Below are 144,179 nucleotides of genomic sequence, written 5' to 3'. Positions count from 1 at the left end.
AAATAATAATATAACAAATTTAAGGAGTGAAAGAGGATGGCAATTAACAAAAAACCAAGGTCAGCTACTAGGTTAATGCTAAGATAGAGCTGTCAGTAAGGTCAATGAGATAAGATATTGTGATAAAATCAACAGTATGCAATGACATTTTACTGAACACTTAACACTAACATTTTGCTTAATTCTTTTACCTACTATATTAACCATAAACTGACTTTTTCTAAACATGCTTTAATCAAAGATGGTTTAAAGAACTATACTCTAAGATGAATAAATTGTTTAATTTTTTTCCATCTCTACAAATGTTTAAAGATATTCTAAAGGCCAATATTTTGTTACATTAAGCAATACTGCTGAAGAAAATTTCTATTTGAAGTCTAAACAGTAAAATGCCATTGTCATAGCGTAAAATAAACTATATAATAATGGATGCTTCTTTACTCAGGAAGATTAAGTCCATATTTTTCAAGGAGAGTCAAGAAATGGAGTTCCCTACAGTTTGATAACATAACTGGTTATTAGTATCCTCCCCAGTCTAATCATACTGAATGGTATATATCAGAAGCAAAACAAAAGATGCTGAAAGCTTAAGGGCAGGAGTAAGGGTAGAGGAAAGGAACTCAGTAAAATGATCTCCATGAATGCTCTTATTTGAGTCCAAGGAGTCCTTTCAGTGTTTAAGAGAAAGGCTGAGCCAGTGCCTAAGAGGCCAAGAGCTCCTCACTTAGGAAACCACAGAACAAAGGGAATCTGGAGAATTCTTACCTGGAGTAACACCAGAATGTAAAGCTTCATTTTATGTACCATTCCACATGGCACTAAATTCATGGGCATTGAATATTTTTTAAAAAGTTATTAGGCATAGAAAACAAATATTGAATAAATTACAGTTGGAAAAGGGAATATGTGATACAAGCAGCACTTTAGGATTTAGACATTACTTACAGAGTGAGGGATTCCAAGTGTATCATAATTTTATCAATTCAGAACCAAATATCAGGTCAAAAGACATGTTTTGGAAACTCTATAAACAGATCACAGGAATAAGGAAGTTGTAACGTTTGTTCTAGTTACATATACAACAGTTAAATGGGTTCTCTCTTCACCATTCTCTAACGTCATAAGAGCTTTTAGCTTTGAAAAATGCATTGGCTTGGGGCCAGAAATGGCATGGAACAGTGCTGTTCAAAGTGTGACACATGGATCCATAACAGCCCGCTAACTGTTACTAGGTTGTCAATGAAATAAAAGCAGAAATTAAAAGTTAGATTTACAAACTGTTATAGCAATTTGACATAGTAATTTTATGTTGGCTAAATCTAATAATGAACAAATGGGCTTCTATTTATATTTGTTTATATTTTCATTTCACCTTTCCAGCAATTTATATTATATTTCACAGAACTATTCTCTTTTGGATGGGAAAAAACCCTGGTTCTTCACCTTAGATAGTTTGAGAAGCATTGATGTAGACCATAACTGAGTGATAATTATTTTAAGACCAGATTTTTTGTTTTTTGGGTTTTGTTTTTTTTTTTTTTTTTGAGACACAGTCTTTCTCTGTCGCCCAGGCTGGAGTGCAGTGGCAAAGTCTTGGCTCACTGCAACCTCTCCCTTCCAGGTTCAAGCAATTCTCATGCCTCAGCTTCCTGAGTAGCTGGGATTACAGGCGTGCCACCATGCCCGGCTAATTTTTGTATTTTTAGTAGAGATGGGGTTTTGCCATGTCGGCCAGGCTGGCCTTGAACTCCTGGCCTCAAGTGATCCACCCACCTCGGCATCCCAAAGTGCCGGGATTATAGGCGTGAGCCCCCGTGCCAAGCCAAGACTACATTTCAAAGTCCAAGGTCCATACCTCTGTTAAGATATTTTGGATTAAAGAAAAGTGTGATGACATCTGAGATTCTGTGAACTCCTTTTTCATAGAATACTCGTGAATACTTGAGCCCTCCATGAAAAGGAGGGATCTTATAGAAAAAGTTTTATGAGCTGTTGATTGACTAATTCTACATTTCAGAGTCAAAAATCTATGTCTACTTTGGGTGACTTGTTTCTGCTAAATTTCCTTGAGTCCCTTCTGTCTTCTGATTTCTATTCTATAAAATCATAGCAGTGTCTGATTCCGGGAATGACATGTGGTTTTCATTTTTTCAAAAACAACATTCAGCTTTCCATTACTTGTAATCATTGAAGAGCATAATGCACAGATAGCTAGATGGCAGAAATTTCCAAACTCACTTGTAATTAGCTCTGTAAAACATTTATATACCTTTAAAAAATCGTTCTTCCGAGCTGACATATGTAAAGTTAAAGTTAGCTGGCATTTCTGAGCAGAGCCCAGTAGAAAGCAGTGTGAAGAGCCCAGGCTGAGATGATTTTTTCAGTCTGGTTTTTTATTTCATTGATCTCCAAAGTGGGTTATCTATGGGCTGGTAGTTGAGAGTTGCCTGTACGTACAGAACTATCTCTTAACTGACTCTAAAACAAAACAAGGAATGTGGCTTCAGTCAAGTTAATGAGGGAGGTACCAACCCTCAATGAGCCCCTTTAATCAGAGCACAGAATAATAAATGATGATGGGATAATTAGAAAACAATTTAGAAAGCAATGTTATATCTCTACTTATATCAATTGTTAGTAAATTAATTAAACTGTAAGTGGGTGGCAAGGGTTTTTTTAAGCAAACCCCTAATGTAGAAACTTTAAGGAGAAAGAATGATAGGACTTCTTCAAAACAATCAACAAAAACTGTGCTCTCAGTTATAATTGAAAACAAGTGAAATAGTGTGGATATTTGTCTCCTCCAAATCTAACGTTGAAATTTGATCCCCAATGTTGGATGTGAGGCCTAGTGGGAAGTGTTTGGGTAATGGGGCTGATACCTCATGAATGGTTTGATGCCATCCTAGTGGTAGTGAGTGAGTTCTCACTCGACCAGTTCACACAAGAATTGATTGTTAAAAAGAGCCTGGGACCTTTCTCTCACCCAGCTCTTCCTTTCACTTGCCATGTGATGCCTGCTCCTGTCTGTCTTTCACCATGAGTAGAAGTTCCTTGAGGCACTCACCAGAAGTGGATCCTAGTGCCCTGCTTCTTGTACAGCCTCCAGGACCATGAGCCAAATAAACCTCTTTTTGTTATAAATTACCCAGCCCCCCATATTCCTTTACAGCAATACCAACAGACTAAGACAGTCAGAAAAAATGTAAGAAACATATATGTGACATGAATGACTTAAAAAAAAGAGAGAGAGATAGACCTTTATAAGATACAATTGGAAGTACAAAAGCTATAACGGAAAGTCTAGATATTGTTTACTGCATAAAAGCATTTTAAAGTCTGTATGGAAACCAATGCTTTATAAATAAAGACAAAAGACAAGCAATATGCAGAAGAAAATGTTTGTAACATATAAGACAGATTAAAAATGATAATAGCAAAAACATAAGACTTATTACGCATCAGATGCTTATAACATATATGACAGATTAAAAATGATAACAGCAAAACATAAGACATGAGACATTATGCATCAGGTGCTATTCAAGACATTTTACATATTAACCCACTTAATCCTCACAAAGAAGAATATTACCTAATGAAGTAGGTACTATTATTACCCTATTTTGCAGATAAGACAACTGAGACACAGAAAGGTCTCAGCAAGAAAAAAGACAAGGTAGAATTCGGATCCAGGCAGTATGGCTTTAGGGTCTGTGCTCTCAATTACCATATCATAATGTGTCACTTAAAAAACTTTAAAATGTGAATGCTGTATGCAATGTTAACAATGATGTGGATGATAGCACAGAAGGCAGCTACTCTCACCTACTGCAGGTAAGAATGTAAATTGAACAGTTTCTCAAGGTCAATTAGACACGACTTAATGAAAAGCCATAGAATTCTGCATGAACATTTGACCCAGAAATTCCACTTGTTTTTTATGGTATCAATTTAAAATGGATCTTTATTCATTGACGCATGAATTTTGTATACCTTAAAAAAATTACACGAAGTTGGTGGCAATCAGAATCCGGGTGCCGGATTTTAGTTTTTGCTTATTTACAGCACTGCCAGCATGTATTAAAGTATTCAAAATATGACCAAATTTAAGCAACCTCAGATAATGTTTGCTGTTTCTCCCCTCCCTACCCAACTATTTTCTGTTCTTGGGTACACAATTGGACTACATATCCCAGCCTTCTTGCAGTTAGATCACATGGCTGAGTTCTAGTAATGAATACCATTTCTGGGACAAAGCTTTAAAGCAGGAGGTGTTCCACCTCCAAGCTCTCATTTTTCTTTCACTGACTGGAGGCAGATGATGAATTTGAAGCCCCGACAAAGAGAAGGCAAAATGAATTTGTGTCCCTGAGTTGCTAAGTGGAGAAGAAACGTCCACCAACCAGGAAACACCTGCCTCCAACTGTTAAGTGAGCAAGAAGTAAACTTCTGTTTTGTTTGAGCTATTACATATTTTCTGATCTATTTATCTACAGCTTAATTTATGTTGAAATATGTTTTCAACTGCCACTGCAATGACTTAGTCACGTATTTAAACTTTGCAGCGGGTCTGTGAAATGTGCTTTGTTTCTGGTCAGCATGGTCACCCGCTTTAATAGTGGCTTCACGTGAGGCACCTTGTGACAGAGGAGCTCTGCCCCTGGTAAGCCATTTCTCTTGATATGTCTTCAGCTCCTTGGTAACAGCTTGTGATGATGGTCTTGCAGACTTCTCCAGCTTTTCTGCTGATACTCAGATTCTTCTTCTCAGCAGGCTGGTTCTTGTTCAGCTAGCTAATGATTTTATTGAATCTTTAAGAATCTTGTGTTTGCCCTCCATCATTGCTTTGGCCTTAAATTTTCTTATTTTCCACCTTGTCCTTAGTGAAGACTGTAGATTTAAGTGCGTTCTTAGGAGATACCAACTACGTTTCTCTGCTTCTCCTTTTTTTGTGGGTGTTGAACTTCTCAGCCTTCTGGACTGCGTAATTAAGAGCTTCATTGATCAATATATTCTTCCACATTGTGACTTAATACTCTTCTGTTTGGCGTCTTTGTTCACAGCAGCAACCTTGAAGATGTTATGGAAGACAATAGCCATTCGTACTTCACTCTGAGGACCACGATGGCGTGCAAGGGTGTGCCAAGCACACTGCTATCTTTGGCCATTCTCTCTCACATTAGTACACCTGGATGTGAATGGCACGCTATCTATGTACGCAGTGATGGTCTCTATCTGGTGGTAGAAATGACGGAATTACACACACACGCAAAGCTGAGATTCCATTTACTAGCTCAGTAATCAGAGAATATGTATGACATCCCAGCAAAAAATGTTGAACATGTTCAGATTTCATCGTATCAGCACCACAGTATCAGTCTTACTGGGAAGATGCTTGCATTTAGTTCCTGGCTACTGAAGAAATTTTGCAGGAGTTACAGATAACTTACTTGTCCCATAATAATGAAAACTATTACAATTATGCTAAAGAAAAATACTTAATAACATGGTAAAAATGTTTATGATGTCTTTTAATTTCAAAAGAAGGTTATAAAAGTATTACAGTATGATCTCATATTTATAAGTAAAATATATATTATTTCATTAGCAAATAAATATTAAGCCCCTACTATGCACATACCAATATAGATATTGGTATTTGTGTGGGTGTGTGTGTTACAGCAGATTTTAATTTTCTTATTTTGTATTTTCTGATTTATCTACAATGAATTTGCATTAATTTTCTAACAAAACATCACTATTAAAATAAATTTTTTTTGAATTATAAGAAAAGGCTAACGTCATAACAATAAGGTTGTATAGAATAAACTGACAACACAGAAGTTATTTTGGCCCTGTGTTCCACAGTGACTCACCAAATATACCCTGCACTGTTTATTTTATTTTTTTCTATTTCACTATTGAAATGAACAGATGCATTTCACGTCACATGGATCTCATGGAAACATGCCAAACATTTTCTTAGCAACCAAACTCCTGTCTTCTGCGCTGTGCATGATTAACTAAAACAGCCTGTTGACGGCTTAAAATAAACCTGCCTTTTCCATTTAGCATTTTATCAAATGAATATAATTTCATTTGCTGATGAATTTAGTTCAGCTTCAAGAGAATTTTTCTTTTCTTCATGGGGAGGCTGAAGAATCAGAACTGTCATACCAAAGAATGAAAAGCAAGCCTAGGGAGAACAAGACAGTCTGATGTTTACATGGGTAAAGTAAAAGTATCTTTGTCAATATTACCAGCACTCTCCCTCACCCTCTGTTTTATAGGGTGGAATGTTGATTTTAGTTCTGCTTTTGCATTATGTTGTTTATGTTGCTTGATTACAAGCATTAATTTAAATGACTGCTGTGGGGATTACTATTGTTATTATATGTGAGCTCTTGTCTTACTTTTGTTTATTTCTAGCACTTGAGTATGCCCTAAAATTTAATTAGATTCATCTCTTAGGATAGTAGACCCTTTGCTGGGGTTCAAGAGTAAAGGGACTAGATGGTATAATCCGTCAAGGGAGGAGGGATGTATATTATCAGGAGAGTCAATGTTTTCTTAGAGGATGTGACTCTGCAACTTGGAATGAATTGATATTCTGTTTGATGAATATAAAATATATCTCTGTGTCTATGTGTACATGTAGACACTTTGCATCCAAAGACTATAGGAATATTTGCTAAATAAGAAAGATTTAAAGTTTCTTTAAAGACTAACAGCTTAAAAACAAAGTCATCTATGCAGTTAAACCAGCATGTGTCTACAGAATCAATGAGAGGAAGAGAGTTGGACTGAATATTATATAGTCCATGCGATTTCCCCACTATCTTTTACTTGTGTCCTCATTTGGAAATAGACAGTGAAAAACAGCACTAATGGCAAATTGCAACACTATTTAAATTTCCACCTTATTTTCCCCAGAGCAAATTCTTAAATGTTAATCATCATCAGGCAGTCAAGTAGACACTTTAGCTGCACATAGTTTTTTATTTTTCCTGGGGAATAAAGGCACAACAAATATAAAACATATTCCTGATAAATCCGCTCTTTCTGATTGCTGCTCTATTTACATTTTGAGAAATAATCTTGATGTATTGTCTTTAACATTAGACATAATCAATATAAGATTGATAGACATTTTACATTAAACGTTGTAAAAATAGCTGCTCCCACATTTAATATTCTTCTGCTACAAGTCTGAATTCTTCATTACTTAAGCGAGGTTATGATGCTGGTCGGCTACTTTGGAAAATGTCACTAGCTTCTTCAGGTTTGTTTTTGAAAGTGTATTAACATTTTCAAAATCTGATTTCTAAGTTGAGAAAAATCCAACTGAAAGATGTCACAATGACTATTTGAGACTAATCCTACTGACGGCATTACTTCCTTTATGGAGGTAAGACTTGATAACTAGCATTCTCTCCCACTAGCCTACAGAGCAGGTTCCCTAAAACAATACTGGGAGCTTCTTGCAGGTGCTTAGAGCTTTATTAATTACATTCAGCTGGGCCGAGGGAAACTAGAGATGACATCTAGGAAATATTCCAGAGTCTGGCATGTGAGCAATCATAAGCAGTTCATGGAAACCTCAGAGTGTCTCAGCTTTCCTGCTTTATATTCATTAATTTCCTTTTCTCATATTAATAAAGGTCAATGCTGTTAGTGCCTACCTTATCCATAGAAGGGAGCTTGATCTTGAACTGAGTCATTCCATTATATTCTATTTTTTAATAGAAAACTAAAAATCTTACATTTGGGGATGGCTTTGTTGTCAGTATGCTTGGTATAGCTTTGTCTTTTTCTAATGAATAGCCCTTTACTTTATTCCAAAAGATCATATGTTTCTTAGAAGCATTTTTATTCTTTAGTTAAAATTACGTTTTACTTTTAAAACTCAATTTAAAAATCAGTAGTTATTTATTGATGGCATGATATTAGTTGCTGTACTAAATCCTATAGATGAATTAATTCTCGCACTGACACTAGGAAGTAGAATCAGGTCTTTCTGATGCTCTATAATGAAGTGAAAAAGAACACACCACACCCACATTAAGAATAGATTAAATGTCTTAGTTAATTAGCCAAGGAAAAAGAAACCTCTCCAAGGCAGGACCAATACGGCCTGACTAACAAGGGTTTCCCTGGTCTCTGCTCCCTGAGAAAGTCCACCAGGAAGGTCATATCCACAGATAGTAAAGACCATCAGTGTCTAAATGTCCCTGATAGTAGACCTACCTCCAGCTTTCCAGGCTTCCCAAATAATTACATCTTCACAACCCAAATTATTTTCCAAATCCCATGTTCTTATAATTACAGCAGATTTCAGAACCTTATACCTTTGCAGTGGTGTTCCTTAAAAATGAGGTATATAATTTCCTTTATATAGTGAAATAAAAATATAGTTCATTTTCAATTTAAGGACTAGGGGCAACTAAAATCTGGTCATTTGAAGAACTAATTTCTGGTAAAAAGATGAGGAGCTAAAGTACAGAGATTTGTTAATATAGTATTGGAAATTGTCAGGATAATTTGGGAATAGTTCTTTCTAGGTCAATGGATGGATTGAATAAGAACATCTTTGACTTATGATTCTAAAATGTGGTACTATATTTTTGCAAATTTCATCTTGAGGAAATACTTTTCTGTAAGATTTCCTCCCTAAAGCTAGATTAGCTCTCCAATGGGAGTACCCATACTCCCTGGAAGTCTGGAACAAAACAGGCAATACTTTCTCGGCTCTGCAATGGTATACAATGGTTGCCTAAACAAAAAAGGGCAAGGTTGTCTGGTACTTGCATAAATAGATAACTAGAAAGATATAGACATGGGTATGCATAGATGTGTGTGTTTGTATGTGTATGTGTGTGCATACAATTAAGAAGCCTATATGTATATGAATATAAGCTTATAGATATACATACATATAAGCTTCTTAGTTCCAAATATAGTAACATAAAGAATACTTCAGTTATTAGGAAAAGATACTCCTTCAATGCAGGCTCTTTGGTGCACTAATTCAGTAGCTACTAGCCATATGTGGGGCTATATAAATTTAAATGTAAATTAATTAAATGTAAATTAATTTAAAATTCATCTTCAGAGCTGCACTAGCCACATTTCAAGTACTCCACATATGGCTAGCAGCTACCATATCAGACAGCACAGACGTAGAATCCTTCCATCATTGTGGGAAGTTCTACTGGACAGTGTTGGTCCAGAAGTTAAGGAAATATTTTTAAAATGCATTTAATTAGGGCTTGTTAGTCTTATCCTTGCAATAAGTCTTCCCTGAACTAATTTCTGTTGTAGATTACTAAAATGGGCTATTTTATTATGCTGTTCACATAGTTATTCAACTTCTAATTAGAGGTTGATGAAGTTCTTTCATTTACGACGGTATCATTTGCACCACATTTTCCAACTGCATTAAGAAGTTACATGATCTCACAGAAAATAACAAAAGACAGAGAATTTACTCAACAGTCTAGAATATATAAACATAAATATATGTGAGGGGTGTGTGTGTGTGTGTGTGTGTGTGAGTTTGTGTTGACTGAAAACCAAAGTTGAGGACGACGTGCTCCCACACTGTAAAGTGAAATGCTAAGCATACTACTAGCTTATCTCTGCAACCTTCTCAAGAAGAGTCCAGTTAAGTCCAACAGGGACTTCTGGTCTGCATAAGGAAATCATTAGAGAAGATGTTTTGAAGAAATGTCTAAGAGCAAGGAATTACCAGTGGCTCTCAAAGATTCTGTTTGCAAGTGGCATACTGCTCATATTTCACTTGCCAAATCAAGTCATGTGACCAAACCTGCCATCAATGGGGTGGAGAAGTATACTCTTCTCACAGACAGTAGCAGCAAATAATTAGGGACAATAGTATACCCGTCACAAGGCCCTTTTGCTACTGATAAACATCTCACTCTCTGTATTAGTTAGGGTTCTCGAGAGAAACAGGACCAGTAGGATATACATATATAAGGAGATTAATATGGGAATTGGCTCACATGATTATGAAAGCAAAGAACTCCCATCATATGCCATCTGCAAGATGGAGAACTCCGAATTCAGACTGTAATTCAGGTTGGGTCCAAAGGCCTGAGAAACAATAGGAGCTGCTGGCATAAGTCCCAGAGTCAGAAGGCCAGGAACTCCAGTATTTCAGAGCAGAGGATGGGTGTCCCATCTCATAGAGAGAGAGAGAGAGAGAGACAGACAGAGAGAGAGAGAGAATTCACTCTTCCTCTGCCTTTTTGTGCTGTTTAGGTCTTCAACAGATTAGATGCTGCTGCCCACATTGACGAGGGCAGCTCTTCTTTTCCTCAGTCCACTGATTCAAATGCCATTCTCTTTCAGAAACACCCTCACAGACACACCCAGAAATGTTTTACCAGCTATCCAGGCATCCCTTAATGTGTCAGTCAAATTGACACGTAAAATTAACCATCACACTCTGTCTTCTATATATCTTGTTATGATATAGCTGGTTTCTAGATGGTATTCTAGATGGTATTTTTATATCTGCTTAGAAAAAGGACCCCTATTTTTAGAACAACTGAGGTATCTGGTTCTTCAACACTTTCAACAATAGACCGCTGTGGTTTCTTGGAGTCTCTTATCATCCTTGACCTAGGCTCAGCTGCACTGGTTACCCTCCTACTGTACTCCGAATCTGTAGAATGCGTAAAAAGCAGAGAACACTTTGTTCATTACTCTGCCTGTTTTAGTGCCAGAGATCCTGGCCTGTAGTCGGAAGTCTGGTAGGGAACAATTTGGACAAACTGAATAGAAGGTGTTATTTATGGCCATGAGGACAGAACAAGAATACCTGCCGCTGGAAAGCTTTAGATGATGATCATGTTTTCTTTCTCATTAGCAGGGTGTTTCAAAGGCGGGTGGTGGTCACTTTATTCATTATAAACAAATACCGCTGAGTCTTAACTTTTGGAAGAAGCTTGTATTAATCAACACAGCACCCAGAAATGACACCTGTGAGACAGGTGTTTTTATCTCCATTTTGCAAAAGAGCCAGCAAAACAAAGAGAGGTTAAGCGACTTGCCCAGAGCCTCAAAACTCTTAAGTGCTAGAGATGGTGTCTGAGCTTGAGTCTTCCTGATTCCAGATTTACACACGGATCTGGTGAGCATCTTCCTACTCATATCAACAAGTAGCATTTGTCAGGCGGTATACTGCATTCGCCAGGCCTCTTGCCAAAGGCATTGTCAACATTGGTTGATTTGTCTTTAAAATCACCCTTCAAAATAACTATTATTTCTTACTATTCTATAGCTAGGAAATTGAAGCTTGGAGGGGTAAATATGGTGTGAAAGATTACACTGCTAACAAGTGTTGGAGCCAGAATTTTAAATCAAGTCTAACTCTAAAGCCACTGTTCCCACTGCTTACTAACCTCTACTGTTACAGCTTTAACGCTTAGCATCTGCGCCCAAAACTAGGGGTGCCCTGAAGTGGAGAAAGGCAGTATACCTGAAGTCATACCAGAAAGGCAAGTAAAAAGAATACAATTACTTGAGTAAAAATGCATGGTATTGGATGATGGTGTAGGTTTATGGTGGAAATGAGAATATTAAAATGAGAATTACAGAAGAAAATCACTTAATCATGAACTAGAAATGGATTCCTGTCCCTGAAGCTCTTTTGCTAATTTTGCTCTCTCAGATCTAATTTTTGTCTTAAGCATGCTTATTTTGATTCTAATCCAGTTGAAGCAAGCTTATAATTAAAGTGGCATTTACTACATTGGACATTTTTCATACTGATTAGATAGGAGTGTCTAGGGCAGCGAAAGGCCCTTGGGATCTGGGCACATCCAATGTCTTGATCACACGGTAGAAACAGGCAGCCAAAATCCAGCCTTGGTGGGAGACAGTCTGAGTCAGAGGCATTGTTAGATGATAAGCCAAAGCAGAAGCCAGGGAGCTGAGTGCACCCGGAGATACTCATTGCCGGGAGGCTCTGTGTTCATCTTATTTTAATCAGTTGACCATTAAAAGAGAGAGAAGAAAAAATGAATGAAAAATCATTAGGATGACTGAGTCATATGACAATTGTGTGCAACTCAACCATATCTAATACTAAAACAAGAGGTATTCTGATGGAAGTTAGCACACAGATTGACATGAGTTGTCATTTCTGACGCTTAGAACCAATCTTTTTCTAAAGAACTGCTACCTCTCAAAATGGTAGGATATGAAAATGAGGCCCTAGCTAGATCAACTCAGTGGAAGCTAGTATATGATTTCTTAACTATTTCAACTAGAAGTATGTACCAGGCTGTCACTGATGTCCAAATAACCCCTGCAATACTTAGACATCCTTCCACAGAATATCATTCCTAATTCCTCTATTTCTAGAATGATGCCCAGAATTTAAAATAATAGCCCCATGCCTTGCTACTCATTGTAACTGAGAATGTAAATGTCCTTGGATAGCTGGAAAAATTGGAGAAAAAATGATAAAGGTTTTTCTTCATGACAATCAGTTCTACAGACATCTAGCTCTGCCAGAATGGAGGCAACCATTTATTGTTGATTGAGCAGTGGAAGCCATGGTTCTGGGTTTAAGGAAGACAGTTTTCTGGCCAATAGGATCTAGAAAGTGCCCTTGGAACAACTGACTTTCCAGGATGTTAATATACTCTATGGCCACTGACAAAAATATGAAGGATTCTGGGCTTGATTTTAAAGAAAGAGTGAATGTTCACCCTCACTTCTTAGAATATTGAGTAGAAAATCAAAGGCTTTTCTCGAATCTTCATTCCTCTCTTTATTCCACTCTTGGAGCCTGGTTGTAAACCTTGGTATCCTGTACTATGGTGAGTCTACAGATGGATTGGGTTCTTCAGAATCTTCCCTCCTGTAATACACTACTACTTTATATAAAGAATGACCCCAATCACAGGGTTCTTATAGATCTTTAGAGGAGAATTTAAAACTATGGGGAAAACAGTAATTTTGTCCCACTACAAACAAATCAATCTGTGACTTGTGTATTGAGACTCCCCTAGAGAGATTTAGGCAATTAAGAATTGGAAACCCTTAATTAGAATCAAAAAAACTCAGCGATGGTAGATGGAGATGCTGATGAGTTCCAGAAGGGCTCTCTGTGTGTTGAGAGCTGGGTAGTCAACATGCAACGTAACATCTAGAGTAGTGTGGAACATTTCATTACCAAACACTGTAATCATGCTCAGGGCTCCCCTGGAGTGGCTCATCATGGGCCCTGACCTCAGGGTCCTATTTCTTCTGGTGTGGTTTGGGGTGTATTTAGTGAGTAAATGACCATGCTTTCTCCCAGTGGAACTAAAGAGGGCAGGTTGGATACAACAGCTTCTAGAGCTGGCGCTGGACTTTGTCAGCAGTATGGCTTTTATGATCATCGATCATAAGCAAAGAAAAACTGTTTCTATCCCTCTCTCTGCCAGGCATCCCTCTAGTGTCTAGGTTTCCCCTCTGCGGCTAAGTGGTGTACATAACACCCTTTCTATGTGCCAGGCTATGTCACTGTAAGGCCCTTCTGATAATGATAAACAGCTCACTCTCTGTATTAGTTAGGGTTCTCCAGAGAAACAGGACTATTAGGATATACATACAAAGATATGAGGAGATTAATATGGGAATTGGCTGTAAGCAACTATAAGCAGTGACATAGCCTGGTACATAGAAACAGCCTCCCCTTTTCTCTGCACTTAAATCCTTCCTGTTCTTTAACAGGGAGCTTGGACTTCACCTCCTGCAGACAAATATCTACATATTACCCTCCAGTTTTTTATTTTGTTTTATATTTTTATTTTATTTTTTATTTTGTTTATTTAATTGTGACTTTCTTCATTGTACTGTAACTCCCAGGGTCCTGAACATAATTCTAACAAGAAGCCTTCAATTAAAATGGAGTAATGGTGAGGTACGTTTGAGATACTTGCTATTTTGGGATCTAGGAAAGCAAATGTCGATGGGAAAACAGAAAAGTAGGATTCAACATCCAGACTTTTTAATGGTAAAGATTCCAAAGAAAAGGCTGTGTTTAGGGAAATGAATGAATACTGTTTAATTATACATAGAAATCTAAAAATAAGTGAATGAGTATATACATTGGAGAGAGTGACAGAATTAAAAGTAAGACATCTGCAAAGTGACAGAGGAAACAGAACAGATAATCTGGATATTATAGGCCAAAAGCAACATAAAACATCTAATAATGTTTTTGGTATAGTGGAAAAATCAACAGCAATCTGAAACTTTCTGTTCTTTTGCAATATGAACAAATTTTATTTGATTGTTGGATATTCTCTCTGTCAGCTTTCTAAAATGATCTGGATATATTACTGACTTTTCTAACTTTATTTCCCCTGCTACTAGTATTTTATGTATTACTCTGTGGGCAGCTTTACTTCTATTCTTGCCTACAGGGAATAATTTAACCTAAATATTAACATTAGTCATCTGAGCATAGTATTTCGTGGACATTTTTATCCCTCTGTTTTTTTAAGATCATCCATTACTTTTATTCTGTTTCCTGTGTTGACGTTTTTCATGCTGTTTGCAATAATTTTCAGTAGGAAAAAAGTTTAAATGCATACAGTGACACTTCCATGAAATGGAATTTTCAAAGACATTTGTTTCTTGAATCTGTTGCTATGATTTTAAAATAGGAATGTTATACCCAGGAAAATATGCAATGTGGGAGCAGGACATATTTTACCACTGTGGGTATGTTCAAATTTCTAAAAATATTTTTGTTTTCTTTCTCTTTTTAAAGTTTGACAAGAAAATATTTGTGCATTCAAAATTTTTTTCCTAGTTATTGAGTTGTTTTTTCTCATTGTTCCTTGATGTCATCTCACCTAAGTATATGATTTCAGTGTGTTTTCTGGTTGGACTCCTGAGAGATGGCAACGTCAAGCAGGTTTATTTAGCTGTGTGATGAACAGAACTGCAGGAAGCAAGCAAAGGCTGTTAGCAGAAACCAGGAGAAGATCTTTAAAAGCATGATGAGCTACGTTACACACACCAAGGGCACAGATAAATTCCATTTTGCACCATCCTCAGAGATATCGCTGGTAGGTGGTAGAGTGTTGAGGAGTCAGAGCGCTAGTCGAGGATCAATGCAGCAGCAGCGGCGTGGAGGTGAGAGAGCCGAGGATCCCGGGAGCCCCCTGGTTCCCACGACTGACGGAGCAGGACCACCGCCCTCAGCCTCAAGCTGTTCCCGCAGCTTGGAAACTATCGGCTAAGCTGGCCCAGAGTATGAGAATTTTCTAAAAGCTGAAGGGAGACAGTCCCTTTAGTCCATGGGTATTCCAGTCATTCGATCCAAAGACAAGCTCAGCTTCTATTAAAAAAAAAAAAAAAAAATAGCAGATAGCTGCAGGGTTAGCTCTCCCCGCAATAGCTGTTCACATTGATTTGCTTCATAGATTGATGGCTTTTGGCATTTGCAACCCTCCTGAACAACAGAGGAAAAAATCCAGTGGCTGGGCCAAACTCACAAATGATGAACGGACGTGGGAGACACATTTGGTGTCACACTGACTTGCAATGGATAACAGCATTTAAAAGTAGTAACAGCTGGATTCAAGTTTTTAAAATTAGGGCTGTATTATTAATGGGGGAATTGGGACACTGGGAGTCTGAGAGGGAGATTTAAAAGCTTATTTTAAATGAATGGGCTTTCTGCTGTACCTTGGGATGGCAGCCACCAGGCGGACATGACACACGGCTCTGGCCCCTTGTCAGACAGCTTTTACTTAGCTGGATTCAGCGTTAGACCTTGGTATGCAACGAGCACACTCTAACAAGGAGTGGCACAAAACCTCTTTTGTATTTATTGTGGGGATTTTGTAAAGTATATTGTCCAATAAATCTCATACCGTCTTCTTCATGAAGACATACAGGAGAAATTCCCCACACACCATACAGACAGGAAAAGCTATGTTCTCCAGAGAAATGATGCTATTCCCCTTCATAAACACTCAATCTTGTGACTGCCAGAGTTTCCCTCCTGCCTTGGTCCCGGTGAAGCAAGCGACTGGGTTTAAGATTAGAATGGGACCTTCTGTATACACTGATATTCAATACTTTTATTCCTGGCTTCACTTTGCTTTCTTACCCTTATTTTTCTTTTTCTCCTATTACATGCATTTTTGCAATGAGGAGGAAGATAAACAGTCAGTACACATTTTTTAGTGATAAATTATCATTTTAAATTTTTCCCAAATGACAATATAGTTATACAAGAAAATATCCTTAATTTTTAAGAAATGCAGACCCAAGTATGGATGGGAGTGAAATGATGTGCAACTGTGATTTGCTTTAAAACACCTCAACAACCAAAGGGGTAGATAAAGCAAGAAGGGAAACATTTTGAAAATTGAATATAGGTGGGTTTTTAAAACTATCCTTTTTAACTTCTGTGTACGTTTAGGAATTTTAATTAGAAAATGTTTTCCATTTGGATCAAATTTTCGATATAGTGGGAGGCCAAGTTTCTTGTCAACTTGACAGTTATTTCCATCAGAAAATGTTGACTAGTTTTTCACATATTCTTCTGAAATCGGTTTAACTGTTTTGTTTTTCTCCCCCTGCCTTGTCAGTTGAAGCTTTAAGTCATACAATCTAAGACAGAATGAAGGCAGCAAATCTAAACTCCAAGGCTACATAAAGTGTGCCATTCCACAGGCAGAAACACTCACATGTGCTTAGAAATGCTCTGCTTTCCTCCTTGATTACCCAAATTCTCACTCTGAGCTTCTATTTCTCCAGATCTAGACTCAGGAATTTAATATCTGAAGACTCATATAGGGCTGATCTGCCCTAACCTGCAAAATTTCATGCGTATTTCATGCTTACACTCTTCATATGTCAATGGTGCTACTGAGTTTGGTTACTTTCTCTATCTGTGTGGTTTCATCACCAGTTTATTCACCACTATATAAAACTTAAGATTTGAGATAAGAACTGGAATTTAAATGACCGTTAGGAAAGAATGTATCTTGGTTAGAATATAAGAGTCTGAAAAGTCTGCTGTGGGTGCTAAGCTGGCTACTAAGGGAAATGCTAACAGAAATTTGTCATATGTCTTCAGAGTATTGTCTGGCAACTGATTACAACAGAGGAAGAGTAAAACAACATCTGCTTCTCTTCACCTCACACTGATAAAATGGTTGAAGAAATGCGCTTTGCTTATGGCACAGGGGACTTCATCTTTCCAAGTGTTTTCATACAATGCTCAAGGCTAATTCTTTTGGTCCTGATGTTTTATTTCTTAGCACCTGCTGGATCAAGAAGCACCCACAAGGATCATTTCTCAAAAACGTCTGAAACCATATCTATTCTGACTATGAACCTTGATCACAATTCAAACCCTTAGGCTGCTGTTCTGATTGTTTTCAGCATTACCCACTAACTTTTGCTTTCTATTTCCACATTCTGTATACTGGGGGCACTTTTTAAACAGAGTCTGAAAGTGCTATTCTTTTTTTTTTTTTTTTTTTTTTTGAGATGGAGTCTCTCTCTGTTGCCAGGCTGCAGTGCAATGGCACGATCTCGGCTCACTGCAACCTCTGCCTCTGGTTCAAGCAACTCTCCTGACTCAGCCTCCTGAGTAGCTGGGACTACAGGCGCACACCACCACACCTGGCTAATTTTTGTTTTTAGTACAGATGGGGTTTCACCATGTTGGCCAGGATGGTCTTGATCTCTTGACCTCCTGATGCATCCACCTCAGCTCCCAAAGTGCTGGGATTACAGGATTGAGCCACCGTGCCCAGCCCGAAAGTGCTATTCTTATCATGACCTACAGTGGTAATATTTCACTTAAAAATCAGTGCTATGCCCATTGCTGGTTAACAAGCTTTGGAGAAGTATTAGGTTGAACCATAGAAACTGCCACAAATGGTCAAATATTGAAAATTTTATATGCTTCAACTCATAGTCCCTTTCACACACACTCTCTTTCATATTTTTTTATAATTTTATTTTTTATATGACTTAATGGGCACATGCTGATTTCTTGGATGTCATCAACACTCCTGAGCCATGAGGGTAAGATCAGAGCTGCAGGAGTCCAGACACCGTACTTTGTCACCTGCCAAGTGAAAGACAATGAATGGAGTTGTCTAAATTTTTCAGTGAACTTTTTGGTGTCTATGTTGTCTAATTTTATTCCCTTTCTTTGTGTTTAAGAAAGATCTAATACCCACATAGAATACCAAGGCTATTAAACTCTAAGCAGATTACCTACCTCAAAGCTTAAGATCCTGTTATCATAGGCATCGTTTCTCAAATTTGTATAAATGTACATGTGATGGAAAACCAGAAGATGCTTGGTAAACATGGTCAGTTTTACATGATGATGAATGGTTTCAGTCGTCATTTTTTTGTATTAAAGGAAACACGAATATACTAAGGAGTAAAATGCAAACACTACATGGATTTTTAAGATAAAATCTGACACTTGAAAGGCACGTTCTGCATTTAGGGCTACTGCCAGCCCCAGGACCATGGGATGAAGTTTTACTCCGTCTGCCGGTAGAGGAGGTTTAGTGGAAGGTTTGAGAACCTGAACCCTGAGTGTAGGAAATGCATAGAAGTAGGAAAGTCTGAACAACACTGAGAACTACACAGTAAAATTAGCACATAGGATTTATTATCCTTTGTTGAATGAGTATATGAGTATATGATGATGCTGCTGCTGCTGATGACAATGACCACAATGATTTAAAAAAAAAAAAACTAATATTTTTGGAGTTCTTACAATGGGCCTAAGTATTGGTGCACAAGTATTCCAGGGATTGGCAAACTACATCCTGCAGGCCAAATTCAGCCCACTGCCTGTTTTTGTAAGATTTTATTGGAATGTAGCCACACCAAGTCATTCAGGTATTATCCATGGCTGCTTCCACTCTATTTAATACAAGCGCATACTTGAGTAGTTGCAACAGGAGACTACACAGTCCACAAAGCCTAAACTATTTAGTATCTGGTTCTTTACGGAAAACATTTGCCAATTCCTGTATTAGTGCATTAATTCTCATAACAAGCTTATGAGAGAGATTCTAATATTACCCTCATTTTGCTGATGAGAAAACTAAGGCACAGAAAGGTTATTTAACTTACTCAAAGTAAAAGAGCAAGTAAGTGGCAGGGCAGTATTTGAATCCATCAGTCTAGTTCTAGAGCCCATATATCTGAAACAACTCACTATAGAGATCTTTCTAGATAAGGGAAAACATATTCAGGGTCACTTTAAAAAGATAGGCCCAGCCGGGCGCAGTGGCTCACGCTTGTAATCCCAGCACTTTGGGAGGCCGAGGCGGGCAGATCACGAGGTCAGGAGATCGAGACCACGGTGAAACCCCGTCTCTACTAAAAATACAAAAAATTAGCCGGGCGTGGTGGCGGGCGCCTGTAGTCCCAGCTACTCGGAGAGGCTGAGGCAGGAGAATGGCGTGAACCCGGGAGGCGGAGCTTGCAGTGAGCTGAGATTGCGCCACTGCACTCCAGCCTGGGCGACAGAGCGAGACTCTGTCTCAAAAAAAAAAAAAAAAAAAAAAAAAAAAGATAGGCCCTAAGTTGACAGCCTCCTAGTATATGCTGTTAATATATCCGTAACTAGAAAAGCAGGTGCCAAATTATGAGGATGGTGAGCAAGAAACCTGGAACATGGAAAAAATAGCATCTGTCTTAGCCAGTTCAGGCTGCTATAATAGGGCACCATAGATTGGTGGCTTATAAACAACAGGTATCTATTTCTTATAGTCTGGAGGCTGGAAGTCCAAGGTCAGGGTATGAGACAGTTTGAAAGTTTGTCCCCTCCAAATCTATGTTGAACAGTGATTCCCAATGTTGGAAGTGGGGCCTGGTGGGAGGTGACGGGATCATGGAGGTGAAGCCCTCAGGAATGGTTTAGCACCATCCCCTTGGTAGTAAATGAGTTCTCCCTTAGTTCATGTGAGATCTGGTTGTTTAAAAGAATCTGGGACCTCCCCCTTCTCTCTCTCTTGCTCTCATTCTCACACATGATAACACTGGCTCCCTCTTTGCCTCCTGCCATGATTGGAAGCTTCCTGAGTTCCTTACCAGAAGCAGATGCCAGCACCATGCATCCGGTACAGCCTGCAGAACTGTGAGCCAATTAAACTTCTTTTCTTTTTCAATCACCTGGCCTCAGGTATTTCTTCGTAGAAATGCAAAAATAGACTGACACAGGGTGCCAGCAAGGTTGGGTTCTGGTGAGGAGCCTCTTCTAGGTTGCAGAAAGCTGACTTCTCATTGTATCCTCACATGGCAGAAAGCCAGAGAGGTAATTGGGGTTCCTTTAGGGCACTAGTCCCATTCATGAGGGTTCCATCCTCATGATCTAATCACTTTCCAAAGGCCTCACCTCCTAATACCATCACATTTGGAGTTAGGATTTGAACATATGAGTCTGGGGGGAAATATAAACATTCAGTTCATTGTAGCATCTAAAAACATCACAGCCCTATCCACTTGATGCCCACTCCCCATGTGCCACGGGAAGTTCAAAGAATCCCGAAACATCTAAACAGAGCCCTTAAAAAAAAACATTAAAAACCATTAAATCATTAAAACCATTGCTCTAGCCAAAGCTGTCTCTTCCTGAATATGATTTGCAAATCCCAATTCCATGTTTGTGCATTCCCTAAGTCGTTGTTTTCGTTTTCTACTCTTTGCCCTCCCAATACCCACAGTGAAAGTGGGAGGAAATTCAGACATTATCTGAAAGAATGTTAGTAATGATGGGGAGTGTCAGGTTTACACTGGGGTGACCATGAAAATGCCGTTCTTTTAACGTCGTATTAGAGATTCCTAGAAAGCAAAGGTTATGACTACTTAGTGAATTTCTTCAGCTCTTGCAATGTGCATGCAAATACATAATAAATACAAGAAATGATCTTGTGTTCAGGCTTCTGTCAACTAGAATGCCCTGTTAATTGTTACTCCATACTTCTATAATAATGGATCTCAGAAACTTGTCGAGGTTGCTTCTTAATTATCCAAAACCTGTGTTCATTATAGTTTTTTTTTTTTTTTAAACACAAATACACTTTTAATTGATCTCAGATAAAAACTACTCAAGGAAGGTCAGTAATCGTTTTAGCTTCTAATCTGTTAGAGCCCTGTGGTGAGCAGCCTTGAGGAGCTGGGTTAACTGGTTATTTTCCCTAGTTTCCATCATCTGCAGTATTAGAAAAAACAAGGCTCTGTCTCAGTTTAGGATAAACACATGGCTGGCAGCCAAACCCAGTCTCTTACATTCCTTGTTTTTTCCTTAGCTCTTCTGCTTTGTTGGCGTAAGCTTTCATGGCCTCTTCCTTGGTAGTCCCTTTCAGCTCATTCCAGGCATCCCACTTGGTCTTGCCTCTGAAGTCCAACATCCCAGGCCATTCTGTATTTATGTCGCCTACAGTTGCTTGTTTGTAGTGGCCATAGAGGAACACATCTCATCATCCCCTGGCGTGGTCTTAAGGTGTTTAACGTCTTCCACGGCTTTCTCAAACTCAGCCTGAGACATCCTGGTCAGCTTGCAAGGACTCCAGGGAGGCTGTAGAGGAGGAGAGGAGCAGGAAGCAATCATCATAGTTTTAAAATTAAATATGTATACTCTGCCTAATTCTTTTAAAGATGCACTATATATATGTATATATAGTACTATTTTCTTTTAAACTGGTGACAGATTCCTTAAAAATTGTTGGTAGTTTTCTGTCTCTGATAATGGACATGTCAGCTTACCTTTGGAGCTGGCTTCTTTTTCGGGGTGGGTGGGGGAATCCCCAAACAGTTCCTGGTGTGATGTAAATGTAAAGGAAATAACCGTCCATGAGCTGATAAGGGGAGATAATTGGATCTTTGTGGGATCTAGACCAGGACTCTGGCCCTTTGAGTAGATGGTGTCTCACAGCCCTCCTCAAGTGAGTGTCCAACTCAGGCCCCCACTCTCAAGTTCAGAGTTGTCAAAATGGCCTGATGGGCCTCCAAAGCCCTGGTGAAGATGACCAGTAAAGCTAATTAAGTCCAAAGATAGAATCTGTGATAAGGGAGAAGAGTCTGCACTGGTGACCCTGATTCAGTGTCAGGGCCTTAATCAGATGGAGGAAACACTCATTCTGGACTTAGTGCACAGCTGATACCAAAACTTCCTTGGACCAGTACCTCCAGCGCTGTGGGTGTATCCTGAGGAAATGACTGAGGTTGTGATTAGATTACATATGGCTGATTCCTAGACAACTTGAAATCGAGGCTATATGTCTTGTGGGACACCCATGGCTGAGTCTGTGGAGAAAGGGGTAGTTCCCCAAGGAACATATTGGTTATTTTACCAGCAAAAACACAAATGAATAGCAGGCAAACAAAAACAACTGATTACACCATAAATACTAAAAATGATTTCCCCCTTTTATAAAAGGTAAGCAAATGCCTATGCCTTTCTCAAGTTCAAGAATGATTATAACCATGCTTCCATTTCCAAAAGAAGGAAACTGTACCCATAGTGACTGTATAGAAAAAGAAACACAACAGAGGTGCACAGTCATAGCTGGGCTGACTGCCTGCACACACCCAGCTGTTCTCTTAATATCACAAAGCCCGTGGAAGTTCAAGACTCTGTTGTTTTGGCCCAAATTATATATTTCAACACTTTATTGTTTGCTTTTGATGTCTGGGTTAGTAATTTTCATGCAAAAAGGACCATCTGGGAAAAACATTTTTTTGTGTCTCATGTGGGTTCTTTATGGATAAGCAAAAATGCTCATTATTTAAGCAAAAATGTTTTTAATATGGAGCTGCAGTGATGTTGTGAATAAGGAGTTACATCATTGCGCTATCCACTTCTATGCCCAGAAAAACAGAAACACATTGCTTTGTATTCATGAGGAAAGTGTAGAGATCACTGCAAGAAATGTGTTTTAGAAATTGCCCCAAATATTACTCTAGAATACATTATTTGTTATTAAGCTTTGTTATAGCATAAGGAAAAAAAATGCTTCGGTAAACTTTTTCAAATGATCTTTCATAAAATTACAACATTTCTTAATATATTTTTAAATCAAGAAAGCCACATATACAATATTAACTGGGAAAGAGTATTTAAAAAAACAATTCTTAAAAATAACAGATTGGCATAATCAAATCAGGTGAGTTCTGGTGATTACTGAGAAATAAAACACCTGGATTTAATAAATCTTAAAGCACTTAACCATGTAATAAAGCACAGAGCAATGGAAGAAAATGTGTAAATTTGAAGTCTCATCTAATTTAAAGTCACAAAATGAGAATCACACAAAATACTCTCGCCTTCCTGGGCAGAAATGAATACATCAACACTGCAGACTATGACAGCGTAGTAGCTATTAACCCATTGTGGATAAACAACTAAAAAGCTTGATTACCAAATGTAAGATAATGTAAAGTAGCACTCTTCAAACGAGTCTGGGTATATCAGAATACATGCCGACTTGCCCTAAGAGACCATGTTGGGTGGGGTCGGAGGGGGTGGCTTTAAAGAATCCAGGTTCTTAAGTGAATTAAGGCAAGAACAGAAAACCAAATACAGCATGTTCTTCCTTATAAGTGAGAACTAAGCATTGTGGGAGCTAAGCATTGGATACTCATGGACATAAACATGGGAACAACAGACACTGGAGACCACTAGCAATCTACCTATTGAGTACTATGCTCACTGCTTGAGTGATGGGATCATTCATACCCTAAACCTCAGCATCATACAATATACCTATGTAAAAAACCTCACATGTACCCCCAAACCTAAAATAAAGTTGAAATTATTAAATAATTTCTTTAAAGAATCCAGGTCCTTACCCTCCATATGTTCTCTTTCCTAAAACACACCTGCCTACAGGATAACCCTCTGGTAGTTCTCCTCTTATCTCTCACCACTATCAGCTTCCTCTCAATGTACTCAAGAACAAATCTTTTACTCTTCTTGAATCCAACTACATACATTTTTCCAGGGTGGAAAAACCCCTCATCAAACCAAAGGGTTTAAAATGTCAAAATTGAAATATGACATATTGGCAGAGGAAAAGAAAAGAGAGTATCAATAAGAAATATTGAAGGCATAGGTGTGTTATTTTATACAAGTGACAAACTTACGAAATAATTTATCAAAGGTTTTTTATCTATTTAACTAGAATATTTAACTGGAAACCATGCTAGGAAGTTCCAATGGGTTAAGATGTGTGTTCTCTCTTTATCGTTATGATTCTCAGTAGTGAGAATGAGCTTGATAATTTTCATTATTAACCTGCATCATGGCCTGTGTCTCAGTTGCATATGTGCATGGTTTCAAGGAAGAAGCGACAAAAATGTCTATGCTTACTTGCATCGTTTTTCCAAAAAGACCATTTACAAGAAAAATCATCTTTATTTTATTTAACGGAGACACAAATCTCCTGCTCACTGTCACTCCTCAGTCATTATGTTCATTCAACTATTTGATGTTGTTTTGTGATACATAATTTATTTAATAGCAATCATCAATTTACTTTTTGTAAACTCTACAATTACTAGGGACTCAATACCTTCTCTTTTCTTTGCTGGTAATTCCCAGTAAACTGCACTCTTTCAAATAAAACATTTACTTAGGTATGGGTGTATGATGCCCCTCTGCCCCCTGTAGAGAGGGGACTGGCTTATAGCGAATCTTAGGCTTCTATTGTCCCTTGCTCCCTATCTGTAAGTAAGAAGCCTGCTTCATGGAACTTGTATGTGACTGTTTTATCTCACTGGATTCAGACAAGTTGGTAACCAGTGCACAGTGAACCTGCGTCACACTATTGGCTTAAAACAATCATTTAACTCTCACAATTCTGCTGTTCAGGAATTTAAGCAGTGCTCAAAAGGGAAAGCTCATTTCTGCAACATGTGCGTTGACTGGAGAATCCATGATAGCTTTGCTCACATGTCACGTTTCTCAAATGTTTGACTGAAGTGGCTGGGACCTGGCTGATCCTCTCTATCTCTCCCTTCATAGGCTCTTATACTCTGGGGCCTCTTTTTATGCACACGCTCTCTCTTTACATGAATTCTTTATATAGCTGCTTGTTTCTTCTCTGAGCGAAAACAGAAGCTATATGACATTTGAATGTCTGGGCTCAAAAATCCAAGAATATGACTTCTGCTGCATTAAACTTGTCAAAAAAAAAATCACAAGTTCAGTGCAGATTCAAGGTATGAGTAAACAGATGTGCTCTCTTGGTCAGAGAACTGGCAAGTGCATGAATAATTCTTACTGGCTGTAGTTACATACAATCTCCCACAGTCTGCCCTCTGGCCACAAAAATTCACATTACTTCCATATGCAAACTATAGCCAACTGTTCCAAAGACTCCCAAAGTCTCAACAAATTATAATATCAAATCCTATGCCCAGTATCTCTTGATCTACATTGGGATCATACAGATGTGCATGAAATTTCATAAGTGCAGCTCCTTTTGATATCAACTCTGAAGCAAAAATGCAAGTTATCTGTACCTCCATGCCCAACAATATAATGTGAACACAGACCAGAATAACCACATTAGACATTGATTTATAAAAGGGAGAAATGAAGGCACAAAGCAGTCACTAGTCAACAGAAATTCGGAAATACAGCCAGGCTCATCTTATCCGTGTCCCCTAATCTGGAGGCAAGGAATGTTTCTTGATTCAGGTTCAGTTTTGCTATATGGAAGTGATTACCTAATCCATTGCTTCTAATAGCTTATACTTCTGTTTGCAGGGCTCTGGGCTCCACCCTCTGAATCATATTCTTTTGTTCATAGGAAATTTTCCATGTTTGCCATCATGTAGCTGTCCCAGTCTACCTTTTGCAAAGCAAGTTGAGGACCCAGAGAAAAATGAAATAAAAAAAAAAAGACCTTTTTTCATTTTTCACCTTCCATGTCCTTTTTAGTTCAAGCTGATATAATACCTTAAGAAATTTAATGTGCTTCCTGTGTATCAAATTCTAAATCCGAAATCCAAAATAAATCTTATTATAAGTGAAAAAGTCACACATACAAACCTCTTCAAGACAAGCCCCTCTCTAATGCAGGCTTTGAGTCAGAGCATTGTGGAACAATATTCTTAAAATTCTTACAAGCTGTTTTGTCTAGCTAAGAAGGTTGATGAGGCACTGAGTTAAATTAGGGAACTTGTAACCACACTGTTGATTTGATCTTTACACTAAGGCCACGTTTTATTGACAATGTCCTGAATTCTATCTTTTTCCTGGGGCCCTTTCTCACTTTTAGAACATTTTTCTAACTCAAGAATGTGGGAATGAGAAAATATTTTATTTTCCAACTCAGCACGTCCTCAGTTGGAAATATTTTCTCTACATTTGACTTGAAAATGGAATCATTCCTGTTTAGTCAATATCATTTTTGCAATATCTTATAATATGTAGGTATAAGAGGCTGTATTAGTCCGTTTTCATCCTGCTATAAAGTCATACTCAAGACTGGGCAATTTGTAACAAAAAAAAAAGAGGTTTAATGGACTTACAGTTCCACGTGGCTGGGGAGACCTCACAATCATGGTGGAAGGTGAAAGGCACGACTCACATGGTGGCAGACAAGAGAAGAGAGCTTGTGCAGGGAAACTTCCATTTTTAAAACCATCAGCTCTCACGAGACTTATTCACTATCACAAGAACAGCACAAGAAAGGCCCACCCTCACAACTCAATTACCTCCCACCAGGTTCCTTCCACGACACATGGGAATTATGGGAGTTACAATTCAAGATGAGACTTTGGTAGGGACACAGCCAAACCATATCATCCTGCCCCTGGCCCCTCCTAAATCTCATGTCCTCACATTTCAAAACCAATCATGCCTTCCCAACAGTCCCCCAAAGTCTTAACTCATTTCAGCATTAACTCAAAAGTCCACAGTCCAAAGTTTCATCTAAGATAAAGCAAGTCCCTTCCACCTATGAGCCTGTAAAATCAAAAGCAAGTTAGTTACTTCCTAGATACAATGGGGGTATAGGCATTGGGTAAATACTGCCATTCCAAATGAGAGAAATTGGTCAAAACAAAGGGGCTATAGGCCCCACGCATGTCCGAAATCCAGTGGGTCAGCCAAATCTTAAAGCTCCAAAATGATCTTCTTTGACTCCAAGTCTCACATCCAGGTCACACTGATGAAAGAAGTAGGTTCCCATGGTCTTGGGCACCTCCGCCTTTGTGGCTTTGCAGGGTATAACCCCTCTTCTGGCTGCTGTCATGGCAGGCATTGAGTGTCTGTGGCTTTTCCAGGTGCGTGGTACAAGCTGTCAATGGATCTATCATTCTGGGGTCTAAAGGATGGTGGCCTCCTTCTCACAGCCCAACTAGGTGTTGCCCCAGTAGGAACTCTGTGTAGGGGCTCCAACCACACATTTCCCTCTTGCACTGCCCTAGAAGAGGTTCCCCATGAGATCCCTGCCCCTGCAGCAAACTTCTGCCTGGACATCCAGGTGTTTCCATACATCCTCTGGAATCCAGGCAGAGGTTCCCAAACCCCAATTCTTGACTTCTTTGCACTGGCAGGCTCAACACTACATGGAAGCTGCCAGGGCTTGAGGCTTGCACCCTCTGAAGCCACAGCCTAGGCTGGACACAGCACAGGTACCTTGGGACCCGCCCATGAAAGCACTTATTCCTCCTAGGCCTCCAGGCCTGTGATGGGAGGGGCTGCCATGAAGACCTGTGACACATTGGAGACATTTTCCCCATTGTCTTAGGGATTAACATTTGGCTCCTATAAATAGGCTTCCATAGATAGTCCCATTGTTCTTCCAGTTTTTACCTGTAGTTCAGGGGCTGGCTGGGCTTCTTCTCCAGAATGCAAATTTCTGCAGCCAGCTTGAATTTCTCCTCAGAAAATGGGGTTTTCTTTTCTATCGAATTGTCAGGCTACAAATTTTCTGAACTTTTATGCTCTGCTTCCCTTATAAAACTGAATGCCTTCAACAGCACACAAGTCACCTTTTAAATGCTTTGCTGCTTAGAAATTTCTTCTGCCAGATAGCCTAAATCATCTCTCTCAAGTTCAAAGTTTCACAACTCTCTAGGGCAGGGGCAAAATGCCACCAGTCTCTTTGCTAAAACATAACAAGAGTCACCTTTGCTCTCGTTCCTAATAAGTTCCTCATTTCCATCTGAGACCACTTCAGCCTGTCCATATTGCTATCAGCATTTTTGGCAAAGCCATTCAACAAGTCTCTAGGAACTTCCAAACTTTCTCACATTTTCCTGTCTTCTTCTGAGCCCTCCAAACTGTTCTAACCTCTGCTGTTACCCAGTTCCAAAGTCACTTCCACATTTTTGGGTATCTTTTCAATGGCATCCCACTCTACTGGTACCAATTAGTCCATTTTCATGCTGCTGATAAAGACATACCCAAGACTGGGCAATTTGCAACAAAAGAAAGAAGTTTAATGGACTTACAGTTCCACGTGGCTGGGGTGGCCTCACAATCCTGGTAGAAGGTGAAAGGCACATCTCACATGGCAGCAGACGAGAGAAGAGAGAAGAGAGCTTGTGCAAGAAAACTCCTGTTTTTAAAACCATCAGATCTCATGAGGCTTATTCACTATCACGAGAACAGCACAGGAAAGAGCTGCCCCATAATTCAATTACCTCCCACCAGGTTCCTCCCAAAACACATGGGAATTGTGGGAGCTACAATTCAAGATGAGGTTTGGGTGGGGACACAGACAAACCATATCAGAAGCCAGTTGCGCATGCAAAATTTTGCCTGGAGGCCAGGTGCGGTGGCTCACGCCTGTAATCCCAGCACCTTGGGAGGTCGAGGGGGGAGGATCATGAGGTCAGGAGATCGAGACCATCTTGGCTAACACGGTGAAACCCTGTCTCTACTAAAAATACAAAAAAATTAGCCAGGCATGGTGGCAAGTGCCTGTAGTCCCAGCTACTAGAGAGGCTGAGGCAGGAGAACGACGTGAACCCAGGAGGTGGAGGTTGCAGTGAGCCAAGATCGCGCCACTGCACTCCAGCCTGGGCGACAGAGTGAGACTCTGTCTCAAAAAAAAAAAAAAAAAAAAAAATTGCCTGGAAACCTGCTTAGCCAGATCCACAAAATCCTTAGGTGTGTTTTCTATCTTTATATTTCTGCACCTAATAGTTTTTTCAAATGTTTCCTCACTACTTAATATTGGGCATTCTTCTCCAGCCTCCAATAATAATTTGCTTACTGGTCTTCTAACTTCCATAAATAGTCCCATTGTTCTTCCAGTTTTTACCTGTAGTTCAGGGGCTGGCTGGGCTTCTTTCTACACCCCTCCATAGTGTCTCATGCAACAGAGGTTTTTTCTTTCCATGTGGCCACTCTCTTAAGGACAATAAGTGAACTTCCTCACATAGCAGCTGTTTTTCCCTCTGATCAAAAGCAGAGGCTATGTGGCCATTGTAGGCCTGGACCCAAAAGTCCTAGAATGTCATGTCTGCTGTATTCTATTGGTCAAAACAAGTCCCAAGGTCAGACCAGATACAGTTTACTCTCATCTCTTGATTAGAGAAGCCACAAGTAAATATGATATGCAAAAAACTCTTGGTCCTTACAGTGGGTTGAATAGTGGCCCCGAAATAAATGCTTATGTCCTAATTCCCGGAACCTGCGAATGTTACCTTACTTGGAAAAGGGGTCTTTGCAGATGTAACTAAGTTAAAGATCTTGAGATGAGGATATCAACCTGTCTTATCTAGGGGGACCCTCATCCAATGACAAGTGTTCCTATAAGGGACACACAAAGGAGAGCCACACAGGCAGAAGAAAAACCATGTGAAGATTGAGGCATATGCAGTCACAAGCCAAAGAATGCTGGCATCTGTCAGATGCTGAAAGAGACAAAGAACAGAATCTCTTAGAGCCTCTGAAGGAAGCACTGATATCTTGATTTTGTACTTCTGGCCTTGAACTGTGAGAGAATCAATTTGTGTTGTTTTAAGTCACCATGTTTGTGGTATTTGGTTATGGCAGTCACAGGAAACTAATATAGCAGGTGTGTTTGAAATCAATCCAATACATTATGCTTATATTATTTTTAATGTTCAGATACTCAACATAAATAAGCTTTACAAAAATTTTGCTTCAGTCTACATAGATCAGATATATAGTATTTATTAATAATTTTTAAGAAAAAATTTATTTTTGAAAATAATTTTTGAATGGAATGATTTTATAGGATAATGAATATAAGAAAAATAATTTTCATTTTATAAACAGTTTTCAAAACCATGAATGTTGTCCCAGTGTAGATTTTAAATTGCATACTTACTATACAAATAACTGTCTAAAGCATTGCTTTCTGCAATGATGGAAATGTCCGATGTCTTCCCTGTGCCATGTTGTAGCCACTGGACACACGTGAATATTGAGAACTTGAAATATGGTTTATGGGACTGAGAGTTAAATTTCAAATTTTATTTCACTCAGTTAATTTAAATTCAGACAAATGTGACTAGTGGCTACCATATTGGACAAGTGCTGGTCCAACAAATCCTTTTGCAAGTTAGGTGGTATATACTTTTTTTCTTTTAACAGTATTTAAGAGGAACATAATTGTATTGCCCACTGACGGACTGAATTAATCATGGCAACCACCCATGGCCACGTGGCAAGAAACACATGGCATACATTAGGTAAAAGGTCAAGATATGTGTAATAAATAACTATTTACAAATGTGAGCAGGATGGAAAGAAACCAAAGATAGTGTAATACCCTGAGAATAGTAACAAGAAGGTTGTCAATATCTTTGGGCCTAAAGGGATACAAGGGGGCATTTACTAGGACCCAGAAGGGGATAGTATAGATAGGCTTACCTTGAAAGGGGATGTAATTTTTCAGGGAAGGAGCTGGGAGAATAAATAGCCATCTCTTCTCTTCCTCTAATCTCCTGCCAAGAGGTACTCATTGGTAAAATCCAGCTGGACGCAAGAAGGCAAGCATGCTGATATAGACCATGCAGGTCCGCCTCCAGGCGAGAAGTAAGGTAGAAGAGGATGGTATAGATCTGGAATGATAAATAGAAGATATCCAACACACAGAAAATTAAAATAAAATAATTATTTATTATAATGTGTTTTTGGCTGATCCAATACAGCTGATGTTTACAGAAATGAGTGACGTTGTTATAATTAAACTTTTTCTATTTTGTTAACTTATTTACGTAAATGAGATTTCCACACTCTGAGCCCTGCCTCATTTTAGCAATAAGTGATTCATCCAAAGGTACATAAACTGAAAGGAAGGGAGTGCTCCATTCATTTCAGATGTTTCCAAAAAATATGATAAGAATGATCAAATGTTTAATATATTTAAATTAACAATGAGTTATAATAATATAATTACAATTTAATCCAGGGGAAATTTTTCAGTAGCAAGGGCATATAGTCAAAGAATTTTAAAATTTAATTTATATATATCCAGAGAGAGACTATACAGTAATTAATAAGACTTTTGACTTTTAAGCATAAAGATATATTTTATTAGGATAAAATTCTACAGAGAATAAAGAATGAATATGTAAGTTCAAGACAAAAAAAAGAAACAATGTAAAATTTCTGACTTTTCTGAGTTTTTTTCCACAAATGTATTTTTGTAAATGGATGAAGATAGGCATCAGGTTACTCTGGTAGGTGAGGTATCAGCGAAAATGGCAGAGTATGAATTCCAAAAGTCTGTGCTTCCACAGAAGCAATGCATAAAGTGGCACAACTGTCAGAATCAACTTTTTCAGAACCTAGAATGTAACCAAAAGCTTGCAACAACCAGGGGAACACTTAATCAAGAAAAGCAGCCAAGTCTCAGCATATGTCCTAGCAATTCCACTCCTGGGTATACACCCAAGAGAACTGAAAACATATGTTCACATAAAAATTTGTACATGAACATTCATAGCAGCATTATTAATAATAAATAAAAGTGGAAACAACCCATCAACTGATGAATGGATAAACAAAATTTGGTATAACTATACAATGAATATTACTCAGCCATGAAAGGAAATGAAGTATTGATAGGTAGTATAGCATGAATGAACCTCAAAAACATTATGCTAAGTGAAAGAAACCAGTCACAAAAACCCACATGTTATATGATTTCATTTATATGAAATGTCTAGAATAGGCAAATCCACAGAGACAGAAAGCAGATTATAGTTGCCAAGGGATGGGAGATGAAGGGAATGGAGAATGACTGCTTAATAGATACGCGGTTTCTTTTGGGATGATGATGAAAATGTTTTGCAACTAGACAGAGTTGATGGTTCCACAATGTTGTAAGTGTACTAAAAGCCACTGAACCATACACTTTAAAATGGTGAATTTTATGTTGTGTGAATTGTACCTCAATTTAAAAAACTGTGGTATTAGGTTCCATTGGATACGTTAACAGTATGATGGATTTTTGTTGGAAAATTCAGAATTTTCAATATTCTTGAAGTTACCATCTTTATAACAATTTAATCTAGAATGAAAAAGTTTAGATATTACTTTAAAAATGTGTGGCAGCGTAGGTTGAATCAAATGAGGCTGGTGACATTTGACTGTTTTAACCTATAAAATGACATTTCATGTGATTCCATTGTTCTTCAAATTTTCTAGAAGGTATATGACAAATAAGTAGATCACTACGTAAAGGATTAGAGAAAGAAGGTAAACTTAGCACTTGTTAACTTGGGGGAAGTGAGCTCTGGGTGAGTAAGAATTTTGAGAGGGAATGGAAGCATGAGCAGTGTGTGATGGGGGGCAGCACACAAGCACCCCAGCCCTGGGCCTGCAGCTTGCCTTCCAATGCTCCACCACTTACTGCTATGGAGCATCAGAAAAGTTCATTACCTTCTGTGTCTCCGCTTTCTGCATTGTAGAGATGATACTAGTACTTACCACATAGGGTTGTTCTGAGGATTAAATGACCTAATGTGTAAAAAGAGTTTAAAACAATACTGGTAAATACATGCTGCATTAGCAGGCCACTGCCCCAATAACACTGCATAACAAACAAGCACAAAATCTCAATGTTCTACAACAATAAGCATTTATTTCCCACTATGCACCTGTGGATTGGTTAGACCTGCCTCAGGCTGCAGGTTGGGACCAGGTCTGCTACACGAGTCACTCATCTTCCTTGGACCAGCAGTTAATCAAGGAACATTCTTCTCATGGCAAAAGGCAGGAATACAAGGAAATGTTAATGTCCCTTTTGAAGTAAAGCTTTTTCTTCTTAAGTTTTTTATTTCCTTTTGTTTTGTATGTTTTTCTAAATTCTTGTATTTTTATTGGAATTTCAGTAGAGAAAACATTACTATCCATTAAACATTCTTTGGTCGTGAAGCAAATTCATGCTTCAGTTAAAAACACTGGTGTGTCCCATTCTTTGAAACAGTCATCTTCCCTTCTGCACCGAATAAGCTACATGAATCCCATACAACATTGATAAAGAGAGATGGAGAAATATAATTTCCTTGGATTCTGAATTCATTCTGATTATAATTTTCTCTCCTCTTCTTTTGACAAGCCAGTCTTACGTGCTGTCAGAGCAATTTTGTAGCATCTACTAAAGAGAAATAATTTGGAAAACACATCACATTTGCTAGCTGAGAGATTTATCTTGTCAGGCAGGTGAAGCAGAATTCAACGGGAATTTGCATCTCCTCCCATAGTTTGGCCTGTGTGTTTTATTATCAGAAACCAACAAAGTTTTAATTCCACCTTCTTCTGTTTTCTGGTGAGTAAACAAAGGAAGACGTTTTGATAAAGAGGCTTAATGGGAGAAGCTGATGTATTATACCTTTGCAGATAATGCAAATCTATAAGCCTAAGGAAATACATTTATCAATTCCTCCCATCTGCATAGACCATTTAGCTTGTGATATTCTGATAATAAAGAAAATCAACACTTTTTTCCCACATAGTACTGCTGTAAATTACATGAAAAGTGATCACACGTGCCTGGCCAGGATGAAGACACCTTGAGATGAAGTCTTTACTATAATACTAATGTGTAGATGGTAGAGTCCTTTTGGCCAAAAAGCAAGAAAGCACCTTTGTTACAAGTACATAATGTAGCTTCCAAACACTAATACTTTTTTCTGGGTTGCAATCTAATTGGCAAAGATTGAGTGTGAATAATACACTTGATTTTGTTGACAGCTGTTATTTTATTTTATTTTTGGTTACAGACAGGGTCTTGTTCTGTCACCCAGGTTGGAGTGCAGTGGCGAGATCACAGCTCAGTGTAGCCTCAACCTCCTAGCCTCAAGTGAGCATCTCTCCTCAGCCTCCCAAATAGCTGGGACTACAGCTGTGCACTACCACGCCTGGCTAATTTTTAAAAAAATTTTTGAAGAGTTGGGACCTCATTACGTTGCCTAGGCTTGTCTTGAACTCCTGGCCTCAAGCAATCCTCTGGCCTCAGCCTCAGCCTCCCAAAGGGCTGGGATTACAGGCACCAGCCATTGCATCTGGCCTCCCAGCCATTCTTTTTAATTGCAGTTTAAATGTTTTACATTATGATTATATTTCCTTAGAGTGAGGGAGATTTAGCCTAGCCCCAAAATGGAAGGTGTAATATCGCAGGAAGTCCCAGCTACTACTCTGCCCTCTGAAGTTCAACTAAAAATGATTATGTGTGTGTGGGCACTATGCAACCATTCATCATGATACTGATAGGGACAGGGGTGAGAGAAATTCTAGGCAGAAAAGGGCAGGTCCCTGGTGAAGCCCCACCCTCAAGACAAAAAGCCTGAGACTGCAGCCTAAAGTGAGAATTTATCTCCCTGTTTTCCTGCTTGAATACTGCCTTTTCCTAAGCCACCCCTGGCCCTGCCCTGCCCCATCGTGTGCCTATGAAGACCCCAGACTCAGCCAGCAGAGAGGAGAGGCAGCTGGATGTCAGGGACTATGGCTGGACATCAGAGAGAAGTGGCTCGACTTCAGAGGGACAGCTTGACAGTGTAATTTCAGAGAAGAGTCCAGCCAGAGATGGCTGGACTTCTGGACCTGAGGGGAAGATTACCTACCCGTCCCATTCCCTTTTCAGCTCCCTTTCCCACTGAGGGTCACTTCCATCAGCAATAAAATTCCCTGTGCTTACCATCCTTCAGTTTGCTCATGCAACCTCATTTTTCCTGGACACTGGACAAGAGCTCAGGAGCCATGAGTGTGGATACAAAAGGCTGTCACACTGGCCCTTTGCCCTCACTGGCGGAAGGCAGCTGCCTCAGGTGAAAAAGGCAGAGGGCCACTGAGCTGTTAACACTTAAGCCATCTGCAGATGACAGAGCTAAAAGAGCACAGTAACACACCCTTTGGGGCTTCAGGGGTCTCAGGCACCCCCAACTAGATGCTGCAGAGCCTGCATGGAGTTTGCTTGCACTGGTGCCCAAAAGTGCTAGCTGTGGCTCCTGCGCCCACTCACCTGTGTGCTCCCTTCCGCAAGGGGTGCAATGAGGCAGGTCAGAGTGAGCGAAGTTTGATCCTGCTGGCACTGAATCGGTCAGCTGGTTCCAGCACTCGTGCACTCCAGTTCCCACCTCGGTTGCTTGCGTGCTTCCTCCTGCGAGGAGTTGAGAGCAGCGGGCTGGGTAAACAAGGCACCCCTGTCCCGAGTCCCACAATGGGGTCAGGGAAATATCCTGCTTCCTCACTCCTTTAAAATCTTTCATGACAGGAGAAAATTCTCATGGGAGAATCATACTATTTCTAAGTGAAAAAAAAAAAATAGAATACAAGCTATTTAAATAGTATAATTCCTATTGAGCAAGAAAAAAGTACAGTTATTTGGAAGGAAATACATCTAAATGTTAATAGTGGGGCTTGGAATCGTTATTATTCCTCCTCTTGCATTATCCTATATTATGAACTGTTTACAGTAAATGAGAGTTACTTTTATAACTTGAAAAGTTCCTAAAAATTAGCTCCCCATTCTTGTTCTGTCACCCAGTTTGGAGTGCAGTGGCAATATCACAACTTACTCTAGTCCTAACTTCCTGGGCTCAAGTGATCATCTCTCCTCAGTCTCCCAGCTGGGACCGTAGGTGTGCACTACAAAACCTGGCTAATTTTTTAAAACATTTTTGTAGAGAGGGGATCTCACTGTGTTGTCCAGGCTGGTCTTGAACTCCTGGCCTCAAGCAATCCTCTGGCCTCAGCCTCCCAAAGGGCAGGGGTTACAGGCATGAGCCATTGTTCCCAGCCACCCAGGTGTTGTTGAAATAAGCTGGAAAAATAACATTGTAAACATTAAAAACAAGATATAAAAGAGACTTTTCTAAACTTCCCAAAACTTCTATCTTCTGCCATAACTTTTTTTTCTTTATTCTCTTCTTGATGGTCTTAGTTAAGGTCATAATTTCAACCACTGATGTTACCACATAAACACCTTGGTCCTAGGTATCCGGACTTTGCCTTGTCCTTCAGTTCTAGTCCTGCAATACCGACCACTTGCCAAGTAGCTCTACGTGGATATCTTATAAGTATACTCAATATTAGCCCCCAAACAAACTCATGAATTGGCCTCCGAGGCCTGCTTGTGCTCCTGCTGACTCTGTTCTTGTTAATGACACCACTCTCTCGGTCATTACGAAGATAATCACACTGTTACTTTAACCCTCCTTTATCTTTCACATATGAACAATTGTCATCATATTTTATCTCAACAAGGTTGCTGGAATTTAATTGCTCCTTTCCATTCCCACTGGCAATATCCTAATTATACCTCTCACTTGAACGATGGCATTGCACTTACCAAACACCTCACGTTGATTAACCTTAACCTTCACAATAGTCCTAAGATGTAGGTACTCTTCTTATCATGTCTATGTTAGGTAACTTGCCCAAAGTCATAGAGTTTGCAAGCAGAGCTAGGATTTGAACCCAGGCAGTCTAATGTCAGGGATTGTATGCATAATTTCCCGCCACATAGTCTCTAGATCAGTAACGGCAACAGCAGCTACTCTTTAATTTTCACTACAATCCTATGAAAGTAGCATTATCCGTATCTTAGAGATTTGGAAACCAAGGCTCAAGCAGGTTAAGAACAGAAACACCTCATGAGTTTAGTCGGCCTACTCACCCACCGGCCTCCATCAGATTAATCCTCTAAGTGCACCCATCTGATTATTCCTTAAATAAGAAAAAAGAAAAAGAGAAAAATTGATGTCCTGGCCGGGCGCGGTGGCTCAAGCCTGTAATCCCAGCACTTTGGGAGGCCGAGGTGGGCGGATCACGAGGTCAGGAGATCGAGACCATCCTGGCTAACACGGTGAAACCCCGTCTCTACTAAAAATACAAAAAATTAGCCGGGCGTGGTGGCGGGTGCCTGTAGCCCCAGCTACTTGGGAGGCTGAGGCAGGAGAATGGCGTGAACCCGGGAGGCGGAGCTTGCAGTGAGCCAAGATTGCGCCACTGCACTCCAGCCTGGGGGACAGAGAAAGACTCCGTCTCAAAAAAAAAAAAAAAATTGATGTCCTTCACTGCCTAAGGAATAAAGTCCAAATTGTTCGTTTGGGCATTCAGGGGCTCCCCATGTCTGCTCACTTTCCAGCTTTATCTGCCACTTGTCACTCCAGCTGGGTAGGTCACCTGGCCTGCACTCAGCCATGCCCTCAGGTCCTGCCTCTACTCATACATGCTTAATCTTCTATTTTCATTTCTCACCACGCATCCCAGTTGGTGTGTATGTATTCTGTGTATATATTGAAAAGGTACATTTGGAATTGTCGCTAAACAGCAACCATAGATTAGGTATATTCTGAAGACTTCTCTGCCATTACACAGACCCTGGAAAGAGAAAAATCATTTAGTTTTTCCAAAGTGAGAAAATAGGCTTGACAGAGCTATCTTCTTGCTTTCTCTCATGCAGTGGTGCCCTATGGTAATGCTGTCAGTTCAACAATGTATATATGAATAATAAAATGTAAAAAAATTGAGGATTGTGATGAGTAGAGTGGAAGCAAGAAGCAGGTTGAGTCCTTTAGCTGTTGACCCTAAAAAGGATGGCTTGGATCGTCCCAGCCTAGAGACCTCTTGTGCCCAGATGGCTCTTCTGTATTGGTCTTCTGCTGTAGGCTAGAGCACTGGTTTTAATCGTTTCCTCCTTCTCCTCTAGCTCCTCCACTTCTTCCTCCTCCCTCTTACCCGTCCTCTCCTTCTTCTCATACCTTTCCATCCAAGAAAGTCTTACCAGGAGGTTCAATGTGAACAAGAGATTAAAAACAGAGCTGCTGTGCTGGAGGTGGGGTGGGGAGCCTGAAGACTTCTTCATCTGCCCCTCACCACATCCCCGCTCCTTGCACCTGAAGAATTCTGCAGAGACCAGTTTCCAAGGGCTGTGCGGGCAGATTGTGCATGTTCAGGCATGCATGCCTGTTTGCAGATGGGATGGAGAAAAAGGTGATTGCATTGTTCATAAAAATGTAACTTGCTCAAGTATACGCCCCCTTTCTTTCTAAATTACTTGCTTTTATATTCTGGGTTCCCTAGAACTTAGATTGAAATGTCATCCAACAACTATTTGTTTAAGGCCTGCTGAGCTGCTTTCATACTGTGAGGACTGAGAAATATATGAAGCAGTCCCTGCCCAAGAAATTGCATAATTTAATCGTGAGGCCAAGACTGTCACCTTCCTGAGAGTGACTCCAACATTCCAGATGTTCAGTTTTGATCTTTTGCTTGAACTTTAACTGCCTGTTGGCCTCCTGGACAATCTCTGCTTGATCATCCTACTCTTCGCCTCAATTCGACATCTCTAAACCTGAAACTATGTCCTTTGTCAGGAAACCAAGACGTTTGTAACATCCACATCAGAGTTGTCTGGTAAAGGAGTAAAAACATGGAGGAGCAGTAACAAAACAGTGGAGATCATCAAAGTGTCAAAAGTAACAAAAATAATTGGGGATTGCTAAGAGCTACTGTTAGTTATGTGAAGCCTATAATGTATGAGAGGGAGTAGATGTCTCCTGGAGTGAACATATACCTGCTATTACCTCAATGACCTTAGTTCCCTGCCTCTCATCTTGTCAGCCTCTCTATGTTAATATGATTATAGTATTTAAAAAAGTTTTTTATATATAAATAGCCTTTAAATTACAAGTCAATAACTATATCTACAATGCAGCCAAATAAATAGAAATCTGTTCTAAAAATGGAGAAAAAACTAACCATGATGGACACTCTAAAAGAAGGTACTATATATAAAAAACTGTTGATTACAATTTCTGGGTAGTGACTGGTATTTTGTGGATTCCATAGGTCAGGCATGTTCAGCGTGGTATGGCCATAGACACGACTGGTATTTTCTTTTCTTTTTCTTTTTATTTATTTATTTTTTTGAGATGGAGTCTCGTTCTGTCACCCAGGTTGGAGTGCAGTGGCGAGATCTCAGCTCACTGCAAACTCCACCTCCCGGGTTCAAGTGATTCTCCTGCCTCAGCCTCCCGAGTAACTGGGATTACAGGTGTCCGCCACTACGCCCAGCTAATTTTTTGTATTTTTAGTAGAGACGGCATTTCACCATGTTAGCCAGGATGGTCTCGATCTCCTGACCTCGTGTTCTGCCAGCCTTGGCCTCCCAAAGTGCTGGGATTACAGGTGTGAGCCACCACGCCCAGCCCATGACTGGTATTTTCAAGAGTAATTTTGAATCCATCTTATCTGATTACTTTAAAAACAAACCCTTGCAAAAAAAATGTGACTCTATTGTATTTGATTTTGCTGTAGAGAAAAAAAACCAAGGGTTGCAGAGTAGCAGACTGTTGCTCAATGTAAAGGAGAACTCCTAATAAGAGAGCTGCCCAAAGTCAGACTGGTAGTCTAGGAGGGCAATGTGTTTCCTTTTCCAATTCAGACATGAGCTGGGATGAAGCACTGCATTCAGAGGGATGTTGAATTGAAAGTCCTTCAAAGTCCTTCCAACTAAACACTTTATGAGCATATGAATGTAAGTTCACCAGGAGGTCAGGGAGGCAAGAAATTAAAATTAGAAGGAGTTTTAGCAGAGGGGTCTTCCTAATGGAGGAGGTCATCAGGGCTTGCTTTGAAGGGCTGCTAGGTTTTTTAGAAGGGGTGAGTAAAAGGCATCATTTTGGGTGGGAAAAACATGATGTCAAAGGTGTGAAAGAGGCTGGCCAGGTGCAGGAGAAGGAAGAGGGCAGTTGATGCTGGTCGGGGAAAGCAATATGATAGAAAAAGGCCCTGGAGAGAGAGTAGGATTGAACTGTGTTTGAGGCTATGGTGAGCTAAGCAAAAACCTGACAGCTGTTCATATATTATCTGATAAACCTGACAGTTGCCTAAGGACATGTGAACTCAGGAGCAGCTCTGAAGTGCAAGGCGGTGAAAGAGCTGTGTACTGTGTTACAGCTTCTTCTCCAGGCTGAGGAACTGGGTCTTGCTTAAGTACAAGGGGCGGGGTAGCTGCCAATCAGAACTTCCAGTATATCCAAGGCAGAGTAACCTTCTTTTAGGTGTCTGTCTGCCTTGTCTATATTGAGATGAAAGGGCAGCAAAAAAATCTGTAAACATCCTATTAAAGCCAGAACATGACATTTTAAGAACTTTCATTTCACCACAGAGGTGAAAAAAGACTTTCAAAAATATCATAAAGATCCTTTGCTAGTGAACAAATAAGTACAGATCATTTATTAAGGAACCGAAACACTGAAAGCGAGCCAGATATGGAATTGTTTACAAAAAAAAACCCCTTGAAGTTATTATCCATTTTGTAACTACCATTATAACTATAATTTTAATATATCTTATATATCCAAATTACAATACAAAACCATAACACGATGGTTTACAGCAGCGTGCAGCTGGGAGTGACAGTATATCCTCTGGACTGAAAATCTCTGATGTTACTGGCCCCACTTGAGCCCTAGGGACAGAGCTGTGCATATTATGGCAAGTGGCCAAGGAAGTATCATGATGGTCCCATCAGCAACCCCACAACTGTGATGGTTCTAGGTGGTTTGCATGTTTCTATGTTTTGGCATTACTGAGTTTCAACTGCATAAATCTGTATTTCCATTGTATTACTTAATGAGTACTTAATGAAAAGGGGAAAAAAGCAAATAATACATTCAGAAAACAGTAGAGCAAATTATATTTCAATCAATTTGTACTTTTGTAATAAAGAGACCTCAAATCCTGAAATATTAACATACAACAGGCGAAGTTCCAAACATTCTTCTACTGTCATCCAGTTGTCTACGTGCGAGGATAACGCTGGTTGTGAGCACAGAGGACTAATCACAAAACTCATCACTTGAGTAATGAGACCCTTAGTAGAATAAGATAACACTTTAGATTTCTTCTGAAAAGGACAGAAGACTTTTTGGCTGATGATACCCAGTGTTGCTTCTATGATATTACCTCCCACTGTAGACTATCGCACCTCTCCTTGGATCCAACCTTATTTTTGGATTGACCTATAATTGACCTTGGATTTCTTTCAGATAAAATTTCCAAGATATTGCCGTTTTCCCCTTTCTTAAGTGTATATACAGGTGGGATTTAGATGGGATGAGGGAGGAGGGGACACTTCAAGCAAGGGAACAGCCTGAGTAATCCAATATATTCATGTATGAGAGAAATCATAAGGAGAGTAGCCAGGCTACAGCAGACAATTTCTCCTAGAGGGGGATGGTGGGAGGTTAAGGAGGAATCTTCTGGTGGCACAATCTTATAGAATAGTGGGTGTGCTCGGTTGTAGAGTGGTGGGTGGGTGCCAAAGAGATGTGGAGGAGAAGAAGGTGGCAAAGCTCACAGGTGGGTCTCTCCACTGTGGAGAGAACTGAGTTGCCATCCTGAGTGCAAAGTCAGGAAGCAGTACACAAAACCACCCTCACTTCTGACACCAAATGCAATTCCAGGGTTCCCGGAGACCACCCTCAGTTTCCATAGTTCACTAGAAGGACTCACAGAACTCACTGAAAGCTGTTATATTCATGGTTTTGATTTATCACAATGAAAGTTTACAGAATCAAATCAGTCAAGGGGAGTGACACATAGGGCAGTGTCCAGAAAAGTCCCCAACAAAGAACCGATTGTTCTCTTCCAGCATATTATGGACAGCATTCGCTTTCCCAGTAACATTGTGAGGCAACACGCACAAAGTACCGCCAACCAGGGAAGCTCATCCACGGCCTGGTGCCCAGAGTTTTTATTGGGGCTCAGTCACACAGACCTGGTTGATCACCCATGTGTCCGACCTCAGTCTCCAGCCCCACCAAAAGCACATTATTAGACTGTTGGTGTGGCCCAAGTCCCTCAGGTAGACAAAGGTGTGACATTCTAAGGGGTTAAGACTACCTCCCAGGGCCCAAGGAAAAAGCCAGTCTTCTCTTTGGGTATGGGCAATTTATTACTATACCCTGAGGTAACATATTTTGTTCTTCATTTTGTCCCCTTTTTCTTTTTCTTCTTATTTCTGTCCTTTCTTCCTTTTCCAAAATTTTTAAGGTATAAATCTATGCCCAAACAGTCTATGCCCAGAAGACCCTCTCCTCTGCTGCTGTCCAGTCACTGTCATAGTGACTGGGTTCTATGTACTGAGAACAGGCTCACTGGCATCTCTTCATTCTAAGTTTGACAAACGCCGTAGAGTATGCTGGGAAAATCTCCTGGTGCCGGGACCCTGGAGAATGTTATTTGCAAGACAGTCTCCTCCTCGAGTTGAAAAAATACACAAAGGAATACAAGTCACCTCAGAAGCCAAGTACTAAAAGTCTGATTCCCACAGCAACACAGGGATTGCCCCTTTCCACTAGGGGTAGGCATGCTGAAGATTTACTCTGGGTCATATAGTCTCAAATAATGAGAGTTCTTACAAATATTAAATTACCCTAAATAAATTGACTATGTGATTCAGGTAAGGCTGCCTCACAGCCTTAGAATAGGTCCTTTTAAAGCTCTCCCAGGTGTCTTTTCGTTTTATTTGAGATTCCTTTCTTTGCCACCCTGTTTCCTTCAGTGAATGCTTAACCAGGGAAAGCCTCTCAGAAAACGAGGAGATTTCGCCACCTTGAGTCTTTGGTCTTCCTTAATTATCTTTAGAGATTTCTGTAAGAGTAGCCTGCCTTAATTTGTTTTTTTATTCTTTGGAAACATCAGACTGGGTCCAGCTTTGGGCTTATGCCTACATTATAAATGCTAAAGGGCTTTATTTGCAAATAAATTATTTCCCACACACACTTGTCAAACTAAATCATAAGGTACAAAAATAAAGGGACTTGAATTGACAAAAATGATAATTATTCGCAAAGGGAAACCATTTCAAATGTGTTCCTACTTACCCACACCTACTTTTTGATCTTTGGCCCAAAAACCCTCTTAAATTAAGCGTTTTGCTTTCAGTGCACTTATCTCAGAATTGTGGAATGAAATAACTAGGGAACATAAATGGCATTATTTTAAAATAATGCAATTTGTGTCTAGTACGGTCATGTGTGGTACTCTTACTTATTATGCTGAACTGTAATTTAAAATACTTCATATCCTATATACTAAAAACTAACCCAGGGTTTTCTCCTATGTTTTCAAAAATCATTATTATACATTCATATTGTCACTAACATTGATTATGCTGCCAGACAAGTGTTCTGCTTTATATATTTAATTAAATGTTTATGTTTTGTACTTGTACCTTGAGGTAATCTTAACACGAAGGGGACAATTTTGTAACTGCAAAAAAAAAAACCCAACACATATAATGAATAATATGTTTCCTGCTGCATAGAACATTTAAAAGCCAAAATTCCTGCCTCAAAATGTTTTCAGGCTAAGGAAATTATAAGGAAAATTAAATGCTTTTAAAATGTCAAGAGTGAGTTAGTTCACTTATGTGGTTTGAGTTTTGGTTTGTTTGATGTATTCATGAAACCTGTTCTTATAGATGAGTCTATTTTTGCTGAAGAGAAATTATGAAGGTTTATTACATAGGTTATTTATAATCCTTAAAAAATTAGAGATAACGTAATTGCCCCAAAATAGGAGGCTGGTTGCATAATTATGGAGCATCCACACAATGTGGCCTATAAAAGTCAGGATGTAAAATATTTAATGACATAGAAAAATGTTTACTATATGTTAAGTGAAAAAAATAAGATTATAATGTAGTATGCACAGAATACTCCTTATTTGATTAAGAAAAAGTATGTATTCTATGAATAAATAATATATGTCAATATGCATGGAAAACACTGAAAGGATGTTCATACCAGGTTAATAGTGGTTCTCTTTACATAAATTAGACATGGTTTGGAAGATCATAAATCATTAATTCTTAGAGATGAAGAAACTTGGAGATCACTTAATTCAGTTGCTCGTTAACTCATCAGATAACTCATTCCATATACAGATTGATCCAAATATTTGGGAGTTTTTTTCTTAACTTGTGTCTGCCTTCCTGTAGTTTCCACTAGCTGCTCCTATGTCTGCCCTCTGGAGCAGTGGGGAATAAATTCAATTCTTTATACATGACTGCTTCAACTATTTAAGGACAACTCCCACTTCTTCCTAAATCTTTTTTTCTTCAGGGTGACGGTTTATTCAATCTTTCTTTACGATTTCCCGACTCCTCCCACGGCCCCACCATACTTACCTGGAGGCCCGGGGGTTGTTTGCATCCCTCTAAAATGAGTCATCCACAGTAGACCCTGCATTCCTTGCAAGTGTTCTTTGGCCGGCTAGAATCCAGTAAACCTCTTTGCTCCTTTGATCTCTGTGTAGCAAAAGCTGCCATTCATATCAACTTTAAGTTAACTAAAACTCTTTCAGGAAGTTTCTGCATAAGCAACTATTAAGAACCATCTGATCCAATCTGAGTTTATTCTATTAATTATTTGAATCCAAAGCAGGAACCATACAGCTATAACAATCTGTGATTCAGCCTCTGGGCTTTATATTAATCCTTCATATGCCATATTTTACTTGTTTTAGTCCATATCCAAGTCTATCAAATACTGATATGTTTTAGGAAGTAAAAAATCTATAACATTTAGTATGGAAAATAAGGACCTGTACAAAATGGCAAAACCAAGGAAAAAAATAAATTCAATAATATCATGTATAGTAGAGTGGCTAGTCAAGAAAAGGACATAAAATATCTTTGCTTTTTCCCTGACTTTTACGAGCGGGTCTCATTATTGGGCTTTCAGCCCTGTACCTCCACAGAAGCACTCCCCAATGATGTAGCTTGGACAGACCTCCCTACATTTTCCTCTTCAAAATCTCATTGAATATTATGGCTTCAGCAATTATAGCTAATTTGTAAGTCCCAAAACTGCATATTTGAGTCTGACTCTTGAATGAAATTCCAATGCAAATGTTCAGTTACTTCGTCTGTGTTCTCTACTTGGATGCTCATCTATGCATCTCTAAAAAAACTGAAGTCACCATACTCTCCAAAGTTATCCCTTCTCCTCCGGTTTCTAATCTGTTTGTAATAATTCTGTCCTTCTTGCTGGACAGCTTTGCATTTTAATCAATTAATTCGTTCACTCATCAAATATTATTGGGCACCTAAAATCTGTCTTGCACCAGTGACCATGTGCTGAGGATATGCTGGTGAATTAAAGTTCTTTCCCATATAGAACTTCATTCTAGGCTACAAATTGTGTTATATAAGTGCAGTGATTTAAAATAAAATAAGAGAGAGAGCATAAGAGTGTTTGCTTTCCACATTTAATAAGTCTCCAAGGCCTTTCCCTTCACTTTTAATGTCTCTGGTATTTATCCTTATTCCTCAGATCCCACACTCACTCTCCAAGTTCTGCTTTCAGCGTGCCTCATTTGACATATGGCAAAAATGTCTTGGTTTAACCCAATTCATTTTAAAAAAATATGTATTGAGCCCTTACCATATGCTGGGCACTAGAATTGATACAGATCCCAAAATGATTTCTAAAAAATTTGCAATCTAGAAAGAGGGAGGAAACAGGCATCCAACCCACTTAAATACAAAACAAAATTGATAAACTCAGAAATTATACTCAACCAGCCATGGAAATTCACAAGATGGGGAGCTCCTGGAGAGGACTCAGTTAAGTGAGTGGTATTCAAAATGCTGCTCGAAGAGTGGATGGGACCTTTACAATTTGCATTTGGGGATGCAAAAGCACTCTGGGTAAAAGACTGGATGAGTCAAGAGAGAAATACTGAAAAGCACAAATGTCCGAATAATAGTGGGTGGTGCCATTTGCTGGGAGCTTAGGTTATTGGTAGAGGAAGCCGAGGTTAGGAAGGTAAACTGGGGCCATTCTGTGAAGAGTTTAAAAGTCTGGTTCAAGGAATTTGTATGTAATTCATTAAACTGTGGAAACCTATTTTCTTCTCTTTGGAACGTGCATGACCTTTCTGTTAATCTGCTTGTTTATAAAACACTTACGAGATAACTGCTTTCCACTAACCTAGGATACTGGCGTAGGTTGGAACAGTACCTTATTATATGAAAGCTAAGTAAACCTTAGTAGATGATGGTATGAATGTATTTATGTCCAAAAAATTATGTTTCTGAGCTTTGGAATATTTTAGGTTCCCATTATTTTGAAATTAGATAAAGACTGCCAGTGAGACAATTTACAAAGTTCTATTCTCTTAACTTTAAATAATGAAGAAAGAAAAGCATTCTCCTTCGGCATTTATCAAAATTCAACACACTGGCAGAGTCTAAAAAACACAACAAATGTGACCACAAAATTTTAGTAGAATATCTTCAGATGTTAATGAATGTCTGAATGAAAATACCATAAATATGGTTTCTTCTAAATATATGTAAATAATTACCCATTTCTAGAATGAAACATTAGTTTCCAAAGAAGTAATTTGTCTTTCTAAACAAAAAAGACTGAATTGTTTAATTTAAATTTTGCATCAAGTTACAAAAGGAAATTCCCATTTGAACTGGTTTATTTCAAAAGCAAATAAACCAGTTGAAGTTTTCAAATATAGAATTATATGTATTGTGTTGATGACTTGTCATAACAAACAACATTCTGGTGTAACTTCTTATTCTGTACATGGACAATCTTCAAAGTATGGAATGGGTAACGGGTATAGTACTTTGTACTATATGGAGTAGATTTGAAACCCAATAAGATTTCAAAATTGGCCAATTTTACCAAGGAAACGTGAAGAAAGGTTTCCATGGTTTCAGAGAATCAATAGTGCCCTCTAAAGGAAATCTATGTGAGGTACATTCAATATCTAGGTTTAATTCAGCACTTATTCCACGAAAATGCTACTTAATTGTAACTTATAATAATACGGATTAAAAATTACAAAAAGAATGCAGGCCAGCCCTAGTCATAAGTGTCACAAGTAGCTGACTACACCAATGCTGGACTGGCTGGCAGAGCCACTTCAGTCCTAGTTGCTTTTGCCCCTTGTGAACTGTTGTTACCATCCTTACAGAAAGTTTCTAGAAAGGGAAAAGGGGATAATTTCCAAGTAGAGGATTAGACATCCTAGGATCTGGAGAGATTGGAACCCCAGAAGCAGATCCAAATAGGTATCTTGGGAAAACGTGCTACACTGAAGAAAATATGTGTAGAATTGAATGCTGACAAAGTCAGCTTTTGCCCAGGGCAATGGCTGAAAACCTGCGTATCGGGAAAGACAGACAAATTAGCTGAATTAGAAGAGGGCAGGCAGTGTAGCCTGGCTGAAACATATGAGCATGAAAGGAAAAAGTGATATGAAACATTTATGGATTTTTATTTGTCCATCTAATTTTGTGGTTTATGTATCTGCTTCTATCCATTTTTCAAACACACACAGATCCATCCACAAATAGCTTGATAATGTCACAAGAAATATTGGGTAAAACCATACATTGCTATTGCCAATTAGGAGCAGAGCAAGTCTTGGCGATTACTATCTGCCTTACAGACATTAAAAAATCGGCGAGTACATAAGATTATTAACTCCAGATATTACTGGCTGCAGCAGAGTTAGTCATAATGAGATGGTTGGGAATGAAAATACTTCATTTGTTTTTACCAAAACTACACGTATAGAGCACTGTTTACATTTTTAAAACTTTTCCTCCAGAGTTCAGGTCCAGCTTTATCAGATAACAAAGATCACAGAGTAGGTTGGCGCTTAGCATGTACACCTGTAGAAAACTTATCCTGAAATATTGGACAACTTAACCCTGACATATTACTATACATATATTACTGCACCTGAGCCTCACAATAGCCCGTGGGGTTGGCAGAGCAGCTACTATAATAGCAGGGCAAGAAAACAAAAATCTTGTGGAGCACGAGTCATATTATGTAGGAAAATTAATTTTCCAATATCTATTTTTCTACTTATTGGTTGGAATATTAAAACACTTGAAGATATAATAGGTTAAACGTTAATGGAAATTAAAAAATCTGCTAAGATGATACTGCGGCATCAACCACAGTCAGCAAGCTGTTCCCCAGCTTTTCGGACAATCCAGGTTAAATGGCACATTTCAGCAGAGAAGCTGTGGTAAGTAGAGCAAGGGGACAGCACTGCACATCTTAATTAGATGTGACACATTAGTCTGAAGTAATCTGAGAATTAAGGCAAATAGAGCTGTCTTTAGCAGGTTCCTCAAAATAAGACCAAAGCTACAAGTTGTGTCATCAGAGCAGCAGGATGGCAGGAGCTGCTGGAAGCAGCTGACTGTTATCACCACATCACATTGACTCACAGGCCTCCTAGGGTGTATTTGGAACTTCACAAGCTACAGTTCAAAGGGGCTTTAAGTGTTCGTCTAGGCTTTCCTTCCAATGGCTCTTAAAAGAGAAAGCCCAGAGAGCATAGATTCCTTTAAGTCTCCAGGGCAGGAGGTAACACAAGACCCCTCCTCCTATAATTTATTATTTTTAGCTAAGAGGCTAATTTAAAGGAGGAGCCAAAGATGTGCTTGTAGGGAGTTTATCACCACCATAGCATGGCACAGTGGCTGGCTGGGCAGGAACCATAGGAATCCTTAAGTCTGACTGCCCTGTCTCCAGTGCGTAATGGAAGAGATATGTGCAGCATTCTCTCAGCATTTTCAGAATTCCCTTCTGGAACCAAGGCCCTGCTCAAGAAAAATGGCTCTAGATGAAGTTTGCTGCTCATAGGTGCTTCTGGATGAATAAGCAAGAACCTTTCTAACCTGGGCAACAGACACAGCCTAGGTACCAATGAGTTTGGAGAAGCTGCGTTCAGTGCCCTGGTCATCAGCCACAGCCCTGAGTCTGAGGAAGGGGCTGTTGTGTTCCTGCTGATGCCCGCAAAAACTGAGGCTTATCACTGCCGCAACCCAGCTCCACTTGTCTTGTTAGCTATTTTTATTATACTGCACTATATGGTCATCAGTACTTGGACACAGACAAAAATGGCATGGACAGAATTCCACATGGTTAGGCAGGGCAAGTTATTATAATCCCCAATCGGCTGCTAGCAAAACTAACAGAGGAGTTAAATAACTGGACCTGAGGACACTGCTAGCGAACAACCCTGTTTCCACCCTTTAAGCCAATGCTCTTTGCTTTTTGTCACTTACACACTTTCCTTTGGGTCATGTGTCAATGAGGCAATCCGATAAAATAACAAACACTCAAGGGAGGAGAGCAGAAGTACTTACCCTTAGACTCTCCTCTCTAAGGTCTTTCTGGAGATATCTTAAAATGGTCACTGTCTTCGTAAAAATTTTAGGCTGGAAAGGACAGAATTTTGTTGTGATTTTTAGGTTGATGAAAAGGAGTAAATGTACATCTTTTAGTGTCCCCCATGGGATGTTCAGAATATATACCCATAGAATCTTTTGGGTGTTTATGAAAACTGGCCAGGATAATAGGGTTCTGCTACATGTCAGGATGGGGGAGGGTGTTGCTGGGAGACAGGTGTTGAAGGGTACCACATCGATAAAGGAAAGTCATCTGTATGAAAACCCTCTGTCAGGTCGCTGCAGTTATTAAACTATGGAGTCATTCAGGATGTTTCCTGTGAACAATGGAGCAGATATTCTCATAAATTTTAGTTTTATTTTACTAGATTTAAGCAGCATTTTGGTGTCCAGAAAAGCAGGAGCCATGGGAAACAGTTTTGAAGGTCTTGTGAGACAGGACAAGGAAATAATAGTCAATGGGGCTGTGTACCTAAATGAGCATTGGTCCAGCGTATTCACGGCAACAATAGCTTACTCAGTCTTCTGATAAAGAGAAAGAAACTAAATCCTGAAAAATATTTCTAGAGTCTTACTCATTACAGGGGCAATCAATGGTGTTAGAGAAACTTCAGCCCTAGTTTCTTCTGTTTACTGTGACCTGTTGTCACCATCCTTGTGGAAAATTCCTAGAAAGGGAAAAGGTGATGATCCATGTGTAAAGGATTGAACATACTGAATTCTCAGAGATGGGAAACTCAGAAGTTAGGAAGTGTCATTTGGCCTCCATTAGTCTAGTTAATCCCGGTAGCCTAAGATTGTATTAATCAGGAAAACATACTTTTATGAACATCAAAAATTGGAAAACTAAAAATGACATTGCTGGAACGTAGAGTCCTGGAAGCTATATCTTCCTCCCATTGGGGGCATTTTTCTGCTGGCAACCAAGACTATGGAGACCTGCAAATACAGTTTGCAGCTGCTGCAGGGGCAGCAGGAACTGAACTCTGGACTCCGGTGTCCAGCGACTGTGGTGATGGTAGCTTTCTAATTCTGGCCTTTTATTGTCTGAGGTAGCTGGATGATGCATTGTTGAAGCCAGGTGGCCTCCTGATGGTAGTAGAAAAGTGATGCCCCTATAGGTGGGTGGTCAGCCAGTGTTCTATTAATCACACTCAGAAGCCCAATGTAGAGCCTGCTCCTCCAGTTCTTCCAATTTCATAAGCACCTCACTCCTTGTATTAAATCCTTTCTGTTTAAAATATCTAGAGGTTTCTGTCTTATGTACTATACTGTCTGGCGCACAGAGTACTAGGAAAAACAAAAGAGACCTACACTAAACATGTTCTGTTGACATTTTCATGTCAGTAATAAAAAAATAAAATCTAGGTAAACAAAGAATCTCCTAAGAAGAAAAAAATCAGAATTAAAGTTATCTGTAACACTTAATACCAAGAGAATTGGCACGGTATCAAATTTGGGAAAAGTGCATGTCCCTAAGATTTATAACCCATAGTTGCATAACACGGACTCTGAGAAGCTTGCAGTAAAGAAGTATGCTTAATTTTGTTTGCCCAAGTGTTTCCCAAATTCATTTCAGAATGACAGTCATTATTTGGGAAATACTAATTTACTTAATTATGAGGGGAAAAGTATAGTGTCAATATAACTAAGAAAACATTTGAAACTTCAAAAACAAAAGATCAAAATTTACAAAGTGAAGACAGATACAGAAGAAAAACCAGTAAGCAGTAAAACCAACAGAGTTAAAGTCTAAGTAACTGTTAATACAGTTATTAAATTTAGTATATGCATATCAAGTAAAAGTCTTGAAAGGGAATGTAAAATAATAATAACAATATGAATTTACATTCCTATAACATTTGAACAAAAACTAACAAATGGGAAAGGGAGAATGAAGAAAATAGGATAATTTTTATATCTTCCACTGAGAGGGTCAACAGATTTGGGTTATTCTTGACACAGAGAGAAAAATTTAGGAAATAAATAACTGAGTGAACAAGTGTTTAATGATGAGGTAATATAAAAGTGCTATGATTAATAACATTCAAATCAATAGAGAGAAAAAACAAAACCTAACAGAGGAAAAAAAAAATCAAGAACTTCAAGTATTAGCTGGTTAATGTTAAACAAAACCAAGCAGTGACAACTCTAAGTATAACAAGCAAAAAACACTTATGCTGGCTTTTAAGGAAATCCAAATATATGCTCTTTATAAGAACATATCAAAGACAATACCATATAGAAGGCATAAAATAAATCAAGGGATGAACAAAAATATGAGACATGCAAACCAAAGAGAAGTAGGGGGTCTTGATGTCAACACCAAAATAAAATTCAAGGTAAAAGAAATTACTTGAAGCAAAAGGGAGACTTTTATGTTGCCAAAAATTACACAATAATGACAAAGGGAAGTGATACTATTATCTCCCTCTGAGTGCTCCCCCTGATAAGTGTTAAGTGTTAAGGTGCACCTCCAGAAGTGCCTCCCCTTAGCTCTCATTTGTTCCTTCCACAGGGATAACTTATTTGATCAGTGAAATCAGAAAAGGATCATTCTGCATTCATGGACTCCTCTCATTGACACACTCGCTTACCCATCTGAAAACAGCATGAGTTCTGTGTGGAAACTTCCCTGAATCATACAATGGTAAAATTAAAGTCTGGCTTTGGAAAAATTCAGCCCTCCCCACCTAAGCCGTCCAATGAACAGTAAAACAGTGTGCTTGCTCTGCAGACACGACTTCAAGATACACTCCCAAGCATGCTCTTCCAATCACATTGTTGTTCCTATCCCTACTATTTAAAAATTCTGGGGCAACCACCTTTTCTCATCTACCTTTATTTATGACTAAATAAAGTGAGTAAGTAGTGGAAAGTCTTTTTTGGTTAGAAATTCAGTCCTGAATTAGAGAAGCCCCTAATTCAGTGTAGCATGCAAGGAAGCTAATATTTCGTCTGATCCAATCCAATTTGAGATTCTTTCTCAATTAGTTTATAAACTGGAAAGGAAAGAATTGTGAGTAATTAACACCCTCCAAACCTCCAAAATGGGGACCATTAACTTTATTGAAAATACATTAAAGAAATATATAAGAGGAAATTGACAAAATCACATTTTATTTTCATTTTTATTTGTAAATAAATAGAGAGGGGGTCTCGCTATGTTGACCAGGCCTCAAGTGATCCTCCCATCTTGGCCTCCCAAAGTACTAGGATTACAGGAGTAAACCACCATGCCTGGCTGACAAAATAACATTTTATAAAGGAAATGAATGCTCTCTTTCAATCTTTAATTGAGCAAAAGGACAAAGAGCAGAACTGAAATTTGTATTCTACAGAGTTCTCATCCTTTTCATGTATTCATTAAAAAAAAATCTGCAAAATTGATCATATACTAAGCTCCAAATAGAATCTCAACAAATTTCAAAAAGTACCAATTCTACTTGCCATATTCTCTAACTATAAAAACAAAATCAGAAATTAACAATACAAGACAATGACAAAATAACATTTAAAATGGATCCGAAATATAAAACAATCTTAACTGTCTGGTCACAGAGGTAATTAAAATCACAGTTTAAGATACTGGAATTGTATCAGATGCCTCCTGTGTACCACCTCACATCCTCTTGGTCTCATCTCTGATTGCAGTTATATCTGTGGCAAATATTTCCACATAGGTTGCAAACTGTTTTGTGCACAGGGCAGCTCACCTAAAGAGTTAGTCATACTCAGCACTCACGGATTCTCAACTAGGAAGTGTGAGAAGGAGTCAATGGAGGAATACTTCTCCCCTTTGAGGAGACAATTCCAAGACACATTCAGTACAATCCTCAGAATGTCCTTATCAATTCACTAATGAACGCACATATTGGAGTTCCCTCCTTTCCTTGTTTTCTCTGGCCCCTCACTCCCACTTTCTGGGATCACCTCCCCAGCCAACTACTTGTACACAAGCTCTTGTCCCAGGCTTACCTTTCCCTTTCCCTGGAACATAAGTAAGTCAAGTACGGTCCTGAAAAGCGAACCATCAGGGTGGTATCTGGAGCCAAATTTACCAGTCAGATGGCGAAAAGAATTTCACTGTGGTGAGATGAACTTCAAATAACAGAGGGATGACTGGGGACGTTACGGCAATAAGATTGCCTATAAGCACTGAATATATTTAACTACAGGATAAAGACTAAAGCAAATGCAGAATAAAGTATCAGAACAGAGTGCAAATGTTTTATGTCTTGATGGTGTGAAAATTACAAAACTAATAAAAGTTGGGAAAAAAGGAGAAAAAATAGCAGCTAAAATAAGTATATTGCTTTCCTTATTTGTAATGGTTTAGAGTTGAAAGGTATCATTTAAAGCTGACAAACCAAGTCGTAGAAATATAAAAATATTTAACAGTATAAAGAATAAGAAAGATAATATTATCAACTAAAATCTATTGTTGAAGAGAAGGAGTCATGAAAAAGAAACACACTAATTTTCAACACTGCTGAATATGGAACTTATAGATAGTGCCCAAAGTAATAGAAGATCCAGGGTATTAGGCACGAGAAAAAAAACCGACAGACTTTTCTTAATATCAGAAAAAAATACACACACAGAAGAAGATAAACCATACAGTGAAATATATTTTAAGCACTGCTAAAGCAGAGTACATAAAATAATACGATGGAATAAAGATCAAACGTATATGAATATCAATAAATGTCAAGTTACTTAACTTACACATTGAAAAAAAGATTTTCAGACTGGATCACAAAACCGTCCAACTCTGTGTTTTATACAAGATACACACCTAAAACAAAACGATACAGAAAGGTTAAAAATAAATACTAGGCAAGCGCCCCTCAAAATAAAAATAGGATCAAGATCTTAATATCAAAAAAGGTAGAATTCAGACCAAAAAACAAGCAATAATCTACAAAAATAAGGACTTTCTTAAAGCCAAAGGGCACAATTTACAGTGAGGGTATAATTATGAATCTTTAATGCATCAAATAACACTTGCATATCAAATAAAACAACCATTACAGAAATTACAAGGAGAAATAGAAATACATTCTACTAACATAATTCACCACATTACATTCAGACAATCATAGCCTATCTGTGGCCACCAAAAAAGCATATGGAAAACAACTGAACAGCCAGTTTTTATTATAAATACTCAAGTAAAATGGGAAAAGATGTATATTTGCCTAACATAATAAATCTATCTCAGCCCAAAAGTCAGCATCATGCTTAAAGGGAAAAGAGGAGAAGGCAAACCAACTAAAAAATATGTACAAGACAATTATGACCTCTATCACCATTATTATACAATACTGTGCTGGAGGAAGAAGCCAATGCAATTAGCCAAGAGAAAGAAATTAGAGAGATTTAAAATGGAAATGAGGACTTAAAACTATCATTATCAAAATTATTATGTACCTGGAATACTAAAAAAATAGCTTTTACATATACAAATGCTAATGAGATAAGATATGAAAGACCACATTAACAATGGCAACACAAAGGATTAAAAATCTATAGAATCACAAGAAATGTCTAAGACTTATACGAAAACAATAACTACAACAAAACTTTAAAACATTACTGAAGTATAGAGAAGAATTAAACAAATGGAAACATATACTATATTCTTTGCTAGGTAGACCAAACATTACAAAAGCATTGATTTAATATTTAAATAAAAGCACCAAAATGTTTTTTTAAAAAGCTAAACAAAATGATACTAAAGTTTATAGGCAAAATGTATACATAAAGGAATGAAAAACTTAAGATGAGTAACAGGTTGGAGAGTCTAGTGTCACTAAATATTAAAATATAATTTACAGTTTCAAACATTAAAATAGGGCGATACTGGCATATGAATAAACAGGCAATCATTGGAACAGAATAAAAATTCCAGAAATAGATCCAAATACATAAAATAATTTAGTATATAATAAAGGTGTAATTTCTAATCAAACTCAAAGATAGGCTTTTTAACAAATGGTATCAGGCTAGGTGGATTGCCACTTGGAAAAAATTAGTTAAAGCTGTATCTCACAGCATATATATGTATAAACTCTATAGAAAATAAAACTTAGAATGTTAAATAAAAATTAGAGAATCCTTTTATAACCCTAGAATGATTAAAAATAAATGACTGATAAATTTTACATAAAATAAAAAAGTAAGCATGGTAAAAAGAAAAAATACAATAAGCAAAATCAAAAGATAAGAGGTGATTTGGAAGAAAAGTTTTCAAGTCACATCACAGGTAATTGACTAATCTATCTAATATATAACTCAATCTTAGAGATAAAGATCAATAATCTAATGGTAAAATGGGGAAATAATATGAATAAGTAGTTCAGAAGTATATGGCTCTTAAATGCAATCTCCAATTAAGGGAAATGCAAATTTCCTTACAAATATTGAGCTATCTATCAAAAGGGCATAACAGGCACTTACATTGATGAGTGTGTAAATTGGTTAAAACCATGATGGAAAATATTGTAGTGTCTGTTAAACTAACAAATGATATACCTTCGGATCCATCAATTCCATTTCTGGAAATTTCTCCTACAGCTATACTTACACACAAGTAAAACTAATGTACAAAGTCATTTAATGAAGCGTTATCTGTAATAGCAAAGACTGGAAGCAACCCAAATACCTATCACAGGAGGGCTGGTAAATTAATGCTGGTATATCCATAAAAATTGATTAGCATGAAGCTATCTCTTAAAAGTGAAGAGGCTTTCTATGTAATGATATGAAAGGATCACTGTATTACTCTCTTAAGGCTACTGTGACAAATTACCACAAACTGGGTAGCTTTAAAACAACAGAAATTAGAATATTCTCTTACAGTTCTGGAGACTAGAAGTCTGAAATCAAGGTGTTGGCAGGGTCATATTTCCTTGAAAGGCCCTAGGAAAGATGCTTCTCTCTGAGCTTCGCGTGGTTACTGGCAATTCTTGGTGTTCCTTGGCTTGCAGACATCACTCCAGTCTGCCTCCATCTTCACAAGGCATTCTCCTCTGCACTAGGGCTTGATTAAATAACTGGGTACTACAGCTAGTCGAGTTGACATATAGACTAACCACCACAATAAGAAATATAATGAATAAAAATAAATCAATATACACAATAGTATATACAATATGCCATATTTACAAGATGGAAAGAATGACAGTTCATATTGTATTTGCACAAATTTTGGAAATGTCACTGGCTCTCAAGAAACCAATGAAAATAGTTTTTTCTTAAAATATTTATGTACATTCATAACTAGTTAGACTAAGGACAGGGAAAGGAACAAGAATGTATTGTATACCTTTTCATATCATTTTTGATTTCTGAATCATGGAGTGTATTACCTAGCCAAAATGTTTGATTTTTAAAAAAGAACATAAAATAGTAAGATATGTGGTGCTGATACAGAAAAAGGAGGATCATTAGAACAAGATACAAAGTCCAGAAGTGTACACATACATACATGGACACACACACACACACACACATACACACACACACACACCAAAAACGGCATTTTGGATGAGCTGGTTGAACTTTAGGTTAATTTTATGTTCTTTTGCTTATCTGTATTGTCTATTTCCTCTATCAGCTTGTTTCTTTTGCATGAATAGAAAAACAATTTAAAATGTCTTTAATACCATTTGGCAAGTTTGGCAGAGGCAAACAATTAAGGATCGAAGCGTTTTTAGAATAAAAAAATTCTCATTTTCCTAAAAATGTTTAAAACTGATTGCCTCCCCTATTAAAGAAAACATTTTTTATCTTGAAGGATTTGCAGAGACAGGGGAATGAAGAAGGGCCAGCAACTTAATTAATTGTACAACTCAGATATTTATGAAATTCAAAATTAACAGGGAGAAATGAGCTTTAGGAAAACCATTTCCAAAGTGGAAGCTGTTTGACATGATCATTTCTTTGTTATTATTGTTTGTATTCATGCTTTTTACACACTGGGTAATCTTGTGCACACACATGGCTACAAATTCCACAAACGTATGATTAAGACAAAGATCAATATCTTTGGTGTAGATCTTTCTGTTTGCTAGGCATGTCCATGTGGATATCCCACAACAAATTCAACATGTTTAAAATGGAGCTACTCGTGAACCCCTACCTTCCAAATCTGTTTTCCTTATAGTTTCCATTTCAGTCAGTGTCCCTGTCATCTCCTTAGTTATTGGGGGCTTCTTCTCTCTTGCTGTCTCCCACATTCAATTGATTACCAAGTGGTGTCAATTCTCTCTCATAAATAACTCTATCATTCATCTATATAGCATATGCCCACTGACTTTTTCATTATTTCTTATCTGCAATTCCTAAACTGTTCAATCCATCTTCGTTAGTATAGAAGTGCCTGTTTCAAAATGAAAATCTTATGTCATATTGCCATCTACAAATCCTCTTATTATTTCTAGTAAATTGCATTATATAATAGGAGCTCCATAAATGCTTAATAATGAATGAATTAATGTACAACTGCAAGATGGGCAGGAGTAGAATCTGGCATAGTTATTTTCATACTTATTAGCCATAAAACAATTGCTAGAAAAAAATGTCACCCAGATAAAGCCATTTGCTAGTCCTCTGAAACAACTATCCATATCACATCAAACTATTATAGGTGAAGGTCTCTTTTTCTTCATATGCTTCTTGATTTTATTTTACTAAATCAACCAGGGGCAATGGTTGCAATTTATATAAGATTTTGAAATCAATTATACCAATAAATAATAATCATGATAATCACAACAGCATTTTTGCAGAGCTATAGATACAATTGAGATGTATTTGCCAATGGTGATATAAAATTCAGAACTTTTTCAGCTTCAAATTCATATACATTGAGCAACGCAAATAAATACTCTCCCTAAAATAAAAATGACTAATTCTCCATCTCCTAATTGTTATTCAAAACACATTCTGTATAAGTATACCTAAACACATTTTTGCAATACTAAAAGCATCCAGAGATATATAGCACTTACCTTGCTATCAATTTAAATGCAATCCTCAGCTGTATTTTTATGAATTAATAAAAATGTTATTTGGGCAATCTGGGTTTTGCAGTTATTCAAGAGAATTGTATCTTTAAGAGAATATCCTAGCAACCTCTCAGCAGCTAAGAAAAAAACTCAACTGACCATGTACACTGATTTAATTAATGCTGCTGGACTACATCAAACTTTGCAGTTAGTCAAAAAGACACTTAAAAACAGAAGCAGAAATTAAGCTACAGCTGAAAATGAGAAATACTGGTGAAGGGTACTAAGAGAAAAATTTCATAACTAAATGAGAACTCTTTACTCTGTAGAATGTTTATCAATAAGCAGAGTAACAAGGAAATTGATGAAGTTACGACTCCAGTGGGGGTGTCAAAACCAATATATTCATTACTCTAACAGATTGCTAGTCCCAGAGCCAAAATTACATTGGGATAATCACAGTTTTACGGATACATTCAAAACTTGCAACACCACTACATTTTCACTGGCCTGTCAGACTGTACATTTTCTAGTGGAGATGCATTTTATGGCACCTGAGCCTCGGAGAAAACTGCTTCTCTCTTCTGCATTTGGAAATAGACCTATTTTCATCCCCACCCCTCCTCCACTCCATCAATATTAATATTTTATATGGCCTGATACTTGGCACCATATAAACAGATTACACAGAAACAGGTCTGTTCTATATGAAATGGGTTTTGTTTTTGTAAGACAAAAAAAATTTAAAAAGCCAAAGAAAGAAAGACATATGAAGACTTTATATAGCAAACAAAATTCAAACATGATCGACTATGTTAGTAAATAAACACTTCTTCTAGATGTACGTAGGAATTCTTGTTTATATACCTTTGTCTTCACATACACTGAGGAGTTGGATACATGAGAAGCGGGAATACTTAATTCTGTCTCATTTTTCTTTTTTTGAAATATTCCCTGTATATTGGCTAATTTAGATAATTTTAATATTTTTTTTATTATACTTTAAGTTCTAGGGTACATGTGCACAACGTGCAGGTTTGTTACTTATGTATACATGTGCCATGTTGGTGTGCTGCACCCATTAACTCGTCATTTATATTAGGTATATCTCCTAATGCTATCCCTCTCCCCTCCCCCAACCCCACAACATGCCCCGGTGTGTGATGTTCCCCTTCCTGTGTCCAAGTGTTCTCATGGTTCACCACCTATGAGTGAGAACATGTGGTGTTTGGTTTTTTGTTCTTGCGACAGTTTGCTGAGAATGATGGTTTCCAGCTTCATCCATATCCCTACAAAGGACATGAACTCATCCTTTTTTGTGGCTGCATAGTATTCCATGGTGTATATGTGCCACATTTTCTTAATCCAGTCTATCATTGATGGACTAATTTTAATATCTTTTAAAGCTCAAGCATAAAAACTACTTGACTGGACCATGAAGTACATACACACACACTCACACATACTTTTCTCAAACTTTCAAAAACCTGAACATTTAAGAAACTTGTTCCATTAAAAAATGAATGTTCACAAAGAACATCAAATTTAAACCACATTGATTTGTTCTTCTTGAGGGAATGCTATAATAATAATGTTTTGAAGCTTTTTCTGAAAGTTTGGGAATCATAGGTTATAATGGAGGAATGCTATATGAACTACCCAATCTTTTTGGTGTTCATTGTTCCAATAGAATTCCTCTTTTGTGACTAGTTCAAATTTTCTGACATGTCAACCATGCAGAACCGACAGTTACAGATCACAACTGGTTCAGTCACAAAATAAAAAAGACAGTGGCTTCTTTCTAGCCCAGACAGTGTGCAGTGTGAGGAGGCAAAGACGAGTCCATATACTGCACCTGCTCTTTGTGATCACAAGCCCTAGATTTAAATATAGAAAAACCTTCCAGGGTAGCCATTTCTGTACATAAAGGAACACCTCCTCACCCCAACGAGTAGCACTTCAGTGGTTCTCAAATGAGCTGCAACAGGACCACCTAGAGGTCTTGTTCAAATACTGGTCGCTGGCCCCTACCCACAGTTTCTTATATAGTAGGTCTGGAATACAGCCAGAGAAATGACGTTTACTTTATTTTTTTCTTTTTTGAGACAGAGTTTTGCTCTCGTTGCCTAGGCTGGAGTGCAATGGCAGCGATCTCAGCCACTACAACCTCCACCTCCCGGGTTCAAGCAATTCTCCTGCCTCAGCCTCCCGAGTAGCTGGGATTACAGGCGCCCATCACCACGTCCGACTAATTTTTTTCTATTTTTAGTAGAGACGGGGTTTCACCATGTTGGCCACGCTAGTTGCTAACTCCTGACCTCAGGTGATCCACCTACCTTGGCCTCCCAAAGTGCTGGGATTACAGGCGTGAGCCACCGTGCCTGGCAAGAACTGACATTTCAACCAAGTTCCCAGAGGGCATTGCTGCAGCTCTGGAGGTCACACTTTGAGAACTATTGCCTAACGTATAAAGTAAGTTTATTTAAATGATGCTGAATATGTTCTTCAAGAGGAAAACGTTAGTTACTGTCCAGGGAAATGCCACAATTTTCTGTCTAGGATGAAAGAGTGCATGATATTATAAAACTAGACTTCAGAAATATGGGCCCCATTTTTCTATATTCTAGACCCTGGTCATAATGTGTAAAGCATTAACACTAACAGATTTTCCTGGCCTATGTTCTTTGGTTGTATTGATCCTATTTCTCTACTGAAAGTTATTTTAGATAAAGAGTATGAAGGTTTGTCCTGATTACTTGGAGTAAATATTACAGGTATCACAGAGATTAGAAGCAAATATTGAGGCTAAATTTAAGACTCTGGGGGAAGTTCTTATAGAAGAACAAAACAAAGCCTCAAATAAACCTTTTTTTCTAGGTGTACTTAGTTTTCAGTAGCTGTGATTGCCTATATAAAAAACTCTTGGGTTCTTTGTTTCAGGGTAAAAGAAAAATCAGGGTAAAAGAAAAATTGGTATTCAGGTCAGTTAAAGAGAGAAGAAAGACAGTCACCATTGGCCATGGTAGTTAAGGAATCCCCGTAGTTCTACTGGCAGGGAGACCATCTTGAATTCTAATGCTTTGCCTTCAGACCACAGTCGGGGCTCCTGATTTGTATCTATTACCCTCCATGGAAATGGCTGGTGAAGCAAAACTATGTGTGTAAAACTGCATCTGCCACAGGCTGCTTGTCCACAAAAGCAGTAAAGCATCTCTATGGAATACCTCCATATGGATCTGTAAAAAAGAGTCCCACTTCAATCAAAGACAGCAGATTATGAGGTAAGATAACACGTGTAGTTTTTAAGATTCCATACTGACAAGCTTCTGTTGTTTTAAAAAAGTTTTGGGTGTTGATACAGAAATTAATGCTAAATAGATAATAATCTCCCTCTAATGACATGCTTCATCATGTTACTTATTCTCTTCTCTCAAAAAATACACGATGTCATTTAATCTTCACAATAACCTTGTAAGATAGGATCAGCTCTATTTCACTTCTGGAAGATGTAAAGAAAAGTTAATTATTTGACAAAAGTTGTAATTAGCAATTGGCAAACACTCCAACCCGACTTCTGACTCCAAAGTCAGTGTTTTTACTATTCTACTCTGGCTGCTGAGTTCTAATTTTTATTTTGTCTTAGATTGAGGTAGACAGAATATAATCACTTATATATGGATATGTATTTCAAAAATGTAGCATTTAGTATGCAAAATACATATTTGGGTCTCTAAGTCTTTTCTATGAATTCTAAAATGTAGATGTCATATCCATCTTACCTACTGCTGATAAATCATTCACCCTTTAATAATCAATGAACTTCACAGTGCAACCCCATCATATCTTATTAGAGAAATGCCTCGTTCCTGGGAATAAGGAGTGCTGAACAAGTAACTAACTCTTAATGTTTATTCCCTATTATTTTTATTTCATATTATTTTTTGATTAAAATTTTTAGTAAAAAAAGAATATTTTTTGTATGTCAAAAATTCCTTCATCAGGGGAACCATGCCTCCTCCATTCCACAAAAATCCTGTTCATTCCATGAAGTGGGTAAGAGTGGGGATCCATTCGTTCCCTGCACAAGACCACCAACCTTAATGCTGAGCACACAGCATTCCTTGGGCCAGTCAGACTTCTGCCACACTAGACTTTCTTTTTGCAGGGGGTGGGAGAAGGGGCATGCCAGATGAAGGAATGATGTGGGTTCAAGGCTACCAACTGTAACAACTGCAATATTATCAAATGTAAAGTTTCTCTGAAAATGAGACCCAGCAGTGGACAAAGTAAGTACTATTATTCGAACCTCCAGATCCAACCACACTTTATTAAGCTTTCTGGATTTGAGACAAAAGTAATTCCCTTATTTTGCTTAAGCTAGTTTGATTTGGGTTTCTGTTACCACTTAGAGAGTCCAGGCCGGGCGCGGTGGCTCAGGCCTGTAATCCCAGCACTTTGGGAGGCCGAGGCAGGTGGATCACCTGAGGTCAGGAGATGGAGACCAGCCTGGCCAACATGGTGAAACCCCGTCTCTACTAAAAACACACAAAAAAATTAGCCAGGCATGGTGGCAGGTGCCTGTAATCCCAGCTACTCGGGAGGCTAAGGCAGGACAATCACTTGAACCCAGGAGGCAGAGACTGCAGTGAGCCGAGACCGTGCCATCACACGCCAGCCTGGGGGACAAGAGCGAGACTTCATCTCAAAAAAAAAAAAAAAAAAAAAAAAGTACTAAAACAAAACTCTTTCTAAAATATTTCTTTAGATTTCTCATATTGAGGCTACTGAATGTAATCTACTACCTGTGTAATCTCATGGGTAACCTATAACATTTATCACAATCTATTAGCTGTAACTGAAAATGGGAATAATAGTACTTATTTGGAAAAACTTTGTGAGGAATAAAGCACATAAAAACGCCAACTGCCATGCCTGGCATTCAGCAAAAATAATTGTTCTCCGCAATTATTATCTTTCCAAAACAACAATAGCAGCTAATGTTCGAGTGCTTCTGGTTCTAAGCAGTTTTTCTTGTATTAATTTCGAGTTAATTAGGTTAGATTACTATGAGGTAGGTGCTCTAATTAGCCATTTTATAAAGAAGAAAACAAAGGTGCAGAGAGGTTTTGTCACTTATCCAAGGATACACACAGACATTAAGGGACAGCTGAGGTATGAATTACCTATCACATTATGCAACCCGAAAGTTCTGTGGGTTTGAAAGTTTCTGGATTTTGTTTTCTCTTTGCTGTGAAGCTGTTAACTCACCTCTCCTTCTTATGTCACTGAACCTGTCTTTAGCAAATCCTTTCAAAATTTAGTTTTTTTTACTCTTCTGTGGGTTAGGAAACAAACTCATCAACCTTACTGCAAATTTATTTATTTATTATTATTTTTTTTACTTCAAGTTCCAGGACACATGTGAAGAATGTGCAGATTTGTTACAGAGGTATATGTGTGTCATGGTGGTTTGCTGCACCCACCTACTGACTTATCCTCTAAGCTCCTTCTCCTCATCCCTGACCCCTCAACAGGCCCGTGTGTGTGTTGTTTCCCTCCCAAATTTAATACCGAATAAAGTAAGGAGAGTTCTAAGTGCAGATAAAAAAGACATAACATACTTAGTACAGAGGTTTTATGATAATTTGGAGGTTTAAAAGCTTTTTCTGCTTATGTCTTGTGCAAAGTATATAGCATTAATGTATTACACATTCATACCTGTATTCTATTTGTTCATTCTTTTTTCCCTACAAGAAACTCATAGTTAGCCATGGTAATAGCAGCTAACGTTTACTGAGTGCTTATAATGTGCCAGGCACCTGCCAAGCATAAACCTAAGTATTTCATTTACCCATAACCACCATAAGAAGTACTATTAAAGACCAGTAACAGCTGAGCAAGCTGTAGTCCGCGGACACACAGGGAACAGTGGGAGGGCAGGGATGGAAGCTTGTGCAGTCTGGCTCACTGTGTTCTTCATCCACTTTGTGAAGACAGGGGCCTGTCTGGTTTACTCTCCACGCTCTCCTGCCATCTAACACGGTCTAGGGCATCCAGAAAGCACTAGTGATTAATTTTTAAAAATTCTCCTAAATAGACTCGCTTGAACCTGGGAGGCAGAGGTTGCAGTGAGCCAAGATTGCGCGACTGCACTCCAGCCTGGGCAACAGTGAGACTGTCTCAAAAAAAGAAAAAACCCAAAAACAAACAAACGAACAAACAAACAAACAAACAAACAAACAAACAACTCCTAAATAAAAGGAGAGCAATTTCAAGTGATATAAAAGGAGACCTTAACATAAGAAAGTTTTGTGTAGAAGGGGAAAAACTTTTTAAGGCAGATTCGTCACAATTTATGGTAACTTCTTTAATCCTAAAAAAAAATCCGTATTATTCCATAATACAAATTTCCCTTCCCCTTTTCATCAGGCAGATTTACATGCTCTATCCAACTAACAACTAGTCGGGGATACCAGAAGCCAAGTATCTCAGAAAATGAGGTGGAAGAGGATGATCAGAAAAACTGCAAGTCAGCCATGGAATAAATTTGTGTTTATTTCACAATTCAATTTAATCCTCTTTACCCTCATCTTTTTTTAAAAAAAATTATGAGCAATATGTGCCATTACGATAGCCATTAAGGGTGAAAGGATTAATTAAAACTATAATTATCTGGTAAGACTAGCATACATGTCTAACCTGATTTAGAGCAAATTCATCTACTTCAACTAAAAATACTCAACATAAAAAAAGGTATAATGAAACAAAAATTAACCCTGCAGGGCCTGTTTCCATTACATATTTTCTAAGTAACCTCAGGTATCACTCAAATAAAGAGTCAAAGGGCATTTTTAATTTTTATTAGTAACAGTTCTGAGTACAAATAAATTTAATCACATTTAGAAAAAAAAATAATTTACCCTGTAAGGTTTGTTCATAAGGAAAACCCTGTTTTGTACCTTTTGATCTCCAATTTTAATGCTTAATATCATAATGCCTTTAAATCTATAACTTAACTTTAGGTTTAATTTTAATAATTCTGTCTTGTTGCATCTTGTTAAAGAGATCATCAGGTAGAAAAAAAGCAAAAAACTAATTTAAATGACGTGAATAAAAAACTTAACTAAAAAGTTTTAAAAGCCTTTAAAACAACCTAAAAATTAGAATACTTTTGGCAGAAAAATTAGCAGCTAGGAACAAAATCAACATTACATAATATTTTACCAAGAACTGCATTACAAATACTATTGTTTTACATATATTAGAATGATCTGCAACATATTATAGTAAATGGTTATACATATCAGAGATACAAATCTATTAAGAAAACTTTTTGATATAGTTTAGTACTTTTGAGAGATTCTGTTCCCAATAAATGAAAGGAACACAATTTAGAAGATGATAGGAGGTACATCTTTTAATTGGAGACCTAACCAGGTAAGTCTTGACAAATAGTCATGCAATGAAATTCAATAATACACATTTATAAGAACTCGGAATAACACAGTAACTCCTTCCCCTCATCAGTATGTATGACTGCAACAGAAATCATACTACGAGCAGATGCTAGTAAATTCTTGAAAAAAACAGCTCACTTTAGAATAAGTGCCAATCTAAATTTTTTATTCTTCCCAACACACTACTTCCACCACTCTTCATTTTAACAGTGTTTTCTCCTTGGCTGGTGGTATATTACTGCTTTTTAAAGACCAATCATACCCGGCATGATCCAAGGTCACCAACTTCTCTATAAGCTGAAGTGAATTACAAACAGCCAAAAGACCAATGCATTTAAACAGAAAACTATCCACTCTAATCAGCAAGGCAGAAGTCCTATGTCTAAAACACTTCTATCCAAAGTTGCTTTAAAACTAATCCTGTAATTCCAATAGTATTACACTATTGTTGTCTCCTTGGTTTGAGGACAAGTTCAAATCTTAAAAGCATTAATATTTCCAAATTATATTACTCTGGACATAATTGAACTGAAGATCTTTCTATAATATATTGGGATAAAGTTTCTTCTATTCTTTGCAGTTGGTATGTATTTCTACTATTCCTTGCATTTGGCATGAAATCTTACACCCAGTCACTGAGACACAAAGAGTGCAGGAGAACAAGGAGAGGAATTACAATGTACCCAAGCTTCTGCGGGCTATGACAGAGAGCAACTGTCCTTGCAAACAAAGAAACGTCTTCTGAACTCAACGTAATATTCTAACAGAATCGTAGGTAAGTGATTTCAGTAAATACTGAAACTGGGAAATGAGTAGTGTCTAGCTGTGGGTACTTTCAGAGGAATGGGAAATCCCCATGTCGTGACTGCTATCACTCAAGAGTAGCTCAGCACTGCCATGTAAGATAGGGACCCCTGGCCCTATCCATAAAGGGAAGGGCTCCCTAAGAAGCACTGGTTCTCCACCACCCAGAGCTACACTTCCCAACACAGACTTTCACCCTTAATTTTCATTCAACAATTAGTGGGAAGACTGTATTTAGCTCAGTGAGAATATGATCAAAAATAAATATATAAATAGGGATAAAAGTAGAAAAGGAATACCACCTCCAGTGCAGTTAGACTTGCCATAGCACTGGATGAAGAGTTAAAATCTATTTCATTTTTCAAGACACATTTTTATTTTTGGTTTCATTCAAAAAAGCCTCCTCCATTCTTGGCAAACTATCTATGTGGTATATGTATGATCTACTTCTTTTTAACCGCATTGTATTTAGCTATTAAAATCGTTCCTTAATAAGGACATTTTAGCATTAAAAAGTCTAAATGTTTATAATACTGTATTAAAATATTTCAATATTTACAATTAGAAAAAATGTATACTCCAGTCAGTCATCTCAGTGCTACTTCTTCAATTTCATCTTCTACAGAATCAGCTGCTTTTACTGCTGGTTTATCGTCTGCATGTTTTAATTGGTGTCTATTTGGATTAAAACTTCTTCCTTCACTGAGGAAAAAGTCTTCATCTTCATCATGTTCTCGATCTCTGCTGCCTTTATTCCCAGGGAGAAAATTTAGAGGGTCAATGTCTCCTTTACCGGAAGCCACAGAATTTGGGTCACTGCTTTTGGAGGAAATGGTGCTGCTACCACTGGCACCAAATAACTGTTCCATCAAATTAGCTTTTTTCTCTTTTCTTGTAATTAAATCTACACCATCTTTACTAAGTTTTTCCATACTGCTTCTTTGGAAATCCAAAAAACTACTTTTTTGACTAAATGGATTTGACCTCTCTGATGTTTTTGCAAACGAAGGCACGTAGCTACCAAATGCAAACTCATTAGGGAAGGCTGGACTTCTAACATTTCCTGAATTCTGGCCTTCTCCTTTTGGAGTTGAGAAACCAATGTCTTGCAAATGATGCCCATTAAATAATCTCTCTGAGGATTCAGAGAACCTGTATGTTTTGGAGCTTCTCTCTGGGGAGTGTAGTTTCGATTCAAAATCAGGTAACAATGGCAAAACAGGGTATTTTAGATTTCGAGAATCTTGGAGTTCTCTGTCAATTTCATTCAGTTTAGCAAGTAGCATTTCTCTCTTCAGTCTTTCTTCTTCCTCTCCTTGCAATTTCTCCATATTCTGAATTGGATACATTCCTAGTTGGTACCTTCCAGTTTCCCACTCTGGCTTTTCTTCTCTTTCCAGTAAAGATGTCTTTTCTTTTTGCTTTTTATCAAGTTCTTTTCTTTCCCATTCTGTATGAAATCAAATTTTTTAAATGGGACTTTGTAACAGTCAGTATTTTTAAATAGGAAAACTATCAAATTTTATAAAACAACCATATTTAATTTGGGTATTATAAATCAAGTGAGAAAAGACATCATAAATTTCATTTCTATACTTGATATTCTGGGATTAGAGAATAATATACTTAATACATATTGCATTTAAGATTCTCATTTATAAAAAAATTTGTTCTTCGAGATACTGGTGGAGAAGAAAGGTTCTTTGCCTATTTTTTATAACTAATATAATGCTGTATGGTAGGGATGGATGGATGGATAGATGGAGCAAAGACTCTACACTTAAAAATAAATGAAACCTTTCAATGTCATATCCTGAGATAGACTTATATGGTATTCTGACAGAAGATGCATTAACTTGAATCTAATTAAGAGAAAACTTCAGACAAATCCAAAATGAAGAACATTCTATTTTTAAAAATGGGTCTATATTCATCAAAAATGTTAATCTCTCACACACATTCTCTTTTTCCTTCCCTCTCTCTCTCTCTCTCCATATATATATGTAACAAAAATCTCTAGATTAAAGAAGACTGAAGAGATACGAACACTAAATGCAATTCATGATCTTGTACCAGAGGGAAGAAAATTCTGTCAAGAACAATATTGTATCAACTGACAAAATCATAATATGAATGATAGATCAGATAAATGTGTTGTGTCAAAGTTAAATTTCCTGAAGTTGAAAACCACATTAGAATACAGTCTAAGAGAATGGCCTAGTTTGGGGAAATATACATACAAGTATTTAAAGGTATGGGCATGACACAACTCACTCACAAATAGCTCTTTAGCTATTCTTGCCACTTTAACTTTGAAACTACTTCCAAATGAAAAAATTAAAAATTTTAAAATATGTAAGAACACTACAAGTATAGTAACTTTAGTAAATGGCATCTGAATTCTACTTCATCAGAATTTTCTGAATGCAACTTGTCCTTATTCCCTAACCCTAAATAGCAAATGACTTAGAGTGTTCAATTTTTTTCTTTCCTTAATAACATTATTCAAATGTGTACGGCTCCTGATAAGCCATCCCCTACCACTGTATCTACCTTTCTTTGTTCTACCTAACCAATTCACAGTTAAGCTGGAAGATATTAGAAGACGCTCACTCTTTCTCAAGGGATGCTGACTTGTCACATGCTTAAACAAACTCTTTTTCTTACCATCCTCCAGCTTTTCAACCTCCTGTTTTACGACATGGAGTTCTTCATCTTTAACAAATTTTTCTTCTCTTTCCATAATTGGGTTTAGAATCCCTGCTTCTCCATGCCTGTCTTGCTTTTGCGATTCCAAGTCCTATTATACGTTAAAAAAAATGCAAGTTCACAAATTATAGAAAAGGGGGGGAACTAAACAACACAGATTTATCCATTAAACATTATTACCAACTAAGTTAAAAATGAATGCAAATTTTCAATTAATGAATCAGTAAATCACAAGTTATCACTCCTTGAAAAATTCTTCAAAACCACACAGGATTATTTCCGTTAAAATTGTAAAGAAGCATTTATACAACGTATTAGAACCAGTATAACTGAAGTAAAGCCAAAACGGTACATAAAATTCTGAAGAGACAAGTTTCAGAAGTATCCTTGCTTTGTGCATTTTCACCAAAAATCTGATTAATTCAGTCAACCAGAAATGGCTATTCGCCAACTATGTGCATCAAGTGAGATGTTGTTGAACTATAACATGAGCAGTGACAATACTATGTCCAAGCCTCCAATTAATATAATTTATAATATTCAAATCAAATAAAAATGTTACAAACTTAAAATTCCTTGTTTCCTATGGTAAATTTCAAATATATGGGTGTGTGATTTTTCTTAATAAAAGTGAAATATCTATTATTAGTAAAGACTTGTCTAGTATCCATTTTCATTTTTAGTAACAGAATCCTGTGAGTTTTAGCAGGACAGAGAGCTGCTTAGCTGGAGACTACATTTGCTACCCTCCCTTGCAGCTAGAAAGGACTAAGGTGAGTGAAGTACATGTGCAACTTCAGATCACATTTATAAAACCAAATGCTGCTTGCCCTCCATTTCCTTGTTGCCCTTTCCCACAGGGTGGAAAGCCAGTTCCAACCATACACAAGAGGGCTACACTCTTTAAAATGGAAGATCAACAAGACAGGGGATGACTACCGTGAAACAAAGCTGTCTACCAACTGTGAACTACCAACTGACTTCAGTCTATTACAAGAGAGAGAAATGTTTATCTCACTTGAGCCACTCTATTAAGTCTTTTTCCAATAGCAACTTAGCTTGTACTCTAACTAAGCTACCATTTGGTGAGGCCCTTTACAGTGGCAGGCTGAGTCTAAAGAGCTTTATAAACATCATGATTATTTCCAATTTCATGTGACTAAAAAAGAAAGAAAAAATAAAAAATAAAAAATTTCATGATTACTCATTGTCACAACCCTGAAAAGTAATCCACCCTCATTTTATACATGAGAAAACTGAGGCTCCAAGAAGTCACACAACTAAAATGTTAGAATTTAACTAAAATGAGAGCTAATTCCAAGGCTATATACTCTTATACTCTTTTCACTATACCAGGTTTCTATTCCTTCTGTTGAATGTATACTAAAAAGACCTACATTTTAGTCCTTTTAAAGTTAACAATTACTTTGTTATTCCTCACTTTGTGATTTCAAAAAGACAAATCAACATGATCTAGTCTCAATGACAGTACAAATACAGAAACACACTTGGCGGATACAACTAACTTGTCTGAATTATCAAACAAAAATAAATAAACGTATAAAAATCTAGAATATACACAGAAATCAAATCAGTTCATCCTTTCTGTTTTATACCTCAAGAAGAGACCTCAGGGTCACTGGGAAACTTATAAGGTATAGAAATATACCATTGTATGAAATATGCTAGGTTGCCGATATGCTGTTTTCTTTGGAGTTTAAGTTGTAAACACTAAAGATAACACTCTCTTAGAGAAAGAGACTTTCAGTGATTCAGAATGAAGGTCCTTTTAAATGGAAGTCCAACAGAGACCCCTTGAATTCCACTCTAATTTGAACAGGATAAGGTCAGATTCCATTGCAATAACCTTGTTCATTATTCAGTCAGTTAACATGTAAAATTCTCCTATATAGAGGACCAAAAAAAAAAAAAAATTAAACCTAGTCAAATTCTAACAAATCATTTGAAAACTACTATTACTTGCTACTAAACATAAAAGTACTGCGGGTTTTCCAAGACTATCTCGGTACATAAGAGAAACTTAGAAGGCAAATTCTTCTCTTCTGCCCCCAACCCAAGAGGCACAATCCATCATTCTGAAGCACCTGAAATATGTGATGTAAACTAAAAGAGTCAAGCCAAAGGAATTTTATAAAATACACGATACCTCTTTCCCTTCAAAAAGGCTAGTTGCATATTCATATAGACATAGTACTAGCTTCATCGCTGAAATTTCAAAATGTCTGATACTGTGTTTTTAGGAGTAACTTCAGACCGAGTTTGGTACATAATAATACTGCTAAACTCACCAAAGTAAGATGTTCTGGTTCTTCCCATTTGTTTTTGTAACACAAAATTGTTTCTGGTGTTAAAGGATATTCTTCTGGCTTGAAGTCTTCCATGGTTTGTACTCCTTTTGTACACAGGTCTGCAAAATCACTCTGGCATGCAGCTACAGTGAAAATTATTTTTTAAAAATTATTACAATGAATAATGCTAAAATATATGGAATTCAACTGGCATGTATATATATATATATATATATATGCCTGTGTGCGGGCATATACATGTACATTTATATGCACTTCATTTAAATGGTGAATATATATATTCACCTATATATATTCATTATATAAATATAATGCATGTTTTGCTCAGCTTGGTTAATACTATTTTTGTTTCTAGGATTTACTGGCAATTATATGATTTGGGGAGAATTCTGACTCTAAATCCTTTAAATTTCATAACATTTATACTTTAAAATCTTGCAATTCACATAAGAGGGAAATTATACTTTTGTTAAAAAAGAAAGTAAAACTACAAATAACAATACAAAGTATTTATAGGTGAAATCAACTGACAGCTAAGATTTACTTTAAAATACTCTAGAGAAAAGTAAAAAAACAGATGAAATAAAACTGGTAAAAAGTATAACTGTTAAAGCTACCTGACACGTAAATGAAAGTGCATCATATTACTCTTTCTACTTCAGGGTATATTTGTATATTTTCAAAAACATTAAAAAAATTATAATAAGGAAATTTGAAAAAGTTATGTAAAACAATTTTAATGGCGTCACTTCAGGGGAAAAAACGGAGAAAACTGAAAAGGATTTCTGAAAATTATTAGAAAATTTAAATTGTAACAAATACATTTATTTTAAATATATTTCAATGAGGTTCTTTCCCTTCCATTTCAGAATTATTGTACTATCACTAAATAATAGCAATAGTATCAGTTTTTGAACAATCATATTTACTATACCATTTTTTCTTAATGCAAGTTCTTTCTCTTTATTTGGAGAGGACTTTGGCAGACGATTAGAATATATATTTTTTATATCCAGTTCTCTCTCCTTTTCCTGAAAACAAACACAATACAATTAAGGAAGTAGAGCCTCTGCTTAAAACAAAACAAAACCCCTCACTTTGTCATCTGGTATTTTCTTACCATATTGAAAGATACCTGGTTCAGCTTCCTTTTGTAACTACCAAACTATAGAAAGAAATGTCTCCAGCATACTGAGGTTAGGATAGAGCAATAACTTTCCCTAAAAAGTCTAATATGTCCTGGAAATTAAAAAAATTAAGGCAAATTTCATTTTCTACTCATTCTTACCTGATATAGCTAGTACTGTCTTAACTGAGACACAGAGACAAATAATTTAGTTAGTATCTCTCAAATGTAAGTTCTGAAATATTGATGAGTTAAAAATTAGACCACTCTTTTTATACACAGGCATACTTGACCATTTTGGGGCTGTGGCTTTTTCTGAGAATTTGATTAACAAAAAGAAAACGTAAGATAGTACGTAATTTTGCACTATGTTACACAAAATTTTGTGCAAAATTTCATTCTATCTAGAACTCATTGATGACTTCTACGTAGAATGAAGAATACCTGTTTTAACAAAATTAAATAATTTGAATACTTTCTCTAAACACTGTGAAAATGAAGGGCATCATTTGAAACAACTTCAAAAATAATAAATCATTGGGTGATCTGAGGAAAAACTGAATTATTCAACCATGCAACACAGTGAAGCTCTAGTTCCCATAATTTTCTTCTATGATTTTATAATTTACTTCAGTTATATCATTTCTATTGGTGTATTCAGTGTTTCACCTTTTTTGTTTTTGTTTTTAATTTCACTTTGTTATAGTGATTATACCAACAAACCTTTTCTAAGTGCTAAAGATAGTATCAGAATTTTGTAAATTATATTGTACCAACTTACAAATATGAATAGTAACATTTAGTGTTTTAAAATATTTAATTTTCATCTAATACACATTATGGAAAACATAATGCAATTTAAAATACCTTTAATTTGTGATATAGTCGCTCTACCTCCTTTTGAAGAACTTTATTTTCATCATGAGCCTCATATGCCCTTTTCCTTTCAGCAAGCAACTGTCGTTGGAAACTGTTAGTACTCAGTTCAAGGTTTTTTGATAGCTCCTATATGTATAAATACATAAAAAGCAGTCAGTCCCTTAAAAAAATTCCAACAATAAAACATAACACATGGCAGTGTCAAAATGATGTTTTTAGTGGTATGTCCAAGACCTACAAATCAGACTGGGCATAGCATTCATGTACATAAGCTGGGAAAGAGATTTACCAACGATTTAGTAAGGTATCAAGCCTATTATTCCTATCTTTGCTTTTCACAGTAATTTGTAAATAAATTCTTAAGGCTGCAATGGTGGCTCATGCCTATAATCCTGCGCTTTGAGAGGCCGAGGCAGGAGGAGCACTTGAGACCAGCCTAGACAACAAAGCAAGACCCCATCTCTATAAAATAAGAGTTTAAAAATTAGCGGGGCATGATGGTGCATGCCTCAGTAGTCCCGGCTACTCAGGAGGCTGAGGCGGGAAGATCACTAGAGCCTGGAAGTTTGCACCAATGAACTGAAGCCTTGGTAGACAGAACAAGACTATCTTAAAAAAAAAAAAAAAAATCTTAAGCACACACACATTGCTTGGGCAAATAATAAGATACCAAGACGGATAAAATGACACAGCACTACCAAAGCTGCGGAGAGTACCTAGAGTAAAACATCTCTAGATAAAAACAATAGCCATTTCCATCCATGGTCTTCAAACACGTTCCATCAAGTTTCTAAAATAATTTATGTTAAAATAACTTAAGTTGTCAAGACACCATTTCTAACTTGTGGGCTTTTTTTAAAAGCATCTTATAGATAGATAGATAGATAGATAGATAGATAGATAGATAGATAGATGGATAGATGGATGATAGATAGATAACAAATATAATAAATGTTCATTACAAGTATAAATAAAATAACAAAGAAAAATAGAAAATAAAAAGCAGTTACAATCTCATTACATTGTGATAATCACTGCCAACATTTTGATGCATATAATTTGAGACTTCGATGTATCTTTCTCAGTAAATAAAACCATAAATACCTAAGTCAATATACTGTAATAACACAATCTTTTTCAATGGAATAGTATTGTACTTTACAGATTATCATAATTTAACTAAATTCTGCTGTTCAATATTAGGGTGCTCCAATTTTTCCTAGAGTGAACATCCTAATACATATAACTTTAATCATGTATTATTTCCTCAGGGTAAATGTTAAGAAATAAAGTGTCTTAGACTTTATCTAAATCAAGAACTCCTGACCTTTGAAAGGTCCCATTAAGCAAATGAAAAGATAAGCCACAGACTAAGGAAAATATGTGCAAATCCCCTTTCTGCTAAAGCAGGAGTCCCCAACCCCTGGGCTGCAGACTGCTACTGGTCTGTGACCTGGTAGGAACTGGGCTTGCACAGCAGGAGGTGAGTGGCAGCGGGGGCAAGCGTGAGCATTACCACCTGAGCTCTGCATCCTGTCAGATCAGCAACAGCACTAGATTATTATAGCAGCACAAGCCCTATTGTGAACTGTGCCTGCGAGGGTTCTAAGTTGTGCTCTCCTTATGAGAATCTAATGCCTGATTATCTGAGGTGGAACAGTTTCAGCCTGAAACCATCCCCCTCAACCCTGTCCATGGAAAAATTGTCTTCCACGAAATCAGTGCCTGGTGCCAAAAAGGTTGGGGACTGCTGTACTAAAGGACTGGTATGAAGAAATGTACAGAGTTATCCCTCTGTGTCTGTAGGGGATTGGTTCCAGGACTCCTGTGGATACCAAAATCCAGGCATACTCAAGTCCTGCAGTCAGTCCTGTGGAACCTGATTATATAAAAAGTCGGGCCAGGCGCAGTGGCTCATGTCTGTAATCCCAGCACTCTGGGAGGTCGAGGCAGCAGGATCACAAGGTCAGGAGATCAAGACCATCCTGGCTAACACGGTGAAACCCTGTCTCTACTAAAAATACAAAAAATTAGCCAGGTGTGGTGGCAGGTGCCTGTAGTCCCAGGTACTCGGGAGACTGAGGCAGGAGAATCGCTTGAACCCGGGAGGCAGAAGTTGCAGTGAGCCGAGATCATGCCACTGCACTCCAGCCTGGGCGACAGAGCAAGACTCCATCTCAAAAAAAAAAAAAAAAAAAAAAAAAAAGGTTAGTCGTCCACATCCAAAGTTTTCACACACTGCAAATACTTTTATTTCTGCATTTGGTTGTGGAATGTGGAACCAACCTGTGGATATGGTGGGCCTACCGTGTTTATTGAAAAAAAAAAAATCTTTGCATAAGCAGACCCACTCAGTTCAAACCCATGTTGTTCAGTGGCCAACTATATATTACATCTAAACATCTGTATCTGTCCCACAAAATTCAGTAACATGAAACCAAACAGCTCAGCAAAAAAATGGAGGAAATATGTAAACAGATAATTCACCAAAAAGATATCCAGAGACAAATGGACATATAGAACAATGCTTCAATATCGTTAAGTCATAAAAGAAATACAAATTAAAGCCACAATAAAACAATGCTATTTATCTATCAGAATGTCTAAAACTGGAAAAACTGAGCATACAAAATGGCAAGGATGAGTAGCAACCAGAACTCTCGTACACTTTTGTTTTGGGGATGTATAATGGTAGAACCATTTTGGAGAACAGTTGGGCAGTAAAACATATATCTACTATATAACACACTCATTTCACACTTAGGTCTTCACACAGGAGAAAGAGAAGCCAGTGTCTATACAAAGACTTCTGCAAGAATGTTCACAGCAGCTTTATTTGCAATAGCCAAAAACTGGAAACAATCCAAATGTCCATCAATGGGATGGATTAATGGATAAATAAAATGTCATATATATGTATACAATAAGGGTAATTACCACTTAGCAATAAAAAAAGAATGAACAATTGATACTTGCAACAACATGTTTGAAACCCGAAGTTTTACTAAAGAAACCAGGGATAAAATAATACATACTATATGACTTCACATATATAAAATTCTTAAAATGCAAAGTAATTTATAGAGACAAACAGTAGATTAGCTGAGGAGTAGTGCAGAGGGATTGATAAAGGGGGGGAGTACAAAAAGGCATTAAAACTTTTTATAGATCATAAAAACAGTAAAAACAAGTGTGTAAGTTTTAAAAAATGAAGCTTCTGGGTTGATAGACACTAGTACAATTTTAAGGTTTAGAAAAGCATTACCAAAATGCCCTTAGAAAAGGCTGTAACAATTTACATTCTCTTTGAAAGTCTAGTAGCCTTTATTTCACTAGATACTTACAATAACAGGATACTGTAATTCTTTAATCCATCGGATTGGCCTAAAGAAGGATACAATTATTTTGTTTTTCTTTGATTACTACTAAAGTTAATTGTCATGTTTATTGCCCATCCATATTCTTCATGAAATGTTTTTGTAATGTAATAAGAATCTAAAAGATAATGACAAAATGAGGAAAAAGCAAATTGAAAAACAAAACAAGCAAAAATGTTAAGAATTTTCCAGAATTGAAGATACAATGAGAGATGAAGTTGGAAAGAGCATCATGATAAATAACGGATCAGAAAAGAGTCATCAACAGATGCTAAATTTTGATGAGGAACAAAGATATTCACATATTCTTAAGGCAGAATAGACTGCTTATTGATTTCACTATAAGAGGAAGAACAGTTAATGTATAAACGTTAGACAAGCTGAGCAACACTTTGGCTAGCAGATCAAAATTAACATTACTAGTGAAGGTCAGGAGACATCATGTGGCTCCAGATGTGATACCTTAAGAAGGAAAATAATATCACCTATTCAGTATTCTCACCAAAAATACAAAAACCCCATCTATACACGACGAAACGTAAGAGAAATACGAAGTTAAGGATATTCTATTAAATGAAAAGGGGTATGCGGCTGTATGCTTCAAAAAATGTGAATGTCATAAATAAAACAACAACAGTATGTGGAAATGTTCCAGATAAAAGGAGGCTAGAAAACTGGACAATTCAGTATAATACTTGACCCTAGACTGGGTCCCACGGGAGAACAGAAAGTACTATAAAAGATACGATGATGGCCGGGTGTGGTGGCTCATGCCTGTAATCCCACTTTGGGAGGCTGAGGCAGGCAGATCACGAGGTCAGGAGTTTGAGACCAGCTTGACCAACACGGTGAAACCCCATCTCTACTGAAAATACAAAAATTAGCCAGGCGTGGTGGTGTGTGCCTGTAATTCCAGTTACTCACGAGGCTGAGGCAGGAGAATCGCTTGAACCCGGGAGGTGGAGGTTGCAGTGAGCCAAGATCGCGCCACTGCACTCCAGAGTGGGCGACAGAGTGAGACTCTGTCTCAAAAAAAAAAAAAAAAAAGATATGATTAAGTCAACTGAAAAAAATTGTACTACAGACAGTAGATTAGAAGAAATTATTATATAAGTGTAAATCATAGTATAACCATAATTTTACTACGGTTCTATAAAGGGCATAATCCCTATTCTGAAAAAATACACACTGATGCATTTAGGGGTAAAGGGCATGATGTATGCAAGTTACCCTCAAATAGTTAAAAAAAAAAGTATGTGTATATATGCATATGTCAGAGAGACCACATGAGAGAACATGCATGCATATTATAAGACAAATGGGATAAAATGTTAGCAACAGATGAATCTGGGTAAACTGCATAGGAGTGTTCTTTGTACTGTTTTCAGATTTGCAACTCTGTAAGCTTGAAATTATTTCCATATAAAATATTAATTTAAAAAATCCTATCCCCCCTAGATATTTTGGAGCAAAACAGGAAACCATTAAACTCAATGAGAACATGTTAAAAAAAAATACCAGGGCTAAAAAATACTCAAGTTCCAAATGATAATAACTGTCAACCTGGAATCCAGCAAGACCCAGTGAAATTATCATTGAAGAGTGAAGATAAAATATATTCAGACAACTACTAAAAAGTGTTGCCACTCAGAAGCCCTCACTTAAACATATATTTCAGTAAAAAAGGAAGTGAACCCTGAAGGAACAATAATGAACAATGGTGACATGCAAGAAATAATGGTAAACTAAAAAATACTATTAAAATATTAAGAAGGAATTTTTTAAAAATTAAAAATATTGTTAAAAATTAAAAGATTCAGTAGAAGAAAAACAAAAAGCAAAAACAAACTCCCAAATGAGGACTAAATCCAGTTTTCAGTGGTGAAATCTAAGAAACAGATTATCTGTAAAAGACAACAGAAAGGAAAAACTCTATGTCATTTTTGATGAGATTTTTTTATAATCTTGATGTCAATAGTGGAAAAATAAAATTGTACACCATTCCAAAATATGAATATTGTTGCAAAAGTCTCAAGCAAATATTAGCAAAAGGAATTCAGCAATGTGTAAAAATTGCATCACAACTAAACAGCACCTATCCCAAGAAGCAAAGAACGAGAGTAGTTTCACATTCAAAACAATCCATGATTTAAAACAAAAACCCTAGCAAGCCAGTAGTAGAAGAAAATTTCCTTACACATAAATATACACACAAATTCACAGAAAAAGATCCAGAAGGATACACACTAAGACACTAAAAGTGGTGACATCTGAGTGCTAAGAATGAGAATGTTTTCATTTTATCTTTTAATTTTTCTCTAATTAAAAATATATATACATGTACTACTCATAAAAAAAGCTTCTAAAATATGTTTAAGTAAAAATTAAAATGCTTAGAAAAAATACATCCTACAACTTCAAAAGAGTAGTTACTTCTGAGCAAGGAGAGTAGAAAAAGGATGTTTGAAGAAAAGATACAGGGAAACTTCAATGTAAGATCTTATTTTAGCAAAAATAGCAAAATATCAAGTAGGTACACGAATGTTTTAAATATTCTCTTTTTTTGTATATTCAAAATATTTCATAAAAAATATTAGAAGTACTTTAAGAAATTGAAGAAACTAAATCAATAAAGAAGAAAATGCAAATAGTAGTTATCTTCGGCTGGTAGGACTATGGATATTTTCTCCCCACTTTTACTGTAAATTTCAAAACATCTTTAAACAAACATGTTAATAATACAATAAAATTTAAAATACTTAACATTTTTTCCAAAGGACATATCACAGAATTGTCTTGTTAATGGAAATAAAGGGTTAACATAATTTAACAATTTTTGCATGATTTATAGTCCTTTGGGTACATACCCAGTAATGGGATGGCTGGGTCAAATGGTATTTCTAGTTCTAGATCCCTGAGGAATCGCCACACTGACTTCCACAATGGTTGAACTAGTTTACAGTCCCACCAACAGTGTAAAGGTGTTCCTATTTCTCCACATCCTCTCCAGCACCTGTTGTTTCCTGACTTTTTAATGATGGCCATTATAACTGGTGTGAGATGGTATCTCATTGTGGTTTTGATTTGCATTTCTCTGATGGCCAGTGATGATGAGCATTTTTTCATGTGTTTTTGGCTGCATAAATGTCTTCTTTTGAGAAGTGTCTGTTCATGTCCTTTGCCCACTTTTTGATGGGGTTGTTTGTTTTTTTCTTGTAAATTTGTTTGAGTTCATTGTAGATTCTGGATATTAGCCCTTTGTCAGATGAGTAGGTTGCAAAAATTTTCTCCCATTTTGTAGGTTGCCTGTTCACTCTGATGGTAGTTTCTTTTGCTGTGCAGAAGCTCTTTAGTTTAATTAGATCCCATTTGTCAATTTTGGCTTTTGTTGCCATTGCTTTTGGTGTTTTAGACATGAAGTCCTTGCCCATGCCTATGTCCTGAATGGTAATGCCTAGGTTTTCTTCTAGGGTTTTCATGGTTTTAGGTCTAACATGTAAGTCTTTAATCCATCTTGAATTAATTTTTGTATAAGGTGTAAGGAAGGGATCCAGTTTCAGCTTTCTACATATAGCTAGCCAGTTTTCCCAGCACCATTTATTAAATAGGGAATCCTTTCCCCATTGCTTGTTTTTGTTAGGTTTGTCGAAGATCAGATAGTTGTAGATATGCGGCGTTATTTCTGAGGGCTCAGTTCTGTTCCATTGGTCTATATCTCTGTTTTGGTACCAGTACCATGCTGTTTTGGTTACTGTAGACTTGTAGTATAGTTTGAAGTCAGGTAGTGTGATGCCTCCAGCTTTGTTCTTTTGGCTTAGGGTTGACTTGGCGATGCGGGCTCTTTTTTGGTTCCATATGAATTTTAAAGTAGTTTTTTCCAATTCTGTGAAGAAAGTCATTGGTAGCTTGACGGGGGTGGCATTGAATCTATAAATTACCTTGGGCAGTATGGCCATTTTCACGATATTGATTCTTCCTACCCATGAGCATGGAATGTTCTTCCATTTGTTTGTATCCTCTTTTATTTCATTGAGCAGTGTTTTGTAGTTCTCCTTGAAGAGGTCCTTTATGACCCTTGTAAGTTGGATTCGTAGGTATTCTATTCTCTTTGAAGCAATTGTGAATGGGAGTTCACTCAGGATTTGGCTCCCTGCTTGTCTGTTATTGGTGTATAAGAATGCTTGTGATTTTTGTACATTGATTTTGTATCCTGAGACTTTGCTGAAATTGCTTATCAGCTTAAGGAGATTTTGGGCTGAGACAATGGGGTTTTCTAGATATACAATCATGTCATCTGCAAACAGGGACAATTTGACTTCCTCTTTTCCTAATTGAATACCCTTTATTTCCTTCGCCTGCCTAACTGCCCTGGCCAGAACTTCCAACACTATGTTAAATCATGCTGCTATAAAGACACATGCACACGTATGTTTATTGCAGCATTATTCACAATAGCAAAGACTTGGAACCAACCCAAATGTCCAACAACGATAGACTGGATTAAGAAAATGTGGCACATATACACCCATGGAATACTATGCAGCCATAAAAAATGATGAGTTCATGTCCTTTGTAGGGACATGGGTGAAGCTGGAAACCATCATTCTCAGTAAACTATCGCAAGGACAAAAAACCAGACACCACATGTTCTCACTCATAGGTGGGAGCTGAACAATGCGAACACATGGACACAGGAAGGGGAACATCACACTCTGGGGACTGTTGTGGGGTAGGGGTAGGGGGGAAAGATAGCATTAGGAGATATACCTAATGCTAAATGATGAGTTAATGGGTGCAGCACACCAACATGGCACATGTATACATATGTAACTAAGCTGCACGTTGTGCACATGTACCCTAGAACTTAAAGTATAATAATAATGAAATAAAATAAAATAAAAAAATAAAAAAAAATGCTACAGCAGGTCTCACTGAGCTGTCTTAGCTTAAGGTAAGCAATGCTACCTTTATAATTCAAATTAATCAGTGCAATTTTGCCTCCAGAGAAAGGCTGTTTTCCACACTGACTCAGTATGGGCTCTGAGAAACAATATGTCTGCATTTTCTCAAATATTAAAATTTATGGTTAAAATAAAATCTTGTTATGCTCACAAAAAAAAAAATTTTTGCAAGCAAACACAAAGGATGTTATTTTACCTTCATTTATTTTTTATTAATTAGTAAAGGATTATAGATTTAAATAACAATATTGCATGTGTTAAAATAAGTCTATCAATGTCAGCTGTTTTAATATCTGTTCAGTGTTGTTATAGCTCAATTCTAAAGATTCAGATCCTTGTCTAAGCAAGGACCCTGCAGGTCACGAGTCCACCTTATAGTAATACTTTTTTAATAGTATTCCTAGAAGGTAGACATTGAAATCTCTGCACAAATACTTCTGGTAGCAGAAAGCTTGATAATGCAAGGGATACTGGTTTCATTATCAGACAATTCCAATTATTAGGAAGCTCTTTTGAATGAGTGGAAACCAGTTTTCTAGTAATATCCATTAGGTTTGTATTGCCCTCAGGAAATAAATCTATTTCTCCTGCTCCATGTAACAGCCCTTTAAACAATGAAGTAAGTTACATTTTTCCTTATCTTTTCTATGATTCTGTGTTTCGTCCACTGTTTCTTTTATGTCAGCTTTTTGACCCCCTGGTTATCCTGTTTGCCTCCATATGTCAGTTTGTTACCTAAAATCTGGTACTTGTTATTAGATGTGATCTGACCAATAAAATTAGAGTTATTATTACCTCTTAGGACAAAGGTACCACCATAGTGGGTTAACTTCTTCCCTTCTGATTTTTTAAGTGGCCATACAATTATAGGTTCATATACTTAAAAAATTATGTTTTAACTTCAATTACTTTTAACCTAGGGCTCCCCATAGTGTACACATAAAATAGATGGAAAAACATTGAAGTGAAACAGTTAACCTGACTAAATTTTATTTTGCTTATTTTAGGCCAGATTTTGAGCCTAGGGGGATCAATCTTGATCTTGTCATCCATCAAATTCGTTGGGCCTCCTATTTTTGAACCTGTCAAGAACATATCCATCCATTCATTCTTTTAAGAAACACTAATTTTATGCCAGAGTGCCAAACGTTGCAAATAAAAAATTAAATAAGACTTGTTCTTGCTGTTAAGGAGCCTGATCAAATTCACTGATAAATATGCTAAAAGGAACAGAGCCTAAGATAGCACTTGAAAGCACCCACCTAGAAACCTTCTCTCCAAGTTGACAGCTATTTATTTATCTGCATACAATTACTGATCCAACTGTAAAGCTTTCTAACACTATTTTCAACCAGTCCATACTTCTCCATTAAAATACAAACATGAAAGCCTTACTGAATTTACTATATAGTATCATATCTACTATATGCTAATAGATACAATATATAGTTATATACTATATTGTATATAGTATATTGCATATTCTATATACTAATATATTGCATATACTATATACATCTATATTATATAACTATAGAATTCTATAACTGTATATACTATACTGAGTTCTATATAGTTCTCTCTATATAATAGAGTTCTATATAGTTCTCTATGTATAATATATAGAGTTCTATAACTGTATATTCTATAACTGTATAGTAAAACAATATAGTATGTAGTATAGAATGTAGTATAGAATACAGATGTATAATATATAGTGTATACATAGGAGAATATAGTAGATATAGCATATTTTCAGGCACCATTCTAGCAATCCTAAGCAGGGGGGTGGGGGGGAAGAAAGTAAGAATAGTTCTGAGTAAGCAATATTTTCCAAAACATTTAAAAACCTGGTAGAGATTTCCATCAAGCTCACTGATTGATAATTTCTAACACCTACCTCTGTTTACCTTGGAAAACACTGGTACTTGCCTTTTTTCACTTTTTCACTTCTCCTAGTCTTCCTAACTCTCCAAAGTACAATGACAAAGGCCCTGGAATCACATTTGCAAGGTTCTTCAGTCCTCTGGAAGATAATTCATCTGAATCTGGAGACTGAGCTCATTTAAATGAGCTATCTATGTCTTACTATTTCTTCATCTGCTTTGAGCAGGACAAGATAGAAGCAAACTCACAATCCAATAGTTATGCTTCCTCTGTGTATTACAAGTCTGCCCTAAGTAATGGACCTTGTTCTTGTTCTAATGAAACCTGTTTTCTTTAATGAAATCTGTTTTCTTTAAAAGTCTTAAGCCTTTCCTTACCCTGAGCTTTTGTCTTCCAACATAGATTTTACTCCACAGTATTTACTAGTTAGCACCAAAAATAAAACAGATTTTAGAAGTGATTTCTGCTCAGCAAATGACATATAGAGAATTAGCATGATGACAGACTTTGAAAGAACAATTAGTATCTTTTACAGTTTTTAGATCATTTTATCAGAAGATGCTGATAAAATAACCAAAATTATAATATTTTAATTCCTGCTGTCATTTAAAACTATGACAAAACACAAAATATACTATTATAAGAAGAACCTATTACTCAGTATTTAAATGTGATAAAATTCCAAGGATTTTACTAAAATGGTAACAAAATAATAGAGCAACAGAAGACAGAATACTGCAATTCTACTCCCACACATGGGCTTCTAGTGACCTATATGATTCTTTTTTGTTTTGTTTTGTTTCTTGAGACAGAGTCTCACTCTGTCGTGTAGGCTGGAATGCAGTGGCATGATCTTGGCTCATTGCAACCTCCACTTCCCAGGTTCAAGCGATTCTCCTGCCTCGGCCTCCCGAGAAACTGGGATTACAAGGTGTGTACCACCACACATGACTAATTTTTGTATTTTTGGTAGAGACAGGGTTTCAACATGTTGGCTAGGCTGGTCTTGAACTTCTGAGCTCAACTGATCCATCTGTCTTGGCCTACCAAAGTTCTGAAATTATAGGCATGAGCCACTGCACCCAGCCATGACCTATCTGATTCTATGTGACCTAGAAGAAGGCAAATAACATCTCTCAGTTTCCTCAACAGTTCAGTGTTTGAGTTGGACTAGAGAGTTCCCCATGGAGATGTTTCAGAGGTTGCTTCAAGTTGTTGGGCATGTGAGTTTCTGAAGTCCCCTCTGTAACATAACTCTTCAATCACTACCACAGAAAATTCAGTTTTATCTGGTTGCCTGTGAAGAACTGCCAAAATTTGAAAAACCAATAGACCAAATCAGTAGTTTCAAACCTTTTTTTAAAAAAACAGTAGCACTCTTGAAGTCAACTGAGCTCAAATTGAAAACCACTGCACTAAATTATTTCCATGGGCCTTTCAAACTCAAGAATGCTACCATGCTTTAATGTATTTACCTTTAATTAATGTACTTTCAGTATATTTCTCTTTTTCCACTCACGTTAGGTGTCCAGTAAGTACCAAGCACTGAGCCAGACTCATTATGAACTTTATCCCTAACCCTGTTTACGATCACCTGCAAATTTTTACAGACTGGAAACTAAGGTTCAAATAATTTAAGTGGTGTATCACACATCATAAAGCTGGAATGGTGTATAACCAGAATTTGAAACGTGTGTGTGTGTGTGTGTGTGTGTGTGTATATAAAGTTCCACTCGGAACTTAATAGGTTAAAGGGTAGGTATTAACAGTCTAATTAATAGTCTAATTAAAATATAAGCTAAAATTTTTTAAATTTGACCTTGAATTCTAAGCCAATAATTTGTAACTCAACTAAGTTAGCAAAGTCCATCAATGTTTCTATATTAAAGATGCTTTCATAAAAATGCAAATGCCTAGGGGATGGGAAACAAAAAATATAAATGCTCTGGAATCTCCTGGAATGATAATAACCACAAGAAAGGCCAATTTAATCCTCCCAAAATGAAGAATTTAACTTTGATCCAAGAACAACTATTATCCAGTACCACTCTTCAGAGTCCTGATATTAACAAATAGCCAAAAATGATTTTAAAATGCTCTACTGATCCAGTGACTTCCTCTTCCAGGGTTTTTCCATTAGTATACTAACATATACATATAAAAACTTATGTTTAACACTTTTCATCTTTTATACTACCTCAAAACAAAAGCCAAGATATATATTAATGTTAAAAGAATAACTTTAGACACATTAGCAGAGTTTGAGCCAATTCACAAACTGGGCAGCAACTAGAACCAGAATAGGTTCAGAGTGACTCCAAGGCTGCCAGATGGTCAGGTAACATTTATGGACAGAAAAAGGGAAGTGACATACAGAAAACAGAAGTGAGGTAAATAAACAGGTGGGCTGGTTACAGCTTGGTGTCTGCACTTCTTGAACATAGTTTGAATAGTTGGCCACCGGTGATTGGCTGAACTCTGTGACTGGTACAAGAGTAGCTAACAGTCTGTTTACATATCCAGTTAGATTATTGGTCGCTATGTATGGAGAAACTTTTAGGCCAAACTTAAAATATGAAAGAAGGCAGCTTTAGGCTAAACTTAAATTTAACATTAGTAAGGAAAGGGTTCATCATATTATGATGTATCTACACAATGGAATAATATGCAGTCTTTAAAAAGCATGAGACTGATTTTTTCGTGTGTGTGCAAAAATACACACACATATCCATCTAAATATATGTATATAACAGGATAATATGTAAAAAGTGCCAAAATACACTTTTCAGTGAAAAAAATGTATTGAACAATGTGTATGGTATACTCCCATCTGCGGTAAGAGAATGAAAAATGGACATTAATATATAGATATGAGATGGCACACAGAGCAACAATTTCTTAACAGTGACTGTTTCTTTGGAAGGGGCTTGCAAAGCATAGCACAGAAGGGAAACTGATGTTTCATTGTCTATCCTTTTGTATTATTTGAATTTTAAGCCCTGTTTTAGTGCTTGTATTACTTTTTCAATAGAAAGGTTACCTTAAATATTAACATAAAATTGCCTTAACAGTTGTTCTACCTAAACGGGTAGTTTCTAAGGACACTGCAAAGCTTATTTTCTGAAACTGTTTTAAGCTTTACCCTTCAATCAAAAATCTCATAATTTCATTATAAATCTTCTCCCTCCAGAAAAGGTAAAAATATACATAAATAATAAAATCTAGGCAGTTCTTTGATTATATAATAAAAAGTAACAGAATCTCAATGAATGATATTTTATCTTCTAAGCAAGTATTCTTTTCAGCAATAGGAATTTTTCATTTCTCCAACATTAAATAATAGATATAATAAGGACTTAATTGGGGGCCATAAATATAATTTACCATGTTAAAAACACTTTTTGCATATGAAAGGTTTGAAAGTATGAATTTAGACTCAGCAGATTTCAGAACTGAATTTCACCTCAGAAATCATTCCGTTTAATTTCTCAGATGAAACGACTGCAACCTGGAGGTTAGGAGAACTGTACAAACTCAGAGTTAGACAAGAACAGGGCTAACCTGGTTTGACCATTATTCGGTCCTAATTAGCTTCATTTGTTAGATAAATGCAGAACAGGTAGGAGAGGCAAAGACAGGCTTCTGGATTTGGGTTTCTGAAGGGTGAAAGGGCAGAAAAACTTTCAGAGCAGCTTCCAAGCCACTAGAGCAAAATACAGCAGGGAAAGATAAAGGAAAGTGATCCTACCTGGCCCAATACTAGACAGTTCACTTCCAGTTCTGAATAAATTAAGAAGAGTAAAGGGAAGATACTGCGGTATCTAGGAAGATAAACTAGGAAGAGTAAAGGGAAGATAATGCAAGTAAAGGGAAGAATTTCAATTTTTACTTTTGAAAGTGGTTTACATGGAAGCAATCAACAAGCAACACTTATACACCTACTTGAGAGCAGCTCTAGGGTCAAGAGAATTTGAATACCAATATCTTATAGTAAAATCTACTAAAAGAAGTTTATTCAAACTTCCTTTCATAGCTCCGTTATACTGAGCTGTATGATGATACTCAAGCATTCACCAAAATCTTTAGAAATTTTTAAAAAAGTCTTAATAGTTTCACTTTGTTTTTCTAACAAAGTAATTCACTCTGTGCCAACTTAATTTAAAAAGAGTTGAATTTTTATATGTACTAAATGTGTACCCTATAGTTTACTGGAGTCCTTTTAATAATTGTGTACATGATATTACATTTATGATCTTTTCATAATGCTTGGAAGATAGTTTCCCATTTCATGATTATGGTTTCTTATGATAGTTACCTTTCATGATATTTGCTTTATGATACATTGTTGGTCATAGCTATGACTGACCTGCTATTGCATCCCTGATCAGGAATACAACCCCAACAGTAAGTCTTTCTTATAAGAAGTTAGGACAGAATTGATGCCTTTACTTTCAGCCCCTATTTGAAGCCAGTCTCTGGACCAATAAGAAATGGTGCAGTCTTGCAGTCACTAAAAGAAACTGCATTTTAGTGGAATTACTAATGAAGTTTCTATCAAAGAACTGTCTATGTTAAGTCAGTGATTCATAAAGAACAATGTGAAAACCCTTAAAGGTCCCTGAGACACTTTGGAGGGTCTTCAAAGTCAAAACTATTTTATAATACTAAGATATTATTTGCTATTTTCACTCATACTGTGTCATGAGTATACAATGGAGTTTTCCAAAGGCTCCACTGAAACACATACATGTTTGGAAAGTCTGTATAACTCAATGAACGAGTATTCTCCAAATGACCAATGCGTGATGTAAAACACCCGTTGAAAGATGACCAATGAATGTTAGTGTATCCAAATACAAAAAGCTCATTAATATGGTTTCATATTCCACACTACAACTAACCATTAAGAAATCACTTGTTAAGCTTTGGCATAACACCAAAAAAGAATATCCAGTTACCTGAAAAGGCTACCAAAATACTCCTCCATTTTCTAACTACTTGAGACATCTGTGTGAGGCTCAATTTTCTTCATACTTAACAATCACAACATAATGCAACAGATTGAAGCAGAAGCAGACACGAGGACCCAGCTGTCCCCTATTAAGCCAGGCATTAAAAAAATTAAAAAATATAAAATTATGCACTCTCGTCGTAATTTATTTTTGGTTTGGGAAAATACAGATTTTTTTGTTAAAAGATCTTACAACATATAATGAGCTGCTTATTACTAAGTGAATTAAGAGAAATTTTTTAATGTTCTCAATTTTTATTTCAAATGTGCTAAAGATACATAAACAAAAGCCGGGGGAGGTGTCAATAATTTTTAAGAGTATAAAGGGGTCTTGAGAGCAAAGGTTTGAAAATCACTACTTTATATAACTAAAAAATGTTTTTCTTCTATAAAAGTAAGGCTGTACACGTGTTACGGTTTTTTTTTTTTTTTGAGACGGAGTCTCACTCTGTCGCCCAGGCTGGAGTGCAGTGGCGCAATCTCGGCTCACTGCAGGCTCCGCCTCCCGGGTTCACGCCATTCTCCTGCCTCAGCCTCTCCGAGCAGCTGGGACTACAGGCGCCCGCCACCACGCCCGGCTAATTTTTTTGTATTTTTAGTAGAGATGGGGTTTCACCATGGTCTCGATCTCCTGACCTCGTGATCCGCCTGCCTTGGCCTCCCAAAGTGCTGGGATTACAAGCGTGAGCCACCGCGCCCGGCCGTTACGGTTTTATTTAAATATTGTTTGGCATATGTATATCTATGGTAGATGCACCTGACAGCAGTAACTGAACTTAAGCACACCTTGAGAATGATCCTGTAGGGCAGACACACCTGAATGTGTGTTCAGAGTTCCAAGCAGTGGCCAATCCAAGAGATTCATTCCTTACCTGTGAGGAACATCTGAGTCCCTGGCCTGTCCCGTGGAATGCTGGCCATACAGGGAATCCAGACTCTTTGTTTTGGGTTAAAAGAAGTTGCCAGTTGGAGATTGCTAGGGGGTGGAGGTTAAGTGAAAATGCTATAAAAACTGCATGCTTTCTACAAGAGGTGGCAGTTCTACTGCCCAGCCCACCACCACTGGACCACCCCGTATGCAAGTTACCCCCAGTAAACCTTATGTCTCATTTGCTGGCACTGGATCTCTTTTTCAGACTCTTGAACCTGGTGCCATTCCTGTGGAAGTTAATAGATATCTCGCGTGACAAAATATTAAATTGAGGCTGATACATTGACAGGACTTTATTCAATAAATTTATTGATATAAAAGCCAAAATAAAGGTATAAAGTCAACTCTAAGTAAGGAAGTAACTATACACACTGACGTAACTGTCTGCCCTTTGTACAGAGCTCAGGAAGTTTAATCCCATCAAGTATTTCTCCATCCCTGGTCTATGGCCCAGAACCAGAGCAAACCACATCTTACAAGATAGGCTGTAACTTCTGAAGGAGGACAGACAACTGTCATGGTGGTTGTCCCCATAGACACCTTTGGCTGTTTGCCTCTCTAACCAGTTATCCATCTCTAAACTACTCCGTTTGTAAATTACTAAGATTCTGTGCATTCGGTCACTTCCATCAACGAACAAAATAAGCCTGTGCCCAACTTACAGGTTGATGTTCTGGGGAAAAGATTTTCACAGCTCAGCTAGTTATAGATAACCCTGAAGACACTTCACCCCGCCCCCCGCACCCTGACTTAAGAAGGAATTGCAACTAGCAAGAAGAATGAGTTGTGGCCTGAAATCCTGGAATGGGACAAGCTATAAACAAATAAACAAAGCTGCTTGCCACAATTTCCGGCTTTATCTTAAAATAAAACAAAAAGTTACAGCAAAAGAAAAAAAAACCACCACATAGACAAGTATCCTTACTAAAGAACATCACAGAACTTAACAATAACAGAGATCTTTACTAAGATTTTAGTGTAATTTCAAGGGATACCCAGGACTTTCTTGGGTTTTAGTTAATTTGCAAAATGAAACATCACAATCAAGCTTCTGTTTTTTTTCCCTTAATCAGTTTAGTGGTTTGACTATACCTGAGTTAGAAGAGAAAGGATCAACAGTGTTGGCTGAAGTAAAATTTGAAAAATAAAATGAGGCACAAAAACAAATGCTAAATTTTGCAGTAAAGTAAGAAACTCAATAGTAAATATTTCAGATTCTAGATTGACTGCTGAGATCATGAAAGATGTACATAATGGGTTAAAAACGAGAGGCTGCGTTTAGGACGTATGAAAAAGTAGGCTAAAAAGTAGAGAACAATTACCCTCAGGTGGGCTGTGCTGGCTACACTCCCCCCATTCCCCCAAATAACAAGAGAGCTACTATAGTACAACAGCTGATGTGAGATTATTGGGTTAAGAGAAGTAGGTTCATGGCTGGGCGTGGTGGCTCACGCCTGTAATCCCAGTGCTTTGGGAAGCTGAGGTGGGTGGGTCACCTGAGAACCTGAGATCAGGAGTTTGAGGACAGCCTGACCATCACAGTGAATCCCATCTCTACTGAAAAATACAAAAATTAGCCGGGCATGGTGGATTACATGCCTGTAATCCCAGCTACTCAGGAGGCTTAGGCAGGAGAATCACTTGAACCCAGGAGGTGGAGGTTGCAGTGAGCCGAGATCATGTCATTGCACTCTAGCCTGGGCGACAGAGTGAGACTCCGTCTCAAAAAAAAAAAAAAAAAAAAAGTAGGTTCATACTAACATTTTAAATATTGATTCCAATATAATGTCAATTATAGCAGAAATGAAGCAGTTTAGATGTACCAATGCAACTTTGAGGTACAGAGCTGATAAACCCAGTATTTCTAAAACTTGAGAGTAAATTTATAAAACCAAGTCATTCCTTGGTTTGCATAAAATATTCTTAACCCCTTGTGAAAATAACTTTTACAACAAAAATAAGCTTTGACATTCAAAAATAAAAGTTCAAAAGTAATTTTCTAATTCAGTAAGAATTGAGACCATTTAAAATTGGTCCAAAGGAAATAAAATATTTAGGTATAAATCTAAAACATATACAGATTTGTATCCTGAAAATTATAGTGATGAAAAAAATCAGATTCCCTAAATAAATGGAGACACATACTATGTGCAAAATTGGAAGATTCAACACAGTAAAGATGTCAATTCTCCACAAACTGATCCATGTTTAACGCAATTCCTACAAAAATTCCAGGAAGATGTTTGCAGATGTAGACAAGCTTATTCTAAAATTTATGTGGAAAGGCAGAGAATCAAGAGTAGCTAAAATAGTTAAAATGTTTAAAATGAGGTATAACATGAGGAATCAGTCTCTCTAATGTTAAGGTTTATTATGGATGCTGTATGTAATCAAGAGTGTATAGTAACAACAAAGGAATAGACACACAGATCAACAGAACAGAGACTACAGAAATAAACCCATAAAAATATGCCCAACTGACAAAAGTGCCAAAGCAATTCAATGAAGGAGGGATATCTTTTTAACAGATGGTGATGGAGTAACTACACAACCATAGGCCAAAAAAAGAAAAAAGAACCCCAACCTAAACCTCACATTCTATACCAAAATTAACTCAAAATGAATCATGGACTTAGGTGTAAAACATAAAACCATAACGATTTTATAAAACACCAAGTGGTATACCTTAAAAATAATCAATTTTTATTTGTCAATTATACCTCGATAAAGCTGGGAGATGAAAAAATAGAAGAAAATCTTTGGGACAAACAGGCAAAGGACAATAGGGATAGGTGACGTGTTAGACTTGACACCAAAGCACAATCCATAAGAGATATATCTGCTAAACTGAACCACATCAAAATTAAAAATTTCTCCTCTGAAAGACACCGTGAAAAGGATGACAAGACAAGCTACAGAATGGGAGAAAACATTTGTAAACCACATATCTGACAAAAACCTTGTATCTGGATTATAATAAAGAATTCTCCAAAAATAGATAAAGCAAACAATCCAATTAGGAAATGGGCAGAAAACATGAATGAAATGCACAGATCTACAGATGGCACATAAGCACATGAAAAGATGCTCAACATCATTAGCCATTAGGGAAAGGCAAATTAAAACCACAATGAGATGATGCTACATACTTATCAAGATGGCTAAAACTTTAAAAAGTGTTAACACCAAATGCTGGCAGGGATGCTGAGAAACTGGACCACTTATACACTATTGGCGGGACAATAAAAAATGATACCACTATTTTAGAAAAGAGAATATTCTGATGATTGTTACGAATGGGAAAAACAACAACAAAGAAAAAAATACAAAAAAAAAAGAGAATGGAATGGCAGTTTCTTACAACCCCAAACATACATTTATCATAAAACCAGCAAGTGCACTTTCAGGCATATATCCCTGAGAAATTAAAATGTATATCCAAACAAAAATCTGCACATAAGTGGTCACAGCAGTTTTATTAGTCAAGAGCCCAAAACTGGAAACAAACCAAATGTCCTTCAACAGGATGTACCATAATACTCCATAGTACATCCATACCACGGAATACTCAGGGAAAAAGGAACTATTGATACATGCAACCATTTGAGTGAATGTATAAGCGGAATCTGCTAATGTCAAAAGGTTAGATACTGTGTGATTCCATTTACATAACATTCTTGAAATGACAAAATTAGAGAAATAATGAGCAAATTAGCTGATGTCATAGGTTAGTGAGGGGAAGGCAGGAGGTAGCTGTGGCTGTAAAATGGTAAAATACAAGGGATTCTTGTGATGGAATTGGTCCATATCTTGACTATGTTGGTACTCACACGAATCTATACATGTGATAAAACTGCACAGAACTAAATACACACACACGTAAAACCAGTGAAAGCTGAGTGCAGTTGATGAATTCTATGTCCCATGACCAATTTCCTGGTTGTAATATTATAGTTATTCTACATATTTTTTACAACTGCATGTCAATCTACAATGAACTAAAAATAAAAAATTTAAAAACTTCCAATATGAAAAAAAAACTGACGATACTATATGGTTAACTCTTCAAAGACTTAACATGATAGGTGACTGATTTTCATGCTCCCAAGTGAGCAGTCACATAATTTACCTCCATGTATAACTCAGAATCCACAGGCTTAGTCCCATTTCTTATTCCTTCTTTCTTCTCCCTCCCCACCACATAAGAGAAAACTGCAGTATATAGTTGTATATGTGTGTGTATGCACTGCAATTTCAATCCCTCTCACATAAGAGAAAACTGCAGTATATAGTTGTATATGTGTGTGTATGCACTGCAATTTCATGTTCTCTCTCTATATGTAGTTTTATATACAACACACTCAGCTATTTATCATATTTATTAATTAGCATTCTGTGCTCTTCATAATTTTAAAATCCATTATGTGGCACATTTTATGCTTCCCTTTAAAAACAATTAAAATGTCAGTTATTTGTTATTTATGGTAACTGTTCTCAGTTCCCACTCCTACCCTACTTCATGGGTAAGTGGCTCTTAAAAATAGTTTCTGTTTGCTTTGCACTATGAGCTGATCATTATTGGAATCTACATAATAGGATATCTTCTGTGCACTGAAACAGAAGACAATAATTGCAAATTTTGGAGGAAAAAAATAGGCGCTTTTTCTGGCCACTGATGTACAGTGTGTATTTAATAAGTCCCTGTCCCTGGGCACGGCAATGGTATAATGGGCATGGCATATTATATAGACTAAGTACCACAACATGCCAGGTACTAAACACATCTAATTAATACACTGCAGAAACCTAATTTATTTGTAGTTCTGAGCTTCCTTTGCTCACACTCACAGCAAGCATTATTGCCATACTTTTTCGTACCTTTGCTTTCCAAACTACTTGTCAATTTCAAGCAACAGAACCTGACTCAGGGCTCCTGTTTAATACATATATATACAGAAGGTGGCAACTGAGTGCCCTGTGTAAAAGTCATGGGATACGACTCTTTTCCTCTCTCCATTCAGGAAAGAAATACTTTTAAAAGAGCTGCTGTATTCTCAGACTAGTTAGTCAATAGTCTCCCACCCACCCTTTAACATTTTTTTCATTCTGGGGAGTAGGTGCATACCATGTCCAAAAATATGTACTATAATTAATCTTTAATAATGTGCATAAATATAAAAACAGAAGGCACTGTTCATGTGGCATTTCTTACACAGTGACCTCAAAAGGTCAGTTTTATATACTATGGCTATTACAGTGTCATTTCCAATTTTAGAGAAACAATCAGATAACCAAGTATTTTCCCAAAATGACTATGATCCATCAATCAACATGTAGCTTATTAATGTACACAATCTTTTGCATCTTCCTCTTAAATATAAAATCCTAAATTTTCCCAAATCTTTTACTTAGAAAACAGTACTAAAAATAGTTTTCATTTCCAAGCAAATACCAAACTGCAATAAGCAATTTTAAGAGAGCACATTAAATGCCCAATGAGAAACATCCCAAGAAAGTACAATTAGAAGCTGGAGAAATTGTACCTTAATTCTTCTCTTGGTGTCATCTAACTTTAACTCTGCTGCAACTAGTTTCTTTGCCAAATCATCTCGTTCAGGTAGGTGTCTAGCTTCAGAGATCTCTTTCAGTTTCTGTAAGGAAAATTTTGTCCTAAATAGTTCACTTTCTGTATCTTTTACCCTTTTCTCAGTTGCCCGTTCTTTCTCTTGAGATTTTCTTAAGCGTTCTTTGAGTGCTGTAATCTCATTGTTATGACGAAATATAAGCTGTGAGATTTCATTTTCGGCATCTTCAAACTTATTCAGGGCTTTCTCCTGTCTGTACTGAAGCCTTTTCAAAGATTTATTTTCTTTTAGCAGCTCAGCTAACTTGACCTGGAGTTCAGATACTTCATTCTGCAACTCATTGATTTTTAGCAGTCTTGCAGACAGAATCCGTTTTGTAACGAGATCAGTATCTTTCCAAAGTGGCTCTCTATTGAGGCTCTGGGAGCGAAATCCCGCTCGGACTCCCTTTCTGTTTGGTAGACCCTTAGGGCTTGGTTTCCGAGAGGCTAAAAAAGAAACAGGAATAATGTAAAGTGAAAGCTGTACCAAATGTATTGTTATTTATTCATCCTAACACAAGTCGGCCCATAACATTCTTTAGTTATTTTTGTCATTAAGAAAGGATTTTACAATATTTAGTAAAATATCAAGTTTTATTTAGAGCTCTAAATAGGTTTCTATTAAGAAAGGTGTGCAATATTTTAAGAAAAATGATATCCCAATAGTTTATATGGAATTATTCTACATAGCTTTAAAAGACAGCACTGCCAGGCTTTAACCATTTTTAACTTTTTAGATAAGATGGCAAGTCAGAATTCAAACAAGAGCATAATCAGCATCATCAGCACTAGCGTGGTGCATAACAAACACTGGACAAAACATTGTGATACTCAAGTCATTCGTGCCAAGATATTTGGGATCGTTATTTGAAATGTGAAAATGTATGTTTTCAATTTGCATTTCTCTAATGATCAGTGATGTTGAGCTTTTTTCATGTGCTTGTTGGCCATATGTATGTCTTCTTTTGAAAAGTGTCTGTTCATGTCCTTTCCTCACTTTTTAATGGGGTACAATGAGATACCATTGCACATCAGTCAGAATGACCATTATTAAAAAGTAAAAAGAATAACAGATGCTAGCAAGGTTGTGGAGAAAAAGGATCACGTATACACTGTAGGTAGGAGTGTAAACTAGTTCAACCATTGTGAAAGACAGTGTGGCAATTCCTAAGACCTAAAGTCAGAAATACCATTTGACCCAGCAATTCCATTACTGGACATATACCCAAAGGAAAAGAAATCATTCTATTATAAAGACACATGCACATGTATGTTCACTGTAGCACTATTCACAATAGCAAAGACATGGAATCAACCAAAATGCTCACCAATGATAGACTGGATAAAGAAAATGTGGTATATATACACCATGCAATACTATGCAGCCATAAGAAAGAACGAGATCACGTTCTTTGCAGGTTTATGAATGGAACTGGAGGCCATTATCCTTAGCAAACTAATGCAGGAACAGAAAACCAGTAACACATGATTTCACTTATAAGCGAAAGCTAAATGATGAGAGAACAGACATACAGAGCGGAACAAAAAACACTGGGGCCTATCGGAGGGTGCAGGGCAAGAGGAGAGAGCAGATCAGGAAAAATACCTAATGGATACTAGGCTTAATGCCTGGGTGATGAAATAATTCGTACAACAAACCCCCAAAACACACATTTACCCATGTTATAAACCTGCACATCCCGCACATGTGTCCTTGAACTTAAAACTAAAAAAAAAAAAAAAATAAGAAAATGTATGTTTTCTCTATATTAATTACAACTTTCTCTATCTGGGGACAGGATGACAGCATATTGTACAGTGAGATTTGTGGCTCAGATTTATCACTTAACTCTTTGGACAATTCAATCAAACCTTTCCAAGTCTATTTACCCAGCCCATAGAAAGAAGACAATGTCATCTACACAACTAGGTTGTTAGGACAGTTAAATGTTCTACATATTCTCTGTTAGTAATAAGAACATTCCATTTATCAGTGATTGAAAATGGAAAACAGAAGTACAGGTGTGTTTCTAAATGCTTCCTCAGAGGATTTCTTTTCTGTGACGTTCAAATCAAAAACACCTAATCTGAGAAGATGAAAACAAAAATCACATCCTAAAAAATGTAAGTACATGAAATCTTTAAAGAATACATTTTAAATCACAACATTTCTCAAAAATTTGAAATAATGTTTTTATTTTTACTAAAAGTTCATTAAATTTAAGCCTCAATATTCAGAGCACCGGCCCTTTAAAAGAGGCATTTGAAAGTCAGCTAAGAATAATGATCTTTAATCTACATGGTAACTGCATTGTTTTTCAAGAAGAAAATGCATTCCAGAGTAAAAAAAAAGAAGAAACACTGGAAGATCCAACCTTTCCTTCCCCATTTCATCAGCCATGGATACTTGATTCCATTATGTAAACAAGTAAAGAATAACAAGTAATTTTTACAATTTAACATTACAAAGTTTTCATTAAAAAGATAAAAGATTTTATAGAAGCTGTTTTGGATGTGTACCGATTTGGGATTCCAGCTCTATAAATGATTGAATACATGAAAGGAAGCAGTAATAAAAAGAAATGACGGAGTACTTAATTATTGCAACTTTGAAACTATGCTAACCATTATGGTAGCCACTGCCACATACAGCTATTGAGAAACTTGACATGTGGGTAGCCCAAATTGGGATATGCTATAATTGTGAAACACACACTGGATTTTGAACACTTGATTAAAAAATAAAAATTAATGCAAAATATTTCACGTTTTATACTTACTATATGTAGAAATAACACTCATATATTATAAAAATTAATTTCATTTGTTTTTCTTTTTTAAGCTGGTTACTAGAAAATATAAAATTACATTTGTGGCTTCATTTGTGACCTGCATTGTATTTCCAATGGGCAGCATTACTTTAGAATATAATTTTAAAGTTGAAATGTCCATAATTTCAGTTTTCTTTCCCAACATATGTAGTTAATGGAATTTTGGTATATATACGCTATTATGGAGTATGTACTCAGCTCTTGGAATGACAGAAACTTTATACATAAAAATAATTATATATAAAGATGAATGTCAATTGTTCCAAATATGGTTTCTATGTACAAAATTACACCGCTCATGAAACAAAACTTCATAGAAAGAGCAACTTGTTTTATATGAAAAGTTAAAGCCTAATAATATAAGAATCAGTATAAAAATTTTTAGTCAGATAAAAAAGGGTTTCCATAATCAACTTTCTGACATCCTAAAACTCTGAGTATAAATTTTTTAGCATATTCTATAACTACAAACTGATCATTAACCTGAACTCACAAATATTTCCAGCTTTCATCTACCTTTTTATTTTCATTTTTAAAACTATAAGATAAAATATTTTAAACTATCAAGTGCTAATAAGAGTAAGAAGAAAGATGATTGTTGTATGTATCACTCTTCATCTCTCCTTGTTAAGTCACTCCCAAAAAGTGGGTGGAAAATTGCTTTTTCTTCCTTCGGGTGTTAAAAATAATATGACTGTTTTTTTAATGTATTAAAAATAAATTATGCATCCACCAAAAAAATCAAGATATGTTTATATTACTGAAAAAACAAATAATGGAATAAATATATAATAAATGAATATGTATAATCAAAACTTATTACATTTTACCATGAAAAATTTTGATACTGCATGAATTTTACACACAAAAAAAGTAAAGTATGCTGAAAATTAAGGAAAGGGAAGGAAGAGAATATGCTATCAAACATGCAAACCCAAAAATTCATTTAAAATGCTGTTTTAATCACATGTGTTTTGTCCTTAGGTTAGTCTATACTGATTGCAATTTAGTGTTTACAGAAACCTATCAGTTTGGTCTTGTTACTTGGTCTAAGGCAGACTAATTACCACAGATTTTAATTCAAAGGACAGTGTAAAACAGAAAACAGTACAGGTCAAATTGAAGACAATAATTGAAATTTTCTGGCTGAGGCTGGAACTGTTTTTCACAGCTTTTCTCAGTTACCTTCTCAAATAAGGTAAGGCTTACAAAGTTCTGACTCCTTAATTGGGTGGCCTCCTAAATTGTTTCTGGGGAATGAAGAAAAAAATTAAAGTATTCCTTACCAATAATACCCGAGGTATTTCTTGAGACTAACAAGCATTTTCTAAGGTTCAACCCTAAGATCTGTTTTGTTCTTAATTATACAGCAAAAGTTTAATAAGAAATCATACTCTCAACTACAAAATCATAACAAGCTCCTCACTGAGACAGATTTGGAGAAGGAGACCAAAATAACAACAACAAAGCATTGTACTTACAAAAAACGAAAAAGAAAAAGGTTCCCAATTGTTATAAATGGTTAGAAGTACGGAAATCCCTGAGGAGCTAGACTGGGGGTCCATGAAAGGGTTTCTTTCAAAAGGAATACATATTCTTTGTAGTTTTTAATGAGCAAATATTATTTTTCGAAGTAAAAATTTATAAAGGCAAACTTAATTATGTCCTTGCTTAAATCCTTTCAATGGCTATTTGCCACAAAAATAGAGTCAATACATTAGCACAGGATGCATGGTGTCTCATAATGTGGTCCGTTGTCTCCCTTTTTCACCCACAATTTTACCGCTCCCTGCCTTGCAGTCTAAACTCTCACCATTTTAAGCTACTGCTGTGCTTTTATTAATGGATACTGTAATTATCTCATTTGCCTTATTTTTCTATGCTGCACTTGTAAACCTTACATATTTTGTTACTAACTACAATGGGGTTTTCTTGACCAGAGATTTATTGAGATGAAGATATTTGTAGAATATTACATAGTCAAATATGTATGAAGGCCTATTTCCATTCTAGTAACATTTTAATAACAAAAAGGACTTCTAATGATTAATCCAGTTTCCATTATAACACACTTCAAAAGAAAGCAAATTAGACCAAAGGCCTCAATTCCATTCCTAGGTTTAATTTGAATTTTTACAGTAAACACTGTATTACCTACAGTAAGTAATTTTACTCAATCTATTAAAACGTCCCTTAACCACTTTATGTCAATGCTTTTTCTACTTTCAAAAAATGAAGACAAAAAAGGTACATATGATTTATAAACTTTTTTGCCTTTACAGTACCTCAGAAACCCCAAGACAAGCATTTATTTAGGAAAAAGAAAAAACAAACTGAGAAGGCTTAGCTATGTTTCCTTCTGTATATTGTATGACTTTGAATATAACAAATAGTACCATCAAGCAACATTTATATATACTTATAAGTATATAACCTATAAAATGTAAATCAGCCCACTTCCATGTATACAACAACATATATACTAATAAAAGAGTTTCATTCATACACGTTTTCCTTAAGCACTAAAAATGAGTATTCTAGGTCCACCAGACAGAATGCTTACCTTGGTGATGTACTTGGCCATCTGAAGTTTGTCTTTTAGGATTTTTTCTCCTAACACTTGCAGGTGAAGAACTGACCAGCGACGATCGGCCAGAAGACTGTGGCGTTTCAAAATCAGATGAGTAAGAATCATGATGTTTGCCTGCCTCTCTTTCTTGATCAGTACCTGGACTTCTTGCTCTTTCCCCCATTGTTTTGAAAAATGGTCTCTATTCACATAATTTCACAGATTATTTTCTCCAGAGGAGACTATGACAATACTGAAAAACATTTCCACAGTCTTCAGATCCTGATAATATTCATTTCTCCACAATCTATTTTCTCCACAATGTATTTGTAGACCACAATTCACATTAGCATCCAGAAGATAAATTTTTTTGCCCTGAAATTAAGGAAGTGGAAAGGAGACTTATCACACAGTCTCTACAGTTTCTACAGTTGATCACAATGAAAGACACTAAAAGCAAAATAATATATAGCTTACAATTTTTAAAAGAGGCTACAATTTATCTATATTTTCACAGATAAGTTACTTACAGTATTTGGAGAAAATACAGACCGTCATAGCCTAGATAGATAATAAGTACCTGACATACAACTACTTCTGAATAAATGTTAACTGAAGTTGACTGTTTAATTTTAAGAGTTATTCTAGAGGCAAATGCTGAATTTTAACGGACAATAATGATCAAATCACCAGTTTTTTCTTTTTTAGGCAGGGAGGCAGTGGGAGTGGAAGTAGTGGTGATAGTAAAGAACAAACCTGCTAAGAAGAATAAATACACTTTGGGAGGCCGAGGCGGGCAGATCATGAGGTCAAGAGACCAACAAGGTGAAACCCTGTCTCTACTAAAAATAGAAAAATTAGCTAGGCGTGGTGGCACACCCCTGTGGTCCCAGCTACTCCGGAGGCTGAGGCAGGAGAATTGCTTGAACCCAGGAGGTGGAGGTTGCAGTGAGCCGAGATGGCGCCACTGCACTCCAGCTTGGTGACAGAATGAGACTCCATCTCAAAAAATAAAAAAAAATAAATAAAGAATAAATAAAAATATCCAAGATTGACTACACAAAAAATGTAAAACTAAAGTATATTTTTTAAAAACTAAGAGAAAAAACACTTAATGAGAAACATTTGCAAACATGACAAAAAATTGTTATCTTCAATACATAAATATATCATCCTTTGAGAAAAATATGGGGTAAAAAAATTAAATGGGCAAAATATATAAGATTCCAAAAAGGTAACACAAATTATTAAAGATTTTTCAAAATAATAACACTCAATGCTGTGAGAGTTGCTATCAGAAAAAGATCCCTGAGTTTTTTTGGAAGAACACTGGCAAAATGTATTGTCACTTTAATTATGCTTTAACCTTTGATACAATAATTTCTGGATTCCAATAAAATAATGCTAAAATTAGGAGAAAAGTTATGTGCAAATATTTAATGTAGTACAGTACAATTTTTTTAGTGGAGGCAAATTAAATGCCTAATCACTGAGGAATAATTAAGTATTTTATAAATCCATACAGCACAATATCATGAAGCTACTGAAAATGTTTATAAAAAGTTTGTATTTAAGGAAAATGCTTATACTATTATCGTAAATAAAAAATTCAAATTAGTGCATACAGTATGATCTCAACTACACATATTCATTAAAAAATACTGAAAATACTATTATTCCTATCTGAATTCAGAAACTGAAAACATTTTCCAAGCAAGGAATACAAGAACACCAAAATAGTGCCTGCTTGACAACATGGATTTTAGATAATTTTCTCTCTCCATTAACACATTCTGGTTTTCTAACACAACAAAATTGGATTACTTTTATAATCCAATTTAGAAGAAACAAAAATCTCATTGATGAAATTAGTATTAAAAGTATTGTTCTTCTAGTAATAACACATGAAAGGACATGCACAAGGCAGCACTATTTATTGTAGCATTATTACTGGCATAATATTTTATGCCAGATATGCAGAGAAAAGATATATAGAGAATACAGAGGATATACAGAGAAAAGAAAGAGGGAAAAAAGCATGTAGTATGCTACCATTTATCAAGGAAGAAGGGTAACATATGTAATTTTTATATATTTAAGTAGAAGGAGAAATCAAATAATTAAGAAAAATAAAATGGGTTCGCCAGGGTATGGCTGTCCAACAGAACTTTCAGCCAGGATGGAAGTGTTCTATAATCTGTGCTGTTCAAGATGGTGGCTGGCCACATGTGACTATCAAGCACTTGAGATGTTGCTGGTGTAACTGAAGAACTAATTTTTAATTTTATTTAATTTTAATTAATTTTAATTTAAGAAGCCACATGTGCTGGTAGTTAGCTTACTAAACAACACTGCTACAGGGGAAGGAAGGAAGCAGAGTTTAGGGAAAGGGATAGAAGCTAGGCTTCTTTGTATATAATTTTTGTAGATTTAACATAGGAAATTATAATTTTTAGAAATGAGATTTTTGAAAAGCAATTCCCATAAATCAAAATAAAATTAGATAAATCAATCTACATACATGGTTGGTGGTAAAACCACACAAATTAACCAGTTCGAATAACTTTAAAACACAGTAACTTGACTTTATATTCCTAGTGAGACATAATGACCAAAAAAAATGCAAAAAAATTTTTAAAGCCATTCCAATAATCATATTTTGCTACTCAGATATTTTATTCTCAGACTTATACACATGTACTGTGAAATAAAACAAATGAGTAGTTATTATTGGTGCAGGTGGGCACTAGAATTTTCAACATGGAAGAAGTAAATATAAACTAATGTGAGTTTTAAAACTTTGACACTCAAAATTTGAATTATGAGTGTCAGTATGAATTTATGATGGCTTTTATTTATTTTAAAAAAACTTCTTCACTTTGTCCACTGAAAAATCCCAGAAACAAGGAAAAAACTAGGAACATTCCTAGAACCCAGATGTAGTGTCTATATGCCCCTTCCCATTGAAAGAACCTAAAGTTCCTTGTGAAATGCCTGATTCCATTTCTGAGGGAGGAAACACACAAAATAAATCTAAGAATATAGCAATCTGGTCATCCTAGAAAGCAAGGAAGCTATCAGACACTACTGATGGAGTGTCAGTCAACTGGACTCAGGAGCCAACTTCAAGGAACTACTTGCCAAAGACAAGGCAAATTTGTCATCAATTCGAATTATATCAGCAAACGATTTAAACATATCAAAAGTGTTTAAATCCTTGAGTTCATATGATATATTTTACAAAAACCTAATTATTCACCTTTGGAAGATTCTAGGAAACCATCTCATTCAATTTAAAAATTTATATACATAAAAAAACACACATGCATCTTGCCTATACTCTTAAAAAGCTATTATCTGAAAATAACAAAATATTAGATGAGGGGGAAGTATTTCTTTATGGAATTATTCTAGTTAACAAATAAAAAATAAAATATTAAAATGACAGAATTAGACGAGCGACATTTCACAACTCCTAATGAAATAATGAAGCTATATAATGATCATAAATGGCTGTATCACTACAGAAAAGTAACAGCCAGACACCATGTCTCTGATAGGACAAAATAATACCTCTGAAGTAATCTCCCCTCTTCCCCACAAAAACTAAATCTGAATCAACTGAAGCCTCTAAATGTAAATGACACTGAAAGTATGAGAGAGATCGAGGTACAAAGAAGCAATCAGAAAAAATCCAGACTGTAGCAAACTCTACAGAAAAAACTAGATTCTTTAATGGACAAATTGCAAGCAGAACAACAGAGAGGAGAGAAGAGGGTATTTATATAATAAGAAAGTCTTAAGAAACAACCACCAAGTGTAATCCATGGACAGTATTTCACTCCTGATTACAATAAACTGTATTAAAAAATTATAGTCAAGAAAATTTAAACACTACTTATTGTTATTAGAGACAGGGTTTTGCTCTGTTGCCTCAACGGGAGTGCAGTGGCATGATCATGGCTTACTGCAACCTTCAACTCCTGGGCTCAGGCAATCCTCCCACCTCCTAAGTGGCCAGAACTACAGGTGTGCGCCACCACGCCCAGCCCTGACCACATATTTAATATTAAGGAATTATATTGTTTTAGGTGAGACATTGATACTGTCTTTTTTTTTTTAAAGAATCTTTATCTTTTAGAGATATATGTTCAAATATTTATAAATAAAATTGTCTGGGGTTCGCTTCAAAATAACCCAAAGGAAAATGGGTAAGGGTAGAGATTATACAAAATTGACTGTGAGTTGATGATTATGTAAACTGATTGAAGACTTTTGAATTCATTATTCTAATATTTCCAATTCCGTATTTGTTTGATATTTTCTTTAGAAGAAATATTTTAAAAAGCAAAAAAAAAAACACTTTGATTTTATTTCTGATGTGAGTGTCCAGCAATCACAGTCTCTATCAAAATTAGCTACTGTATCTAAAATCAACAATTCCTATGGCAAATACTAATATTACAAATATACATAAATCAGCCTGAATCTTTCACTCTGCAATCATGTGAAAAAATATTTTCACACGAAAAAAATTGTCTAGAAAAAAAGGATAATGATAACAGCAAGTAAGTGGCTCTAGCACTCATTAGTATGTAAATCTGGAGAGTTTACCTCTCAATGTAAGTCTTATTTTTTTAAACGTAAAATGGTAATATTACTAGTAACTACTTTAGAGAATTCTTGTGAGGATTAAATGGGATAATTCAATAACTATTACACAGTAAGAACTTGGTAAATATCAACAATTATATTAGCAATTCAAACACATATGAGATGCTCAGTAAATTATAACTGATGTTCTTTGTCAACAACTTTCAGTTTAAATTCCAATAATAAAATTAAAAGTTGGTTATATGGTAAAGATGAAAATTATTTCTGTTTACATTTGCATAGCAGAAGTAGCTTCCTATGACCTCCCTATCCCATCTAAATCTGAGGGGCCCACCAACTTTCTATGGCAAAGGGGAAGAATACAGTGTTCTCTCCTTGCCCCCTCTCAAATATATCCACATAGTATCATAAAAATAAATAAAGGAAATATCCAATGCCCCATTACCCAAGTCCTGCTCCTTGAAACAACCATTTTAATGGCTTATACCTTTATGTGTATGTTATATCTTGAGTTAGCAATTTTAGACTATGAAAGATGAGGATTTAACTCACCCTTCACCTTATATGGTTGCAACATGCAACTACATGTTGGTTATGCATGGTTTTTCTCTTAGAATTCCTAATTGTCTTTTTTTCCTATTAAGCGGAAAAAACATTTCTTATATCACTAATATCTACCAGCTTCTTAATCTACCAATAGCCTGAAGTCCATTCCATTCTTCCTCCTAAAGACATTTTCCTTGAATTTCCTATTCTAATTTAAACCAACTACTTTCTAGACTAGTACTGCTGTCATTCTGGAATTACTTTTATTGAATTCCTGAGTTAGTGCACTATTTCATTTAGACCATGTCACCTTTATTAATTTCCATCATCATTTTACTGGTCCACATCCTTACATAACTTCTTCAGAAAGCATTTACGGTTTAGGAAGTAAATGTTCTAAGTCCTCGCATGCCTGAGAATGTCGTTATTTTACCTCACACTTGTTACTTTTCATACATTCCAAATTCTAGGTTATTTTCTCTCATAACTTTGAAGACACTGCTTCACTGTCTTAAACCCTCAGCATTGTTTGTGAGACATGTTATAATCATTCTTTTGTTAAAAATATATCAGCATTGTTTGTGACACATATGTTACAGTCACTCTTTTATTCAAAATATATTTCTTGAGCTCTATGTAGCAGTAATGAACAGAAAGTCCCTGCCCTTAGGGAATTTACACTCCAGTTATGCTAAAACAGATTCTCATTCCTTTATAGGTTATCTTTTTCCTTTTTTCGCTCCCTAGATGCTTTTAGGGCTTTCCTCCTTGTTATACTGAAATTTCACAAGCACATGAATACCAGTGAGCCTTTTTCGTTGTGTTGGGACCCTTTCTCCCCCTCTTCCTTTCAATCTGGAAATCTGTATCTTTAAGCACCAGAGATTTTCTTACATTGTTCTTCAGATAATTAACCTTTTTTTCCATTTTCTTTTTGAAATTTCTCCTAGTTAAATAATAAGCCTACTTTTTTCTTCTATTTTCAGAGTTTTTTCAATTTATCTTCTAAACCATCATTTAAAAAACTGTGCCAATATCTTCATTTCCAAGAACTTTTTCTTGTTCCGATTTTTAAAATAATTATTCTCTTCTCGCATTACTGAGGTAATATATTTTTTTTCTCTGAGAATACTGCATAAACATTTTCTGTTTAAAGTCTCTTGTGATCCAAGAATTACCTCTGCTTCATATAGTGTCAGCTTTTCTGTTTCTTTATCTTGGGCTTTTTATTTACATACTTCTGGTTTTATTTCTCTGAAGATAATTTCTGGTTGATCATTTATACTTAAAAAAAAGAGAAAAAAGAAGGAAATGAAACCACTCCTAGGAAATCCCCTCGTTTTAGCAGACCAGCTGGACCAATTCCTAGGACTCATCTTTTACACCTGGGCTAAAACAATGTCTATCATAAATATCCTGTTCACAGGAGAAGAAAGGAGAATTAGGAAAGTGGTCATAGCCATCTGGGAGAGGCAACACCCTCCCAGGCAAAAAGTCTTGCCAGCCAAACAAAAATTTCCAAATGTCAATCCCAACTGGGATAATCACAATCCCAGGGACTGGGCCCAAATGCAGGACCTCAGGAAACTAATAATTAAAGGGATCAAAGAGTCCACTCCCAGGACACAAAATGTCTCAAAGGCATTTGAAATTCAACAAGAAAAAGAGGAAATTCCCTCTGCATTCCTGCAGAGGCTCAGAGATCAAATGAAAAAATAGTCCGGATTAGATCCGGAGGACCTAGTAGGGCAAGGCCTCTTGAAAGTTAACTTTGTAACTAAGAACTGACCTTGCAGGTCAGGGAGTGCAGCTGCAGGTGTGGGGGCGGCAGGAGCCACAAGCCAGAGCAGACAGCCAAGATAATGGTGGACAGTGTGGGAAAGCTAGTGTGAGTAAACCTCTAATAAAAGAACTAATGTCCGTATTACACAAAGGGAGTCACTGGGGACCCCAGGCTCTGTGTGATGCAATACTTAGGAACTATGGGTGTATAGGGATTTATACCCTCACTAAACAAGTATGTGGAAGTTGTGTAACTTGTCAAAGCGTAAACAAAAAGGTGATCAGAAAACAGGCCACAGGAGGAAGGCCTCCCAAACTAAGACCATTTCAAAGCATTCAAGTAAATTTCACAGAAATGCCCAAAGCAGGAAAACTAAAGTATTTACTGGTAATCATAAATCACCTTTCAGGCGGGGTGGAAGCCTTTCCCCTTCCCAATAGCCACTGCCAGGAATGTGGTCAAAATAATATTAAAACAAATTTTACGGCTGGGCGCGGTGGCTCATGCCTGTAATCCCAGCATTTTGGGAGGCCGACGTGGGTGGATCACAAGGTCAGGAGATGGAGACCATCCTGGCTAACACGGTGAAACCCCGCCTGTACTAAAAATACTAAAAGTTAGCCGGGCGAGGTGGCAGGCACCTGTAGTCCCAGCTACTTGGGAGGCTGAGGCAAGAGAATGGCGTGAACCCAGGCGGCAGAGGTTGCAGTGAGCCCAGACCGCACCACTGCACTCCAGCCTGGGTGACACAGTGAGACTCCCTCTCAAAAAACAAAACAAAACAAAACAAAAAAACAAATTTTACCTAGATTTGGCTTGGTGAAAAATATTAATTCAGACAACGGGGGCTGTTTTACCTCACGGGTGTTAAAGGGAATTATGGAAAGTTTACAAACTAAATGGAATTATCACATCCCTTGGCAGCCCCCTTCCTCTGGAAAGATAAAAAGAATAAATCAAACTCTCAAAAAGCTATCACCAAACTAATCTTAAAAACTAAAATGCCCGGAACCAAATGTCTCCCAATAGCACTCCTTAGGATTAGAACAGCCCCAGGAAAAAACTTGGGATTGTCCCCCTACAAGTTATTATATGGGCTCCTATATTTTGGCAGAGCTACAAATCTCCCTACTATGGAAACCAAGGATCAATTCTTAAGAAATTATAAACTGGCCATATCCTCCACCCTGTCATCCCTTAGGTTAAAAGAACTTCTAACTCAAACTCTGCCTCTTAAGTTTGCTGTTCACCGTTTCCAGCCTCATGATTTCCACTTCTAGCCTGGTGATTTGATGCTGATTAAAACTTGGAAAGAAGACAAACTCCACCCAAGCTGGGAAGGACCCTCAAGTGCTCCTAACCACTGAAACAGCCATGCAAACAGCTGAACAGCAGCAGATTCACTGTACTCTCATCAAGGGACTGGTAAAACAGACCCCAGAAGGGAGGGGAAAACAACAGTAAAAAGTGCATGGGTCACCTAAGGAACCCTTAAAGTTAACTCTAAAAAAAAATCTACAAAGAAAACACAGGCTGGCCCCATTTCTGGAAGTTAATATGGCTAAAATGGGCTACTATACAAAAAGCAGAACGTCAAAATGGAAACTGGCAGGAACTCCTCCCTACCCGATCAAGTTGGTATCAATGTGACCAAGATGGTAGCAACACAAACTATAAGATTTAATACCTGCCCGGTCTTATCTTGTGGGAATTTGAAAAATCAGAGACAGCTCTCACAGGCAAATAAATATCTTTGCCCTGAACATGATACAGGTTACAGTAGCGCATGACTCTACCCCGGCTGGGATGATGTATGGTAAACTACCCAATTTCAGGGTCGGACAATAAACACGGGGCGGGTAACTCTGAGCTGCAGACCCTTAAAGAATAAACTACACCTGTCCAAGGGCTCCCCGCCAAATGACTGCCAGAATTTAAAATGCAATCCTACACTCATCACCATCAACAATCCAGCCATTCTAAACCAAGAACCAAAGGAAGCGTCTTGGGTATATGGATTAAGAGCAGACATCACTGGGAAAGACCCCCTAGGGCAATTCGTTCTCAAAAATCAAAAACTCAACCTCCCATTTGCCCGGGACTACTCCAACTCCAAACCCTAATAAACACTTTAGTCCACCAAATAATAACCCCAAAAGGGTAAAAATAATTGAGGTAAAGAATTTAAGGCAAACCTTAGAAATTGAGACAGGGTACAGGGATGTGAATGCCTGGGTCGAATGGGTCAAATTTTCGGTACAAGCCCTCAACAAGAGTAACTGCTACCAGTGTGCTGCGAAACAACCTCAGGCAAAGGTGGTTCCATTTCCTCTAGGATAAAATATCAATCCTGAAGGAATGCGTTGCATGTTGGCTCTATACCAGAACGAGGATGCATAGGAAAATGAAACTTACACAAGTCTGTCATTGCTCTTTCCTGCATTGTGGAGGTCAAATCCCAGAGCAATTCCATCGTTCTCTATAGGGAATATAAACCACTCCTCTTGTCTCTCTAGGCAGGCGGCAGAGTTCAATAAGCCCATGGGAGAATTTTCAACTTGTACCCACATCCTAAACATCAGCGGTAAGGCAATGGCAATCACTCAGCTCTCCACATACCCAGTGCTAACGTCATGTGGTATTGTGGGAAAAGGAACCTCCGTAACCTGTTACCATCCGATCGGACGGGGACTTGTGCTTTAGTCCAATTGGCCATTCCCCTCTCCCTGGCATTCCATAAGATACCCAAAAATACACATGGCCACCAAAACCGAAAAGATGTAACAAATTCTTTTAATCCCAATATACATGTTAACCCAATAGGAGTCCCTAGGGAGATGCCTAATGAACTTAAGGCCCGAAACCAAATACCTGCTAGGTTTACGTCAGCACTCTTCTCGTGGTCAACTATTAATAAGAATGTGGATTAGATTAACTACATCTATTATAATCAACAAAGATTCATCAATTATACTCAGACGCCCTCAAAGGGGGTAGCTGGCCAGTTAAATGCCATCAGCCAAATGGCCTGGGAAAACAGGCTTGCACTAGACATAACACTAGCAAAAAAGGGGGGAATATGTGTTATGCTGGGTGGGAAATGTTGTACTTTCATTCCTAACAATACTGCCCCAAATGTAACCATCACGAAAACTTTACAAGGACTAACAACTCTAGCCAACAAACTGGCAGAAAATGCTGGAATTAATAACCCATTTACAGGTTGGCTAGAAGGTTGGTTTAAAAAATGGAAAGGCATGGTAGCCTCAATCCTTACATCTCTCATAATTGTGGTAGGAGTCTTACCAGCAGTGGGATGTTGTATTACCCCTTGTGTGAGGGGACTAGCACAGAGATGAATTAAAATGGCTATTAATAAGCAAATGCCCATAACTTACTAGCAAAATAACCTGCTACTACTAGAAACCAAATTAAACTCACTCTCCAAGAAAGAAAAAAGTTAACAACTTCTAAAGCAATTCAGGGACCAGAAAGGTTTAAATAAAAATGCAACCAAAGAAAGTAAATAGAAAAGAGGAGAGAATTAGTGAGAAAACATTTTAAATGGTCCACTTTCAAGGCATGATAAATCTAAGCACTGGCAGCCAGCCTGCAAATGTAACAAACCGCAGGGCTCATGCACCTAGAGGGTCACAATAAGCGAACAGAATGTAGAGGAGGGGTCAGCCAATAAAAGGGAAGAAAGTTTAGTTATTGGGAAATCGAAATTTAAGAGAGGAAGGGGATGGGGTAATCCATCAGCCTTATAAGGTATCCTTATAAGGGTAACCTTATAAGGGGTGTAAGACTTAGGCAACATCCAGGAAGATGGTAACCCCATAGAATATAAATCACGCTGCTATAAAGACACACGCACACGTATGTTTATTGCGGCACTATTCACAATAGCGAAGACTTGGAACCAACCCAAATGTCCAAGAATGATAGACTGGATTAAGAAAAGGTGGCACATATACACCATGGAATACTATGCTGCCATAAAAAAGGATGAGTTCATGTCCTTTGTAGGGACATGGATGAAGCTGGAAACCATCATTCTCAGCAAACTACTGCAAGGACAAAAAAACCAAACACCACATGTTCTCACTCATAGGTGGGGATTGAACAATGAGAACACTTGGTCACAGGAAGGGGAACATCACACACCAGGGCCTGTTGTGGGGTGGGGGGAGGGGGGAGGGATAGCATTAGGAGATATACCTAATGTAAATGACGAGTTAATGGGTGCAGCACACCAACATGGCACATGTATACATATGTAACAAACCTGCACATTGTGCACATGTACCCTATAACTTAAAGTATAATAAAAATATATATATATAAAAAGAAATAATTGGTTAATTCATTTATTTCTAACCCAGGTTTTGAGGGATGTCTCTAAATCTGTGAAGAATATTTGAAATGGTTTGTGCTAACTCATGTTTAAGAAAGATTATCCTTAGCAAACTAACAAAGCAACAGAAAACCAAATGCCATTATGCCATTATAAGTGGGAGCTAAATTATGAGAACACATGGACATATAGAGGGGAATGACACACACTAGGGACTATTAAAGGGCGAAGGGTGGGAGGAGGGAGGAGATCAGGAAAAATAACAAATAGGTACTGGGCTTAAGACCTGGGTGATGAAATAATCCATACAACAAACCCCCATGACACAAGATTACCTATGTAACAAATCTGCACATGTACCCCGAACTTAAAATAAAAGTTTAAGAAAGAAAAACAAAACAAAACAAAGAATATATTATTTTCTTTGCTAAACTTCTGATTACTTAGGTTCTATTTTGAAATAAGGTGGGTTTTTCTAACCTATGCGTAATACTTATATCATCTCACAATTTATCATTGCATTTAATAAGCCAGTACATCCTTAGGAAATATAACAACCCAAATAACTTAGCTTTCCTAGAGAATAGAAACTTAGACACGCGAAAATTCACTTGTAAAAAATTAGTCCTGAGTCCTTGTAGAAACTTGTAGCTGCCTGGCTAATCGTGTTTCAGAAAAATAGCTCAAATAAGCAAACAGGCACATAGAATAGAAGTTAAATAAAAAAGAAAAGACGTAAAAAATTAGACCAAAAAAAAGAAACAGATAAACATGAGGTAAAGGAAGTAATTATTAAGTTTTCTTATAAAGTATAAAACAACAAAAACTACTATAGCTTAACTAGATTACCTAACAATTAATCACTGGACAGGACCCTAGGAAATCAAGTCTTTCCTTTGCAAAGATTTAGGAAACTGAGGCCCAGACTTACCTAAGTTCACAACTGGTCTAAGATCAGAAAGCTCGTTAGTAAAACTTGAAACAGACTGTAAGTTTTCTGACTCTTAGTTGAGTGACCTACTCAATATTTCAATAACAATCAGATAACTACCTCATCTTTGAAGCCACCTCCACCTGTATCTATCCCATCCTCTTTGCCCTCTCAACTCTGCTAAAACTGAAGAAGCATTTCTGCTCCTTTTTAAAGCTAAATCTTTTACTCATCTTCTTTCCCATACTACCTCTCAATGTCAAGGATTGTGCTTCTGCAATTGTGCCCTCTCTACAGGATCATTCCTATCAACAAAGAGGTGCTAATGAAGCTGATGCTTGATTCCATGTTCTGTTGCATCTACAACCCAATTTCTCCACTCCAATTTTCCAATAATTTTTTGAAGAGTAATCTTTAATCTAGAATGCTATCACCACTTCTTTTCCAACCATTTCCTTTTGAACGCACACTAGTTAGGTTTTCATCCCCACCACTCCACTGAAACAGCTTTTGTCAAGCTCACCGATGACATTCACCTTCCTAAATCCATCAGCCAAGTTTCTTATTTTTTGTTTTGTACATCTCCTCCCACCATCAGCCAATTTTCTGCCCTACTGGTCCTTAACCTCACAGTAGTGTTTGACATAACCAACCATTCCTTCCCTCCTAAAAACTCTCTTCTTACTTGCTTTTCCATAGTGATCTATTTTCCCGGTTTGCTTACTGCCTCGCTGGCTGTCTCCTGTCAGTCTCCTTTGTTGAATCTGCTTCCTCTTCCTGATCTCTAAATGTTGGAATACACAGGGCAGCACATGTTATCTACACTCTCTCCTTAGGTGATCTCATCTAGACTTCATTTACCCTGGCTTCCACATTCATATATTCACCTTCCTACTTGACAATTCTATTTGGATATCTAAAAATCATTTCAAATGGACATGTCCAAAACTGAAATCATTATCGTTCCTTTTCCACCTCAACTCTTTCCTATGTTTCCGATCTCATTAAACGGTAAATGCATCCACTGAATTACTCATGACACAAATCTAAAGATCGTCCTGGATTCCTTCTTCCTACATCTCTCATCCAAACCATCTGTAAAACCAGACACTTTAATCTCCATCCTACATTCCAGATCTGACCATTTCCCACCGTCCACAGTGCTACTGGTCTAGTCTAAGTCACGTGAGTCTAGTCCACATCCATGTTTTCTCTGTAGGGCTTCTGCAATAACCTCTTCACTGATATTCCGCTTTCATCCTTGCCTCACATCAGTTTTTCACACGACAGTGAGAAAAAGCAACTTAAAACAGAAATCAGACCAGTACTGCTGTCCTGCTTAATGTACTTCAATGGTCTCCTATGGCCGTCAGAGTCCTTAACCAGGCCTGCAAACTTATACAACGTCTAGCCTTTCTGTCTACTTCTCTATCCTTACATCACTCTTCCTCTCAAATCTCCTTTTTCAGGCAAGCTAGCCTTCTTCTGTGCCTTCAACATATAAGATTTTTGCCAACAGCCTTAGTACTTGCTGCACTAACTAGAACTTCACAAAGTGGTTCCTTCTCTTCTTCCTGTTCTCAGCACAAATGTCACCTTCTCAAAAATGGCTCCCTGACAATTTTCTATTAAAGTGAGCCCAGTCACTCTATCCTATTACTCTGCTTTATCTTCTTCACGGACCTTGTTACTACTGGAAATAATCTTACATTTATTGCCTTACTTCTCCTACTAAATATAAGACCCGTGAGACAGAACTCTTGTCTGTTTCGTTCACCATAGTAAACACACCACCCACCATTCATTATTTGTGAAATGAATGACTATAATGTTATTTCAAATAGAATATTAAGTTCCATTTTATAAAATTTTCCTTTTGGTTTTAAATAAAATGTTAAATCTTCCCTCTTTTAAAATAATTGCATAAGAATTACTTAAATCTCTAAAATTCCTGAGAGAGAAAAGTTAGCAAATCAAAAAGTTTTCCTCAGAGTCACTGCCACTGTAAAGCTGAAATATTTTTTTCTAGGTTAATTTTAAATAACTGAGAACCTAATAAGGCTTCAAACAACATGAATTTCACCTGCAGTTAAAACAGTAATTTCTGACTAATGTAATGTAGTCATAATACTATTGAATGAATATAATTATTCTTTTTCTTAAAAGAAAAAAAGTGATCTTAGATTAACAGAACACTGAAGATTTATAGTCCATGTGTAGTTCTGCAACTAATTTAAACCAAGAATGAATCAGTTAACAGTTGTTCGTTGCGGGGGGAGGGGGGAGCTGAGGAGTGAGGGGTACTTGTATGTATCCCATTAGTTCCCTCTCAATGATAATCAAAGAACTAACTAGATAAAAGCAAAAAAGGAAAATTATAAGCCTTGTGCCCAATTTCAATTCCTAAGAACTGTTTATTTCCTAAAGCTGGCTAAACATGCCACTACAGCGATTAATAGAAAGCTACCAAATCTAATACTTGACACTGTTCATCCAAAAGTAAACTCCCCTTTAAAAAAAAAAAAAGGTAAAAGTCTCAAACAGTATAGATTACACATAACAGGTCAAAAAAAAAAAAAAAAAAAAGAAGATAACCTAAAGATCCTCGAGCGCCAGAAGTTTCTTTTATCTCCGATTACAAATGAATCAGAAAGCAAATCTAAGTTGTAGAGTCCATTGTATATAAATATCATAGTGATATCTAATTCATCTGACTCTAAAAAACCGTCTTAGTTTTAAGAAAAAAAAACTGTAAAATCAACAAACTGTTAATTTCCTGACATATCCCTGTGCTCAGCTTCTTTGTATAAAACATTGCTGACTGGCTACCTTTGCTGCCAACAAGAGTTCACACAACAGACAACTAGGCAAATAAAATGGAAATAAACCTAAGTGAGAAAGATATAAATAAGGACATTTCTCCTCCCCGCAAAAAAGATGAGATAAAAGTAAAAACCATATTGCTACATTTGGTTACTGCTCCTCTTCCACAAAGGAGAAATGAAGTAAAGTTTCTCCACTCTTCTAATACATGTCCCCACGTATTTATAAGCATTTTCCTTATTCTACTACTTATCTGCATAATCTTGCTTAAAAACCAAACTATTTTTACTTAAAAATAAAACAAAAAATAAAGTTTGGATTTAAAGTATGATCAAATATGATCAATCAGATCACAGTAAATACTACACTTGAAATGTAAGACATAATCAGCTTATTTTAAACATTTTAAGCAATGGATCAAATTAAATCATCTTAAGTACAGTACATATTCCCAAAGTTCAGTCAGTCAAATGAAAACATCATAAAATGTTCATTCATTCATTCATTCATTTATAAGACATTTACTGAACACCTATGAAGTGTCAGGCACTAGATTATAGATGCAGCTGAAGATACAAAAACGAGTAAAATACGACTGATCCCTTACCGTTAAGTAATTCCCAAACAAGAGGAAAAAAAAAATAATGCGACAGTCTATAAGTACTAATGATAAAAGGAAGCAGAGAAAGCTTAGTAAACTCAGAACTAAGATTAGAGGACAGACGGAGTTTGAGAAGGTTTCTAGAGGAGATAATGCCTAAATTGAGTCTTAATGTATTAGCAGAGGTTAGGCACAATTACAATTTCATGCACGTGTGTGTTTGAAAAGTGGGGTGGTAAATGAGGTTAGAAAAAGAAGACAGTGAAGTACGACCCTGTCTCAATAAGAGGATGCAGCATTTGCAAAAGTAAAAGGCATTAGATAAGCATGGCATATCACCAAACTGCAAATACTTTACAACTGTGCTGGCCAACACAGCGGCTCCTGAGCACCTCAAATGTAGCTATTCAGAATTGGCATATGCGGCAAGTGTAAAATACATGTGGAATTTTGAAAACTTAGTACATAAAACAGACCATAAAGTAGCTCTTCTATAATCTTTCTTATATTGACATATGCTAAAATAATATTTTGGATATATGTGGTTTAAAAATACATTAAAATTTCAGCTGTATTTTATTGTGTGTCTACTGAAAAAATGGATATAGCTCACATTCTATTTCAAATGGACAATGTTAGCTTAAAAGGATGGCACTGGCTGGGGAGTAGTGCTAAAGTAATAGTAAGTGGGACTGGATCGGGTGGAAGATAATATCACAAGAAGAATCTCTATGTCATTAATAAGTTGGTTGGAAACCAAGGCTCTTCAGTAGGGTTAATATTATCAGATCTGACATTTGCAAGGATCCATCTCCAATCTAAGAATTGGAGGGCAGGAAAGCTGGAGGAAGAATATCAATTGATCTTGATAATCACTGACAGATAGTGTTTTGAAGGTAGTATAACTAGAGACACAGAGTACAGAATTGAGTAAGATAAACTACACTTGGTGACAGATTAAATAGGAAGTCTGAGAATAGAGACGAACTTGAGTAAATTCCAAAGTTTTGGGCTTGCAAAATTAGGAGAATGTGGTATTCAAGCAGGACAGCTTTGGCAGGGAAAGGTGATGGGTTCAATATTGGACATACTGAGTTTGGGATGCCTACGGATGGGAAATTTATGTGGAAATACCAAAAATTAGCTACAAAAGTTTGACAGTAACTCAAAAGTTCCAGAACAGAAATAAAAAATTGGGAGAGTGTTAATAAAACACAAATAGTGTAAGCCAAAGGACAGGAAGAAGATAGCCAAGAACACAGAGTAAAAAATAGAAGACCGAAGACAGAAGACTGGATTATTGGGAAAAACAATAATGAAATATGGAGGGCCGAGGAAGAAGATCCCACAAAAGAGTTGAAGAATGACAGGCAGAAGAAGAACCCAAGAGAAGGGTAGCATCTTTATTTTAATGGGCTTCCATTGTGTCCCACAGAATTATAGTTCCACAATATGATTAACGGAAGAGATGTGACTGACAAAAGAAGAAAAATCTATTTTCCAAAGTCACAAACTACTTTTTGATATTTAAAATGACACTTGGTCAACTTAGAGAATCAAAACAAACTATTATTTCCTATAACTTATTTGGATAAACATACTAGCCAACATGCAGGAAATCACAAAGTGAAATATTTAAAACGGTAATACAGAATTTAAATGTGGAACAACTGGAAAAAACATAGATTAAAATAACCACGCAAAAGAAAGAGGGAATGAGTAAAGAACTGGAAACATCGGTTTTACCATTCTAAAAAACATATCCCTCTGCCAAAAACTAATTTAAATGATGACTTTTGATTCCGAAGACATCTCTAACGCAAGTTCTTAACGTGAAGATAAAGGAGCGGAATAAATATGTATGTGCCCAAGTATACTTTCCAAAGAACAAAGTGAACAAAAAAGGAGTTTATATCAGATGAACTGGACCAGGGCTCTTCACTGTTAAACACTATCCCACGGTCTATCGAACGTAAACGTCACGTATCTGAGTACCGACTCCAACTCGAGAGTGTGCCAAAAAGGCACTTTCTTTTTTCTTTTATTTGTAACCATCTTTACTCCTCTCATCCCATCCCGGAAGGACGTATAGAAATATCACAGCCTGGACAAGTACGGCTTTCCACTCTAATCACAGTTTTAATAGTAACACATCTATTATTATCCGAGAGCTACCAAAGCCTCCTTTTCCGTCTTGGCCCTTGGCCCTGCCCCTCCTCTCTAGTCTTGAGTCTCCACGGGCCTCCAGGGTTTTTGTTTTCTTTGTTTTAATAACAACCACTTCTCTAGATCCGCCTGCTCCCTTCCTTCTCTTCTCGGTCCCGGGAAGTAAATACCCTTTCCCAGCTCCTCTCCTCCTAACTTCCCAGTCCCCCCAGTGCCGGTCAACCTCCCTTCCTCGGGACCCTCTCAGGAGCCGAGCTCTTTACTCATTTTCCTAAGTCTTCCTTCTCCTCGCGGTCCCTAAATCCTCTCCCATGCCTAATCCCTTCATCTTCCCTGGTTTAAGAAGCACCCGCAGGCCCCCATCCACGAACGCCCCTCCGCCAGCTCCCCGACGCTTCAACCCAGCCTCACCTCGCACCTCCACCTCCCCCGCCGTCTCCACGCCCACTTCAAAGCCCACCTCCAACCCGCCGGCTCCTCCGCAGAGCCGATGCGGCGTCCCGCCTCCTTGCCTTCCCGCTTAGGACCGAACTCCCAGCTGGGGCCTCGGCGTCTGGCCGCCAAGGAGCGGATGCCTGGCTCCTGCGGAGGCTGCCGGGCGGGTGCCGAGGTTGCCGAGATGCGGGAGGTTTAAACACAGGGATGGGACGGGGGCGAGGACCGCGGCTCCTGGGTGGCAGCGGCGGTAACCTGGGCTCCAGGGTAACCGAGGCAGAGGCCTAGACTGCACTACGAAGAGACCGCAGCCAATCATGACGACTCTACCCGAGCTCCCATTGGCTTCTGTCTCCAGACGGCGCTTTTTATTGGCTTCAGTGGAACTGGAAGGCGGGACGGCGAGTGCGGGAGAAGGCCTCCATTGGCCGACCGCTCTAGCTGCAGCGGAGACCCCAAGTAGGGAAATTGGGGCAAAGCGCGGAGCGCTCCAGGTTCCTATGGGCTGTGCGGTGCGACGGCTCGACCGCTGAGCGTCGTGGGCTCCGAGAGGGACGCGGGCGGTGGGCAAAGCGGCTTCATGATATGAATTGTAAAATTGGTGACTGCTTAATGTAAAACACTTAACAATTGCTTAGATTTCCTTTGGGAAATAACTTGCTTTTAAATGGTAAACAAATTACAAACAAACTGCTAGTGCTTCTGGGTCTTCTTACCGAAATGGCTGATTCAGGAGGATGCGGCGTGAGTGCACTATTTCCTGCCTCGAGATCCTGGCCGTGAATCACCAACGAGCCGCGAGTTTGGCTTGAAAGTGATTTTTAGGTTTTGGAATGCGTTTGGGGTGGAATGGCATCTGAAATATTTGCGCACAAGTTTTTTTTTTTTCTTTTTTTAAGGAACGTATTGAGGAGCATGTCAGCCTATTGAGAGTTGATGTGTGACTTATTTTCTCTTTTAAAAATGGCATTGATTGCGGGAGACAGGGAAGGTAAAAACACTCCTCTTTCGTGAGGGCTTTAAACTGCTCCGAGCCATCTGATTATCAAGGTGGTTTAACACTACTCTGGTGTTCTCACTATTGTTAATTTTTCACTGGCGTTTACCACCATTCTGTAGAGAAGCTAATATTTGAAGGCAAATGCGTCTAATGAATCTTCTAACCATGAAGATTGGTAATTCCTACTTCTCGCTTAACCTCGTTTTTCCACCTTTGCACTCTTTCAAAGCTTTCATTTTATCCTGTCAATACATTTTACTTCAAGTTACAGACTAACCCACCCAAACAATATTGTGATTAAATGTAATTTTCTGTATGCGAAATATATCTGTACAAGATGGCAGTCATCTGTTAGTGAAAATAAGATGAGTAATCCGTAAATTGCACTGAATTACTTTTCATCGATTCTTTAATCTATCTCTGCTGACACTGTTAAAATAGCTCACTGGTTATTATGGACTCTGTTAGAATTAACATGTAAATGTATGGGCGGATTACTTATAAAGGAAGTTGCTAGGAAGAATCAGAAAACATGCCGTATATACGTGGACAAATGTCTGTCACGGGAGCGTCAAATCAGGATTGCTGAAGGACAGCTGAGGATGAAACCACCATTTATTCAGCACTCAGAATGCTCCAGGCAGTGTAATCTCGTTCCATCTTCATTCATGACTCCAGACAGGTATTGTTATTCATTGTTTATACTTGAGAAAGCAGATTCAGAGAAGTATCTACCACAACATACGAAAGTAGTAAGTAGTAATGCCAGAATACAAGCCGAGGTCTACTTCCAAATTTCGTGGTTTCGGATTTAGTGCCTTCATTGTGTTTCACCTACAGGTTAAGAAGTTGTTAGTAAGCAAGAAAATATTTAAAACGCTGGGAGAATCCAAAAAATTGTCTAGTTGTGTGTCACATAGTCGCAGGATTCTTACAGTGTGCAATTTTATTCACCCCCTCATATGCATAGTAACAGTATCAGTTTGACCTTGAAAAAAGACCAAAAAATGTATAAATTTACGGAAGTAAAAACTAGTTTATTGAATTACCATTTTAAAAGGTTACCCCAAAATATGAGAAAACAGTTTTAAAAGTTTTATGATATTACATGGTTTTATATATTATTTTTGATAGGGCTAGAATTTTCTAAGATACCATTTGACATTTTCTTTCAGTACCACACAGGATTCTGCTTTTCAGAAATAAAGGAAACAAAGTTAACAAAACTACATTTATATTTCTGCCACTTGAAATTATAGTTAACAGAAATCAGACTCTTGTTTTTAAAGATTTTATTTATGAAACAAATTGTGCAATGGTCATTAAGCACTTTGGAGTTTTATTTTTAATATCCTGGGCTTCTTCCATTGATACTGCAGTATCTCCAGATTTGCTACGTTGCTAACTGAATGTTCATTTTCTGTAGGACTTTGATTGGCTTCTTTATTGCTATACGGCAATGATATAGATGATATAATGTAATTAAAATATTCCTACAAATGCCTACTAGTAGGATTATTCTCATTTTCCTTTGGGGAAACTAGTGTCGAGTTTGAATGGTTTGTTAGAAGTTTCAAAAAAGTAATAGGTAGATAAATAGACTCTGTAACTGTAGACAGAGAAATTACAATGACCATAATTTGTAAAAGGGGGACATACTATATATAGTATCTTGGAAAGCACATAAGTATAATTATCCTTAGCTAAAGTTCAGTCCTCTATTTCATGCCATTCTACAAAAAAAGAAAAGCAGTGTCACAATTTTATATAATTTACAGAAATGTGATACATAACAAAAATTCAAAACTTTTTTAACTTCTTGATATGTTGCTTGGAAATTTTAAATTTATTAATAGATTCTAGGTAAATAGTTGGTTTTAGCATATAACACTAAATTTGAAACAGTATCTAATATGCTGCATGTTTAAGAGAAATCCAATGGATTGGTTGAGTTGGGTGTAAAGAACAGTATAATTGGCGAGGTGCTGTGGCTCATGCCTGTAATCCCAGTACTTTGGGAGGCCGAGGCGGGCGGATCCAGGTCAGGAGATCAAGACCATCCTGGCTAACACGGTAAAACCCCGTCTCTACTAAAAATACAAAAAAATTAGCTGGGCGTGGTGGCAGGCGCCTGTAGTCCCAGCTACTCGGGAGGCTGAGGCAGGAGAATGGCGTGAACCCGGGAGGCAGAGGTTGCAGTGAGCCGAGATCGCGCCACTGCACTCCAGCCTGGGCAACAGAGCGAGACTCCATCTCAAAAAAAAAAAAAAAAATTAATAAATAAATAAACAGTATAATTTCAGACCTAGAAAGTGGGCTGCTCTGATGAAAACAAATGTAGTCTAATCTGATTGTTATTAATACTTGCTTTTGCAGTACAAAAAGCTAGTAGCCTTTGATTATTGCTCTGTTTAAAGGATAAAGTTTCTGATCACTTGATGAAATGTACGAGTTTTTTTTTTTTGTTAATGGAGAAAGAAAACTGTTGAGATGTTTGTAAAAATGTGTATATACTTACAACATAATGCTGGTCATCAATGGAATGAACTACTGATTAACACGGATGAATTTTAAAGACAATATTGAGCAAAAGAAGTCAGACACAAAAGAATATATTCTGTATACTTCCATTAATAAGTGATTCAAAAACAGGCAAAATTCATCTAAACTGGAAAAAATTAGAACAGTTATTGACTGTGGGGATGGAGGTAGGATCAAGTGGAAGGGACTGAAAGTTATTTTTGGAGTGATGTGAATATGCTGTTTTGACTGCCGTGGTAGTTAAAGAGTTTCTGGCCGGGCATGGTGGCTCACACCTGTAATCCCAGCACTTTGGTAGGCTGAAGAGGGCAGATCACTTGAGGTGAGGAGTTTGAGACCAGTCTGGCCAACATGGTGAGACCCCCATCTCTACTAAAAGTACAAAATTAGCCAGACGTGGTGGTGTGTGCCTGCAGTCCCACCTACACGTGAAGCTGAGGCAGGAGAATCGCGTGAACCTGGGAGGCAAAGGTTGCAGTGAGCTGAGATCACACCACTGCAATCCAGCCTGGGTGGCAGAGTGAGACTCAGTCTCAAAAAAAAAAAAGTTTCCTTTATCAAAATTCATTAAAATATATAAAATATATGTGCTTTTCACTGTACGTAAATTTTACCTCAATTTTTTAATGGCTTTAAAAAAAGAATGCATTGGATTGTATAACAGAAAAATCTAGTAGACCTAGCTCCATGTATGGTTGGATCCAGGTGCTCAATGTCATTAAAATTTTTTCTTCTCTTTGTCTCTTGGATGTACTTTTCTACGTGTTGGTGTTATTTAAGGCAGGCTTTCCCTTCCAGGTATGGCCACCAATGCTCCAGATTTACATTCTACTTACCTCGCAACCCCAGTGGAAAAAGAATATCTCTTTCCTGATTGGTCCAGCAGAAATCTTGGTATTAACTCTGACTGCCCACACTTGAATATGAACTATTAGTAAGTACTGTGGCCAAGTGTTTGCTTGGGGAAAGAATATGATAAAGTCACCTTATCTTTCATGTTCGCTCAGAATAGTGAGGTGATCCTCCAAAGGAAAACTGGAATGCTGTTACTAGAAGAAGAAATATTGGACAAAGCTAATAGATGTCCCCAAAAGTGATGATAATAATTTTATTCAAATAGGTTCATAGATCAGGCTGGTGGGCTTGTTTTCACATTTTATTTAAGAAAAACTCTTGTAATTATAAGTTCCCCAGTCTGTAAATACAGATGAGATTAACCAAATTTTGTTATTTTTTGACTGCCTTTGCTTTATAGTACCCCTCCCCTCCAAAGACTTCCCCACCAATAATTTCTGGGACTTCCTAGAGAGTGTCTCATACTTATAAACATACCTACCTCTACTGGTCATCCCACTAGGCAAGATATCAGGACCACTGCTCTGCCAGGCAACAGTCTATCCCTCTTCTCTCCAGGACCCAGCAACTTCTGCTGGTGGCCATCGTGAAGTCACCGAGTACCACCACTTACACCAGTGCCAAAGTTGAACTGGAATTGTGCCAGCTATATGCCTTTTGTTTCTCAGATCCTAGCCTGCCTTTTCTATATCCTACCTTTTTTTTTTTTTTTTTTTTTTTTTGAGACAGAGTTTTGCTCTTGTTGCCCAGGCTGGAGTGCAGTGGCGCGATCTCAGCTCACTGCAATGCAACCTCTGCCTCCTGGGTACAAGCAATTCTGCCTCAGCCTCCTAGATAGCTGGGATTACAGGCATGCACCACCACACCCAGCTAATTTTGTATTTTTAGTAGAGACAGGGTTTCACCATGTTGATCAGGCTGGTCTCAAACTCTTGACCTCAGGTGATCCACCCACCTTGGCCTCCCAAAGTGCTGGGATTACAGGCGTGAGCCACCACACCTGGCCTCTATATTCTACCTTAAGATTCAGGAGCTAGGACTCAACAAACTGCATTTCCCAGACACCCTTGCTAGTTGGCTTATCTGTAGGTTCTGTCAAAATGGGGCACTTAGGGAGAGGTTGGAAGGTGGGAGTTAGGGAGAAGCTCCTTCTCAATGTCTCTATTCCTGTCAGGCAACAATTGGCCCTAGTCTAATGTGTCTTTTCCTCACTGAATATAAATGAGGAGACTGAATGAATGTGCTTGTTATTTTGTTTGCAACCTACACTATTACTTTATCTCCTCCTCTCCTCCCACCCCAAAAAACCCATGTCAACAACAACAAAAGAAAAAAATCCTCCACAAAACTTTTACCATCTTACAGAGAACAACTAACAGTTGGTGACCACACAAGAATTAAAATGTGTTGAAGTATGGTCTTATATTTGCCTGGCACTCTACAGAGTACTTTCATGAAGATGACCTCGTGATCTTAAACAACCCTGAGAAATAGAATATAGATGAGTAAACTGACCCTGAGGATAAATCAGATTTGTCTAATAGAAATAGAATATGAACCACCCACTTAATTTTAGATTTTCTAGTAGTCACGTTAAAATAAGTTTTTAAAAAGTAAAATTAGTTTTATTTAATATTTAATATCCAAATTATTTCAACTTGCAATCAATATTTTAAAGTTATCGATGAGATATTTCACCTTTTTTTGTACTAAGATTTTGACACCTAGTATATATTTTGCAGTTACAACACATTTCATTTCAGGCCAGCTACATTTCAAGTACTCAGTAGTCACATGTAGGTTGTAGCTAACCTATCGGACAACGCAGGATTAGATTATTTCCCCAGAGATATATAATAGAAAGTAATGGTCCCAGGTAGCCAGCCTCCAAAAAGGAAAATATTGCTGGTCTGGAAACCCAGAGACCTTAATTCCGTACATGGCTCTGCCTCTTACTAGTTGTGAAATACAGGATAAGGCATTCTTTTTTAAAGCTTGGTTTCTGGGTTTGTTAAATGGCATCAATCAGTTGTCTTTAATCCCCCACCCACTTTCTACAGCAGAACCCTTTCTCAAGTAAAATCTTTTTTTTTTTTTTGTAGAAAAGACTTCTTTATTATTATTATTATTATTATTATACTTTAAGTTTTAGGGTATATGTGCACAATGTGCAGGTTTTTTACATATGTATCCATGTGCCATGTTGGTGTGCTGCACCCATTAACTCGTAATTTAGCATTAGGTATATCTCCTAATGCTGTCCCTCCCCCTCCCCCCACCCCACAACAGTCCCCGGAATGTGATGTTCCCTTCCTGTGTCCATGAGTTCTCATTGTTCAGTTCCCACCTATGAGTGAGAATATGCGGTGTTTGGTTTTTTGTCCTTGTGATAGTTTACTGAGAATGATGGTTTCCAGTTTCATCCATGTCCCTACAAAGGACATGGACTCATCATTTTTTATGGCAGCATAGTATTCCATGGTGTATATGTGCCACATTTTCTTAATCCAGTCTATCGTTGTTGGACATTTGGGTTGGTTCCAAGTCTTTGCTATTGTGAATAGTGCTGCAATAAACATACGTGTGCAAGTGTCTTTATAGCAGCATGATTTATAGTCCTTTGGGTATATACCCAGTAATGGGATGGCTGGGTCAAATGGTATTTCTAGTTCTAGATCCCTGAGGAATTGCCACATTGACTTCCACAATGGTTGAACTAGTTTACAGTCCCACCAACAGTGTAAAAGTGTTCCTATTTCTCTACATCCTCTCCAGCACCTGTTGTTTCCTGACTTTTGAATGATGGCCATTCTAACTGGTGTGAGATGGTATCTCATTGTGGTTTTGATTTGCATTTCTCTGATGGCCAGTGATGATGAGCATTTTTTCATGTATTTTTTGGCTGCATAAATGTCTTCTTTTGAGAAGTGTCTGTTCATGTCCTTTGCCCACTTTTTGATGCGGTTGTTTGTTTTTTTCTTGTAAATTTGTTTGAGTTCATTGTAGATTCTGGATATTAGCCCTTTGTCAGATGAGTAGGTTGCGAAAATTTTCTCCCATTCTGTAGGTTGCCTGTTCACTCTGATGGTAGTTTCTTTTGCTGTGCAGAAGCTCTTTAGTTTAATTAGATCCCATTTGTCAATTTTGGCTTTTGTTGCCATTGCTTTTGGTGTTTTAGACATGAAGTCCTTGCCCATGCCTATGTCCTGAATGGTATTGCCTACATGTTAGACCTAAAACCATAAAGTAAAATCTTACATGGAAACCCCATATTAAAAACAGAAGCATATTTAAAACATAGGAACTGTCTCTCTGTTGAAGGAGAGGAGCCCCCGACAAACACTTCGAGTACTCTACAGACATCAGTATATTGGTGTTTGGTTCACATTTTTAGTTTCATAGAATCATCAGTTATTTATAAATATAAGAGGGCCTTTAAGATCAATTATTGAAGTTGTCTTCTGATATTATTTTTTCCTTACTAAGACACTCTTCTTTTCAAACAGTACCTTTTAAAGAAATATAAAACAAGATATGCTAGTTAAAATCAGAATTGCCCTGCAAAGTTGAAGTGGTTATGAGGAATTAGAACCCTAACAACTCAGCATCTCTCAAATACCCTCTTCCATAAGTGGCCCCCAAGAATCCTCTTTCAAACCACTCTGCAAGGGTGTCCGGGGGATAGAATACAGTCATGGGTTCTCAGTTCCTATTTCTAGTCGGGCCAATAAAGCCCCTTCTTCATCCCTCTTTTCTAACACTAGAGGCAGAAACTAAAAACCATGGCTTTTCAGGCTGCCAAAAGCCTAAAGCAAAACAGAACGACAATGACAAAATCAACCAGGTTGGAGGGGCTTACATCTAGAGCAAGCCAATGGAGTTTTAACAACCAAAGATTAAGCTCAGCTCCAACCCCTTCATCAGATAAGGAAACTGAGTCCCAGTGAGGTGCTTAAAAATCCCACCCCAAGCTGGTGTCAGAGCTGGAATAGAGCCTAATCACTGCTGCGCTGGAGCCAGCTGGTACCAGCTTGCAAAAGCCAATTGTTACATTTTCAGAAATTTTGCAAGCCAATTGATGTCACCCTGGTAGCTCAAAATCAACCATGGTGAAAATATTTACACCACAGAAACCAGCAAATGCTACAAATCATAGCTTCCCCAGAGCCACTGGTTAAACCTTTACCAGCACACCTCCAAATCCAGCATTCCTGTCTGGATCTTTATGTACTACCCAACAACCTGAGAATAGATGTGCTGCATTTTGATAAGAAACAATTTAAGTTAGTAAAAATCAAAAATAAACCAAAACAGAAATTGGGTCTCTTCATGAGTAACAACACCTAAAATAGCAATTTTTCTCAGTATTTACCATTTCCTGTTGTGCAGCAGATACCTGTTCCTTTGATTCTTTAAGCTGTTATTTGGAGTATTCAGCTACTTTAGGGATGATTTTTAACATTAGATGAGCCAGGCAAGTAAATGTCTAAAACATTATTTTTAAATGTTTAAACTTTTAAATGTTTTAAAATTAAAGCCCAAGCATAAAATAAGGAGAAAATAGAAGAAGCTACAGAAACTACTGCTTGAGTAGCAACTGATCTGATGCAGTGTCTCGGTCTCCCTCTAGTTCTATTTCTGGCTAGGAAGGGTATTGAAAGGTCAATGTAAACAAATGCTGAAGTCGTCAAGCTTCTCAGCTGGCCTCATGTCTCCCTGTATTTAATCTTCCCAACTGAACTTCTGACTCATCATCTTAACAATGACCTGTTTCCCTTTGCGAGTTCCTCCCCTTCTCTGCCCGCTTTTCTTTTCGTCCTTTGTGGCGCTGGTGCAGCTCCCCTGCAGGCCTGTTTGGGCATGCTTGTGATGTCAGATGCCCGTACTTCAGCTGTCCTTTTGTATCCATGGTAACGGATGAAAAATAAGCTGCTTTTCAGTGATTTGAACTTTAATCCAGTCAAATGATGCATGCTTTATTACTCAGGTGACTTTTCCCAATACTTTCAGATCACTGAAATCTTGAATTATTAAAGAGGAATTAACATATTTATGTTTTTACCCTTTTTATTTAACCATTATTATGCCTTGGTAAATTCAAATAACCTTTGATCTTAGCACCTGAAAATTTTGTCTTCATAATTATAGGAAAATCATTTCAGAAATAAGATTCCAACAGAAAAGAAACTAAAAGATGTCGTTTACATTTCCCTCTCACTACATGTACATCCGTAACTATTAGGCTAAGTAAAGCATGGAGGACCGGCATAATACTAGGGAAAACAATGAAAACTGTAAAACATTGACAAAGTTGTGTCATCGAAAACGCTGGCCACTTAATACTAGTGGTACTTGAAATTATTAAATAACATTGACTTCAATTCCTTCTGCATTCAGGAAAGAGGAAACCTAAGCCTGATGGTAGTCTTAGCACCTTGCTAACGTGCTGTCATTGTTTTTTTAAACAACAAGAAGAAGAAAGGGCAGACTTTTTGCATACAACCTTGGTAAGCAATAGCTTCTAGTTAAAATGTTTCCATTTTCTGAATTTTCATATAAACTTCTATTTATAAATAACACTGACTTTCCAGGGATGTAAAATTTCCTTACATTAAAAAAAAATACGTAATCAATAGTACAAGTGAAACAAGTGGAGTTGAAATCATGATATCTGGACAAGGCAACAGGGAAGGAGGAACAGGGTAGCAATTTCACATGCCTTGGTCTAATCCATAACACCAAAATTAATTATTGGGACTAGAAGCCAGGTAGACCCTAACATTATGACACTATGATGTTACCCAAGATATTTAGGAAAATCATAATATTTGGATGAATTGAAAACTTTTTTTACCAGATAATACAAATAGGGGCGTAAAAATGATTAAGCCTGAAAATATCTTCAGTCTTCTCCCACTTCCTGCTCAGTGGGGTTTTTCCTGCTGCCTCAGAATCGTGGCTACTGCCCAAAGCTGAGAACATTCTCTAAAGAGCCATAAATAATTAGGAGTCAAAACCTCCCACCAGGGCTTATTAAAAAGTGCATGACCAACCTTACTGCCAGCAACCATCACCCTAGGAAACTCCTCTCTTCACTTTTACTTCACCGTCTTTAAGAGAGGTCTGTGTATGGGAAAGAAGGGAAGAAACCATATTTGGCTTCTTGGAGAGGGTTTTTGTTTTCCCAAGGAGACGGTGGATGGGGCTGACAGCAGGAAGCCCAAGAAAATAATTCATAGAAATTCATAGGGTGCTTTGAAGAAGAGGAAATTGGCATCTCCCTTCCTGAGGCCTGCTAAGTAGCAACTCTTCTTTTTTTTTTCTCGAGACGAAGTCTTGCTCTGTCACCAGGCTGGACTGCAATGATCTCAGCTCACTGCAACCTCCGCCTGGGTTCACTGCCTCAGCCTCCCGAGTAGCTGGGATTACAGGCGCGTGCCACCACCATGCCCGGCTAATTTTTTTGTATTTTTAGTAGAGACGGGGTTTCACCATGTTGGCCAGGCTGGTCTCGAACTCCTGACCTCATGATCCGCCTGCCTCAGCCTCCCAAAGTGCTGGGCCACAGGTGTGAGCCACTGGGCCCAGCCTAAGTTGAAACTCTTTTGTAACTTTGTGTTGCCATTGGAATAAAGCATTTGAGACAGTTCTTGGGAGAGTTTCCCATTGTTCATGAGGCATCCATAGAGACTATTCTCTGTTTCTAGTCTAGAAATTTCTGAAGATGGGAGTAGGAAAACCACTGGCACTAAGGCTGAAAGACAGTATGCCTGAGAAGAGGATAAGAACCAGACTATGACCTTAAAGGACATGGCAAGGACCACTGAAGTTTTGTGGTTCCATGAGTTAGAGGAGAAGCAGAGGAGCATGAACCACCCCAGGAAGCTGCTGGGTGGTAAAGAGCACAACCCAGAGATGAAGCTGGGAGGTACACTACTGGTAGACCTGAGGGAAGCCTTTCTTTTCCTCACAGTGACAGAGGGGTGCTGGGTAAAGCTGAGCATTGCCCAAGAGCACCCACCACACTTGACCTGTCTGGAAACCACCTCAAGCCTCGATGCGCTGTCATCTGACCTGAACATGCTGAACCGGAGTGAGGCCTGTGTTGCCTCCCTACCCCTGACCCAAGGGCCATTCGCATAAGAAGCTGGATCCATTCCCTCTCCCTCCGCCAGAGACTGCTCCCCAACATCAGTCCGTTCTGGCTTCTACTGTGTGGCGGCAGGAAAAGAGGTTGAATCAGAAATGAGACTAAAGTTTTAAACTGCACTGTACTTCAAAAACTGAAAGTAATCAGAATATTATAGAACGTGTCCAAAATGTTTCAATGAGACTCTGGAGTTCCCCTATGCGTAGTTGAAAGCAGTGATTAGAAAAAAAAAATGTAATTTTTGTTAATACCCTACTAAGCTGAGACTGCTCAATTAACATATAGAGTCGAACTATATACGTAAAAATAATTATTATTTTTTGAGACAGAGTCTCACCCTGTTGCCCAGGCTGGAGTGCAGGGGCACAATCACAGCTCACTGCAGCCTTAACTTCCTAGGCTCAAGCAATCCTCCCACCCCAGTGTCTCAAGTAGCTGGGACCAGGTGTACACCACCACACCTGGCTAATTTTTTGTTTTAATTTTTGGTAGAGATGAGGTCTCACTATGTTGCCTAGGCTGGCCTCAAACTCTTGAGCTCAAGCTATCCTCCTGCCTCAGCCTCCCAAAGTGCTGGGATTATAGGCCTGAGCCACCACTCCCAGCCATACGTAATTTTGTATTATGAGTTTTCACTTACTAATTACACAACAATTTTATCATCTTAAAAAAAACTTCGTAAGTATCATTTATAGTAGTTGTATATTTCCATTATATATATATATATGCCAAATGTTTTAATCTTTATTATATTGTAGGACACTGGTGTTCTTTTTTTTTTTGAGACGGAGTCTCACTCTGTCGCCCAGGCTGGAGTGCAGTGGCGCAATCTCAGCTCACTGCAAGCTCCGCCTCCTGGGTTCACGCCATTCTCCTGCCTCAGCCTCTCCGAGTAGCTGGGACCACAGGCGCCCGCCACCACGCCCGGCTAATTTTTTGTATTTTTAGTAGAGACGGGGTTTCACCGTGGTCTCGATCTCCTGACCTCGTGATCCGCCCGCCTCAGCCTCCCAAAGTGCTGGGATTACAAGCGTGAGCCACCGCGCCCGGCTACTGGTGTTCTTTTTAAATTTTAAGATTTAAAGTATTTGTTCCCTTAAATGTGATTATTATTTTCATTATTAAACATCGACTGATCTTTGGACAAAGAGATTCTGACTACTTAGTTTTTCAGTAGAAAACAGTTTGAGGTATTGCTCAGCCAGCGGGAGTTTTGATTATGTGTGTTTACTATGCTGGCAGCACTACATGTTTTATCCTTCTAGTGTTTGCCAATTTGTTCAGAGCTGAGGGCTGTAGTACCACAGGAAATAACATGTCCTTGCCTTCTAGAATGTGGGTACCACAAGGACGGGAATTCTTTTCTTTTTCATTCTGTACCATATGTCTAGCACCTAGAACAGGGCCCAATGCTGGATAGGCACTAAATAAATACCTTTTAAATGTAAATAAGTGAAGGCAGTATAAACTAGGAGTGGGACATAATTGCTCCTCATCTTCAGCTTTTGCACAGTAGTTTATGGAAACCACGTAAGTAGATGGTTAGAGCAAGTCTGGATCTAATAGGAGAAACAATGAAAAAAGGCAGGGCCTATAGAAGACAGAGATGAAGGGGATGAGGGGGTTTCAGGTCCCTGGTATCAGAGCCAATATCAATATGATCCTATGACTTTGTTCTTAGTAAGATATAAATTAATTAATCCGATGAATAAGATATCAAGCTCATAACAAAATGGCTGAAACCAAGCAATGGCCATATAGAGGAAATTATTCATAGTGTCAACAACGGTAAACTGAACAGTTTCTAATCCTCTGTTTCCCAAAGTCTCCGTGAAATAACAGAAACGCCATGAAATAAATAAAAAGCATTTGTAAAGATTAAAAACACACATTAAGGATTAGGGGCATGGAATGAAGACAGCAGTTCACTAAAAGTTCAAGGAAATTCTGGAAAATACAAACTAAATAAAATCAGACTAAGGGAGCAAACCAAGAAATAAAAACTACAGCCCAAAATTTCATAGGTAAGAGGAATCTTTTTCAAAAGAGGCCCAGAGAAATTCCAAGTTCAGAGGCAACATTTGCAAAAGCCAGTTCAAGATGAGGCTATCATCAATGTAAACATATAATGATGGTTTGGTCAATGGACCACATACTCAACAGTGGTCCCCTAAGATTGTAATGGAGGTGTACCATTTTTTATCTTTTATGCCATATTTTTACTTTACATGTTCTATGTTTAGATATGTTTAGATACACAAATGCTTACCACTGTGTTACAATTGCCTACAGTATTCAGTGTAGTAACATGCTGTACAAGTTGCTAGCCTAGGAGCAGTAGGCTATACCATATAGCCGAGGTGTGTAGTAGGGTTAAACAGATGCTCCAAGCAAGCCTAACAACTGTTTTTAAAATAACAAAAATCAGGGAGGAGGAAGCTGGGGAATACCTATAAGTATCCTAATCTGCTCATCTTTTGTAACAGTGAGTTAATAGATACCGTCTAAAATTAGTAAGTTAAAAAATAAAATTGAAATATATTATTTTAGATTAAAGAGTAACCACCACAAACAAACAAATAAGAATTATTTAAAAACATTCAGTGGGCTACTGACAAAAATGATTATCTGTGGGGGTAAGGAGAGTTTTACACAGACACATTTGTATCATTTCAGTTTTTTCTGTGTTTTAATATTTCTTTGATTAAAAACATTTTTAAATGCATAGTAAGAGGAAAAACATGAGGAAATAACGCTAAAATCTTCATAGTGATTTTTTTGATTAGTGAGAATTATGGACCAAAAAAATGTTTCTTGTTTTTCAACAGATCTGCATTTTCCAAGTTCTCTATCTCAATTACTTCCATGGTAAGAAAAAAATAGTTATTAACAAAATGTCATGACCGTGGGTTTGCTGTTAAGTTTCACAAATATAAATAAATAATTTGAAGCAATATTTAGATGAAAGGAGGAGAATTAAAGAAGCAAGGGGAAAGGCTGGACTTTTACAGCTACTGGTAACAGGAAAAGGTAAAAGCTGGAACTGAAGGAAGGAAACTAGAACCCGTACCAGAAAGGAATAAATTCTGACTGTCTACTGGAATGGAAAGTTTGACCAGCCATGGAGTTTACTAAGCCACTCCTGGATTTTTCCCTAATGTAATCCTCTGCTTAGGTAGATATATCTGTACAACGAGAGCTTCAGATCCTTTTTTCCTCTCTTATTTATCACAACCAGATAAAAATCTGACCACCGCAGAGACTAAAACGAAAAGAAGAAAAAGATCACTGCTTCCCGGTTTTGACCTCACCAATCATGTCTGCTACCAACTAGACATGATCTTATAGGATTAGCTTCATGATCACCTGACTACTATTCCTACTTGGTCAAGGAATCCAGGTCCATCTACAGGATGATCATCAAGTATGGTGTGATTAGGGCACAGCAGCCTTGGTGGTGGCCGAACTATTAGTGTCCCCAGCAAACCTGTCTCACTTGTACTTCAGTGTCATAATCATGGTATCTGTCTCTGTGCCTTTATTTTCATACTTTTCTACCAATGCCCCAGGAAAACTATATTTTCTCACAAAACCAGCAAAGATTTTCTACAAAAGTCAGTGGTCAAGGGTGCAATGTTAGTTGAACATCAAAAGAGCAGTGTGCCGATCTACTATGGGGAAAGCTAAATAAAAGAAAAGAAAATAAAGAAATATCCACCATTTCAAGGATCCCAGGTGAAGGCCACTTTCTTGCAATGTTTCCAAGATTTGAAAGAGTTAGTTTTGAAGGACATTTTGTTACATTTTGAAGGAATATTTCTAATACCCCGACGGGCTTTTTCCATTACAAGCTGCAAGGAAGTTTTAAACAATGTAAAAGTTCTATGGAATTATAAAACCTCACTCCCAAATTATTTAATATATAAAGAGCAGTAGACAGTATTGCAATATTCAGGGAGCCATGGCTGACTTTGCAGTGGGCTGTCTAAAAGTCAGCTGGGATCTTTTTGGTAAAGACTTCACTTCTTAAGGTGAGGTCCACAAACAAGGAGTATCATCAATGCTGTGAATCACTCAGAATATCAGAAAAATGTTTTAAAATAACGTAACTTTTATAATGTTAGAAAAGGAGAGGAGACTATTTCTTATAAAGAGTTACAGCCTGCAAGGTGGCCCTCCTGCAGGCTAGGAGGTATGCCTCCAGCCAAGACCAGAGACAGGCACACTGAAGGAGGAGGGGTTGGGGTAGGACCTTTATGCTGAACAGTTGGGCTAAACATACATACTCAACTGGTTACAGGAGGAGCTATGAATATTCATGAAGGTGGTCCTAAAGAATTGAACAAACATACATGTAACGTACCACCCATGTTCACTTTTCGGTGGAGACTTAACACTTAAATATATTACAATTAAGCCCTATATGTAAAAATGCCTTTTCAGGCCAAGCATGGTGGTGCATGCCTATAATCCCAGCACTTTGGGAGGCCAAGGTGGGCGGCTCACCTGAGGTCAGGAGTTTGAGACCAGCCTGGCCAACATGGAGAAACCCCATCTCTACTAAAAATACAAAAAATCAGCTGGGTGTGGTGGTGGGCACCTGTATTCTTGGATGCCTGGAAAGCTGAGGCACAAAATCGCTGGAACCCGGGAGGTGGAAGTTGTAGTGAGCTGAGATCGCGCCACTTTACGCCAGCCTGGGTGACAGAGTGATACTCTGACTCAAAAAAAAAAAAAAAAAGTCTTTTCGGGACAAAGGCAAGTGAGCCTGCAGTCTCTGTAAACTGGCAGGAGCCAGTCCATGGTCGGTGGTCCTCTTATGAGGAGAAAGTTACTGAAATCAGTCTCTTGTCCAATCAAAGCTGTAGTTATGGCTGGTGGAACAGGGGTTCCGTTCATGTCTGTGAACTGGATGAGCTGTGATCGTTTTAACATTGCTTATCTTTAGGTCAGTGCTTGTTTATTTGTTAAATAAAAAGAAAAACCTTGTGGCAGTTAGAACACAGTTTATTTAAGTTCAGAGGAATGTGACTAAACCCTTGACTGGCATGGCCTTTGGTCCTGTTTATAATCTGGGATCTTATTGCCAACAAGATTCTATTCTGTAAGTCTCATGATCTCTATTTTAACATTGATCTTGGTCAGTTTTTGTGTCTACTCAACTGGTTACAGTTGAGTTACCACAAAAAAGGGAGGGTCTAATGAGGTGTGTCTGACCTTCCATCCAACAGGAAGTCAGTTTTAAGGTTCTTCTGGGATCCCCTTGGACACAAGGGGTCCATTCAGTCAGTGAGGGGGCTTAGGACTTTGTTTTTAGTTTACAGATCCCAATCCAGATCTACAGAATAATAATCTTCATTCCAGGTGATTTGTATGCACAGTAAAGTTTAAAAAGCATTGGTTTAGGAGAATCCAAGATTCCTTTGGGAAAGTTCTCAGATGTCAAAATAGGGGCTCTGCATATTATGAATTTCACAATTAACTTCTCAGCATACTATACTGGTTATTTGGTATTCATGTTAAGTTAGATGGTTCTCATCATGCTAAACAGTGCTTCAGATTGCAGTTACTCTAAGCATAAAACCCTATGTCCTAGGGTTTGGAACCAACTCCTTCATTGCCTTGGTGAATTAGACCCTTTTAATTGTGATTGCAGTAGATTAGAAGGTAGTCCATCTCCCAAAGAGTATTCAAGTTTTAGGATGGAAGCTGCTTTTCAGTCATCACTGGAATTTTCCTACGAAAATCACTTACATAATCTACACAACCAAATGCAGAAAGAAAACACAGAGTGAGTTAAGGAACAAAGTTAACATTTCATCTGCATGGCCTCTGAGCTTGTACCTGCCAGTCCCAATGTTACTCTGATCAAAAATGCAGGATGTTAAGGAAAATGGTGTTTGTATGTTTTGTTAGTAAGAATTAATATGGAAATAATTTGCAAAGACTGGATTCCAGTGAACCTCGTCAAAATCACAAAAGCTCAGCTTTAGGCAAGATACACACATGTCCAGATAACTGGATATAGAAGAAAGAGTTCATCATCTCAATAAAAATAATCCATACTTGTGGCTGCGGTGAAGAAACACAAAACTTTAGTGTACATTTTGGTTTCAGTTTGTTTGTTTTTTACCACTTGCATGAACAAGTAAATGATGCAGAAAAACAAGAAGGGTGATTCTTGCAGCCCTAATGAACAGACACCATCAGAACACCAAAGAGAGGCGACTTAATTTTGCGAGACAGAGCCATTTTCCTCATTTCTATGAAGTATCTCTGATAATGTACAGTTTTATGAGAAAATTATATGGTCTGGGCTGGGTGTGGTGGCTCACGCCTGTAATCCTAGCACTTGGGGAGGCTAAGGTGGGTGGATCACTTGAGGTCAGGAGTTCAAAACCAGCCTGGCCAACATGGTGAAACCCTGTCTCTACAAAAAAATACAAAAAATCAGCGTGGTGGCACGTGCCTGTAATCCCAGCTACTCTGGAGACTGACTGAGGCAGGAGAATCGCTTGAACCCGGGAGGCAGAGGTTGCAGTGAGCCGAGATTGTGCCACTGCACTCCAGCCTGGGTGACAAAGCGAGACTCTGTCTCAAAAAAAAAAAAAAAGGCCGGGCGCGGTGGCTCACACCTGTAATCCCAGCACTTTGGGAAGCCGAGGTGGGCAGATCACGAGGTCAGGAGATCAAGACCATCCTGGCTAACACAGTGAAACCCCGTCTCTACTGAAAATACAAAAAATTAGCCGGGCAAGGTGGTGGGGGCCTGTAGTCCCAGCTACTCGGGAGGCTGAGGCAGGAGAATGGCGTGAACCCCGGGGGGCGGAGCCTGCAGTGAGCTGAGATCGTGCCACTGCACTCCAGCCTGGGCGACAGCGAGACTCTGTCTCAAAAAAAAAAAAAAAAAAAAAAAAAAAAACAGAAAGAAAATTGTATGGTCTGACTCCATTTTTTTAAGGACTCTTCATCCTGAAGAAATACTACAGTATTATTCATAAGCTATCATATATGTCACCATCTGTTTCTTAATGATCACTTTTTAAAATTATGTAGTCAGTCGAGCCATGTTGTTGAGAAATTTCAGCTCAAATTATAATTCTCAATGGCCTTTGAAGAGCAGTGGCTTGTCTTTCCCTCTTATTTTTCCTGTTGTGACCACAGTAGGTGTATTAATACCATATCATTATGATGGTTATCTAATGCATTTAAAAAATTAAGTAGGAATTTCTAGAAGTTATTTTTATATAAGAAATTCCAGGGGGTAGGGGTGATATAATTTCCAAATCACAAAGTTTTTGCTAAGGGACATAATGTATGCAAAAATATTAATAAGCCTTTCTAAGCTTCTCTTGACAAATCTACTAACAGTCATTTGAGGGTTCTTGTTGCTGGAGTATTCTTTGAAATTCAGTAGAGGATTTATTAAGGAGTCTGCAATAGGGAGTAAAGAATGCTGATTTGAAATTTGTAATTCAAATGTACTTTCCTCTAAATCCTAAAATCCAGTCAATTGGAATATAAGTAAAAATATAAAATTCAATAGCTTTCATATTGCAGTTTCGTATTGTTAAGAGTACAATACCAAACTGAATTTTTGATCAGACTTTAAGAGCACAGACTTTGAAGTCAGGGGTCAGAGACCTGGGTCTGTCACTTAGAAGTTGAAAATGGGTACGAGTTACTTAAAGTCCCTAGGTTTTAGTTTCCCGTTTGTAAAATGGAAAATATAATGATTACTTCCTCAGTTTGTTTTGAAAATTAAACTAGACAATTTCTTAATAAACCCCACGGCCAATGAATGTGGATATTATTATATTATCATTATATACTTGGCAATATTATTATATGCACAAATATTGTTATTACAGATATTCTTATTTATATCTGGCAATATCTAGCTAGATAATGTAAAACAAAAGATATTTTCTTCACAATAGTCATATTTTGTGACCTACATAAAGAAAAAAATCTAAGATTATACCATATTCCTAGAAAGGAAAACAGAATAATTTAAAGGTGCTAAGTCATCCCAAACTGATTTATAGGCTAATTGGCACTTTAAAAACCATTTTTTAAAACTTTTAAAAATGATCTTAAGGCCACGTGCAATGGTTCACGCCTGTAGTCCCAGAACTTTGGGAGGCTGAGGCAGGTGGATCACCTGAGGTCACGAGTTCAAGACCAGCCTAGCCAACATAGCAAAACCCCATCTCTATTAAAATGCAAAAATTAGCCGGGCATGGTGTTGGGCACCTATAATTCCAGCTACTCAGGAGGCTGAGGCAGGAAAATTGCTTGAACCCGGGAAGTAGAGGTTGCAGCGAGCCAAGATGGTTGTACTGCACTCCAGCCTGGGTGACACAGCAAGACTCCATCTCAAAAAAGAAAAAATCTTAGACTGTACTTGGATGCATAAACTTGGACACATAAACTGAAAAACTATGTTTGTTTTGTTTTGAGGCGGAGTCTCGCTCTGTCGCCAGGCTGGAGTGCAGTGGCGTGATCTCGGCTCACTGAAACCTCCGCCTCCCGGGTTCAAGCGATTCTCCTGCCTCACCTTCCGAGTAGCTGGGATTACAGGCGTGCAGCACCATGCCCAGCTAATTTTTGTATTTTTAGTAGAGATGGGGTTTCACCATGTTGGCCGGGATGGTCTCGATCTCATGACCTCATGATCTGCCCGCCTTGGCATCCCAAAGTGCTGGGATTACAGGCGTGAGCCACCGTGCCCGGCCCAAACTATGTTTTTAAAATGAAAATTAATAATTATGAAGAAAGATGTACCACACCCAAATATTAAAATATTATAGTGCTATGAAATTTTTTTAAATAGTACAACATAAAAATAAAAATAGATGATAAAGTAAACTTCCCAAATCAAAGAAACAGAGAGAATTATTCACTAAATGATTCTGGGACATGTCGTGGGCTTAGGCAACTTTGTTTATAATCTGTACCTCATACTATTTCATCAAACACACAGCAAGTGAATTTAAGAAGTATAAAAATTCAAAATATAAAAAGGAAGATAAAATAAAAGCAAATATTTATCAAATTTCTGCAAAAAGGAAACATTCTAAAATTAAAGTAGTGAAAGATGTTACACTCAAAAAAGGTTGACAAATTTGATCTTAAAAATTACAATTTCTGCTATGACAAAAATATAAGCACATCTAAAAGACAAGAAACTGAGGTAAACAGATACACTACACGTGACAAAATATTAGTCTAAAAAGATAACATAAATTAATTATTAAAAATACAAAGTCTCCACTAAACACATTAACAAAAGTTATGAACAATTATCCAAAGAGAATTTACTATGTTAGCAAAAGTAGGAAAGTCTAACATCATTAGAAAACTTTAAAAAATTATCAACATCAAAGCAGATCCCTCTTTTATTTCTCCAATTGTTTCATATTTCAAGAACAAAAATACTGAATACTGATAATTGTGCAATAAAACAGGTATTCTTATACTCTTTGGGAGTATAAATTGGTTTAAGCTTTTTGTTATTAATACATCAAAACGTCTTAAAATCACTCTATCCCTTAACCCAGTAGTTCCACTTTTAGAATTTTCCTTCTTAAGGATCTTCCTAAAAACAAAACCTGTAATACACAAGCACACAATTCTCACAGAATTATTTATAAAAGTGAAGATATCCTGAGTAGTAATGTGGTTAAATATGCTATGGTACATGGTTTAATTTTGGAGAATATTAAGAATGTTTGTAAAATTTACAATAATGAGGGAAAATAAGTATATTATAACATCTTTTAAAAAGAAACATATTAAAGTATAATAAATATGCAAAAACATTAACTGTCTTTTGATAATGGAATATGGGAATTTTAAAACTTCTTAAAATATATGTTCTGATTTGTCTATTCTGAACATATTTGACTTTTAAAAAGTCAAACATGTGATTTCAGAAAAAATAAAGTACTTCTGGAAATCCAAAATATATATATATACTTTTATAACCATTCATGCTTTTCTGCTTATGTGAAAAAACATATAAGATAAAACATCAATTTATATTTCTTCCATGACCATATGCACAATTGTAGACTACAAGGTGACCAAGTAGAATGGTATTATATAGAGTTCAACAAATTGATTTTAAAAAATAAAAATTTTTTACTTTTAAACAGAAAATTTAAAGAGTTTCTGCAATTTATATTTTTATACTTTTTATAGATCATAAATAAGATTATTGGAAAAAGGAAATACAGAATTATAATTGTCGGTCACATTTTAATTTTTATTTAATACCTATCTGTAATTGCTTTGCCTAATTCATGATAATTTGAGTAGCTCATGACAAGAAAAATTAATTTGTGACTATGAAGAAGATGTTGAACTTTTCAAATTATCATTGAAATACAAAAAATTTAAACTAATTGAGCAGCAAAAAGCATCCAGTATAGGTTTTTAAAAAACATCAGCAATGTGGGGAAAAAATGTGGGGAACTATTAATAGAGAAATGAAAAAACTGGAGCTATTCCACTAGGAATGTTCCCATCCCAATAACATGCAATAGTCTTCCAAAGGTAATTATGTTTGGAATATTTACATTTGGATTAAACGAGCAGTACAAGAAAGTGCATTATAATTAGTAGTGAATACACTTGTTAGGATATAACCTTGCCTCAGATAGCAAATATTAGATGTCCAAAGAATGACTTTTTTCTAAGTAAATTTTGATATTTTATGGGATAGCTATTCATTTTTATGTCTCACTTGGAAGGCAAAACTTTTTCCAGATGCTCCCAGGAGAAGTTTCCTTGATTGCAGGGAGTTTGGAACTAATCAGTCTGGAATGGACAGACTATGAGGTATTTTACAGTTTATTATTTTGAACGTCACTGATTCAAGGACTTATGATCATTCAAATCTAACTGGGCTATTGTTTTTCTTGGAACTATCAAGGAAGAAAATGTTCGCCATACAAATTAATATCATAAATAGAATCTCCTAAAAGAGAAAACTAATTTAAATACATTAGCACATTGTTTTGCTGTGACAGTCAAATGAGTTTCACTTGATAAGTGATATATGTAAGGAAGGAGAAGATACAACCATGGGGAGTGAATAACAGATTAAGAGGATGTGTGCAGAGCCTGCTGCTGAAACTCCTATAGACAGCTGGGCTCCAGAAATGGATGGACTATTGGAGACAGCACAGTTAGGGCACAGGTCATATATACACAGAAGGGCCAGCAATCACTGTAAAATAAATAGGTGATTGCTTAGGATGTTGTATACGTTGGATAGCACTAGATCCTGGCATCAAGCCCGGTTTTCTATGGTTATATAAATATATCATATAAATATAATTTTTAACATCCTTTTAGAAAGGATTTTAAAATCCTGCTTTGAAAGGAGGCAATGTATTTGAAGACATTTAAACAACAGAATACACTAACTATATATACTCATATATTTTACTTAGAACAAATAAAAACTCTACATAAATTCTCTGTGAAATAAGAAAGATTGGGCCAACGCAGTGGCTCATGCCTGTAATCCTACCAGTTTGGGAGGCCGAGGAGGGCAGATCGCTTCAGCCCAGGAGTTGGAGACAAGCCTGGGCAACATGATGAAACCCCATCTCTATAAAAAAAATACAAAAAATAGCTGGGTGAAGACATTCCAGTAACATCAAGCATAGCTAGTGCTCAGATGTTGGTCTCTGACGCCATTCCCCCCCGAAGGAATCAGGGCTTCTAGGAAGAATGGCTGGTTCTAGGGCTAGGGCAGAGTAGGCACAAAATGAACCTGAAACATTTGAATATGCCAGAAAGTAAGCAGCACTAAAAGGAAGCAGGAGGAGGAGAAGAAGGAGGTGGTGGAGATAGAGAAGAGGACATGTCACAAGGACACAGAAGCCAGGCTGAGGGGAACTCCCACTGGTCAAATCTGGGACAATTTGAGCACTGAAATAAGTATAGTAATGTATATAAATTATTGAAAAGGCCGGGTGCAGTGGCTCATCCATTCCAGGTGTTCTCTGATTTTTCTGCTGTATAGTTACCACTTTTTCCATTAACAACTATGAAGGAATCTGTGAGAATATGCTTTAAGACCTGCAGATAGACCAGATACAATGTCTCACGCCTGTAATCCCAACACTTTGGGAGGATGAGGTGGATGGATTGCTTAAACCCAGGAGTATGAGACCAGCCTGGGCAACATGGTGAGACCCCATCCATCTCTGCAAATTTTTTTTTAATTAGCTGGGCACGGTGGTTGGTGAGACAGGTGGATATTGTGTGTCTCGCAATGTGACGTGGTGCCTGGAAAAGGACGCAACACCACTCATGCAACATTCCAGCCAGGCATGGATAACCCAGATCTAATAATGAGTAACCATTAGACAAACCCCAAATGAGAAATGGTCTATTGAAGGTGTCAATATTATAAAAGACAAAGAAAGACTATGGAAACGCGCCTCCAGGAATAGAGACTAAAGAGACATGACAATTAAATACAATACTTCATATTAGACTAGATCCTTTACTGGAGGAAATAAAAATGCTATAAAGGACATGATTGAGTAGACTGACAAAATTAGAAGGAAAAGTAAAGGTGTTACATCAATGACAAATGTACTGACGTTATAATCATGCTCTAGTTATGTAAGAGAACACCCTTATTCTTAGAGAATACACATGGAGATATTTAGGGGTAAAAGAACATTACGTATGCAACTTCCTCTCAGATGGTTCAGAAAACAGATTTATATATAATAGATATATACTACACAAATGTAAAGCAAATGGAGTAAAATGTAAACAATAGGTGAATCTGAGTAATGGGTATATTGTGTTATTTGTACTCTTCTTATTCTTGTAAATTTTTTGGATTTGAAATTGTTTCTAAATAAAAGGTAAGAATAGGAGAAAGACAGAATGTGCAAGAGAAGAAGACGAAGGAGGAGGAGAAGGAGAAGAAGGAGGAGGAGAAGGAGGAGAAGAGGAAGAGAAGAAGAAGAAGGAACTTCAGAGAAAACGGTTTTGCCTGTAGTTCAGGAAGGGAATCAATGTGGGTGGGGGCGGAGCATACACCATTCTGGGAAACTGAGGGGACCAAAACCTAATAATAAGAAGTAATCTTCGTATATCACCTAAACAAAGT

The 144,179-nt window shown here is 37.3% G+C and overlaps 1 protein-coding gene and 1 pseudogene across 2 annotated transcripts; both read right to left on the bottom strand.

Annotated features, from left to right (window-relative positions):
* Positions 1 to 20,439: 20,439 nt before the first annotated feature.
* LOC115831276 lies at positions 20,440 to 23,636 on the bottom strand (annotated as a pseudogene).
* Positions 23,637 to 65,577: 41,941 nt separating this feature from the next.
* On the bottom strand, positions 65,578 to 119,777 carry LCA5 (lebercilin LCA5). 2 transcript variants are annotated; one of them, XM_003258264.2, is made up of 8 exons: positions 119,512 to 119,777; positions 101,225 to 101,605; positions 95,748 to 96,277; positions 74,026 to 74,163; positions 72,967 to 73,063; positions 72,012 to 72,154; positions 69,661 to 69,793; positions 65,578 to 68,443 (listed from the first exon to the last, which is right to left on the bottom strand). In XM_003258264.2, exons 2-8 carry the CDS (start codon positions 101,412 to 101,414, stop codon positions 67,581 to 67,583), a joined length of 2,094 nt encoding a protein of 697 aa, XP_003258312.1. In that variant the 5' UTR covers positions 101,415 to 101,605; positions 119,512 to 119,777; the 3' UTR covers positions 65,578 to 67,580. The 2 variants fall into 2 exon arrangements, with proteins under 2 accessions (XP_003258312.1, XP_030654771.1); XM_030798911.1 differs by having other exon boundaries at positions 119,463 to 119,741.
* Between the last annotated feature and the right edge of the window lie 24,402 nt (positions 119,778 to 144,179).

Source organism: Nomascus leucogenys, chromosome 18 (assembly GCF_006542625.1).
Source record: "Nomascus leucogenys isolate Asia chromosome 18, Asia_NLE_v1, whole genome shotgun sequence".
NCBI classification, from domain to species: Eukaryota; Metazoa; Chordata; class Mammalia; order Primates; family Hylobatidae; genus Nomascus; species Nomascus leucogenys.
The sequence above is the reverse complement of the archived record's forward strand: the minus strand, read 5'-3'. Positions and strand labels throughout refer to the sequence as shown.

What these genes read in the sequence shown, in the direction of transcription:
- LCA5 (XM_003258264.2), bottom strand. Translation starts at nt 101,414, where the DNA reads ATGGGGGAAAGAGCAAGAAGTCCAGGTACTGATCAAGAAAGAGAGGCA. An exon ending in GACTATATCACAAATTAAAG is followed by an intron (nt 73,064 to 74,025) that starts GTATTTTAAATT and finishes GTTTGTTTTCAG; the next exon opens with GAAAAGGAGAGAGAACTGGA. An exon ending in AACCAGAACATCTTACTTTG is followed by an intron (nt 69,794 to 72,011) that starts GTGAGTTTAGCA and finishes AACGTATAATAG; the next exon opens with GACTTGGAATCGCAAAAGCA.